General features: G+C 47.5%; 33 pseudogenes; 21 read left to right on the top strand and 12 right to left on the bottom strand.

Moving 5' to 3' along the window:
- The first annotated feature begins 90 nt into the window (after nt 1-90).
- On the top strand, nt 91-209 carry LOC144000215 (5S ribosomal RNA; annotated as a pseudogene).
- Nucleotides 210-530: 321 nt separating this feature from the next.
- LOC144000229 (5S ribosomal RNA) lies at nt 531-649 on the top strand (annotated as a pseudogene).
- A 100-nt stretch (nt 650-749) lies between these two features.
- On the top strand, nt 750-868 carry LOC144000236 (5S ribosomal RNA; annotated as a pseudogene).
- Nucleotides 869-11,878: 11,010 nt separating this feature from the next.
- On the bottom strand, nt 11,879-11,997 carry LOC144000218 (5S ribosomal RNA; annotated as a pseudogene).
- A 160-nt stretch (nt 11,998-12,157) lies between these two features.
- On the bottom strand, nt 12,158-12,276 carry LOC144000200 (5S ribosomal RNA; annotated as a pseudogene).
- A 99-nt stretch (nt 12,277-12,375) lies between these two features.
- On the bottom strand, nt 12,376-12,494 carry LOC144000221 (5S ribosomal RNA; annotated as a pseudogene).
- A 669-nt stretch (nt 12,495-13,163) lies between these two features.
- Nucleotides 13,164-13,282, bottom strand: LOC144000179 (5S ribosomal RNA; annotated as a pseudogene).
- A 19,511-nt stretch (nt 13,283-32,793) lies between these two features.
- On the bottom strand, nt 32,794-32,913 carry LOC144000254 (5S ribosomal RNA; annotated as a pseudogene).
- Nucleotides 32,914-33,005: 92 nt separating this feature from the next.
- On the bottom strand, nt 33,006-33,124 carry LOC144000242 (5S ribosomal RNA; annotated as a pseudogene).
- Nucleotides 33,125-43,614: 10,490 nt separating this feature from the next.
- On the top strand, nt 43,615-43,733 carry LOC144000176 (5S ribosomal RNA; annotated as a pseudogene).
- Nucleotides 43,734-47,463: 3,730 nt separating this feature from the next.
- LOC144000253 (5S ribosomal RNA) lies at nt 47,464-47,583 on the top strand (annotated as a pseudogene).
- A 58-nt stretch (nt 47,584-47,641) lies between these two features.
- Nucleotides 47,642-47,760, top strand: LOC144000197 (5S ribosomal RNA; annotated as a pseudogene).
- Nucleotides 47,761-61,709: 13,949 nt separating this feature from the next.
- Nucleotides 61,710-61,828, top strand: LOC144000192 (5S ribosomal RNA; annotated as a pseudogene).
- Nucleotides 61,829-61,927: 99 nt separating this feature from the next.
- LOC144000226 (5S ribosomal RNA) lies at nt 61,928-62,046 on the top strand (annotated as a pseudogene).
- Nucleotides 62,047-62,369: 323 nt separating this feature from the next.
- LOC144000228 (5S ribosomal RNA) lies at nt 62,370-62,488 on the top strand (annotated as a pseudogene).
- A 103-nt stretch (nt 62,489-62,591) lies between these two features.
- LOC144000208 (5S ribosomal RNA) lies at nt 62,592-62,710 on the top strand (annotated as a pseudogene).
- A 6,694-nt stretch (nt 62,711-69,404) lies between these two features.
- LOC144000252 (5S ribosomal RNA) lies at nt 69,405-69,524 on the top strand (annotated as a pseudogene).
- Nucleotides 69,525-85,219: 15,695 nt separating this feature from the next.
- LOC144000183 (5S ribosomal RNA) lies at nt 85,220-85,338 on the top strand (annotated as a pseudogene).
- Nucleotides 85,339-85,437: 99 nt separating this feature from the next.
- Nucleotides 85,438-85,556, top strand: LOC144000214 (5S ribosomal RNA; annotated as a pseudogene).
- A 319-nt stretch (nt 85,557-85,875) lies between these two features.
- Nucleotides 85,876-85,994, top strand: LOC144000244 (5S ribosomal RNA; annotated as a pseudogene).
- Nucleotides 85,995-86,094: 100 nt separating this feature from the next.
- Nucleotides 86,095-86,213, top strand: LOC144000187 (5S ribosomal RNA; annotated as a pseudogene).
- Nucleotides 86,214-86,313: 100 nt separating this feature from the next.
- Nucleotides 86,314-86,432, top strand: LOC144000212 (5S ribosomal RNA; annotated as a pseudogene).
- A 321-nt stretch (nt 86,433-86,753) lies between these two features.
- Nucleotides 86,754-86,872, top strand: LOC144000227 (5S ribosomal RNA; annotated as a pseudogene).
- A 100-nt stretch (nt 86,873-86,972) lies between these two features.
- Nucleotides 86,973-87,091, top strand: LOC144000234 (5S ribosomal RNA; annotated as a pseudogene).
- An 11,396-nt stretch (nt 87,092-98,487) lies between these two features.
- Nucleotides 98,488-98,606, bottom strand: LOC144000240 (5S ribosomal RNA; annotated as a pseudogene).
- Nucleotides 98,607-98,766: 160 nt separating this feature from the next.
- LOC144000199 (5S ribosomal RNA) lies at nt 98,767-98,885 on the bottom strand (annotated as a pseudogene).
- Nucleotides 98,886-98,984: 99 nt separating this feature from the next.
- On the bottom strand, nt 98,985-99,103 carry LOC144000220 (5S ribosomal RNA; annotated as a pseudogene).
- Nucleotides 99,104-99,772: 669 nt separating this feature from the next.
- On the bottom strand, nt 99,773-99,891 carry LOC144000178 (5S ribosomal RNA; annotated as a pseudogene).
- Nucleotides 99,892-119,398: 19,507 nt separating this feature from the next.
- Nucleotides 119,399-119,518, bottom strand: LOC144000251 (5S ribosomal RNA; annotated as a pseudogene).
- Nucleotides 119,519-119,610: 92 nt separating this feature from the next.
- LOC144000241 (5S ribosomal RNA) lies at nt 119,611-119,729 on the bottom strand (annotated as a pseudogene).
- Nucleotides 119,730-130,214: 10,485 nt separating this feature from the next.
- Nucleotides 130,215-130,333, top strand: LOC144000175 (5S ribosomal RNA; annotated as a pseudogene).
- Nucleotides 130,334-134,063: 3,730 nt separating this feature from the next.
- On the top strand, nt 134,064-134,183 carry LOC144000249 (5S ribosomal RNA; annotated as a pseudogene).
- A 58-nt stretch (nt 134,184-134,241) lies between these two features.
- Nucleotides 134,242-134,360, top strand: LOC144000196 (5S ribosomal RNA; annotated as a pseudogene).
- The last annotated feature ends 9,043 nt before the right edge of the window (nt 134,361-143,403 follow it).

Below are 143,403 nucleotides of genomic sequence, written 5' to 3'. Positions count from 1 at the left end.
TTGTTGGCGTTGACCTGTTTTTTTTCCGCTTGTTTCCCAAAGTGACCATCTTGGTGTTTGTCAAGAGGGTTGAGAGTGCCTGAAGAGATTGCCTATGGCCACATCACTCTGAAAGCACCCAATCTCATCTGATCTTGGAGGCTAAGAAGAGTCGGGCCTGGTTTGTACCTGGATGGGAGACCACCAGGGAATACCAGTTATTGTAGGCTTCTTTTTATGTTGTTGGCGTTGATTTGTTTTTTTTTTTTTGCTTGTTTCCCAAGGTGACCATCTTGGCATTTGTCAAGAGGGTTGAGAGTGCCCAAAGAGATCGCTTACAGCAGCATCACCCTGAAAAAGCCCTATCTCTTCTCTTCTCTGAGGCTAAGAAGGGTTGGGCCTAGTTAGTACCTGGATGGGAGATGGCGTTGGAATACTAGGTGCCGTATTCTTCTTTTTATGTTGTTGACATTGACCTGTTTTTTTTCGCTTGTATCTCAAGGTGACTATCTTGGCATTTGTCAAGAGGGTTGAGAATGCCCAAAGAGATTGCCTATGGGCACATAACCCTGAAAGCGCCCGATCTCCTCTGATCTCAGAAGCTAAACAGGGTTGGGCCTTGCTAGTACCTGGATTGGAGACCACCTGGGAATACTAGGTGCTGTAGGCTTCTTTTTATGTTGTTGGCCTTGACCTGTTTGTTTTTCACTTGTTTCCCAAGGTGACCATCTTGGCGTTTGTCAGGAGGGTTGAGAGTGCCCAAAGAGATCACCTATGACCCCATCACCCTGAAAGCGCCCAATCTCGTTTGATCTCGGATGCTAAACAGTGTCAGGCCTGGTTAGTACCTGGATGGGAGACCGCCTGGGAATACCAGGTGCCATAGGCTTCTTTTTTTTTTTTTTTTTTATTTAGTAGTATGCGACATACAATGCAAAGGCAACTTCACAGAATGTGTGATACAAATAGTTACAAACAAACGATCATATTGCATGGATATCAGAGCCAATGGTAAGAAGTCAGAGGAGAATAGCACGTGTACAGCTTTGCGGTCATATCAAGATGAGATTAAAGCTCCATCTCGTTGGGATCCTCTACCTCTTAAAATATTATTGATACTAGCCCACCTACCCTCGAAGAGTTTAGATATCCATAGATAGGGGAAGAGTATTGTGCAGTAGTCAAATGGGGTCGGAACATACCATTTTCTTTTCCCTTTTTTGAGTTAAGAAGGGAAATAGTAGAACTGAAAGGAGGGAGAAGGGGAAAGAGAAGATTGGGGAAGGAAATGGCAGAAAAGGAAAAGAAGGGGTAAGGGGGTGTCGTGGGTAGAGTGGATAGGGTGGGGTCCCCTCCCAGGGAGCAAGAGACGCCCTCGGCTCACCAGCTCATCAGCTGTCCAACGTTTGGAACAGCGATCTCCAATGATCACCATGAGCTTACTATGTCTCGCGGAGGTATTCTTCCGAAAAGCGAAACTGGGTCCAGTAGAACCATCTGTTCCCATGCTCCTCCGTTTTATCCCTCATTGTGGCAGTCAGGTCTTCCATTCATTCAATATCATTTACCCTTGCGAACCACTGGGTCACCATTGGAGCAGATTGCTCTTTCCACTGACTTGGGATGCAGGCCCTAGCTGCATTGAGGAGATGTTTAAGTAAGGACTTATGATAACGCTTTCTCGACATAGGAGTTAGATTGAGAAGAACTGCTGCGGGATCATTGGCTAAGGAAATGTCTGTGAACTTGTGGATGAGTCTCAGGACAGGCTGCCAGAATGTTTGTAATTTAGGGCATTCCCAGAAAATGTGGAGAATGGTGCCAGCCTGTTGCCCACAGCGACAGCAGTGGTCAGATTGACCGGGGAATATTTTGGCCAACACCACCGGTGTACGATACCAAGATAGTACGATAGAAGCCCGTGGGTCCAAGAAATAGGGCTGCTCTCAGAAGCCCTTTCGGGGCTTGCCTGGTAAAGGCCTGGTCAGACAGGCCCGGAGGGAATCTAGGATGTCCAATAATTGGGGTCATAGGAGAAGGGAAGTTAGTCAGGTGGGAAAGGTGAAAAAAACTATCCATCTCGGCGAGCGAGGGGACAATTAACGGGTGAGTAGTCACACAGGGCTCCAATGGCCTCCCCGCCCAAGGTAGACCAGCCAGTGGAACCCGCGCCATCTCCTGCTCTAGCTTGACCCATAGCTTCAGTTCCCTATGCCGGTGTCTTATCACATATGGTCCCCCATCGCATAGTGTCCGCTGTGTACTGCTCATGCGCAGTACACAGCAACACAGATTCCGAAAATTGCCGAGCATGAACGGCGCCTGCGCACTGAGTCCAGGTTCTATCCCCACTATCCAAGTGGACATAGAGTAAAGCGTGGCGAGCGAAGTTCACCTGCGAGGGGCCCTCTAATTTTCACAACCCTTTGTCCGCTTGGATGGTGGGGCTACCACCTCCACTCACCGCGCAAGCGCCGTCCAGCTTCGGAGATTTTCCGAAGCTTCGTCTGCTCCGTACTGCGCATGCGCAGTACGGCGCGGACACTATATCATGGCCGGACAGTATATGGCAGAACACCAGCACCAGTCAACCACCGGTGTCATGTGCGTCGCTGTGTAATATAGAGCAGGGTCCGGGAAGCCAAAACCTCCCCGCAATTTCGGTCGCAATAGCATTGCCCTACCAATACATCAGAGGAACTTGATAAAGATTGAGCGAACCGCATGAAAGAAAGTCTGGGGTATTTTGATAGGTAAGGCTTGTAGTAGATACAGAAGTCGTGGCATCGCGTTCATCTTCAACACATTACAGCGTCCGAACCATGACAGAGCTAGTGGGTCCCAACTTTTTTTTTTTTTCAAATAACTTTTTATTAGTATAAAGTGAAACATTACACGTCAGACACTTCAGTACAGCATTGGGGGAGCGAAAGAAAGAGAAAAGAAAAATTACAGGGGAGAACATACCATAAGAGCATATTGGCCTACATAATATAGCCACCTGGAGCAGGTACAAGCCCGGCCAGGTAGAGCTATTCACAGACAGCATGTTCTGCAACACATGTAAGTCAGGGATAAAGTCCAACCAATAATAAACCAGTCCTCAAAACTCAACAGCCAGTCAAGAGTGGCAATCCGAGGATACAGGTGTCGACTAATAGTGTAAGATACTTGTAGTACACATTAACCCAATCAAACACCCCCCCCCTCGGGGGGGTTTGGAAGAAAGATATAAATAAGAGAAAGGAAGAAGGGAAAAAGAGAAAAAAGAGAAGAAAGGGATACCAAAGGGTAGAAAGAAAGGTAGAGAGGAAAAGGAGGGAGTAGGGGTGGGTAGTCATCCGAAAACTTCCGCTTGCCTGTCAGGGTCGATCGCCCTTAAGATTCCAGGGATTCCAGACTACATCATGCGCTTCCAGCCGGTCCTGTATCCTGGCGGTCATCCTCTCCATAAGCTCCACGTCTCTAATGCGAGCGTATAATGCGTCCGGGGTAGGGGGGGTGCGTTTTTTTCCAATGGAGTGCAACAAGACACCTCGCTGCGGTCAAGATATGGCGGGATAATTTCTGTAGGGATTTGGACAGTTTGGGGAAAGGGACTCCCAGTAAAAAGTGCTTTGGGTTCAGGTCCAGGGATTGGTCCAGGACACAGGCCAAGAGCGTACGGACTTCCGTCCAGAAAGGGACTATACGAGGGCATTGCCAGTATATATGCAAGAGGGTGCCCTTATGCCCCACACAGCGCCAGCACCGGTCTGTTGTAGAAGGATAAATAGCGTGCAGGACATCCGGGGTCATGTACCAGAAGAACAATATTTTGTATGCATTCTCCCGGTAGAGCGTACACATGGAGCTCTTAGATGCCTGTGACCAAATCACCCGCCATTGCTCCTCCGTGAACACTTCACCCAGAGCCTCCTCCCATTTAAGCATATATGCATGTTTGCCGTTAAGACCCATAGGAAAGGCGTTAATTATTTTATAAATATCCGAGATCATCCCCCTCTGTGCCGTACCTGCTGAGACAACTATTTCAAACAAGGTAGGCAGGGAGAAACGGAGGTCTGATGAGATGGTCTGGGCAAAGTGACGGATTTGTAAGTAACTATAGAAGCTCTGCCGGGGGAGGTCAAACCGGGATTGGAGTTCAGTGTAAGTCAGTAGTCTCCTAGATCTGGGGTCCACCAGAGATCTCAGATGGAAGAGGTTCCGGGAGGACCAGGGGTGTTGCATCTGGCGAGATAGGCTATCTGGCACTCGAGGGTTGGATATAAAAGAGGTCAGGAGCGATTTAGCCGAGGTCAGGGCAAACGCCTTGGAAGACCTACGCCATAGGTTCTGCAGGTGGGACATGGGGCCCAACAATTGGGACTGGGGAACCACTGCCGCCGCACTCTAGAGCATACTATTAGGGTATATAGGGGCCAACCACTGGGATTCAATTTCCGACCAGCGATTGTGAGGCCACTAGGTAGTCCAAGAAGCGACCGCGCAGAGTTGGGCAGCCTGATAGTACCTGACTAGATCCGGGAACGCTAAACCCCCCATCCGATCGGGAGACGGTCATGACCGAGCGAGGTATCCTGTGCCTTTTATAGTTCCATGCGAATCGAAGTATGTCCCTTTGCAATTTTTTCAGGTGGGAGGAGGGGACTGGAATGGGGAGGGTCTGAAAAAGATAAAGGAGTTTCGGGAGGATAGCCATCTTCACAGAGGCTATTCTACCAAGCAGAGAGATTTGGTGTTTCCGCCACTGTAGCAACAGACGCCTAATATCTCCATAAAGGGATGGGTAGTTTGCCTGATAGAGGGAGGTATAGGTTGGGGTGATGTTTACCCCCAGGTATCGAAGGGAGGTGGACCCCCAGTGGTAGGGAAAGTTGGATCGTAGATGTTCCACCTCCAACGGTGGAATGTTAATCGGGAGGGCTTCGGACTTCGACGCATTAAGTTTGTAGCCCGATAGCGCACTGTAACGGTCTAACTCCATATGCAAGTTGGGCAGGGATATCCTGGGTTGGGTAAGAGTAAGAATTACGTCGTCCGCAAATAGCGAAATCTTAAACTCCTGGCCTCGCACCGGAACCCCTCTTATAGCCTGGTTCCGCCTAATAGACGCCGCCAGGGGTTCAATACAGAGGGCGAATAGTAGGGGTGACAGCGGGCATCCCTGACGCGTACCATTGGAGATGGAAAAGGGCGAGGAGGTGGCAAAGGGGGTCTTCACTTGAGAAGACGGGTTGGAGTAAAGATGTTGTATGGCCCGCAAAAAAGGTCCCTCCATCCCTATGTGGGTCAGCGTGGCGAACAGGAAGGGCCAACCCAATCTATCAAATGCTTTTTCTGCGTCCAAGCTCAGGAGCAGGGACGGCATTCCCTCCCTGTTCGCCACGTCGACCAGGTCTATCACCCTCCGGGTGTTATCCCCTGCTTGGCGGAGGGGGACAAAGCCCACTTGGTCCTTGTGGATCAAAGAGGGTAGGACCTTGTTAAGGTGCAGAGATAACAATTTAGAAAAAAATTTTAGGTCTGCGTTCAACAACGCAATGGGTCTATAATTCGCGCAAAGGATGGGGTCCTTATTTGGCTTGGGTATTAAGGTAAGGAAGGAACGTTGCATATCTGAGGGGACGGGTGTTTTCTGTAGAAAAGCGTTAAAGAGGCTGCTCATGTGCGGAGTTAAGAGGGGGGAAAATGCTTTGTAGTATTCGTAGGGCAGACCGTCTGGACCCGGGGATTTATGTGCGGGGAGGGATTTAATGGTCCGTTCCACTTCGTCCTCCGTGACGGGCATGTTCAAAATGAGCAAGTCCGAATCTCTAATTTTGGGGATGGCGCTGTCGGACAGGTACTGCTGTATACGCTGTGAAACCTCCACCGACACAGGGTTGCTAGGGATGTCAGGACTATTATAGAGCTCCACATAAAAGCCAGCAAACGTATCAACTATGTCTTTGGGGTGGGAAACAACTGCATTAGATCTAGTTTTTATCTGGTGTGGAGCAGAGAGAAGGGTTTTGTCTTTGAGCTTCCGCGCTAGGAGGGAGTGTGCTTTATTGCCCCTATCATAGTATGTCTGTTTGATCCTCAGCAGGGCTTTCTCAACACGGCGAAGCGCCAGGTCCGCAAGCGCCATACGCAAATTGACAATTTGACGATCAGCCGTGGCCGAGTGAGCCAGATTAAAGTCTCCTCCCACCACCAAATAACCGTGGTCATCCTTAAATAGACGTGCAAAAACCCTGGAGAGGAAGCTATGCTGATGGACATTAGGGGCGTATAGCGCACACAGGGTGATCGGCCGTGATTGCCACGTACCCTTAAGTATCAGGAAGCCCCCCCGGGGATCGCTGTAATGATCAACATAGGTAAAGGGTGCTCCTTGTCGGATCAGGATAGCCACCCCCGCCCTCTTATGGGACCCCGAGGATAGATACGCAAGCGGAAAGCTCCTGGAGGCGAAGGCAAAAGATCCCCCCCTGTCAAAGTGCGTCTCCTGAACCAAGATAATATCTGCTCCCGACTGTTTAAACTCCCTTAGTGCCAGATGCCGTTTCCTGTTTGAATTTAGGCCGTGAACATTCAGAGATAGAATCTTAGCCATCAGTCAAGTCTGGGGGGGGTAGGAGAGCGGTCTGTGTCTAATAAATCTTACCCGGTAACAACGTCCAAGAGGGACCGCCAGGAGCCAGGAGCAGACGCATTCCAGTCGTAGGGCCCCGCCACTACGTGTCCGATCCCTGCAGGCAGCGGAAGGAAGACAGAGGAGAGAAGAGAGGGGGAGATAGAAAGTGAGAGAAGGGAGAAAAACATTAGTACAACGTTAGAAAGGCATCGCAATGAAAACATGGGCCCATAATCGGACCAAACATAGGGCAATATTCGGCCCCGGGTAAAAAAGTCATTCGGGACTGCACGGATTCCCAGGGGGCCACCAGACCCAGCGCACGAGGCGTGGGCCTGGCGGCCGCATAGGAGTCCAGGTCTCCTCATTCAGGTCCTAAGGAGGAATAGAGGAGCGTAAAATGTGTAAAAACTTGAACAGGAGCAAAATCACTAAAATATAAATAAGATGAATAAAATAAAGAAAAAAGAAAAACAACCCAAAAAAAGGGTTAGGGGGAGAGTCGTGAGAGCAAGGGGGAACCCACTCTCCCGAATCTCCCAACCAGCAGCCTAAGTGCAGTAAGTTATTGAAAAGGCACCAAAGGGGAAAGCGTAGGAGGTGAGGGTTGAGTAGCGATGAGGTCCCAATCGGGGAGCCGGGGGGGGGGGGGCGGATGCCCAGATCTTCACAGAAAGTCGGCAGATCTTCAGGATACCGCAGAGAGGCCGATTTGCCCTGATGTTTGGCAGTGAGGCTAAATGGGAAACCCCAGCGGTAAGGGATCTGGGCGTCTTGCAGGGTACGGAGCAAGGGTTGGAGAAGTCTACGTTTTTGCAGCGTAATCCAGAAGAGGTCCGGAAAAAGTTGCACTGGGTGGTTCCGGAAAGACACCTCACGGGCTAAATGGGCTTGTCGCATGATATCCTCCTTAAGGTGGAACGAGTTGACTCTGCAAATAAAGTCCCTGGGGCCAGAAGTAGCATTTTTGGGGCGTAGGGCCCTATGAGCTCTATCCATCTCAATAAATTTAGTGGGGGGTTCTCCGAGGAGAGTGTTGAATAGTTCCTGCAAGATAATCTGAGCGTCCTCCGGGCCCTCCGACTCCGGAACCCCTCGCACTCTGATGTTGTGCCGGCGCCCCCTGTTGTCCAAGTCCTCCACATGGCGCTGCATATCTCTCAGGAGCAGATGGTGTTCAGCCCCTTGCGTTTGGATTTTGTGGACCGCAATTTTGGCCTCTTGTATCTCCTCTTCAGCCATCTCCACCCTGTCCGCAAGGTGCTTAAGGCCAGAGTGGAGCATTTGTATTTCCGCCCGACACGTGGATTTGACATCTTCAATCAATTGTTTAAAATCCTCTTTGGTAGGGATCGCTTGTAAGTATAATTGCCACTGAGGGTGCAGTGGTGTTGTGGTCATGTCTCCCGGGTTGTCCCGGTCTATGCGATGACGTGGCGACAGTGGCCTAGGGTCCACGGGTCCAGCAGTGCGAGAGGCGGGGGCATGCTCAGGGGGAGAATCCCAGACCCCCGGCCACTCTGAAGTATGAGCCAAGGGAGGTGGCTGGTGTCGTCCCCTGGTATCCTGGGGTGGAAGGGCTACGGGTCCCCCTGGGTAAGCCGACACCCCTGGTCGTCCCCCGTGACCGCGTGGGGGGAAGGGGTTCCCCGAGGTGCCCAGCCTCTGAGACTTAGGTGGGGGCGACCCCGAGTCAGGATTCAGCAGGGGTCCGTCCATTCCCCCGGGCCCCCGGTACGCCCAGGACAGGGGCTCCTCAGGGGGGGAGGGCAGGGAAGTCCTCAGCCGCAAAAGAAAGGGGGGACCCCTCGGACACAGCACTGGAGTCTGGGGGCGTCCGGAGCATCCTGGGCAAGGCCAAAGAGCACTGAGTGTCCGGAGGAGGGGGGGACCTACTGCCAGAGGGCCCCAGGCCTAGTCCACCCCCCTCCCCGATCCGTCCAGTCCCGCACAGGAACTCCCCTCCGGCGTCCAGAGCTGCAGGAGTGCGGAGGGGGGACTGCGGTGCCGAGCAGCACAGGGATAGAGAGGGTCCCAGGGGGGGCCTAGTCTTGTGTCCTGGCGGCGGCGTGGGCGGTGTGGTAGGCCGCAGGTCTAGCTGGACGGCCTCAGAGGCGGGCGGGACCGGGGATCGACTCACCGCACCGGAGGCCTCCAGGCCCGGGGATGTCAGCCGCGGTGTCCCTCGATCCCCCGGTCCGTGCTGGAGGTTCGGATGGGCCCTGCGGGCCGGAGAAGGAGCCCGCGCCATTTTGGGAGGTCCGTCGGTCGGGAGCTCCGTCGTGGAGAAGAAGGACCGGAGGTCCGTGGCTGTGCCCAACGAGGCTGCGGGAGGTCCCCTGGAGCTGGAGGACCGTGTGGCCCTAGATTTCCTCATCGGATGGGGCTGGATTTTCCCCGTAGGTGCGGTGTAGCAGAGGCTGGAGGGAGAGCAGGAGATTTAGGCTGCCATCCGGGTCGACTTCCGGTCACGCCCCCCTGGGTCCCAACTTTTAATAACTAGACCACGCTTTACTCCACGCCGTCGGCAGCGGTACGGGTGAACGAGTGATGCTCGGACTCTTTCCCCATCACTAATGGGACGAGGCAGGGGTGCCCTCTGTCTCCCCTAATTTTTATTCTGACACTGGAACCACTTATGTGTCACGTTCGGAATGACCCGAATATTACTGGCATAGCCAAACCCTCGGCACACCACAAAATTGCGGCGTACGCTGACGATCTAATTTTTTCCGTCTCCAATCCACACATTTTGCTTCCCAATATACTTGCGTCTCTACGGCGATACGGCAGCCTATCAAACTATAAAATCAATTGCGCCAAGTCGGCTGTATTGAATATATCGGTCCCGGATGGTGAGGCCAAGAGGCTCCGCTCCGCTTTTCCATTCTACTGGGCTGAAAAATCTATACGTTACCTGGGCTTTGACATCGCAGCGGATTTAGCGCAATTGTACCCGCTTAATTTTGTCCCTCTCCTGGATAGACTGAAATCTGATTTGGGAAACTGGCATGCTTTAACGGTTCGGGCGATGTAATGCATTCAAAATGACGGCCCTCCCGCGGATCTTATACATGTTCCAGACATTACCGATCCGGTTACCCCCAATTTTTTTCAGACAACTGCAGGTGCTGCTCCGGGACCCAGAGCCCGTTTGCAATTGCTTGCCAGACCAAAGGACAAGGGGGGTCTCCCAGATCTCAGACAATACTACTGCTAGCGAGAGTCGTTGATTGGCATTGTAATGGCCCACACAAGCAGTGGGTGGAGATGGAGATTGAGGATGGATCCATTCCCCTATTGACCTCCCCGTGGCTCCTGTCCTCCCTACCAAAAGACCTCAGAGGTCACCCCGTAGTGGGAGCTACGTTGGCTGTTGTGCGGAGGTTGTTCCGCTGCACACACATTGCTCCCCTGCCATCACCAATGACTCCGGTTATAGGTAATCCAGACTTCCCACCGGGATTTACCAACAAGAAACTGCGACAGTTGACAGTGGTGGGGAAACAGCGTCTGGGAGAGGTTTGGCACCCGGGAGGGCTCCCGACCACGCAAACTGTCGCCGAGCTTTCTGACCCTCAGCTTGACTTGTTTAGTGCTTATCAACTTCGTCACTTTCTTCTGCCCATACAAAGGGCCCCCTACACTCCTAGAGACCTGACACCCTATGAATCCATCTGTCACAAAAGGGAACCTGTGCGACACACCCTCTCCCTCCTGTACAACCTATTGAGTAGTCAGGAGGAGGAGTCGACCCCCACCATTTATCCACAAATGGGAGAGGGACTTAGGCATCACATTTACCTCACAACAGATAGGGAAGATCCTGACCTTAGTACATAAAGCTTCCATCGCAAACCAATATCAAGAATCAGGATACAAGATAGTCTCACGCTGGTATAGAGTCCCATACCTTCTGAATAAAATGGATAGATCGATCCCGGATGTTTGTTGGAGGTGAAATTCAGATATGGGGACCATGGGACACCTTTTCTGGGCATGCCCGGCCTTGAGGAACTTTTGGGTTCCCAGCAGCGTGCCTTCTACACTTGACCGAACAGCCTGTTCGAAAATACAAAAAAACCCTCATGATGCAACTCCTGAATGCCGCCCGGGCCTGCATTCCCGCACTGTGGAGGCAGCCTCAGCCCCCATCCAAGGTGCTGTGGTATTCCAAAGTCAATCATATTCTCCGGATGGAAGAATTGACCGCCACCCTTCACAACACTGAAGAGGCATTTAGTGTTACATGGAGGCCCTGGAGGTATTTTACTGGTACTCGAGACTACATTCGGGAGGTGAGCAGTGCCTCTGTCCCAGAAAACGACTGAACATCTAACGATTACCTACGTAGGCCATGTTTGCTCTGGGTGGCATTCCCCCCCTCCCTTTTTGTCTTTATTTTTCTTTTTTTCCCCGCCGCCATCCCCCCACCTCCTCTCTATCCGTCTTTGCACTCTCTTCTTCCCCCGTCCTCCCTTTTGACTATGCCTTGTCTCCTTACTAGCCTTCGGGACCCAGAAGAACCCCAGGGTTCTGGACATGACCGGCTCATATTTTACTCTGGTTCACGTAGGTCACGATAAGCTGGCTCGCTGTGGTCCCAATTGTTCTCCATGATTACATTTGTCTGAACGGAGCTGCACTACTCCGTTACTCAGTACTTCTGTACTACATGTTGGAGGTGGGGTTTCTCTCTTTTCTGCATGAAACTGTAGGACTCCCCTCTGAGAACCCAGAGTTATTTGGCTGCCTATTTTTTGTTACCATGTAATTGTGACCCTGGGTCATGCTGTATGGTTGACTGTTATATTTATGTTCTACTTAACAAAAGAATAATAAAATTAAAAAACAATAAGTCAATGCCAACAACTTAAAATGAAAGCCTATGGCATCGAGAAATCCCAGGCGGTCTCCCATCCAGGTACTAACCAGGTCCCAACCCTGCTTAGCCTCTGAGATCAAAGGCACACTCAACCCTCTTGACAAACGCCAAGATGGTCACCTTGGGAAACAAACAAAAAAAAACAAGTCAACGCCAACAACATAAAAAGAAGCCTGCGGCATTTGGAAAACCCAGGCGGTCTCCCATCCAGGTACAAACCAGGCCCAACCCTGCTTAGCCTCTGAGACCAAACGAGATTGGGCGCTTTCAGGGTGTTGTGCCCAAATGGCAAATTCTTTGTGCACTCTCAACCCTCTTGACAAATGCCAAGATGGTCACCTTGGGAAACAAGGGAGAAAAAACAGGTCAACGCCGACAACATAATGAAAAGCCTACGGCACCTGGTATTCCCAAGCTGTCTCCCATCCAGGTACTAACCAGGCCCATCGCTGCTTAGCCTCCGAGATCAGATGAGATTGCGCTCTTTCAGGGTGATTTGGCCGTAGGCACTCCTTTTGGGCACTCTGAAGCCTCTTGACAAAGGCCGAGATGGTCACCTTGGGAAACAAGCTAAAAAAAACAGGTCAAAGCCAACAACATAAAAAGAAGCCTACGGCATCCAGTATTCTCAGGCGATCTCCCAATCAAGACACTAACCAGACCAGATCCTTCTATGGCACCTGGTCTTCCCAGGCAGTCTCCCATCCAGGTACTAACCAGGCCTGACACTGCTTAGCCTCTGAATTCAGACAAGATCGGGTGCTTTCAGGGTGATGTGGCCGTAAGCGTTCTCTTCAAGACACGCCCAACCCTCTTGACAAACGCCAAGATGGTCGCCTTGAGAAACAAGCGAAATAAACAGTTCAAAGCCAACAACATAAAAAGAAGCCTATGGCACCTGGTATTTCCAGGCGGTCTCCCATCCAGGTACTAACCAGGCCCGACACTGTTTAGCCTCTGAGATCAGATGAGATTGGGTGCTTTCAGGGTGATGGGGCCGTAGGTGATCTCTTTGGGCACTCTCAACCCTCTTGTTAAACGCCAAGATGGTCACCTTGGTAAACAAGCGAAAATAAACAGGTAAACGCCAACAACATAAAAAGAAGCCTACGGCACCTGGTATTCACAGGTGGTCTCCCATACAGGTATTAACCAAGCCGTACATTGCTAGGCCTCCGAGATCAGATGAGATTGTGCGCTTTCAGGGTGATGTGGCCATAGGTGTTTTATTTAGACACTCTCAACCCTCTTGACAAATACCAAGATGGTTATCTTGGCAAACAAGTGAAAAAAAATAGGTCAACGCCAACAACATAGACCCTGGCGGTCTCCCATCTGACCCAGACCCTGCTTAGCCTCTGAGATCAGGCGAACGCTTTGGGACATACTCAAAACTCTTGGCTGATGCTAAAATGGTCACCTTGGGAAACAAGCAAATGAAAAACAAGTCAAAGCCAACAATATAAAAAGATTCCTATGGCACCTTTAATTAGGTACTATCCAGGCCGGACCCTGGTTAGCCTCTGAGATCAGATGAGATTGGGCGCTTTCAGGGGGATGTGGCCGTAGGAGATTTCTTTGGGCTCTCTCAGCCCTCTTGACAAATGCCAAGATGATCACCTTGGGAAACAAGCGGAAAAAAAAAACCATGTCAACGCCAACAACTTAAAAAGAATCCTACGGCACCTGGTATTCCCAGTTGGTCTCCCATCCAGTTACTAATCAGGCCCGACAATGCTTAGCCTCTGAGATCAGACAAGATCAGGCACTTTCAAGGTGATGGGGCCATAGGCAACATGGTCATCTTGGGAAACAAGTGAAAAAAACCAAGTAATTGCCAACATTGGAGGCTAAGCAGGGTTGAGCAATCAGTTTCCTTGCCTGAAATAGGCATCTCAGAACTGCCATCTGGCTACTTCCCGGGTTTCCAACTCCTTCAACTAATCCCAGGAGAAAATACTTCGCATCCATCCTGGTGGAGGTTCCAAACATCCGATCAATGGTTCCTGTCACCTCTGTCCAGTAGCCGATCAACTTCGGGCATCTCCAAAACATGCACCGGGGGCAACTTGCGTCTGGCCGTTCGGCCAAACTGAAAAAGTTTACGAGGAGCATAATAGGTTCTATATAATAAGAACAGATGTGACATCCTCTGTGAGGAGAGCCACAATTCACCACAGGCAGGATTCCTGTGGCCAATTATAGCTCAGGGGGGTTTAGTACACACCCCACACTATATAAGGCCGCCAGCGCGGCGGCCTTGTATAGTGTGTTGCGGTGGTCAGGGAAAGAGGACGATAGGCAGGGACAGTGTCTTTACTGCTTGGGAACCTAGCACTGTTACAGTGGGTGTTCTGTGCCTCCTGCACAGTACACACCTGAAGCTACCCTTTATTACTGCTGTTCAATTTCTGCAATACATGCATCTGCAGTGCAGAAGTTAGAGTGGGTGTTGTGTGCATCCTGCACAGTATACACCTTATTGCTGGTGTTCTGTTTCTGTAATACAGGAACCTATCACTGTTACAGTGCTAGGGTGTACAGAGAAGCTGGTATATATAGAAGACTACAGCATACAGAAGAAAGGCTAGTGAATACAGAATACAGACTCGTGTATGTAGATAGGCTTGAGTATACAGAGATGCTAGAGTAAACAGTGGCTAGTTTAAAGAGAGGCTAGTATATACAAATATGTTAGTGTATATAGAGAGGTTAGTGTATAGAGAGAGTCGAGTGTATACAGAAAGGACAGTGCATATAGAGAAGCTAGTGTATACAGAAGACAGGCTTGGGTATACATCAAAGCTGACAATCTATACAGAAGACTGGGTAGTGTATACAGAGAGTCTAGTGGGTACAGAACACAGGCTGGTGTATTCTAGCTAGTTTTTACAGTCTAGTGTATACAGAAGACAGGCTGTGGTATACAGAGAGTTTAGTGTATTCAGAGAGACAGAGAAGCTAGTGTGTACAGAAGAAAGGCTAGACAGGCTATAAAGAGAGACAAGTTTTTACAGAAGACAGTTTTGGGTATACAGAGATGCTAGTTTATACAGAGAGACTAATGTATACAGAAGACAGGCTAGGGCATACAGAAGACGGGCTAGTGTATTTAGAACATAGGCTAGTGTATATCGAAGACAGGCTATTATATGCAGAAGATCGGCTAGTGTAAACATGCTGGTGTATATAGAGAGGCTAGTGAATTTAGAGGGTAGGCTAAGTGATAACAGAAGACAATCTGGGCTATACAGAGACATTTCATCATTTCATCTAGCGCACATCTCTAATGGAGTTTGTCTCATAGCCATGTTATGCCTTTTCATTCTTATGCTAAATATAGATTATACTCACTACACGATTTTAGTCATCCACATCAACTATCATACATATAAATAAACCATGTACTCTTTTGCTCTATTTTACATATTTGTAATTCTCCACATCAACTGTCACATTGAGTATGTGACAATATGACACACAATCCTGACTTATTTATTTTATTTCTATTTAGAAATAGAGAGTACTATCTCAAAATCCGGTCAAATCTATTCACTTCGATGAGTTCTACCGCTAATTGTACGGTAATGCAAAATGTTCACAAAACAATCCATTTGCTACCAGACATGCTGCACATACTAAGAGTAATGTAACTATCGCTCGCTAACGATGTAAACAGTTTTATTGCTTTTCTGACATTAACCGAGTATCTCTGACATTAACTGAGTATCTCTCTGCACTATGATCTTAATAATAATAATAATAATAATAATAGGATTGTGTAATGCAAAGATCAACTAGTCTAATATAAGCTTTCTCATTGGTACCGGCATATCCTTTAAATTTAGACTAACGCAACTATTTGTCGGCCATTTTCAATCTAAGCTTTCAATCTCTTACCTTTGAACAGTGATACTTCCTCCCTACAATATTAAGCCATATTAATGTCCTTTTGGTCGCCTATATTATACAACTCTCTGAAAAGCCTATATGTAGAGAATAAAACTAGTCTTACATATTAATAAAACAATTTTATTGCTCAACCAGTATCAGCTGTCATGAAAAGTTTTGCTATACTTATTATTATTATTTTATAGAGATTACTATCTCTAAATCATGGTAATAAGTTATAATGTCTACAGCTAATTTTACGTTAAAGCAAAAGTCACACAAAACCATCTTTTTACAAACCTTTTACACACTGCACATTAAGAGTAATGCAACCATCTCTCGCTACCTCTATGCAATAGGATTCTCTTTCTGACTCTATTTTGTGTATTACTTCTTCTCCACATTAACTGTCACAATGATAACCATTTGTAACATATAACACTTGCAACACATTTTTTAACAGCAGCAAGAAAAATCAGTGGTACGGTTTACTTGATTGAGAAGTGGTTGCAGTAGCAAAGCATAGCAATTCAGTTTGATTACATTAATAACACATAATGCAACTATTTTACATTCACCTCATGCATACATCATAATGTAAGCTGTCTATCACTATTAATGTTCATGGTTACTGATACATTAAGCCGATAACCAGTGGAAACGGAAAACAGTCAGTGTAAGCCGTCTTCGTGCGTAGCAAAATTAATGGAACGATTTACACGTTGGAATTTTAGAAGCTACGTCAATTTACTCTTAAATACCCTCTAGCTGCTTAGCTTACACTTTGCTGTATGTAGCCGCGTTTACATGTAAGTAACCAATGGGGATTGACAATTCATGTAATGCAATTTGCCTCTTTGCCATGTCATACTTTGCCAGTTATTATACTTTCTCATCCGATAGAAACCTTGTCGTTGCTGATATTTCATGATTACAGCAATCATCTCATCTAATTGCTATTCCGACATTCTGCCTTGGTATTACTTTACAACGCTCTATTGAACAGTGTAAAGGTAAGCTAGATATTTTGTGTATTTCCACTTAAACTCGACCTGTATATACTGTCTCAATATTATCATATCTAATTTTGCTAAATTGGATTATAGAGTTTGCTATGTCTAAATCCAAGTTACCTACTCACCTTTATTACGTATACTGCTAATTTTAGGATAATACAAAACCATCTTATTTGCTTCTTTACACGCTGCACATATTAAGAGTAATACAATGCTACCGATGTGAACAGTTTAATTGCTCTTCTCACATTTAGCTGGTATCTCTCTGCTATAGGAAACTGAATTTGTACCACAACGATCACTCATCTAATATCAGTCCACTCAGTGCTACCGGGATAACTTTTACATTTAGAGTATTGAAATGATTTCTCAGTCATTTTGAAGCTACTGCAAACAACGCTTCCGATCTCTTTTCAACTGCAATACTTAATCTCTGCAATATTAAGTAATATTTAGCTGCTTAGCTCACACTTTGCTGTACGTAGCCGTGTTAACTGTATTAATGGTAACCTGTAAGTAACCAATGGGGATTGACATTTCATCTCTAATTCACATTCACATTTCTAATGCAGTTTGTCTCTTTGCCATGTCATACTTTGCCAGTTATTATACTTACTCATCCTTAAAGACACGTAAGGATCCTGAAAACGATAGAAACCTCGTCACGTCGTTGCTGATATTTTATGATTACAGCAATTATCTCATCTAATTGCTATTCCGACATTCTGCCTTGGTATTACTTTGCAACGCTCTATTGAACAATGTAAAGGTAAGCTAGATATTTTGTGTATTTCCACTTAAACTCGACCTGTATATACTGTATCAATATTATCCTTTCTAATTTTGCTAAATTAGATTATAGAGTTTGCTATGTCTAAATCCATTACCTACTCTCCTTTATTACGTATACTGCTAATTTTAGGATAATACAAAACCATCTTATTGCTTCTTTGAACGCTGCACATATTAAGAGTAATGCAATGCTACCGATGGGAACAGTTAAATTGCTCTTCTCACATTTAGCTGGTATCTCTCTGCTATAGGAAACTGAATTTGTACCACAACGATCACTCATCTAATATCAGTCCACTCAGTGCTACCGGGATAACTTTTACTTTTATAGTATTGAAATGATTTCTCAGTCATTTTGAAGCTACTGCAAGTAATTCTTCCGATCTCTTTTCAACTGCAATACTTAATCTCTGCTATTGCAGACTATTTAGCTGAATATTTAGCTGCTTTGCTGTACGTAGCCGTGGGGATTGGCATTTCATCTATAATTCATTTTCACATTTCTAATGCAGTTTGTCTTTTTGCCATGTCATCCTCTGCCAGTTATTATCCTTTCTCATCCTTATGCTATATTTGGGGTATATTCACTACATGATTAAAGACACGTATTGAACCTGATTGATAAAAACCTACACACGTCGTTGCTGTTATTTCGTGTATTTCCACTTAAACCCGACCTGTATATAATGTCTCAATATTAATTTTAGAGTTATTTTGCTATATTTATTATTAGAATAAACTGATTACTATCTCTAAATCCTGGTAAACCAGCTCACACTTAACCATCTTATTGCTACCTTACACGCAGCACATATTAACATTTAGCCGGTATCTCTCTGCAATAGTAAACGAAATGTGTAGATCACTCATCCAATATCGTCTTTTCAGTGCTACCGGAACAACTTTTAAATTTAGAGTAATGCAACGATTTCTCAGTTTTATGAAGCTACTGCAACTAACGCTTTGGATCTCTTTCCTGATAAATTACGCTCTGCAATATTAAGCCATGTAAATTGTCCTATTGGTCTGCTAACAATGCTATGTATAATTTTACAAATCTTTCAAAAGCAATATCGTCTCACTGCAATATTTACACTCTGCATAATAAATAGGAATAATGCGAATAATGCTAATAATAAAGTCGTCTAAAACTCGGCTATAAGTAGAGAATAAAACTATCTTACATCAAAATAAACCATGTACTGCCAAACAAATAACGGCCAATTACTTAACGTCTCTCAGTCAATGACTTAACAAAATAAACTTAGCACTCGTTTGCTCTATTTTGTATATTTGTAGTTCTCCACATTAACTGTCACATTGATTTCACCACTGACAACACACCACTTTTTAACAGCACCAAAATATGAAATAAGCACTTTACATGTTTCAGAAGTAGTTGCATTAGCAAAAAATAAAGTCCTGTCTTCTTTACACGCTAGCTTTTCTGTATACATTAATCTCTCTGTGTACACCAGCCACTCTGTATAGACTAGCCTCTCTGTCTTCTGTATACACGTGCCCGTAATCTATATACACTAGCCTGTCTTATTTTTACAATAGTCTCGGTGTCCCAGCCTCTCCGCATACACTAGCCTCACTAGCCCCAGACTGTCTTCTGTCTACACAAGCCTATCTGTAAAAAAAATAGCCGGTCTTCTGCATACTCTAGCCTCTCTGTGTAACACAGTCTCTCTCTGGATTCCCTAGCCTCCATCTCTGCATACCCAGGACCTTCCTCTGTATAATCTAGCCTATATGTATACACAAATATACAAATTAGCCTTCTGTATACACGAGCCTCACTGTCTACTCTTGGTTGTCTTTTGTATTACACTAGCATCTCTTTATACATTAGCTCTCTGTATACCCAAGCCTCTCTGTATACACTAGTCCACCGGTATACACTAGCAAGTCTGCATACACTAGCCTCTCTTTGTAACCCAACTTCTCTCTCTGTATACCTTAGCCTCCATCTCTGCATACCCAGGACGTTCTTCTCTATAATCTAGCCTATGTGTATACACTAGCCGGTCTTCTGTAGACATTAGCCTCCCTGTATAAACTAGCTGGTCTACTGTATACACTAGTCCGTCTGTATACACTAGCAAGCTTGCATACACTAGCCTCTCTGTGTAACCCAGCCTCCATCTCTGCATACCCACATTAGCCTCTCTGTATATACTAGCCAGTCCTCTGTATACACTAGTCCATCTGTATACACTAGTAAGTATGCGTACTCTAGCCTCTCTCTCTGTATACCTTAGCCTCCATCTCTGCATACCCAGGACGTTCTTCTGCATAATCTAGCCTCTCTGTATAAACTAGCCAGTCCTCTGTATACACTAGTCCATCTGTATACACTAGCAAGTATGCATACTCTAGCCTCTCTCTCTGTATACCCTAGCCCCCATCTCTGCATACCCAAGGACGTTCTTCTGTATAATCTAGCCTATCTGTATACACTAGCCTGTCCTTTGTACACATTAGCCTCTCTGTATAAACTAGCCGATCCTCTGTATACACTAGTCCGTCTGTATACACTAGCAAGTCTATGTAACCAAGCCTAGCCTCTCTCTCTGTATACCCTAGCCTCCATCTCTTGCATAAACCAGGACCTTCTTCTGTATAATCTAGCCTATCTGTATACACTAGCCTGTCTTTTGTACACATTTGCCTCTCTGTATAAACTAACCGGTCTTCTGTATATACTAGTCCGCCTGTATACACTAGCAAGTATGCATACTCTAGCCTCTCTCTCTGTATACCCTAGCCTCCATCTCTGCATACCCAGGACGTTCTTCTGTATAATCTAGCCTATCTGTATACACTAGCCTGTCCTTTGTACACATTAGCCTCTCTGTATAAACTAGCCGATCCTCTGTATACACTAGTCCGTCTGTATACACTAGCAAGTCTATGTAACCAAGCCTAGCCTCTCTCTCTGCATACCCTAGCCTCCATCTCTTGCATAAACCAGGACCTTCTTCTGTATAATCTAGCCTATCTTTATACACTAGCCTGTCTTTTGTACACATTAGCCTCTCTGTGTAAACTAGCCGGTCTACTGTATACACTAGTCCATCTGTATACACTAGCAAGTCTGCATACTCCTGCCTCTCTGTGTAACCCAGCCTCTCTCTCTCTGTATACCCTAGCCTCCATCTCTGCATACCCAGGACGTTCTTCTGTATAATCTAGCCTATCTGTAAAAAATAGCCTGTCTTTTGTACATATTAGCCTCTCTGTATAAACTAGCCGGTCCTCTGTATACACTAGTCCGTCTGTATACACTAGCAAGTCTGTGTAACCAAGCCTCTCTCTCTGCATACCCTAGCCTCCATCTCTTGCATAACCAGGACCTTCTTCTGTATAATCTAGCCTATCTGTATACACTAGCCTGTCTTTTGTACACATTAGCCTCTCTTTTGTACACATTAGCCTCTCTGTATAAACTAGCCGGTCTACTGTATACACTAGTCCATCTGTATACACTAGCAAGTCTGCATACTCCTGCCTCTCTGTGTAACCCAGCCTCTCTCTCTCTGTATATCCTAGCCTCCATCTCTGCATACCCAGGACGGTCTTCTGTATAATCTAGCCTAGCTATATACACTAGCCGGTGTTTTGTACACTTTAGCCTCTCTGTATAAACTCTTCTGCATACACGAGTCTCTCTGTATACCCTTGGATGTCTTTTGTATACACTAGCTGCTCTTTATACATTAGCTCTCTGTATACCCAAGCCTCTCTGTATACACTAGTCCGTCTGTATACACTAGCAAGTCTGCATACACCCAGCCTCTCTCTCTGCATACCCAAGATGTTCTTCTCTATAATCTAGCCTATTTGTATACACTAGCCTGTCTTTTGCAGACATTAGTCTCCCTATATAAACTAGCCGGTCTTCTGTATACACTAGTCCGTCTGTATACACTAGCAAGTATGCATACTCTAGCCTCTCTCTCTGTATACCCTAGCCTCCACCTCTGCATACCCAGGACGTTCTTCTGTATAATCTAGCCTATCTGTATACACTAGTGTATACAGACAGACTAGTGTATACAGAGGACCGGCTAATGTGTACAAAAGACAGGCTAATGTATACAGATAGGCTAGATTATACAGAAGAACGTAATGGGTATGCAGAGCGCTCAGCTTCAAAGGATGGCCAACGTGAGTAATATGAGGGACACTCCTCACCCCCGCCCCCACCTACCAGATCTGACTTTCATCCCCTTGCCCTCTCTGCCCCGGTCATCTGGTGGCAGTTTTATGCACTCCCTGGCCCCCACCCATTCATAATCCTTACCGACCTTTCCTTCCACTGCTCACAGGAACACACTGGATGACTTGTCTAATTAAACAACTTGTACAAGACACCGCTATCCTCCTGTCTGACACCGGTCCCCCTTGGAGGCTTTACCCCTCACTGTTTGGGTGGTCCCTGCCTCTCCCTGGATGCTCCACATATACCACAACGACATTGTCAGAGGGGCACCACTTGACAGGACACGGGGCTGTCATGCCGGTGGCATCTCCCATTGGAGGAAGGGATGATGGCCCCAACCCCTTGGCAGCAGGTTCTTTCATGTACAGACCAGGGCGGCTCATCTTCCCTTCTGGAGTCTTGACCTTAGATGGGGGAGTTGCACTTTGGGGGGTCTGAGTGATACCTAGTGCGCTGTATTGGAAGGGCTTGACATTCCCGCATATGTGTCCCCTCCCCCTGGTTGCTCCCCTCGTCCCCCCTTCTGGCTCCCACCTACTCTTTGCCGACATTGCCTTGTGCAGCTTTCGGGGACCCTGGATGACTTATTTATTGAGCCTATTGGTACGAGACACTGCTTCCCTCCAGGGTGACTCTGGACCCCCCTGGAGGATTTACCCCTTACTGTTTGGGCAGTCCCAGCCTCCCTCTGGATGCTCTACACAGCCCCCGATGGCGATGCAGGAGAGACACTAATTGGCGGGCCCCAGGACTGCTGCTCGGGTGAAGGATCCCGTTGGATGGAGGGATGGTGGCCCCAGCCCCTTGCCTGCCGGATTTTCCATGCACCGACCAGGGCTGCTCCTCTTTCATCTTGATGTGGTGACCATGGAGGGGAGGAGTTGAAATTTATGGGGTCTGGGTGTTTGCTGGTGGGAGTGCGCTAAAGGACTTGACATTTCCGCATGCTTGTCCCCTCTCTCCTGTTTCCCCCCTCCCTTCCCCCCTTCCCACCCTTCCCTTCCCTCCTTTCCCTCCCCTTTCCCCCACTGCCGGGACTGGGGGGACTAGGATTCGGGGGCTCCCTCTCCGACCTGTCTACCCACCAACCCAAGTAGGACAGCGCTTTAAACCCAGTGTACATCTGGTAAGCACTATAGCATAATTGTGCTGTTTTAGTATACCCTTCCTGTACTGTTGAGTGTGGACAACCCTTAATTTCCCTCTCCCCCTGGGGTTGAGGTGCCCGGCCTCTTTTTCCCTTTACCTTTCCTTCCATTTGCCCTTCCTTTCTCCCCCTTAGTTCCCGCCATGCATTACCTACCCAAAACCTACCTTGGTTCAACTTTCTTTGCTTTTCTCTGACGTCCCCCTCCCCCTCCCCGAGGAGCGATGGCAGACTCAGTCAAGGTCACCTCTCTAAACGTTAAGGGACTGAACTCCCCTGAAAAACGGTGGATCCTCCTGTGAGAACTCAAGACTTCCTGTACTGATGTGGCCTTTATACAAGAAACACATTTTAAAAATACTAACCTCCCCATTTTATGGTCGAGATCCTTCCCTAAGGTCTACCACTCTACTAACCCCTCCTCTAAGACCAAGGGAGTCTCCATTCTGATCTCTAGCAGGCTCCCCTGGGTTCTCCAGGATTCTCTGGTGGACCCTGGGGGCCGATATCTTTTTCTTAGGGGCCACATTGGAGAGCGCCTTTTTACATTTGTCACTGTGTACGCTCCCAATGATCACCAAGACATGTTCCTCAGAACTACCCTGCACAGATTATGTGACTTTCGGGAGGGCCAGTTGATATTAGGTGGGGACTTTAATGTCCCCTTTCGCCATCGGTTGACACTTCTGCCTCTTGCTCCTCGCTCCTCATTTCCTCTAGAAAGCGGATTACTAAGTGTTTAATGAATGACCAATTAGTTGATGTCTGGCGTCTGCAACACTCTGGGGAAAGGGACTACTCTTTTTGCTCTTCCCCTCACAAATCATACTTGAGGATAGACTTCTTCTTGATTCCACATGACCAACTGCACTTGGTGAGCTCTTCCTCCATCGGCCATATTACTTGGTCCGACCACGCTCCTGTAGCCCTTACCTACACCCTCTCTAGGAACCCCTCACCTAGGTCTCTATTCTGGCACCTTAATGAGAGCCTCCTCCAGATACCGGAAGTTTTAGCAGATGTAACCAGGGAATTGGACCTTTATTTCCAAGAAAACTAAACGCAGGACTGTGACCCTGGGATAATTTGGAAGGCTCACAAGTCAGTACTCCGCAGGGTACTTATCAGGTACGGGGCCCTTCAAGCCCATCAAACGAACACGGAAGGAACAGCTTGCTAATCTGTTTCGTGAACTTGCCTCTGTGGAAGCGAAACATAAACATGCCCCCTCACGGACCTTAGAGATTGAATTGGGGACACTCCGTACCCATATTGCTGACCTACTCCATTATAAAGCGAAAGCGGCACTCCAGTTTTGTCGTAAACTGACGTAGGAGTCAGGGGACAAATGCGGAAAAATCTTAGCCAGGTCGGTAAAGGAGTTGAAATCTGGCTCTTACATACCACAGTTGATAGATGAGAATGGCCAGAGGGCCTCTACCCCAAACCAAATAGCCGAAGTCTTTGAAAAATGTTACTCTGATCTCTACAACCTGCCCGATTCAAGGTTTGGACAGGACAATATGTAACCGGTTCTGGTCTACCAACCCTCTCATCGGAATCACGGGAGTACTTGGAGGACCCGATCACACTGGAAGAAGTCCAGACAGCCGTGGGACCTCCGAAGGTGGGTAAGGCTCCGGGCCCTGACGGATATACCGCACAATACTTTAAGACCTTCCTCCCTATTCTCGGCCCGCGCTTGGTGAATTTATTTAATACTCTGAGCTCAAATGGGGATTTTCCTGAGGATACCCTTAGAGCCCAAATCTCGTTGATACCTAAGGAGGGCAAAGACCCGGGCCTATGTGGGAGCTACAGACCCATTTCCCTCCTAAATTCGGTCCTAAAACTATTCTCTAAAATCCTCGCCACGTGATTGGCACATCACTTGCAGTCCCTTATACATATTGACCAGTTAGGTTTTATTCCCACCAGGGAAGATAGGGACAACACCATTAAGGTGCTTACCCTGATCCATAAAGCAAAGTCATCTGGGACCCCTTGTCTTTTCATGAGTACTGATGCCGAGAAGGCTTTTGATCGGGTCAAATGGACATTAATGTTCTCGGTCCTTCGCCATATAGGTCTGAGTGAACGGATGCTGGCATGGATAAGTAAGATATACTCACGCCCTTCAGCTCAAGTCAAAGCGAATGGGGTTCTCTCATCTCCCCTTGACATCGGGAATGGGACGAGACAGGGTTGCCCCCTGTCGCCCCTATTATTCGCACTGTCATTGGAACCCTTTCTCTCCACAATTCGACAAAACTCAGACATAACGGGACTCCAAATGGGTACTATTGAGTGCAAGATATCTGCCTACGCGGATGACATGCTGTTCTCGCTGACAAATCCCAGAGTTTCCTTGCCAAATCTCTTTCGGGAATTCCAGATATACGGGATACTTCTTGAAATCAAAGGCCATGGGGGGTTACAGTCCCCCCGCAAACGTTAATAGACTTGCAGTCCAATTTTCGATTTAAATGGACCCATACAGCCCTTAAGTACTTAGGTACTTACATTCCACCGGACATCGCGCGTACGTTTATGTTGAACTTCCCCCCACCCCTTGTCACTAAGATCCGCAGTTTGCTTCACGGGTGGCATTCTGGCCTCCATTCCTGGTTCAGGAGATGCAATCTCATTAAAATGAACATACTCCCTAAATTTACTTATCTTTTCCAAGCTCTCCCGATCCAGATTCCAGTCCCGTTTTTTAAGCAAGCTCAATCCTTGCTCACTCAATTTAACTGGGCCCACAAAAATCCCAGACTTTAGCGGTCACAGCTGACATTGTCTAAACAACAGGGAGGGTTGGTTCTCCCTGACTTGCGACGCTACTACCTGGCCTCCCATCTGGGGCGTGTATTGGACTGGAATCGAAACAATCTTTCTAAGCTCACTCCCGAATTCCGCTAAGAAGCGCCATGTGGGGTGGGGGCGTGGCCTGGACAGCAATGGAGTAGGACGCTTGTGACCTGAGCTCCGCTCCTACCGCGATCTCCTGTAGTGATCCTGGGTGCCCACTGACTATTTTACCTACGATCTTACCGGTGTAATATCCGATTATTTTTCGTGCATACATTGGGACGATGTCTCAGACAAAGAAGCAGTCTGCAGCGGCGGCATCTCTTGAAAAGTTCCGGCGGGACCATGAGGGCCAACATGGCGGACAGTCCACTCCGGCTGCAGAACCTGCTACCTCAGACACGGCGAAGGTGCTTGAGGCGATTTCTACCTGCCAGACCACACTGACAACTAAGCTTGAGGAGGTTAAGGTGGATGTCTCACTTATCCGACAGGACATGGCTAAACTGCGTGACAGAGTGAAGGAAACTGAAACCCGGATCAGTCAGGCCGAAGATGTCCTGTTCCCTCTGCAGCATGCCCAGGAGGATGTGCAAAGGCAGCTCCAGCAGCTGGCCCAGAAACAGGACGACCTTGAGAATAGGGCCCGCAGATCAAACCTCCGCTTTATCGGCCTGCCGGAGGGCTCCGAGGGGGCTGACCCGGCGACATTTTTGGAATCTCTCCTGATTAAGGCCTACGGTAGGGAGGCGTTTTCTACCTCATTTATTATTAAAAGGGCCCACAGAATGCCTGCCTGCCCGCCGCCGGAGGGGGCACCTCCTCGCACGTGCATTGCTAAGCTGCTAAATTACCGGGATAGGGATGTCATCCTTCGCCTTACTCGTGAAAAAGGCAACATCCCGTTTCAGAACGGACATATCTCAGTGTTTCCCGACTGCTCCGCAGAAGTTCAAAAACGTCGTTCCCGATTCGTGGAAGTCAAGAGGCGCCTCAGGGCACATCACCTCAAGTACGCCATGTTGTACCCAGCCAGACTCCGCGTAGTGGGGGAAGATAGGGCCTACTTTTTTGAAGATCCTGAGATGGCGGTTTCCTGGTTGGACCAGAGAGACGCGTCTCGAAATCGGCCACCTCGAGACTAAAATCGTTGGAAGATTTGTGAGTACTCTATCTGTTCCCCCCTTTCTATTTGCCCGTGTGCAAGCAGATCGCTGTTGGACTGCCTATGCGTGGTTCATTATCCTCAGTCCCTGAATTGATGCTTCTGTTCCCCCTCTCTAAGATGGATGGCCGTTGCTCTTGTTGACTGAACATGTACTGCTGCCTATAGCCACGCTCTGCGGGCATCCCCCTGGTTCGTTACACAATACCCCTCCCTCTTAGTTTGGGGGACCCGCTTGGCGGGCTCTATTGGGCCCTTTCCCTGGGGGGGTAGGGGGGACGCGGGTCATCTGGACTTGCTGCATGGGACTGCAGAACTTTGACTTTCTCCTGATACATGCCCTTTACTGGACTGTTATGTCCCACTGCTGAACTGGGCACCGCACCAATGGGACACATGGTCCGGCTCCGGCCTACAAGCCGGGTTATGACGGGAGAAGACTTGGTCTTGTCACTGGGTCCATATCTGGCAAAGTCCACCCCCGTGGCTTATTGTTATTGACATTGCCTAGTGTTCTATGGTTTGTTTTGGGAAGGGAGCTCCAGCCAAGTTGGGGTGGCTGAGAGCAGGGAAGGTGCGGATGGGTTGTAGTTATTATGTTATAGTATGTCATGTTTTATGCTTAGTTTATGGCACAAGCTTTATTTGGTTATGGAACAGACAAATGTCTCTTTTTCATGTATACTCTGATGAATATGGGAATGGATACTGCTTCGACGGGTGGTTTGGATACTATTTTCCTCCTTGTGATATTGGCTGAGACCACGCCATGGGTACCCTGAAGTTGCTGACGTGGAATGTCAGGGGGATTCGGGATAAAATTAAGAGGGCGGCAGTGTTTGGGTGTCTCAAAACGTATAGAGCGGATATCACAGTCCTGGTGGAGACGCATGTAACTGGGAGATTGCAAATAGCTTTGCGTCGCCCGTGGATTGGATGGGCTTACCACGCCACTCATACGTCCTATTCTCGCGGGGTGTCTGTATTGATATCTAAAACTGCACAGTTTTCCTTGGTTTCTTTGCAGACAGACCCGCAGGGCAGATATATATTTATACACTGCTTATTGCACGGAGAACAGTACATTATTCTCGCCTATTATGTACCCCCGCCTTACGATCATAGACTAAGTACAGAGGGATTATCTTTTATGGCTCAACACCCTAATGTCCCAGCAATTTGGCTGGGTGATTTTAATATGGTTTTGAATCCGGGGGTGGATAGAATGGGCTCTACTCGAGGGGATCATTTACCGGGAGATACTGGCCTAGGTCGCACGTTTCAGGAATTCTCTCTTACAGATCTGTGGCGATTTAAATATCAGGCTAAACGTGTTTACTCCTGTTTCTCTGCAACTCACTCCACCATGTCACGTATAGATTATATTGCTGTGTCCGCCCAGTTGTTACCCAGGCTAGTAGACACGGGCTATTATGCTAGATCATTGTCAGACCACGCTCCTTGCTGGGCAACTTTTTCCTTGACCCGACCTACTGGACGGAAACCATGGCGGCTTCACCCCTTCTGTTTAACCGCCTTGAGTGACAGCGAAGACTTAGGGGATGAATGGGGGTTTTTCTTTACTACTAATCAGGGGACGGCTCCGGTTGACTGTACCTGGGAGGCTTTTAAACTGCACGTACGCTCCCCTTTAACACACCGGATTAACCAGTTGAAGCGTACCTCCAAGACTTTGCTATCTAATGCCCAACGGGAGCTGGACTCAGTGACCACTGACTTCACTACTGACCCCACACCTGCTAAGGCCCAGGTATTACGACACCACACAAGGCTAGTAGATCACCTCCACATTGAACAGGCTAAGCAAAAGTTGTTTTTTGTTAAGCAACGGGTGTTTGAACAAGGAGAGAGGGCGGGAAAGTTGCTGGCCTACTTGGCGCATCGGGACTCCAAGCCCCCGGTGGTGGTTTCGTTGACTGACAATGGGGGTGAGGAGGTGACTGATCCGCCAACAGTGGCCACCATGTTTCGTGCTTACTATGCTGCCCTTTATGAGTCGCAGGTACATAGGCCGAGGACTGAGACGGGGGCGTACCTCCGAGATATCTCTCTTCCCCACCTGTCTGAGGCTCAGGTTGAGTCTCTTGAGGCCCCGATATCAGCAGATGAGATTAGGCTAGCGGTGGCATCCCTTGCAACGGCTAAGGCCCCTGGACTGGATGGTATTCCCCTGGATTTCTATGCCCACTACTCTGAGACACTAGTGCCAGAATTGTTGAATTTATATACACACATATTTGACTCCGGGTCCCTACCTGATACTCTACGGCAGGCAGTTATTATAGTGATACCCAAGCCAGGAAAGGATCCCCACTCCCCGGATTCCTATCGCCCCATCTCGCTGCTCCAAGCAGATATTAAAATTTTGGCTAAAGTTCTTGCCACCCGTCTGAGTGGAGTCATCCTATCACTTGTTCACCCGGATCAAACTGGATTTATGCCCAGGAAAAACACGGCCATTAATATCCGCCGGTTATATATGAATATCCAGGCTGAGCATGACAGAGTAGGCTCGAGGGTGGTGGTGTCACTGGATGCCGCTAAGGCATTTGATTCCATTGAGTGGAATTATCTTTGGGAATGCTTGGGTAAATTTGGGTTTGGCCCCAATTTTGTTAAATGGATTACTCTCCTATACTATCGCCCAATGGCTAGAGTAGCGGTTAACGGATGGGTGTCGGACCCCTTTCAGCTGGGCCGTGGCACATGTCAGGGTTGTCTCCTATGTTATATGCTTTGGCGGCAGAACCGTTGGCTGCTGCACTTCGGGCACACCCGGCTGTAGTAGGCCTCTGACGCGGTTCTCTGGTGGAATCGGTAAGTATTTATGCGGATGATACTTTACTGTATTTAGAGGACTCGGGTCGGTCGTTGGAGTCTGCCCTGGGGGTCATAGAGGAGTTTGGTGGTCATTCCGGTCTGCGTATTAATTGGACCAAGTCGCAGGTTCTACCCATTGACTTGTTCTCCCCGGACCGGGATGCAGCTTCTCTCCCACTCTCCAGGGTATCCTCCATTCAGTATTTGGGAGTACAGGTTACGAGGGAACCTGGGGAGTATATTCATCTTAATCTTGAACCACTGCTTCTGTATGTGTGGGAGAAGACTAAGGCATGGTCCCGTCTCCCCATTGGGGTTATGGGACGGATCAATATTACTAAAATTATCCTCCTGCCGAAACTCCTTTATGTACTTTGGCATTCCCCTGTCATGGTCCCCGTGGCGTTCTTTAAAACATTAGACGGTGTCTTAAACACCTTTATCTGGGGCCCATCTAGACATAAATTGGCATGGAACACACTTAAAAACCCGACCTCTATGGGGACTGGCTCTCCCTGATTTCCACACATACTACATAGCAGCCCAGATTTCCAATTTTTATCACCTCCATAGAGCGGATAGTCACAGATATCAGGCCTTGGTGGGCGGGGGGGCTGAATCCCTTGTTGATACTCCCCTTCAGATGATTTTTCGGGGTGGTGGGGTTAGGGATGCCCGGTCCCGGATCCTGCCACACCACCGGAGTATTCGGAAACTAGCCCTTAGATTACTGGGAGCTGACTATTACCACTCACATACACTGCTATGGCGCAACCCCCTGCTTCGTGAGTTGTCTGGCTTACCAGATGTAGACTTGTGGGCTTCTAGAGGGATACTTTTTCTGTATAAGGTGGTGACTCCTATGGGCGTAAGGGATTTTCCCTCCCTACAAGTGGAATTTAACATACCCCCTCATATGCACTTTCGCTACTTGCAATTGCGACACGCGCAATTTGCTCAGGACTTTCCGAATGTACAGTCGCTGGCTTTGACAGATGTAATTATGGGAGACGAACCGGCTAAATTGATCTCGACTCTATACGGCCTACTCCGGGCCCGCTTGGTGGCGCAAACCACTGAACGGGCCAGGTTGAGATGGGAAGAGGACATAGGTCCCTTTGATGGGGGGGAATGGGAGGATGCCCTTGAGAACGTTCAACAGGCTTCGCTTAGCCTACCTGACCGACTAACGCAGTACTATGTGATACACAGGTCCTATCCCACCCCTATCCGGATAGCTAAGTATCATCCTGACTATAACCCGAAGTGTCCCCGTTGCTCTTGTACGACTGGTACTTTCTACCATCTTCTCTGGCAATGCCCATTGGTCCAGGAGTATTGGGGGCAGATTGTCAGGTTTCTACATGACCACATGGGTTCACCCCTTCAACTTGACCTACTTAGTATATTTCCTGATACCTCTGTTGATCAATACTTGGCTACATTTTTGCACTCTACGCTGTTTACCGCACGAAAGCTTGTGGCTAAATACTGGATGCGTCCAACCATGCCTACTATGCGGGAATGGGTAATGGGCATTAATAGTAAGCTACCCTTGATTAAACTGGTGTATAGAAATCGTGGGTGTCCAGCCAAATACCACAAAATATGGGATAGGTGGGTGGAAAATCTGCATACGTGTGTGGAGTGAGCTATATTGGAGTCTATACTATCATTGTCAGGAATTTTCCTTAATGTAAGATGTATTACTGTCCGTCACCTATGAAGAGGCTAATGTTTGTACCTACTGTAATATCTTGTTATAACTGAGTTGTTCAATAAACTTGTGCTGTTAAAAAAAAAAAAAAAAGAAGCGCCATGTGGTGCTATAAGTATTTACCCACAGAATTTATGTCACATCCCACTATAGGGGCTCAGTTTAAAGTCAGTCACCTGATCGCTACCCAAAACACACTCACGTCTTTGGCTTCCCCCCTATTCCCTATACGTGGCCATCCAACCTTTGAACTGGGGACCCACTTAGAAATTCCAACCTAGACAATGCGTCTAAATTCGTCATTAAAGGAAAATGGCCTTCTTTCTCAACCCTAACAGATCCGACAGGGCTTTTACAACTGCCTTTTTGGAGAGCGGCGCAACAACATCATTTTCTCCATTCCATCCCCAATCCTCAAACGTTCGCCCGCCCTCAGACGGAGTTTGAGACTCTATGCAGGAGCGAAGGCCCTTTGGCCCACATTCTCTCTCGAACAGATTACCCACACTTAACCTGTCTGTCCAACTGGGAAAAGGACCTTAATTGCTAATTTTCCCCAGCACAGAGACAACGCATTATCACTTTGGCTCTCAAAATGTCGCTGTGCACGAAGATACAGGAGACGAATTTTAAACTTCTCACCAGGTGGTATTTGACACCATCAAAGCTGCAGAAATGTTTCCCCTCTTCTTCGAACATATGCTGGAGGTGTGGCGAAGAAGAGGGCACGTTGCTGCACATTTTTTGGTCCTGCCCCAGCTTGGTGGACTTCTGGACAGAGATCCGATGCAAAACACAAAAATTCACAGACTTCTCCATCCAGGAAGAGGCTGCATTCTTTCTCTTGCACCATTCACAGATTCCCATTAAGAAGTACAAAAAAATCAATTTTACGGCATGTGATAAATGCGGCGAAATCCTGCATCCCTCTCTATTGGAAAAAATGTTCCACCCCTTTCATTACTCACTGGCTTAGGAAAATAGAGGACATAAAAAAAAATGGAGGTCTTGATCCTCACATCACAAGGTAAACAAGAATTTTTTAAACAAACCTGGGACATCTGGAATACCTTTATATTCTCGCTGGAAGGATGTCGCCTGCTATCGCCTTAGTGCTCTGAGCTTTCCTTGACTGGCCCCTTGGACAGTGGCTGCCATCGTGTCTCGCCCCCTCTTCTCCTTTTCTGATCTTTCAACCCTTCTCTTTTCTGCCTTCCTCCCCTATCTCTCACCCCCTCCTCTCTTTTGGAAAGAGTGGAAAATTGGGAATGACGGCCCCACACCCCCCTCTGGATGGATTATGCCGGAGGGACCTGGGGTTTGTGTGACCCTGGATCTTGGTACAGTACTTTATCCATGCCTCGAATCATTGTGATTGATGGAAGGCAGACTCACAGTTGCGAATATACCTGTATCAAGTACTCGGGGGACCGTCTTCCCCTATTTGGAGAAAAAATTATATTTAAAAAAAAAAGAAGCCTATGACACCTGGTATTCCCACGCGGTCTCCCTTCCAGACATTTACCAGGCCCGACCCTGCTTAGCCTCCAAGATCAGACGAGATGGAACAGATTCAGGGTGATGTGGCCGTAGCCAATATCTTCAGGCACTCTCAACTCTCTTGACAAACACCAAGATGGTCACCTTGGAAACAAGCGGAAAAAAAAAGGTCAACGGCAACAACATAAAAAGAAGCCTACGGCATCTGGAAATCCCAGGCGGTCTCCCATCCAGGTACTAAACTGGTCCCAACCCTGCTTAGCCTCTGAGATCAGATGAGATTGGGCTCTTTCAGGGTGGTGTGGCCGTAGGAGATTTCTTCAGGCACTCTCAACCTTGACTAACGCCAATATGATCACCTTGGGAAACAAACAAAAAAAAGTCAACGCCAACAACATGAGAAGAAGTCTACAGCACCTAGTATTCCCAGGTGGTCTCCCATCCAGGTATTAACAAGGCCCGACCCTGTTTAGTCTCTGAGATCAGACGAGATCTGGTGCTTTCAGGGTTATGTGGCCATAGGCGAGCTCTTCAGGCACTCTCAACCCTCTTGACAAACACCAAGATGGTCACCTTGGTAAACAAACAAAAAAAAAAAACAAGTCAACGCCAACAACATAAAAAAAAGCCTTCAGCACCTAGTATTCCCAGGTGGTCTCCAATCCAGGTACTAGCAAGGCCCGACCCTGTTTAGCCTCTGAGATCAGAGGAGATCGGGCACTTTCAGGCTTATGTGCCCATAGGCATCTCTTTGGGCACTCTCAACCCTCTTGACAAATGCCAAGATAGTCACCTTGGGAAACAAGCGAAAAAAAAACAGGTCAATGTCAACAACATAAAAAGAAGACTACAGCACCTGGTATTCCAAAGCCATCTCCCATCCAGGAACTAACTAGGCCCAACCCTTCTTAGCCTCAGAGATGAGAAGAGATAGGGCTCTTTCAGGGTGATGCTGCTGTAAGCGAACTCTTTGGGCACTCTCAACCCTCTTGACAAATGCCAAGATGGTCATCTTGGGAAACAAGCGAAAAAAAAAAAATGAATCAACGCCAACAACATAAAAAGAAGCCTACAATAACTGGTATTGCCAGGTGGTCTCCCATCCAGGTACTAACTAGGCCTGACTCTTCTTAGCCTCCAAGATCAGATGAGATTGGGTGCTTTCAGAGTGCTCGGACTCTTTCCCCATCACTAATGGGACGAGGCAGGGGAGCCCTCTGTCTCCCCTAATTTTTATTCTGACACTGGAACCACTTATGTGTCACGTTCAGAATGACCCGAATATTACTGGCATATCCAAACCCTCGGCACACCACAAAATTGCGGCGTACGCTGACGATCTAATTTTTTTCGTCTCCAATCCACACATTTCGCTTCCCAATATACTCACGGCTCTCCGGCGATACGGCAGCCTATCAAACTATAAAATCAGTTGCACCGTCGGCTGTATTGAATATATCGGTCCCGGATGGTGAGGCCAAGAGGCTACGCTCCGCTTTTCCACTGAGCTGAAAAATCTATACGTTACCTGGGCGTTGACATCGCAGCGGATTTGGCGCAATTGTACCCGCTTAATTTTGTCCCTCTCCTGAATAGACTGAAATCTGATTTGGGAAACTGGCATGCATTAACACTGACCTGGTTCGGGCGCTGTAATGCATTCAAAATGACGGCCCTCCCGTGGATCTTATACTTGTTCCAGACATTACCGATCTGGTTACCCCCAATTTTTTTCAGACAACTGCAGGTGCTGCTCCGGGACTTTATTTGGGTGCGCAAACCGCCCAGAGCCCGTTTGCAATTGCTTGCCAGACCAAAGGACAAGGGGGGTCTGGGTCTCCCAGATCTGAAACAATACAGAGATCTCAGAGATCACCCCGTAGTGGGAGCTACGTTGGCTGTTGTGCGGAGGTTGTTCCGCTGCACACACATTGCTCCCCTGCCGTCACCAATGTCTCCGGTTATAGGTAATCCAGACTTCCCACCGGGATTTACCAACAAGAAACTGCGACAGTTGACAGTGGTGGGGAAACAGCGTCTGGGAGACGTGTGGCCCTCGGGAGGGCTCCCGACCACGCAAACTGTCGCCGAGCTTTCTGACCCTCCGCTTGACTTGTTTAATGCTTATCAACTTCGTCACTTTCTTCTGGCCATACAAAGGGCCCCCTACACTCCTAGAGACCTGACGCCCTATGAATCCATCTGTCACAAAAAGGAACCTGTGCGACACACCCTCTCCCTCCTCTACAACCTATTAAGTAGTCAGGAGGAGGAGTCGACCCCACCATTTATCCACAAATGGGAGAGGGACTTTGGCATCACATTTACCCCACAACAGATAGGGAAGATCCTGACATTAGTACATAAAGCTACTCAAATACCCCAGACTTTCTTTCATGCGGTTCGCTCAATCTTTATCAAGTTCCTCTGGCGCGGAAAACATATGCGTATTGGTAGGGCAATGCTATTGCGACCGAAATTGCGGGGAGGTATTGGCTTCCCGGACCCTGCTCTATATTACACAGCGACGCACATGACACCGGTGGTTGACTGGTGCCGATGTTCTGCCATATACTGTCCGGCCATGATATAGTGTCCGCGCCGTACTGCGCATGCGCAGTACGGAGCAGACGAAGCTTCGGAAAATCTCTGAAGCTGAACGGCGCCTGCGCGGTGAGTGGAGGTGGTAGCCCCACCATCCAAGCGGACATAGGGTTGTGAATATTAGAGGGCCCCTCGCAGGCGAGCTTCGCTCGCCGCGCTTCGGGCTCGGCCTCGCTGCGCTCGGCTCTTTTATATTCTTACTCTATGTCCACTTGGATAGTGGGGATAGAACCTGGACTCAGTGCGCAGGTGGCGTTCATGCTCGGCAATTTTCGGAATCTGTGTTGCTGTGTACTGCGCATGCGCAGTACACAGCGGACACTATCCGATGGGGGACCATATGTGATAAGACACCGGCATGGGGAACTGAAGCTATGGGTCAAGCTAGAGCAGGAGATGGCGTGGGATTCACTGGCTGGTCTGCCTTGGGCGGGGAGGCCATTGGAGCCCTGTGTGACTACTATCTCTTTAGGCATTCTCAACCCTCTTGACAAACACCAAGATGGTCACTTTGTGAAACAAGCGAAAAAAAAACAGGTCAACGCCAACAACATAACAACATAAAAAGAAGTCTATGACACCTGGTATTCCCAGGCAGTCTCCCATCCAGGTACTAACAAGGCCCGACTCTTTTTAGCCTCCAACATCAAACGAGATTGGGTGCTTTCAGGGTGATGTGCCCGTAGGCAATCTCTTCAGGCACTTTCAACCCTATTGACAAACGTCAAGATGGTCACCTTGGGAAACAAGCAAAAAAAATAAAAATAAGTCGGAAGCTAGAGACAATACGGCCCGAGTCCTCAATTTAATCCATGCGGCGCATGTACAGGGAAGGCCCTTGCTTATGTTGACAACGGATGCGGAGAAGGCCTTTGACAGGGTGGCCTGGCACTTTATGCAGACCACCCTGGAACATATAGGTCTTGGCCCCAACATGATGAGCTGGGTAATGTCGCTTTACTCCACGCCGTCGGCAGCGGTACGGGTGAACGAGTGGTGCTCGAACTCTTTCCCCATCACTAATGGGATGAGGCAGGGGTGCCCTCTGTCTCCCCTAATTTTTATTCTGACACTGGAACCACTTATGTGTCACGTTTGGAATGACCCGAATATTACTGGCATATCCAAGCCCTCGGCACACCACAAAATTGCGGCATACGCTGACGATCTAATTTTTTCCGTCTCCAATCCACACATTTTGCTTCCCAATATACTTGTGTCTCTACAGCGATACGGCAGCCTATCAAACTATAAAATCAATTGCGCCAAGTCAGCTGTATTGAATATATTGGTCCCAGGTGGTGAGGCCAAGAGGCTCCGCTCCGCTTTTCCATTCTACTGGGCTGAAAAATCTATACGTTACCTGGGCGTTGACATAGCAGCGGATTTAGCGCAATTGTACCCGCTTAATTTTGTCCCTCTCCTGGATAGACTGAAATCTGATTTGGGAAACTGGCATGCTTTAACACTGACCTGGTTCGGGCGCTGTAATGCATTCAAAATGACGGCCCTCCCGCGGATCTTATACATGTTACAGACATTACCGATCCGGTTACCCCCAATTTTTTTCAGACAACTGCAGGTGCTGCTCCGGGACTTTATTTAGGCGCGTAAACCGCCCAGAGCCCATTTGCAATTGCTTGCCAGACCAAAGGACAAGGGGGGTCTGGGTCTCCCAGATCTCAGACAATACTACAGCGTGACTCTGCTAGCGAGAGTCGTTGATTGGCATTGTAATGGCCCACACAAGCAGTGGGTGGAGATGGTGATTGAGGATGGTTCCATTCCCCTATTGACCTCCCCGTGGCTCCTGTCCTCCCTACCAAAAGACCTCAGAGGTCACCCCATAGTGGGAGCTACGTTGGCTGTTGTGCGGAGGTTGTTCCGCTGCACACACATTGCTCCCCTGCCGTCACCAATGACTCCGGTTATAGGTAATCCAGACTTCCCACCGGGATTTACCAACAAGAAACTGCGACAGTTGATAGTGGTGGGGAAACAGCGTCTGGGAGAGGTGTGGCCCTCGGGAGGGCTCCCGACCACGCAAACTGTCGCCGAGCTTTCTGACCCTCCGCTTGACTTGTTTAGTGCTTATCAACTTCGTCACTTTCTTCTGGCCATACAAAGGGCCCCCTACACTCCCAGAGACCTGACACCCTATAAATCCATCGGTCACAAAAGGGAACCTGTGCGACACACCCTCTCCCTCCTGTACAACCTATTGAGTAGTCAGGAGGAGGAGTCGACCCCCACCATTTATCCACAAATGGGAGAGGGACTTAGGTATCACATTTACCCCACAACAGATAGGGAAGATCCTGACCTTTGTACATAAAGCTTCCATCGCAAACCAATATCAAGAATCAGGATACAAGATAGTATCACTCTGGTATAGAGTCCCATACCTTCTGAATAAAATGGATAGATCGATCCCGAATGTTTGTTGGAGGTGAAATTCAGATACGGGGACCATGGGACACCTTTTCTGGGCATGTCCGGCCTTGAGGAACTTTTGGGTTCCCAGCAGCGTGCCTTCTACACTTGACCGAACAGCCTGTTCGAAAATACAAACAAACCCTCACGATGCAACTCCTGAACGCCGCCCGGGCCTGCATTCCCGCACTGTGGAGGCAACCTCAGCCCCCATCCAAGGTGCTGTGGTATTCCAAAGTCAATCATATTCTCCGGATGGAAGAATTGACCGCCACCCTTCACATTACTGAAGAGGCATTTAGTGTTACATGGAGGCCCTGGAGGTATTTTACTGGTACTCGAGACTACATTCGGGAGGTGAGCAGTGCCTCTGTCCCAGAAAACGACTGAACATCTAACGTTTACCTACGTAGGCCATGTCTGCCCTGGGTGGCATTCCCCCCCTCCCTTTTTGTCTTTATTTTTCTTTTTTTCCCCGCCGCCATCCCCCCACCTCCTCTCTCTCCGTCTTTGCACTCTCTTCTTCCCCCGTCCTCCCTTTTGACTATGCCTTGTCTCCTTACTAGCCTTCGGTGACCCAGAAGAACCCCAGGGTTCTGGACATGACCGGCTCATATTTTACTCTGGTTCACGTAGGTCATGATAAGCTGGCTCGCTGTGGTCCCAGTTGTTCTCCATGATTACATTTGTCTCAACGGAGCTGCACTACTCCGTTACTCAGTACTACTGTACTACATGTCGGAGGTGGGGTTTTTCTCTTTTCTGCATGAAACTGTAGGACTCCCCTCTGAGAACCCAGAGTTATTTGGCTGCCTATTTTTTGTTACCATGTAATTGTGACCCTGGGTCATGCTGTATGGTTGACTGTTATATTTATGTTCTACTTAATAAAAGAATAATAAAAATAAAAAAAATAAGTCAATGCCAACAACTTAAAACTAAAGCCTATGGCATCGAGAAATCCCAGGCGGTCTCCCATCCAGGTACTAACCAGCTCCCAACCCTGCTTAGCCTCTGAGATCAAATGCATGCTCAACCCTCTTGACAAACGCCAAGATGGTTACCTTGGGAAACAAACAAAAAAAACAAGTCAACGCCAACAACATAAAAAGAAGCCTGCGGCATTTGGAAAACCCAGGCGGTCTCCCATCCAGGTACAAACCAGGACCAACCCTGCTTAGGCTCTGAGACCAAACGAGATTGGGCTCTTTCAGGGTGTTGTGCCCGTAGGCAATTTCTTTGTGCACTCTCAACCCTCTTGACAAATGCCAAGATGGTCACCTTGGGAAACAAGGGAAAAAAAACAGGTCAAAGCCAACAACATAAAAAGAATCCTACGGCATCCGGTATTCCCAGTCTCCCATCCAGGTACTAACCAGGCCCGACACTGTTTAGCCTCTGAGATCAGATGAGATTGGGCGCTTTCAGGGTGATGGGGCCGTAGGTGATCTCTTTGGGCACTCTCAACCCTCTTGTTAAACGCCAAGATGGTCACCTTGGTAAACAAGCGAAAATAAACAGGTAAACGCCAACAACATAAAAAGAAGCCTACGGCACCTGGTATTCACAGATGGTCTCCCATACAGGTATTAACAACCCTTTCTAGCCTCTGAGATCAGCGGAGATTGGGCGCTTTCAGGGTGATGTGCCCATAGGCAATCTCTTTGGGCACTCTCAACCAGGCCGTACACTGCTAGGCCTCCGAGATCAGATGAGATTGTGCGCTTTCAGGGTGATGTGGCCATAGGTGTTCTATTTAGACACTCTCAACCCTCTTGACAAATACCAAGATGGTCATCTTGGGAAACAAGTGAAAAAAAACAGGTCAACGCCAACAACATAGACCCTGGCGGTCTCCCATCTGACCCAGACCCTGCTTAGCCTCTGAGATTGGGCGCTTTCAGGGTGATGTGACCTCAGGCGAACGCTTCGGGACATACTCAAAACTCTTGACTGATGCTAAAATGGTCACCTTGGGAAACAAGCGAAAGAAAAACAAGTCAAAGCCAACAATATAAAAAGATTCCTATGGCACCTGTAATTAGGTACTATCCAGGCCGGACCCTGCTTAGCCTCTGAGATCAGATGAGATCGGGCGCTTTCAGGGGGATGTGGCTGTAGGAGATTTCTTTGGGCTCTCTCAGCCCTCTTGACAAATGTCAAGATGATCACCTTGGGAAACAAGCGGAAAAAAAAAAACATGTCAACGCCAACAAAATAAAAAGAATGCTACGGCACCTGGTATTCCTAGTTGGTCTCCCATCCAGTTACTAATCAGGCCCGACAATGCTTAGCCTCCGGGATCAGACAAGATCAGGCACTTTCAAGGTGATGGGGCCATAGGCGATCTCTTCGGGCACTCTCAACCATCTTGACAAACGCCAACATGGTCATCTTGGGAAACAAGCGAAAAAAACCAAGTCATTGCCAACATTGGAGGCTAAGCAGGGTTGGGCAATCAGTTTCCTTGCCTGAAATAGGCAACTCAGAACTGCCATCTGGCTGCTTCCTGGGTTTCCAACTCCTTCAACTAATCCCAGGAGACAATACTTCGCCTCCATCCCGGTGGAGGTTCCAAACACCCGATCAATGGTTCCTGTCACCTCTGTCCAGTAGCGGATCAACTTCGGGCATCTCCAAAACATGTGCATCATGTCTCCCCCCATGTTCCCGCACCGGGGGCAACTTGCGTGCGGCCGTTCGGCCAAACTGAAAAAGTTTACAAGGAGCATAATAGGTTCTATATAATAAGAACAGATGTGACATCCTCTGTGAGGAGAGCCACAATTCACCACAGGCAGGATTCCTGTGGCCAATTATAGCTCAGGGGGGTTTAGTACACACCCCACACTAGATAAGGCCGCCAGCGCGGCGGCCATGTATAGTGTGTTGCGGTGGTCAGGGAAAGAGGACGATAGGCAGGGACAGTGTCTTTACTGCTTGGGAACCTAGCACTGTTACAGTGGGTGTTATGTGCCTCCTGCACAGTACACACCTGAAGCTACCCTTTATTACTGGTGTTCAATTTCTGCAATACATGCATCTGCAGTGCACAAGTTAGAGTGGGTGTTGTGTGCCTCCTGCACAGTATACACCTTATTGCTGGTGTTCTGTTTCTGTAATACAGGAACCTAGCACTGTTACAGTGCTAGGGTGTACAGAGAAGCTGGTATATATAGAAGACTACACCATACAGAAGAAAGGCTAGTGAATACAGAATACAGACTCGTGTATGTAGATAGGCTTGAGTATACAGAGATGCTAGAGTAAACAGTGAGGCTGGGGTACACAGAGAGGCTAGTTTAAAGAGAGGCTAGTATATACAAAGATGTTAGTGTATATAGAGAGGTTAGTGTATAGAGAGAGTCGAGTGTATACAGAAAGGACAGTGCATATAGAGAAGCTAGTGTATACAGAAGACAGGCTTGGGTATACATCAAAGCTGACATTCTATACAGAAGACTGGGTAGTGTATACAGAGAGTCTAGTGGGTACAGAAGACAGGCTGGTGTATTCTAGCTAGTTTTTACAGTCTAGTGTATACAGAAGACAGGTTGTGGTATACAGAGAGTTTAGTGTATTCAGAGAGTCTAGTGTATACAGTCGGCGAGTGTATACATAAGACTGGCTAGTTTACACAGTGTTTACAGAGATGCAAGGGTGTACAGAGAAGCTGGTATATATAGAAGACTACAGCATACAGAAGAAAGGCTAGTGAATACAGAATACAGACTCGTTTATGTAGATAGGCTTGAGTATATAGAGATGCTAGAGTAAACAGTGAGGCTGGGGTACACAGAGAGGCTAATTTAAAGAGAGGCTAGTATATGCAAACATGTTAGTGTATATTGAGAGGTTAATGTATAGAGAGGGTCGAGAGTATACAGAAAGGAAAGTGCATATAGAGAGACTAGTGTATACAGAAGACAGGCTTGGGTATACATCCAAGTTGACAGTGTATACAGAAGACTGGGTAGTGTATACAGAGATTCTAGTGGGTACAGAAGACAGGCTGGTGTATTCTAGCTGGTTTTTACAGTCTAGCGTATACAGAAGACAGGCTGTGGTATATAGAGGCTATACCAGCGTGAGACTATCTTGTATCCTTATTCTTGATATTGGTTTGCGATGGAAGCTTTATGTACTAAGGTCAGGATCTTCCCTATCTGTTGTGGGGTAAATATGATGCCTAAGTCCCTCTCCCATTTGTGGATAAATGGTGGGGGTCGACTCCTCCTCCTGACTACTTAATAGGTTGTACAGGAGGGAGAGGGTGTGTCGCACAGGTTCCCTTTTGTGACAGATTAATTCATAGGGCGTCAGGTCTCTAGGAGTGTAGGGGGCCCTTTGTATGGCCAGAAGAAAGTGACGAAGTTGATAAGCACTAAACAAGTCAAGCGGAGGGTCAGAAGCTCGGCGACAGTTTGCATGGTCGGGAGCCCTCCCGAGGGCCACACCTCTCCCAGACGCTGTTTCCCCACCACTGTCAACTGTTGCAGTTTCTTGTTGGTAAATCCCGGTGGGAAGTCTGAATTACCTATAACCGGAGTCATTGGTGACAGCAGGGGAGCAATGTGTGTGCAGCGGAACAACCTCCGCACAACAGCCAACATAGCTCCCACTACGGGGTGACCTCTGAGGTCTTTTGGTAGGGTGGACAGGAGCCACGGGGAGGTCAATAGGGGAATGGATCCATCCTCAATCTCCATCTCCACCCACTGCTTGTGTGGGCCATTACAATGCCAATCAACGACTCTCGCTAGCAGAGTCACTCTGTAGTATTGTCTGAGATCTGGGGGACCCAGACCCCCCTTGTCCTTTGGTCTGGCAAGCAATTGCAAACGGGCTCTGGGCGGTTTGCGCGCCCAAATAAAGTCCCGGAGCAGCACCTGCAGTTGTCTGAAAAAAATTGGGGGTAACCAGATCGGTAATGTCTGGAACATGTATAAGATCCGCGGGAGGGCCGTCATTTTGAATGCATTACAGCGCCCGAACCAGGTCAGTGTTAAAGCATGCCAGTTTCCCAAATCAGATTTCAGTCTATTCAGGAGAGGGACAAAATTAAGCGGGTACAATTGCGCTAAATCCGCAACGCCCAGGTAACGTATAGATTTTTCAGCCCAGTAGAATGGAAAAGCGGAGTGGAGCCTCTTGGCCTCACCATCCGGGACCGATATATTCAATACAGCCGACTTGGCGCAATTGATTTTATAGTTTGATAGGCTGCCGTATCGCTGGAGAGACGCAAGTATATTGGGAAGCAAAATGTGTGGATTGGAGACGGAAAAAATTATAACATCAGCGTACGCCGCAATTTTGTGGTGTGCCGAGGGTTTGGATATGCCAGTAATATTAGGGTCATTCCGAACGTGACACATAAGTGGTTCCAGTGTCAGAATAAAAATTAGGGGAGACAGATGGCACCCCTGCCTCATCCCATTAGTGATGGGGAAAGAGTCCGAGCACCACTCGTTCACCCGTACCGCTGCCGACGGTGTGGAGTAAAGCGACATCATCATGTTGGGGCCAAGACCTATCTATATGTTCCAGGGTGGCCTGCATAAAGTGCCAGGCCACCCTGTCAAAGGCCTTCTCCGCGTCCGTTGACAACATAAGCAAGGGCCTTCCCTGTACATGCGCCGCATGGATTAAATTGAGGACTCGGGCCGTATTGTCTCTAGCTTCCGACTTATTTTTATTTTTTTTGCTTGTTTCCCAAGGTGACAATCTTGGCGATTGTCAAAGTGCCTGAAGAGATTGCCTATGGGCACATCACCCTGAAAGCACCCGATCTCGTTTGATGTTGGAGGCTAAGAAGAGTCGGGCCTTGTTAGTACCTGGATGGGAGACTGCCTGGGAATACCAGGTGTCATAGACTTCTTTTTATGTTGTTGACGTTGACCTGTTTTTTTTTGCTTGTTTCCCAAAGTGACCATCTTGGTGTTTGTCAAGAGGGTTGAGAGTGCCTGAAGAGATTGCCTATGGCCACATCACTCTGAAAGCACCCAATCTCATGTGATTTTGGAGGCTAAGAAGAGTCGGGCCTGGTTAGTACCTGGATGGGAGACCACCTGGAAATACCAGTGATTGTAGGCTTCTTTTTATGTTGTTGGCGTTGATTCATTTTTTTTTTTTGCTTGTTTCCCAAGGTGACCATCTTGGCATTTGTCAAGAGGGTTGAGAGTGCCCAAAGAGATCGCTTACAGCAGCATCACCCTGAAAGAGCCCTATCTCTTCTCTTCTCTGAGGCTAAGAAGGGTTGGGCCTAGTTAGTACCTGGATGGGAGATGGCGTTGGAATACCAGGTGCCGTATTCTTCTTTTTATGTTGTTGACATTGACCTGTTTTTTTTCGCTTGTATCTCAAGGTGACTATCTTGGCATTTGTCAAGAGGGTTGAGAGTGCCTAAAGAGATCGCTTACAGCCGCATCACCCTGAAAGCACCCTATCTCTTCTGATCTCAGAGGCTAAGAAGGGTTGGGCCTAGTTAGTACTTGAATGGGAGATGGCCTTGGAATACCAGGTGCCGTATTCTTCTTTTTATGTTGTTGGCGTTGACCTGTTTTTTTTCGCTTGTTTCCCAGGGTGACTATCTTGGCACTTTTCAAGAGGGATGAGAGTGCCCAAAGAGATTTCCTATGGGCACATCACCCTGAAAGCGCCCAATCTCCGCTGATCTCAGAGGCTAGAAAGGGTCGCGCCTTGTTAATACCTGGATGGGAGACCGCCTGGAAATACTAGGTGCGGTAGGCTTCTTTTTATGTTGTTGGCGTTGACTTGTTTTTTTTGTTTGTTTCCCAAGGTGACCATCTTGGCGTTTGTCAAGAGGGTTGAGCGTGCCTGAAAAAATCTACTATGGCTGCATCACCCTGAAAGAGCCAAATCTCATTTGATCTCAGAGGCTATGCAGGGTTGGGACCTGGTTAGTACCTGGATGGGAGACCGCCTGGGATTTCTCGATGCCATAGGCTTTTTTTTTAAGTTGTTGGCATTGACTTATTTTTTTTTATTGTTTTATTCTTTTATTAAGTATAAGTAGAACAACATAAATATAACAGTCAACCATACAGCATGACCCAGGGTCACAATTACATGGTAACAAAAAATAGGAAGCAAAATAACTCTGGGTTCTCAGAGGGGAGTCCTAGAGTTTCATGCAGAAAAGAGAGAAACCCCACCTCCGACATGTAGTACAGTATAACTAATGCAGCTCCGTTCGGACAAATGTAATCATGGAGAACAACTGGGACCACAGCGAGCCAGCTTATCATGACCTATGTGAACCAGAGAAAAATATGAGCCGGTCGTGTCCAGAACCCTGGGGTTCTTCTGGGTCCCAAAGGCTAGTAAGGAGACAAGGCATAGTCAAAAGGGAGGACGGGGGAAGAAGAGAGTGCAAAGACGGAGAGAGAGGAGGGGGGGGATGGCGGCGGGGAAAAAAAGAAAAATAAAGACAAAAAGGGAGGGGGGGGGGGAATGCCACCCAGGGCAGACATGGCCTACGTAGGTAAACGTTAGATGTTCAGTCTTTTTCTGGGACAGGGGCGCTGCTCACCTCCCGAATGTAGTCTCAAGTACCAGTAAAATACCTGCAGGGCCTCCATGTAACACTAAATGCCTCTTCAGTGTTGTGAAGGGTGGCGGTCAATTCTTCCATCCGGAGAATATGATTGACTTTGGAATACCACAGCACCTTGGATGGGGGCTCAGGCTGGTCGGTCAAGTGTAGAAGGCACGCTGCTGGGTTGTCTGCGATATCTACATTTCTGAGAGTTTTTATCGTCCCGGTCACCTCCACCCAAAAGTTCGTCAAGGCCGGGCATGCCCAGAAAATGTGTCCCATGGTCCCCGTATCTGAATTGCACCTCCAACAAACATCTGGGATCGATCTATTCATTTTATTCAGAAGATATGGGACTCTACACCAGCGTGAGACTATCTTGTATCCTGATTCTTGATATTGGTTTGCGATGGAAGCTTTATGTACTAATGTCAGGATCTTCCCTATCTGTTGTGGGGTAAATGTGATGCCAAAGTCCCTCTCCCATTTGTGGATAAATGGTGGGGTCGACTCCTCCTCCTGACTACTTAATAGGTTGTACAGGAGGGAGAGGGTGTGTCGCACAGGTTCCTTTTTGTGACATATGGATTCATAGGGCGTCAGGTCTCTAGGAGTGTAGGGGGCCCTTTGTATGGCCAGAAGAAAGGGACAAAGTTGATAAGCACTAAACAAGTCAAGCGGAGGGTCAGAAAGCTCGGCGACAGTTTGCGTGGTCGGGAGCCCTCCCGAGGACCACACCTCTCCCAGAGGCTGTTTCCCCACCACTGTCAACTGTCGCAGTTTCTTGTTGGTAAATCCCGGTGGGAAGTCTGGATTACCTATAACCGGAGTCATTGGTGACGGCAGGGGAGCAATGTGTGTGCAGCGGAACAACCTCCGCACAACAGCCAACGTAGCTCCCACTACGGGGTGATCTCTGAGGTCTTTTGGTAGGGAAGACAGGAGCCACGGGGAGGTCAATAGGGGAATGGATCCATCCTCAATCTCCATCTCCACCCACTGCTTGTGTGGGCCATTACAATGCCAATCAACGACTCTCGCTAGCAGAGTCACTCTGTAGTATTGTCTGAGATCTGGGAGACCCAGACCCCCCTTGTCCTTTGGTCTGGCAAGCAATTGCAAACGGGCTCTGGGCGGTTTGTGCGCCCAAATAAAGTCCCGGAGCAGCACCTGCAGTTGTCTGAAAAAAATTGTGGGTAACCGGATCGGTAATGTCTGGAACAAGTATAAGATCCGCGGGAGGGCTGTCATTTTGAATGCATTACAGCGCCCGAACCAGGTCAGTTTTAAAGCATGCCAGTTTCCCAAATCAGATTTCAGTCTATTCAGGAGAGGGACAAAATTAAGCGGGTACAATTGCGCCAAATCCGCTGCGATGTCAACGCCCAGGTAACGTATAGATTTTTCAGCTCAGTAGAATGGAAAAGCGGAGCGTAGCCTCTTGGCCTCACCATCCGGGACCGATATATTCAATACAGCCGACGGTGCAGTTGATTTTATTGTTTGATAGGCTGCCGTATCGCCGGAGAGCCGCGAGTATATTGGGAAGCGAAATGTGTGGATTGGAGACGAAAAAAATTAGATTGTCAGCGCACGCCGCAATTTTGTGGTGTGCTGAGGGTTTGGATATGGCAGTAATATTCGGGTCATTCCGAACGTGACACATAAGTGGTTCCAGTGTCAGAATAAAAATTAGGGGAGACAGAGGGCACCCCTGCCTCGTCCCATTAGTGATGGGGAAACAGTCCAAGATTCGTTTTTTTTTTTTCGCTTGTTTCCCAAGGTGACCATCTTGGCATTTGTCAAGAGGGTTGAGAGTGCCCAAAGAGTTCGCTTACAGCAGCATCACCCTGAAAGAGCCCTATCTCTTCTCATCTCTGAGGCTAAGAAGGGTTGGGCCTAGTTAGTCCCTGGATGGGAGATGGCTTTGGAATACCATCTGCCGTAGTCTTCTTTTTATGTTGTTGACATTGATCTGTTTTTTTTTCGCTTGTTTCCCAAGGTGACTATCTTGGCATTTGTCAAGAGGGTTGAGAGTGCCCAAAGAGATTGCCTATGGGCACATAAGCCTAAAAGCGCCCGATCTCCTCTGATCTCAGAGGCTAAACAGGGTCGGGCCTTGCTAGTACCTGGATTGGAGACCACCTGGGAATACTAGGTGCTGAAGGCTTCTTTTTATGTTGTTGGCGTTGACTTGATTTTTTTGTTTGTTTCCCAAGGTGACCATATTGGCGTTAGTCAAGGTTGAGAGTGCCTGAAGAAATCTCCTACGGCCACACCACCCTGAAAGAGCCCAATCTCATCTGATCTCAGAGGCTAAGCAGGGTTGGGACCAGTTTAGTACCTGGATGGGAGACCGCCTGGGATTTCCAGATGCCGTAGGCTATTTTTTCCGCTTGTTTCCAAGGTGACCATCTTAGTGTTTGTCAAGAGAGTTGAGAGTGCCTACAGCCACATCACCCTGAATCTGTTCCATCTCATCTGATCTTGGAGGCTAAGCAGGGGCGGGCCTGGTTAATGCCTGGATGGGAGACCTCCTGGGAATACCAGGTGTCGTAGGCTTCTTTTTTTTTTCAAATATAATTTTTTATCCAATAGGGAAGTACATAATGCAACAGAGAAATACAGAGCAAAAAGCAGCTGAACAATACTTGATACAGGTATATTCGCAACTGTGAGTCTGCCTTCCATCAATCACAATGATTCGAGGCACGGATAAAGTACTGTACCAAGATCTAGGGTCACACAAACCCCAGGTCCCTCCAGCATAATCCATCCAGAGGGGGGTGTGGGGCCGTCATTCCCAATTTTCCACTTTTTCCAAAAGAGAGAGGGGGTGGAGGGGGTGAGAGATAGGGGAGGAAGGCAGAAAAGAGAAGGATTGAAAGATGAGAAAAGGAGAAGAGGGGACGAGACACGATGTCCAAGGGGCCAGTCAAGGAAAGCTCAGAGCACTAAGGCGATAGCAGGCGCATCCTTCCAGCAAGATTATAAAGGTATTCCAGATGTCTCAGGTTTGTTTAAAAAATTCTTCTTGAGTAATGAAAGGGGGGGAACATTTTTTCCAATAGAGAGGGATGCAGGATTTCGCCGCATTTATCACATGCCGTGAAATTGATTTTTTTGTACTTCTTAATGGGAATCTGTGAATGGTGCAAGAAAAAGAATGCAGCCTCTTCCTGGATGGAGAAGTCTGTGAATTTTTGTGTTATGCATCGGATCTCTGTCCAGAAGTCCACCAAGCTGGGGCAGGACCAAAAAATGTGCAGCAACGTGCCCTCTTCTTCTCCACACCTCCAGCATATGTTCGAGGAAGAGGGGAAACATTTCTGCAGCTTTGATGGTGTCAAATACCACCTGGTGAGAAGTTTAAAATTCGTCTTCTGTATCTTCGTGCACAGCGACATTTTGAGAGCCAAAGTGATAATGAGTTGTCTCTGTGCTGGGGAAAATGAGCAATTAAGGTCCTTTTCCCAGTTGGACAGACAGGTTAAGTGTGGGTAATCTGTTTGAGAGAGAATGTGGGCCAAAGGGCCTTCGCTCCTGCATAGAGTCTCAAACTCCGTCTGAGGGCGCGCAAACGTTTGAGGATTGGGGATGGAATGGAGAAAATGATGTCGTTGCGCCGCTCTCCAAAAAGGCAGTTGGAAAAGCCCTGTCGGATCTGTTAGGGTTGATTTTCCATCAATGACAAATTTAGACGCATTGTCTAGGTTGGAATTTCTAAGTGGGTCCCCAGTTCAAAGGTTGGATGGCCACGTATAGGGAATAGGGGGGAAGTCAAAGACGTGAGTGTGTTTTGGGTAGCGATCAGGTGACTGACTTTCAACTAAGCCCCTATAGTGGGATGTGACATAAATTCTGTGGGTAAATACTTATAGCACCACATGGCACTTCTTAGCGGAATTCGGGAGTGAACTTAGAAAGTTTGTTTCGATTCCAGTCCAATACGCGCCCCAGGAGTGTGGTCGGACCAAGTAATATGGCCGATGGAGGAAGAGCTCACCAAGTGCAGTTGGTCATGTGGAATCAAGAAGAAGTCTATCCTCAAGTATGATTTGTGAGGGGAAGAGCAAAAAGAGTAGTCCCTTTCCCCAGAGTGTTGCAGACGCCAGACATCAACTAATTGGTCATTCAGTAAACACTTAGTAATCCGCTTTCTAGAGGAAATGAGGAGCGAGGAGAAAGAGGCAGAAGTGTCAACCGATGGCGAAAGGGGACATTAAAGTCCCCACCTAATATCAACTGGCCCTCCCGAAAGTCACATAATCTGTGCAGGGTAGTTCTGAGGAACGTGTCTTGGTGATCATTGGGAGCGTACACAGTGGCAAATGTAAAAAGGCGCTCTCCAATGTGGCCCCTAAGAAAAAGATATCGGCCCCCAGGGTCCACCAAAGAATCCTGGAGAACCCAGGGGAGCCTGCTAGAGATCAGAATGGAGACTCCCTTGGTCTTAGAGGAGGGGTTAGTAGAGTGGTAGACCTTAGGGAAGGATCTCGACCATAGAAAGGGGAGGCTAGTATTTTTAAAATGTGTTTCTTGTATAAAGGCCACATCAGTACAGGAAGTCTTCAGTTCTCACAGGAGGATCCACCGTTTTTCAGGGGAGTTCAGTCCCTTAACGTTTAGAGAGGTGACCTTGACTGAGTCTGCCATCGCTCCTCTGGGAGGGGGAGGGGGACGTCAGAGAAAAGCAAAGAAAGTTGAACCAAGGTAGGTTTTGGGTAGGTAATGCATGGCGGGAACTAAGGGGGAGAAAGGAAGGGCAAATGGAAGGAAAGATAAAGGGAAAAAAAGGCTGGGCACTTCAACCCCAGGGGGAGAGGGAAATTAAGGGTTGTCCGCACTCAACAGTACAGGAAGGGTATACTAAAACAGCACAATTATGCTATAGCGCTTACCAGATGTACACTGGGTTTAAAGCGCTGTCCTACTTGGGTTGGTGGGTAGACAGGTCAAGAGGGAGCCCCCGAATCCTAGTCCCCCCAGTCCCGGCAGTGGTAAATGTCACGTCTGATACCAGTATGCAAATAAAAGACAATCAGTAACATCATAGAACCAAAAAACAATAGTATAACCAAAACAGAGGTAGAGCATATAACTGTCAGCACTGAGGGGTCTCCTCGGCTCGCCCTAAACATAGGCATGCATGAGGGAGCCCGTAGCAACAGAAAAGGCATCACAGAATGGGATCCACGACCCCCGTCCCATACCCCTAAAGTACATGCAGTCACCGAACAAATGCATTTCTCCCTTTGGCAGATTGTCCGCTCCTTACCCCCTCTCCCCCGCCCACGCCCCGGGGGGAAAAGGGGCAGGGAAGGGGGGGAGGGGGGAGTGGAAGGGGGGAAAGGGGGAGTGAAAGGGGGGAAAGGGGGAGGTAAAGGAGGGAAGGGTGGGAAGGGGGGGAAAGGGAGGGGGGAAACAGGGGAGAGGGGACAAACATGCGGATATGTCAAGTCCTTTAGCGCACTCCCACCAGCAAACACCCGGACCCCATAAATTTCAACTCCTCCCCTCCATGGTCACCACATCAAGATGAAAGAGGAGCAGCCCTGGTCGGTGCATGGAAAATCCGTCAGGCAAATGGCTGGGGCCACCATCCCTCCATCCAACGGGAGACTTCATCCGAGCAGCAGTCCTGGGGCCCGCCAATTAGTGTCTCTCCTGCATCGCCATCGGGGGCTGTGTAGAGCATCCAGTAAGGGGTAAATCCTCCAGGGGGGTCCAGAGTCACACTGGAGGGAAGCAGTGTCTTGTACCAATAGGCTCAATAAATAAGTCATCAGGGTCCCCGAAAGCTGCAGAAGGCAATGTCGGCAAAGAGTAGGTGGGAGCCAGAGGGGGGGGCGAGGGGCGCAACCAGGGGGAGGGGACACATATGCGGGAATGTCTAGCCCTTCCAGTACAGTGCACTAGGTATCACTCAGACCCCCCAAAGTGCAACTCCCCCATCTAAGGTCAAGACTCCAGAAGGGAAGATGAGCCGCCCTGGTCTGTACATGAAAGAACCTGCTGCCAAGGGGTTGGGGCCATCATCCCTTCCTCCAATGGGAGATGCCACCGGCATGACAGCCCTGTGTCCTGTCAAGTGGTGCCCCTCTGACAATGTCGTTGTGGTATATGTGGAGCATCCAGGGAGAGGCAGGGACCACCCAAACAGTGAGGGGTAAAGCCTCCAAGGGGGACCGGTGTCAGACAGGAGGATAGCGGTGTCTTGTACAAGTTGGTTAATTAGACAAGTCATCCAGTGTGTTCCTGTGAGCAGCGGAAGTAAAGGTCGGTAAGGATTATGAATGGGTGGGGGCCAGGGAGTGCATAAAACTGCCACCAGATGACCGGGGCAGAGAGGGCAAGGGGATGAAAGTCAGATCTGGTAAGTGGGGGCGGGGGTGAGGAGTGTCCCTCATATTACTCACGTTGGCCATACCTTGAAGCTGAGCGCTCTGCATACCCAGGACGTTCTTCTGTATAATCTAGCCTATCTGTATACATTAGCCTGTCTTTTGTACACATTAGTTGGTCCTACACTAGTCTGTCTGTATACACTAGTGTATACAGATAGGCTAGATTATACAGAAGAAGGTCCTGGGTATGCAGAGATGGAGGATATGGTATACAGAGAGAGAGGCTAGAGTATGCATACTTGCTAGTGTATACAGACGGACTAGTGTATACAGAAGACCGGCTAGTTTATATAGGGAGGCTAATGTGTGCAAAAGACAGGCTAGTGTATACAAATAGGCTAGATTATAGAGAAGAACATCTTGGGTATGCAGAGAGAGAGGCTGGGTTACACAGAGAGGCTGGTGTATGCAGACTTGCTAGTGTATACAGACGGACGAGTGTATACAGAGAGGCTTGGGTATACAGAGAGCTAATGTATAAAGAGCAGCTAGTGTATACAAAAGACATCCAAGGGTATACAGAGAAACTCGTGTATGCAGAAGACGGGCTAGTTTATACAGAGAGGCTAAAGTGTACAAAACACAGGCTAGTGTATATAGATAGGCTAGATTATACAGAAGAACGTCCTGGGTATGCAGAGATGGAGGCTAGGGTATACAGAGAGAGAGACTGTGTTACACAGAGAGGCTAGAGTATGCAGACTTGCTAGTGTATACAGACGGACTAGTATATACAGAAGACCAGCTAGTTTATACAGAGAGGCTAATGTGTACAAAAGACAGGCTAGTTTATACAGATAGGCTAGATTATACAGAAGAACGTCCTGGGTATGCAGAGATGGAGGCTAGGGTATACAGAGAGAGAGAGAGAGATAGGCTGGGTTACACAGAGAGGCAGGAGTATGCAGACTTGCTAGTGTTTACAGATGGACTAGTGTATACAGTAGACCGGCTAGTTTATACAGAGAGGCTAATGTGTACAAAAGACAGGCTAGTGTATACAGATAGGCTAGATTATACAGAAGAAGGTCCTGGTTATGCAAGAGATGGAGGCTAGGGTATGCAGAGAGAGAGGCTTGGTTACACAGACTTGCTAGTGTATACAGACGGACTAGTGTATACAGAGGACCGGCTAGTTTATACTGAGAGGCTAATGTGTACAAAAGACAGGCTAGTGTATACAGATAGGCTAGATTATACAGAAGAACGTCCTGGGTATGCAGAGATGTGGAGGCTAGGGTATACAGAGAGAGAGGCTAGAGTATGCATACTTGCTAGTGTATACAGGCGGACTAGTGTTTATAGTTTATACAGATTGACAAATGTGTACAAAAGACAGGATAGTGTATACAGATCGGCTAGATTATACAGATAGGCTAGATTATACAGAAGAACGTCCTGGGTATGCAGAGATGGAGGCTGGGTTACACAGTGAGGCTAGTGTATGCAGGCTTGCTAGTGTATACAGACGGACTAGTGTATACAGTAGACCAGCTAGTTTATACAGGGAGGCTAATGTCTACAGAAGACTGGCTAGTGTATACACATAGGCTAGATTATAGAGAAGAACGTCCTGGGTATGCAGAGATGGAGGCTAAGGTATACAGAGAGAGAAGTTGGGTTACAAAGAGAGGCTAGTGTATGCAGACTTGCTAGTGTATACCGGTGGACTAGTGTATACAGAGAAGCTTGGGTATACAGAGAGCTAATGTATAAAGAGATGCTAGTGTATACAAAAGACAACCAAGAGTAGACAGTGAAGCTCGTGTATACAGAAGACCGGCTACAGAGAAGCTAATTTGTACCAAAGACAGGCTAGTGTATGCAGAGAGGCTGGGACACCGAAACTATTGTAAAAATAAGGCAGGCTAGTGTATATAGATTACGGGCACGTGTATACAGAAGACAGTCTATATTGAGTGGCTGGTGTACACAGAGAGATTAATGTATACAGAAAAGCTAGCGTGTAAAGAAGACAGGACTTTATTTTTTGCTAATGCAACTACTTCTGAAACATGTAAAGTGCTTTTTTCATATTTTGGTGCTGTTAAAAAGTGATGTGTTGTCAGTGGTGATATCAATGTGACAGTTAATGTGGAGAACTACAACTATACAAAATAGAGCAAAAGAGTGCTAAGTGATAGAGACGATATTGCTTTTGAAAGATTTGTATTATTATACATAACATTGTTAGCAGACAAATAGGACAATTTACATGGCTTAATAATGCAGAGCGTAATTTATCAGGAGAGAGATCCAAAACGTTAGTTGCAGTAGCTTCATAAAACTGAGAAATCGTTGCATTACTCTAAATTTAAAAGTTGTTCCGGTAGCACTAAAAAGACGATATTAGATGAGTGATCTACACATTTCGTTTACTATTGCAGAGAGATACCGGCTAAATGTTAATATGTTAATATGTGCTGCGTGTAAGGTAGAAATTAGATGGTTTAGTGTGAGCTGGTTTACCAGGATTTAGAGATAGTAATCTGTTCATACTAATAATAAATATAGCAAAATAACTCTAAAATTAATATTGAGACAGTATATACAGGTCGGGTTTAAATGGAAATACACGAAATAACAGCAACGACGTGTGTAGGTTTTTATCAATCAGGTTCATTACGTGTCTTCAATCATGTAGTGAATATACCCCAAATATAGCACAAGGATGAGAAAGCATAATAACTAACAGAGGATGACATGGCAAAAAGACAAACTGCATTAGAAATGTGAATATGAATTAGAGATGAAATGCCAATCCCCACGGCTACGTACAGCAAAGTGTGAGCTAAGCAGCTAAATATTGTGCAATAGCAGAGATTAGGTATTGCAGTCGAAAGTTATCTATAGCAGAGAGATACCAGCTAAATGTGAGACGAGCAATTAAACTGTTCACGGTAGCATTGCATTACTCTTAATATGTGCAGCGTGCAAAAAAGCAATAAGATGGTTTTGTATTACCCTAAAATTAGCAGTATACGTAATAAAGGTCAGTAGGTAACCTGGATTTAGACATAGCAAACTCTACAATCTAATTTAGCAAAATTAGAACGGATAATATTGAGACAGTATATAAAAGTCGAGTTTAAGTGGAAATACACAAAATATCTAGCTTACCTTTACATTGTTCAATAGAGCGTTGCAAAGTAATACCAAAGAAGAATGTTGGAATATCAATTAGATGAGATGATTGCTGTAATCATGAAATATCAGCAACGACGTGACGAGGTTTCTATCGTTTTTCAGGATTCTTACGTGTCTTTAAGGATGAGTAAGTATAATAACTGGCAAAGTATGACAATTGCAAAGAGGCAAATTGCATTAGAGATGTGAGGTAGACATGAAATGTCATTCCCCATTGGTTATTTACATGTAACCATTAATACAGTTAACGCGGCTACATACAGCAAAGTGTGAGCTAAGCAGCTAAATATTACTTAATATTGCAGAAATTTAGAAAATTGCAGTTTAAAAGAGATCGGAAGCGTTAGTTGCAGTAGATCCAAAATGACTGAGAAATAATTTCAGTACTATAAATGTAAAAGTTATCCCGGCAGCACTGAGTGGACTGATATTAGATGAGTGATCGTTGTGGTACAAATTCAGTTTCCTATAGCAGAGAGATACCAGCTAAATGTGAGAAGAGCAATTAAACTGTTCACATCGGTAGCATTGTATTACTCTTAATATGTGCAGCGTGTAAAGAAGCAATAAGATGGTTTTGTATTATCCTAAAATTAGCAGTATACGTAATAAAGGTGAGTAGGTAACTTGGATTTAGACATAGCAAACTACAGGTCGAGTTTAAGTGGAAATACACAAAATATATAGCTTACCTTTACATTGTTCAATAGAGCGTTGCAAAGTAATACCATGGCAGAATGTCGGAATAGCAATTAGATGGGATGATTGCTGTAATCATGAAATATCAGCAACGACTAGGTTTCTATCGGATGAGAAAGTATAATAACTGGCAAAGTATGACATGGCAAGGAGACAAATTGCATTAGAGATGTGAGATGGACATGAAATGTCAATCCCTATTGGTTACTTACATGTAAACGCGGCTACATACAGCAAAGTGTGAGCTAAGCAGCTAAAGGGTATTTTAAGAGTAAATTGACGTAGCTTGAAAATTCCAACGTGTAAATCGTTCCATTAATTTTGTTACGCACGAAGACGGCTTACAATGATTGTTTTCCGTTTCCACTGGTTATTGGCATAATGTATCAGTAACCATGAACATTAATAGTGATAGACAGCTCACATTAGGATGTATGCATGATGTGAATGTAAAATAGTTGCATTATGTGTTATTAATGTAATCAAACTGTATTGCTATGCTTTGCTACTGCAACCACTTCTCAATCAAGTAAACCGTCCCACTGCTTTTCTCACATTTTGCTGCTGTTAAAAAACGTGTTGCAAGTGTTATGTGTTACAAATGGTTAACAGTTAATGTGGAGAGGAAGTAATACACAAAATAGATTTAGAAAGAGAATCCTATTGCATAGAGGTAGCGAGAGATGGTTGCATTACTCTTAAGGCAGAATGTCGGAATAGCAATGAGATTCGATGGTTGCAACATAAAACGAAATTGAGCACGGCTAAAATACAGAACAACAGTACATAATTTAAGAGTACAGTAGAATATAGTATAAATTATTTAAGATTAAATAGACTTAGAATGAAAAAAATCTAAGTTTAAATCGTTGAGTAAATCGTTGAGTAAATCGTAAATTTATCAGCTAAGTTAACGCTGAGATTATGATTAATTTCACAGTTCCATTACGCGGTCCTTTTCCACTGGTATAGTCATAATTTAATATCAGTAATTGCTATCAGTAAATATTAAAATTGTAAGACGGTTCACGGTTATGTGGAATTGATATGGATTTAAAAGCGGTACATTAATTTTCTGAAGCATATGGCAGAAAGACGGCTTACACTGCTTTTCTCACATTTTGCTGCGGTAAAAAGAAATGTTTTGTCACTGTGTTTTAACTGTGACAGTTAAGGTGGAGAAAAAGAAGTAATACAGAAAATAGAGTAAAACAGTGGAAGCGTTTATTTGTCATGACAGCTGATACTGGTTGAGCAATAAAACTGTTTTATTAAGATGTAAGACTAGTTTTATTCTCTACATATAGGCTTTTCAGAGAGTTGTATAATATAGGCGACCAATAGGACATTTAAATGGCTTAATATTGTAGGGAGGAAGTATCGCTGTTCAAAGGTAAGAGATTGAAAGCTTAGCTTGTATATTGCCGAGAAATAGTTGCGTTAGTCGAAATTTAAAGGATATGCCGGTACCAATGAGAAAGCTTATATTAGACTAGTTGATCTTTGCATTACACAATCCTATTATTATTATTAAGATCATAGTGCAGAGAGATACTCAGTTAATGTCAGAGATACTCGGTTAATGTCAGAAAAGCAATAAAACTGTTTACATCGTTAGCGAGCGATAGTTACATTACTCTTAGTATGTGCAGCATGTCTGGTAGCAAATGGATGGTTTTGTGAACATTTTGCATTAACGTACAAGTAGCGGTAGAACTCATCGAAGTGAATAGATTTAACCGGATTTTGAGATAGTACTCTCTATTTCTAATAAGAAATAAAGAAAAATAAGTCAGGATGGTGTGTCAGGACTGTCACATACTCAATGTGACAGTTGATGTGGAGAATTACAAATATGCAAAATAGAGCAAAAGAGTACATGGTTTATTTTGATGTATGATAGTTTTATTGCATGCTTGATGTGGATGATTAAAATCGTGTAGTTATCTATAAGAATGAAAAGGCATAACATGGCAATGAGACATACTCCATTAGAGATGTGAGCTAGATGAAATGATGAAATGTCTCTGTATAGCCCAGATTGTCTTCTGTTATCACTTAGCCTACCCTCTAAATTCACTAGCCTCTCTATATACACCAGCATGTTTACACTAGCCGGTCTTCTGCATACAATAGCCTGTCTTCGATATACACTAGCCTATGTTCTGAATACACTAGCCCGTCTTCTGTCTTCTATATGCCCTAGCCTGTCTTCTGTATACATTAGTCTCTCTGTATAAACTAGCATCTCTGTATACCCCAAACTGTCTTCTGTAAAAACATGTCTCTCTTCATAGCCTGTCTAGCCTTTCTTCTGTACACACTAGCTTCTCTGTATACACTAACCAGGCTTCTATATACAATAGCTTCACTCTATGCACTAGCCTCTCTGTATAATCTAGCCTCTCTATATACCCTAGATAGTGTTCTGCATTCACTAGCCTCTCCTCCAGCCTTTATTCTGTATTCACTAGCCTTTCTTCTGTATGCTGTAGTCTTCTATATATACTAGCTTCTCTGTACACCCCTGCATCTCTGTAATACACTAAACCCTTTGTATACCACAGCCTGTCTTCTGTATACTCTAGACTGTAAAAACTAGCTAGAATACACCAGCCTGTCTTCTGTACCCACTAGACTCTCTGTATACACTACCCAGTCTTCTGTATACACTGTCAGCTTGGATATATACCCAAGCCTGTTTTCTGTATACACTAGTCTCTCTATATGCATTGTCCTATCTGTATACACTCGACTCTCTCTATACACTAACCTCTCTATATACACTAACATCTAGCTTCTCTTTAAACTAGCCTCTCTGTGTACCCCAGCCTCATTGTTTACTCTAGCATACTCAAGCCTATCTGCATACACGAGTCTGTATTCTGTATTCACTAGCCTTTCTTCTGTATGCTGTGGTCTTCCATATATACCAGCTTCTCTGTACACCCTAGCACTGTAACAGTGCTAGGTTCCTGTATTACAGAAACAGAACACCAGCAATAAGGTGTATACTGTGCAGGAGGCACACAACACCCACTCTAACTTCCGCATGCGCAGTACACAGCAACACAGATTCCGAAAATTGCCGAGCATGAACGGCGCCTGCGCACTGAGTCCAGGTTCTATCCCCACTATCCAAGTGGACATAGAGTCAGAATATAAAAGAGCCGAGCGCAGCGAGGCCGAGCCCGAAGCGTGGCGAGCCAAGCTCGCCTGCGAGGGGCCCTCTAATATTCAAAACCCTATGTCCGCTTGGATGGTGGGGCTACCACCTCAACTCACCGCGCAGGCGCCGTTCAGCTTCGGAGATTTTCCGAAGCTTCGTCTGCTCCGTATTGCGCATGCGCAGTACATCGCGGACACTATATCATGGCCGGACAGTATATGGCAGAACACCTGCACCAGTCAACCACCGGTGTCATGTGCATCGCTGTCTAATATAGAGCAGGGTCCGGGAAGCCAATACCTCCCCGCAATTTCGGTCGCAATAGCATTGCCCTACCAATACGCATATGTTTTCCGCGCCAGAGGAACTTGATAAAGATTGAGCGAACCGCATGAAAGAAAGTCTGGGGTATTTTGATAGGTAAGGCATTGCGTTCATCTTCAACACATTACAGCGTCTGAACCATGACAGAGCTAGTGGGTCCCATCTTTTAAGGTCCGATGTAAGCCCATAGGCTTCTTTTTATGTTGTTGGCTTTGACCTGTTTTTTTTCCTTGTTTCTCAAGGCGACCATCTTGGCGTTTGTCAACAGGGTTGGGCGTGTCTTGAAGAGAACGCTTATGGCCACATCAACCTGAAAGCACCCAATCTCGTCTGATTTCAGAGGCTAAGCAGCGTCAGGCCTAGTTAGTACCTGGATGGGAGACTGCCTGGGAAGACCAGGTGCCATAGAAGGATCTGGTCTGGTTAGTGTCTTGATTGGGAGATCGCCTGGGAATACTGGATGCCGTAGGCTTCTTTTTATGTTGTTGGCTTTGACCTGTTTTTTTTAGCTTGTTTCCCAAGGTGACCATCTTGGCTCTTGTCAAGAGGCTTCAGAGTGCCCAAAGAGAGTGCCTACAGCCAAATCACCCTGAAAGAGCCTAAAAGCCTAAAAAGGGGCGCTGCTCACCTCCCGAATGTAGTCTCAAGTACCAGTAAAATACCTCCAGGGCCTCCATGTAACACTAAATGCCTCTTCAGTGTTTTGAAGGGTGGCGGTCAAATCTTCCATCCGGAGAATATGATTGACTTTGGAATACCACAGCTCCTTGGATGGGGGCTGAGGCTGCCTCCACAGTGTGGGAATGCCGGCCCGGGTGGCGTTCAGGAGTTGCATCGTGAGGGTTTTTTTGTATTTTCGAACAGGCTGTCCGGTCAAGTGTAGAAGGCACGCTGCTGGGTTGTCTGCGATATCTACATTTCTGAGAGTTTTTATCGTCCCGGTCACCTCCACCCAAAAGTTCCTCAAGGCCGGGCATGCCCAGAAAATGTTTCCCCTTTTTTCCCTGTATCTGAATTGCACCTCCAACAAACATCCGGAATCGATCTATTCATTTTATTCAGAAGGTATGGGACTCTATACCAGCGTGAGACTATCTTGTATCCTGATTCTTGATATTGGTTTGCGATGGAAGCTTTATGTACTATTGTCAGGATCTTCCCTATCTGTTGTGGGGTAAATATGATGCCTAAGTCCCTCTCCCATTTGTGGATAAATGGTGGGGGTCGACTCCTCCTCCTGACTACTCAATAGGTTGTACAGGAGGGAGAGGGTGTGTCGCACAGGTTCCCTTTTGTGACAGATGGATTCATAGGGCGTCAGGACTCTAGGAGTGTAGGGGGCCCTTTGTATGGCCAGAAGAAAGTGACGAAGTTGATAAGCACTAAACAAGTCAAGCGGAGGGTCAGAAAGCTCGGTGACAGTTTGTGTGGTCGGGAGCCCTCCGGAGGGCCACACCTCTCCCAGACGCTGTTTCCCCACCACTGTCAACTGTTGCAGTTTCTTGTTGGTAAATCCCGGTGGGAAGTCTGAATTACCTATAACTGGAGTCATTGGTGACGGCAGGGGAGCAATGTGTGTGCAGCGGAACAACCTCCGCACAACAGCCAACGTAGCTCCCACTACGGGGTGACCTCTGAGGTCTTTTGGTAGGGTGGACAGGAGCCACGGGGAGGGGAATGGATCCATCCTCAATCTCCATCTCCACCCACTGCTTGTGTGGGCCATTACAATGCCAATCAACGACTCTCGCTAGCAGAGTCACTCTGTAGTATTGTCTGAGATCTGGGAGACCCAGACCCCCCTTGTCCTTTGGTCTGACAAGCAATTGTAAACGGGCTCTGGGCGGTTTACGCGCCCAAATAAAGTCCCGGAGCAGCACCTGCAGTTGTCTGAAAAAAATTGGGGGTAACCGGATCGGTAATGTCTGGAACATGTATAAGATCCGCGGGAGGGCCGTCATTTTGAATGCATTACAGCGCCCGAACCAGGTCAGTGTTAAAGCATGCCAGTTTCCCAAATCAGATTTCAGTCTATTCAGGAGAGGGACAAAATTAAGCGGGTACAATTGCGCTAAATCCGCTGCGATGTCAACGCCCAGGTAACGTATAGATTTTTCAGCCCAGTAGAATGGAAAAGCGGAGCGGAGCCTCTTGGCCTCACCATCCGGGACCGATATATTCAATACAGCTGACTTGGCGCAATTGATTTTATAGTTTGATAGGCTGCCGTATCGCTGGAGAGACGCAAGTATATTGGGAAGCAAAATGTGTGGATTGGAGACGGAAAAAATTATAACATCAGCGTACGCCGCAATTTTGTGGTGTGCCGAGGGTTTGGATATGCCAGTAATATTTGGGTAATTCCGAACGTGACACATAAGTGGTTCCAGTGTCAGAATAAAAATTAGGGGAGACAGATGGCACCCCTGCCTCGTCCCATTAGTGATGGGGAAAGAGTCCGAGCACCACTCGTTCACCCGTACCGCTGCCGACGGTGTGGAGTAAAGTGACATCATCATGTTGGGGCCAAGACCTATATGTTCCAGGGTGGCCTGCATAAAGTGCCAGGCCACCCTGTCAAAGGCCTTCTCCGCGTCCGTTGACAACATAAGCAAGGGCCTTCCCTGTACATGCGCCGCATGGATTAAATTGAGGACTCGGGGCGTATTGTCTCTAGCTTCCAACTTATTTTTATTTTTTTTGCTTGTTTCCCAAGGTGACCATCTTGGCGTTTGTCAAGAGGGTTGAAAGTGCCTGAAGAGATTGCCTACGGGCACATCACCCTGAAAGCACCCGATCTCGTTTGATGTTGGAGGCTAAGAAGAGTCGGGCCTTGTTAGTACCTGGATGGGAGACCGCCTGGGAATATCAGGTGTCGTAGACTTCTTTTTATGTTGTTGGCGTTGACCTGTTTTTTTTCGCTTGTTTCCCAAAGTGACCATCTTAGTGTTTGTCAAGAGGGTTGAGAGTGCCTGAAGAGATTGCCTATGGCCACATCACTCTGAAAGCACCCAATCTCGTCTGATCTTGGAGGCTAAGAAGAGTCGGGCCTGGTTAGTACCTGGATGGGAGACCACCTGGGAATACCAGTTATTGTAGGCTTCTTTTTATGTTGTTGGCGTTGATTCGTAGTTTTGTTTTTTTGCTTGTTTCCCAAGGTGACCATCTTGGCATTTGTCAAGAGGGTTGAGAGTGCCCAAAGAGATCGCTTACAGCAGCATCACCCTGAAAGAGCCCTATCTCTTCTCTTCTCTGAGGCTAAGAAGGATTGGGCCTAGTTAGTACCTGGAGGGGAGATGGCGTTGGAATACCAGGTGCCGTATTCTTCTTTTTATGTTGTTGACATTGACCTGTTTTTTTTCGCTTGTATCTCAAGGTGACTATCTTGGCATTTGTCAAGAGGGTTGAGAATGCCCAAAGAGATTGCCTATGGGCACATAACCCTGAAAGCGCCCGATCTCCTCTGATCTCAGAAGCTAAACAGGGTTGGGCCTTGCTAGTACCTGGATTGGAGACCACCTGGGAATACTAGGTGCTGTAGGCTTATTTTTATGTTGTTGGCCTTGACCTGTTTTTTTTTTTTCACTTGTTTCCCAAGGTGACCATTTTGGCGTTTGTCATGAGGGTTGAGAGTGCCCGATGAGATCACCTACGGCCCCATCACCCTGAAAGCGCCCAATCTCGTCTGATCTCGGATGCTAAACAGTGTCGGGCCTGGTTAGTACCTGGATGGGAGACCGCCTGGGAATACCAGGTGCCATAGGCTTCTTTTTTTTTTTTTTTTTTTTTATTTAGTAGTATGCGACATACAATGCAAAGGCAACTTCACAGAATGTGTGATACAAATAGTTACAAACAAACGATCATATTGCATGGATATCAGAGCCAATGGTAAGAAGTCCGAGGAGAATAGCACGTGTACAGCTTTGCGGTCATATCAAGATGAGATTAAAGCTCCATCTCATTGGGATCCTCTACCACTTAAAATATTATTGATACTAGCCCTGCTACCCTCGAAGAGTTTAGATATCCATAGATAGGGGAAGAGTATTGTGTAGTAGTCAAATGGGGTCGGAACATACCATTTTCTTTTCCCTTTTTTGAGTTAAGAAGGGAAATAGTAGAACTGAAAGGAGGGAGAAGGGGAAAGAGAAGATTGGGGAAGGAAATTGCAGAAAAGGAAAATAAGGGGTAAGGGGGTGTCGTGGGTAGAGTGGATAGGATGGGGTCCCCTCACAGGGAGCAAGAGACGCCCTCGGCTCACCAGCTCATCAGCTGTCCAACGTTTGGAACAGCGATCTCCAACGATCACCATGAGCTTACTATGTCTCGCAGAGGTATTCTTCCGAAAAGCGAAACTGGGTCCAGTAGAACCATCTGTTCCCATGCTCCTCCATTTTATCCCTCATTGTGGCAGTCAGGTCTTCCATTCGTTCAATATCATTTACCCTTGCGAACCACTGGGTCACCATTGGAGCAGATTGCTCTTTCCACTGACTTGGGATGCAGGCCCTAGCTGCATTGAGGAGATGTTTAAGTAAGGACTTATGATAACGCTTAGATTGAGAAGAACTGCTGCGGGATCATTGGCTAAGGAAATGTCTGTGAACTTGTGGATGAGTCTCAGGACAGGCTGCCAGAATGTTTGTAATTTAGGGCATTCCCAGAAAGGGTGGAGAATGGTGCCAGCCTGTTGCCCACAGCGACAGCAGCGGTCAGATTGACCGGGGAATATTTTGTACAACACCACTGGTGTACGATACCAGCGTGTGATCAGCTTATATGAGATCTCCTGATATTTACTGCAGAGTGACGACTTATGGGCGAAAAAGAGTATTCTGTCCTTCTGTGGTTTGGAGAATGTAGTTTGTAAGTCTCTTTTCCATTTAGCTAGGAAGGGTGGATCCGTGGAGGATTGTGCGCCTGTCAGGATTTGGTAGGACCTAGAGAGGGAACCACGAATTGGGCCATCATCCAGGCAAAGTTCCTCAAAGGGGTGGAATTGTCTAGAGAAGAACGACTGGTTAGGTAGTGATCCGAGGAAATGGATTAGCTGTCTAGCTCTCCAGCTATCCAATGCAACAGGTACTTGCTCTAGCAGTATGGTCCCCATGGGAATCAAGCCCGTGGGTCCAAGAAATAGGGCTGCTCTCAGAAGCCCTTTCGGGGTTTGCCTGGTAAAGGCCTGGTCAGACAGGCCCGGAGGGAATCTAGGATGTCCAATAATTGGGGTCATAGGAGAAGGGAAAGGTGAAAAAAACTATCCATCTCGGCGAGCGAGGGGCCAATTAACGGGTGAGTAGTCACACAGGGCTCCAATGGCCTCCCCGCCCAAGGCAGACAAGCCAGTGGAACCCACGCCATCTCCTGCTCTAGCTTGACCCATAGCTTCAGTTCCCCATGCCGGTGTCTTATCACATATGGTCCCCCATCGGATAGTGTCCGCTATGTACTGCGCATGCTCAGTACACAGCAACACAGATTCCTAAAATTGCCGAGCATGAACGGCGCCTGCGCACTGAGTCCAGGTTCTATCCCCACTATCCAAGTGGACATAGAGTAAGAATATTAAAGAGCCGAGTGCAGCGAGGCCAAGCCCGAAGCGTGGCAAGCGAAGCTCGCCTGCGAGGGGCCCTCTAATATTCACAACCCTATGTCCGCTTGGATGGTGGGGCTACCACCTCCACTCACCGCGCAGGCGCCGTTCAGCTTCAGAGATTTTCCGAAGCTTCGTCTGCTCCGTACTGCGCATGCGCAGTACGGCGCGGACACTATATCATGGCCGGACAGTATATGGCAGAACACCGGCACCAGTCAACCACCGGTGTCATGTGCGTCGCTGTGTAATATAGAGCAGGGTCCGGGAAGCCAATACCTCCCCGCAATTTCGGTCACAATAGCATTGCCCTACCAATACGCATATGTTTTCTGCGCCAGAGGAACTTGATAAAGATTGAGCGAACCGCATGAAAGAAAGTCTGGGGTATTTTGATAGGTAAGGCTTGTAGTAGATACAGAAGTCGTGGCATCGCGTTCATCTTCAACACATTACAGCGTCCGAACCATGACAGAGCTAGTGGGTCCCATCTTTTAAGGTCCGCTGTAAGCCCATAGGCTTCTTTTTATGTTGTTGGCTTTGACCTGTTTTTTTTGCTTGTTTCTCAAGGCGACCATCTTGGCGTTTGTCAAGAGGGTTGGGCGTGTCTTGGAGAGAACGCTTACGGCCACATCAACCTGAAAGCACCCGATCTCGTCTGATTTCAGAGGCTAAGCAGCGTCAGGCCTGGTTAGTACCTGGATGAGAGACTGCCTGGGAAGACCAGGTGCCATAGAAGGATCTGGTCTGGTTAGTGTCTTGATTGGGAGATCGCCTGGGAATACTGGATGCCGTAGGCTTCTTTATATGTTGTTGGCTTTGACCTGTTTTTTTTAGCTTGTTTCCCAAGGTGACCATCTTGGCCTTTGTCAAGAGGCTTCAGAGTGCCCAAAGAGCGTGCCTACGGCCAAATCACCCTGAAAGAGCCCAATCTCATCTGATCTCGGAGGCTAAGCAGCGATGGGCCTAGTTAGTACCTGGATGGGAGACAGCTTGGGAATACCAGGGGTTGAGAGTGCCTAAAGAGATCGCTTACAGCCTCATCACCCTGAAAGCACCCTATCTCTTCTGATCTCAGAGGCTAAGAAGGGTTGGGCCTAGTTAGTACTTGAATGGGAGATGGCCTTGGAATACCAGGTGCCGTATTCTTCTTTTTATGTTGTTGGCGTTGACCTGTTTTTTTTTGCTTGTTTCCCAGGGTGACTATCTTGGCATTTTTCAAGAGGGATGAGAGTGCCCAAAGAGATTGCCTATGGGCACATCACCCTGAAAGCGCCCAATCTCTGCTGATCTCAGAGGCTAGAAAGGGTCGCGCCTTGTTAATACCTGGATGGGAGACTGCCTGGAAATACTAGGTGCGGTAGGCTTCTTTTTATGTTGTTGGCGTTGACTTGTTTTTTTTGTTTATTTCCCAAGGTGACCATCTTGGCGTTTGTCAAGAGGGTTGAGCGTGCCTGAAAAAATCTACTATGGCTGCATCACCCTGAAAGAGCCAAATCTCATTTGATCTCAGAGGCTAAGCAGGGTTGGGACCTGGTTAGTACCTGGATGGGAGACCGACTGGGATTTCTCGATGCCATAGGCTTTTTTTTTAAGTTGTTGGCATTGACTTATTTTTATTTTTTTTTGTTTTATTGTTTTATTAAGTATAAGTAGAACAACATAAATATAGCAGTCAACCATACAGCATGACCCAGGGTCACAATTACATGGTAACAAAAAATAGGCAGCCAAATAACTCTGGGTTCTCAAGGGGAGTCCTGGAGTTTCATGCAGAAAAGAGAGAAACCCCACCTCCGACATGCAGCTCCGTTCGGACAAATGTAATCATGGAGAACAACTGGGACCACAGCGAGCCAGCTTATCATGACCTATGTGAACCAGAGTAAAATATGAGCCGGTCGTGTCCAGAACCCTGGGGTTCTTCTGGGTCCCAAAGGCTAGTAAGGAGACAAGGCATAGTGAAAAGGGAGGACGGGGGAAGAAGAGAGTGCAAAGACGGAGAGAGAGGAGGGGGGGGGGGATGGCAGCGGGGAAAAAAAGAAAAATAAAGACAAAAAGGGAGGGGGGGGGGGGGAATGCCACCCAGGGCAGACTTGGCCTACGTAGGTAAACGTTAGATGTTCAGTCGTTTTCTGGGACAGGGGCGCTGCTCACCTCCCGAATGTAGTCTCAAGTACCAGTAAAATACCTCCAGGGCCTCCATGTAACACTAAATGCCTCTTCAGTGTTGTGAAGGGTGGCGGTCAATTCTTCCATCCGGAGAATATGATTGACTTTGGAATACCACAGCACCTTGGATGGGGGCTGAGGCTGCCTCCACAGTGTGGAAATGCAGGCCCGGGCGGCGTTCAGGAGTTGCATCGTGAGGGTTTTCTTGTATTTTCGAACAGGCTGTTCGGTCAAGTGTAGAAGGCACGCTGCTGGGTTGTCTGCGATATCTACATTTCTGAGAGTTTTTATCGTCCCGGTCACCTCCACCCAAAAGTTCCTCAAGGCCGGGTATGCCCAGAAAATGTGTCCCATGGTCCCCGTATCTGAATTGCACCTCCAACAAACATCCGGAATCGATCTATTAATTTTATTCAGAAGATATGGGACTCTATACCAGCGTGAGACTATCTTGTATCCCGATTCTTGATATTGGTTTGCGATGGAAGCTTTATGTACTAATGTCAGGATCTTCCCTATCTGTTGTGGGGTAAATGTGATGCCAAAGTCCCTCTCCCATTTGTGGATAAATGGTGGGGTCGACTCCTCCTCCTGACTACTTAATAGGTTGTAGAGGAGGGAAAGGGTGTGTCGCACAGGTTCCTTTTTGTGACAGATGGATTCATAGGGCGTCAGGTCTCTAGGAGTGTAGGGGGCCCTTTGTATGGCCAGAAGAAAGTGACAAAGTTGATAAGCATTAAACAAGTCAAGCGGAGGGTCAGAAAGCTCGGCGACAGTTTGCGTGGTCGGGAGCCCTCCCGAGGGCCACACATCTCCCAGACGCTGTTTCCCCACCACTGTCAACTGTCGCAGTTTCTTGTTGGTAAATCCCGGTGGGAAGTCTGGATTACCTATAACCGGAGTCATTGGTGACGGCAGGGGAGCAATGTGTGTGTGCAGCGGAACAACCTCTGCACAACAGCCAACGTAGCTCCCACTACGGGGTGATCTCTGAGGTCTTTTGGTAGGGTGGACAGGAGCCACGGGGAGGTCAATAGGGGAATGGATCCATCCTCAATCTCCATCTCCACCCACTGCTTGTGTGGGCCATTACAATGCCAATCAACGACTCTCGCTAGCAGAGTCGCTCTGTTGTATTGTCTCAGATCTGGGAGACCCAGACCCCCCTTGTCCTTTGGTCTGGCAAGCAATTGCAAACGGGCTCTGGGCGGTTTGCGCAACCAAATAAAGTCCCGGAGCAGCACCTGCAGTTGTCTGAAAAAAATTGGGGGTAACCGGATCGGTAATGTCTGGAACAAGTATAAGATCCGCGGGAGGGCCGTCATTTTGAATGCATTACAGCGCCCGAACCAGGTCAGTGTTAAAGCATGCCAGTTTCCCAAATCAGATTTCAGTCTATTCAGGAGAGGGACAAAATTAAGCTGGTACAATTGCGGCAAATCCGCTGCGATGTCAACGCCCAGGTAACGTATAGATTTTTCAGCTCAGTAGAATGGAAAAGCGGAGTGTAGCCTCTTGGCCTCACCATCCGGGACCCATATATTCAATACAGCCGACGGTGCAATTGATTTTATAGTTTGATAGGCTGCCGTATCGCCGGAGAGCCGTGAGTATATTGGGAAGCGAAATGTGTGGATTGGAGAGGAAAAAAATTAGATCGTCAGCGTACGCCGCAATTTTGTGGTGTGCCGAGGGTTTGGATATGCCAGTAATATTCGGGTCATTCCGAACGTGACACATAAGTGGTTCCAGTGTCAGAATAAAAAATAGGGGAGACAGAGGGCACCCCTGCCTCGTCCCAATAGTGATGGGGAAAGTGTCCGAGCACTCTGTAAGCACCCAATCTCGTCTGATCTTGGAGGCTAAGAAGAGTCAGGCCTGGTTAGTACCTGGATGGGAGACCACCTGGGAATACCAGTTATTGTAGGCTTCTTTTTATGTTGTTGGCGTTGATTCTTTTTTTTTTTTTTTTCGCTTGTTTCCCAAGGTGACCATCTTGGCATTTGTCAAGAGGGTTGAGAGTGCCCAAAGAGTTAGCTTACAGCAGCATCACCCTGAAAGAGCCCTATCTCTTCTCATCTCTGAGGATAAAAAAGGGTTGGGCCTAGTTAGTCCCTGGATGGGAGATGGCTATGGAATACCAGGTGCCGTAGTCTTCTTTTTATGTTGTTGACATTGACCTGTTTTTTTTTCGCTTGTTTCCCAAGGTGACTATCTTGGCATTTGTCAAGAGGGTTGAGAGTGCCCAAAGAGATTGCCTATGGGTACATAAGCCTGAAAGCGCCCGATCTCCTCTGATCTCAGAGGCTAAACAGGGTCGGGCCTTGCTAGTACCTGGATTGGAGACCACCTGGGAATACTAGGTGCTGAAGGCTTCTTTTTATGTTGTTGGCGTTGACTTGTTTTTTTTTTTTTGTTTGTTTACCAAGGTGACCATCTTGGTGTTTGTCAAGAGGGTTGAGAGTGCCTGAAGAGCTCGCCTATGGCCACATAACCCTGAAAGCACCAGATCTTGTCTGATCTCAGAGACTAAAAAGGGTCGGGCCTTGTTAATACCTGGATGGGAGACCACCTGGGAATACTAGGTGCTGTAGACTTCTTCTCATGTTGTTGGCGTTGACTTGGTATTTTTGTTTGTTTCCCAAGGTGACCGTATTGGCGTTAGTCAAGGTTGAGAGTGCCTGAAGAAATCTCCTACGGCCACACCACCCTGAAAGAGCCCAATCTCATCTGATCTCAGAGGCTAAGCAGGGTTGGGACCAGTTTAGTACCTGGATGGGAGACCGCCTGGGATTTCCAGATGCCGTAGGCTTCTTTTTATGTTGTTGCCGTTGACCTATTTTTTTCCGCTTGTTTCCAAGGTGACCATCTTGGTGTTTGTCAAGAGAGTTGAGAGTGCCTGAAGATATTGGCTACGGCCACATCACCCTGAATCTGTTCCATCTCATCTGATCTTAGAGGCTAAGCAGGGTCGGGCCTGGTTAATGCCTGGATGGGAGACCGCCTGGGAATACCAGGTGTCGTACGCTTCTTTTATTTGGTCAAATATAATTTTTTCTCCAAATAGGGGAAGACGGTCCCCCGAGTACATAATGCAACAAAGAAATACAGAGCAAAAAGCAGCTGAACAATACTTGATACAGGTATATTCGCAACTGTGAGTCTGCCTTCTGTACCAAGATCCAGGGTCACACAAACCCCAGGTCCCTCCGGCATAATCCATCCAGAGGGGGGTGTGGGGCCGTCATTCCCAATTTTCCACTCTTTCCAAAAGAGAGAGGGGGTGGAGGGGGTGAGAGTTAGGGGAGGAAGGCAGAAAAGAGAAGGGTTGAAAGATCAGAAAAGGAGAAGAGGGGACGAGACACGATGGCAGCCACTGTCCAAGGGGCCAGTCAAGGAAAGCTCAGAGCACTAAGGCGATAGCAGGCGACATCCTTCCAGCGAGAATATAAAGGTATTCCAGATGTCCCAGGTTTGTTTAAAAAATTCTTGTTTACCTTGTGATGTGAGGATCAAGTCCTCCATTTTTTTTAATGTCCTCTATTTTCCTAAGCCAGTGAGTAATGAAAGGGGGGGAACATTTTTTCCAATAGAGAGGGATGCAGGATTTCGCCGCATTTATCACATGCTGTAAAATAGATTTTTTTGTACTTCTTAATGGGAATCTGTGAATGGTGCAAGAGAAAGAATGCAGCCTCTTCCTGGATGGAGAAGTCTGTGAATTTTTGTGTTATGCATCGGATCTCTGTCCAGAAGTCCACCAAGCTGGGGCAGGACCAAAAAATGTGCAGCAACGTGCCCTCTTCTTCTCCACACCTCCAGCATATGTTCGAGGAAGAGGGGAAACAATTCTGCAGCTTTGATGGTGTCAAATACCACCTGGTGAGAAGTTTAAAATTCGTCTCCTGTATCTTCGTGCACAGCGACATTTTGAGAGCCAAAGTGATAATGCGTTGTCTCTGTGCTGGGGAAAATGAGCAATTAAGGTCCTTTTCCCAGTTGGACAGACAGGTTAAGTGTGGGTAATCTGTTTGAGAGAGAATGTGGGCCAAAGGGCCTTCGCTCCTGCATAGAGTCTCAAACTCCGTCTGAGGGCGGGCGAACGTTTGAGGATTGGGGATGGAATGGAGAAAATGATGTTGTTGCGCCGTTCTCCAAAAAGGCAGTTGTAAAAGCCTTGTCGGATCTGTTATTGTTGAGAAAGAAGGCCATTTTCCATCAATGACGAATTTAGACGCATTGTCTAGGTTGGAATTTCTAAGTGGGTCCCCAGTTCAAAGGTTGGATGGCCACGTATAGGGAATAGGGGGGAAGTCAAAGACGTGAGTGTGTTTTGGGTAGCGATCAGGTGACTGACTTTCAACTGAGCCCCTATAGTGGGATGTGACACAAATTATGTGGGTAAATACTTATAGCACCACATGGCGCTTCTTTTTTTTTTTTTAACAGCACAAGTTTATTGAACAACTTAGTTATAACAAGATATTACAGTAGGTACAAACATTAGCCTCTTCATAGGTGACGGACAGTAATACATCTTACATTAAGGAAAATTCCTGACAATGATAGTATAGACTCCAATATAGCTCACTCCACACACGTATGCAGATTTTCCACCCACCTATCCCATATTTTGTGGTATTTGGCTGGACACCCACGATTTCTATACACCAGTTTAATCAAGGGTAGCTTACTATTAATGCCCATTACCCATTCCCGCATAGTAGGCATGGTTGGACGCATCTAGTATTTAGCCTCAAGCTTTCGTGCGGTAAACAGCGTAGAGTGCAAAAATGTAGCCAAGTATTGATCAACAGAGGTATCAGGAAATATACTAAGTAGGCAACTCTTAGGGTCAAGTTGAAGGGGTGAACCCATGTGGTCATGTAGAAACCTGACAATCTGCCCCCAATACTCCTGGACCAATGGGCATTGCCAGAGAAGATGGTAGAAAGTACCAGTCGTACAAGAGCAACGGGGACACTTCGGGTTATAGTCAGGATGATACTTAGCTATCCGGATAGGGGTGAGATAGGACCTGTGTATCACATAGTACTGCGTTAGTCGGTCAGGTAGGCTAAGCGAAGCCTGTTGAACTTTCTCAAGGGCTTCCTCCCCATCAAAGGGACCTATGTCCTCTTCCCATCTCAACCTGGCCCGTTCAGTGGTTTGCGCCACCAAGCGGGCCCGGAGTAGGCCGTATAGAGTCGAGATCAATTTAGCCGGTTCGTCTCCCATAATTACATCTGTCAAAGCCAGCGACTGTACATTCGGGAAGTCCTGAGCAAATTGCGCACGAAGCGCGTGTCGCAATTGCAAGTAGCGAAAGTGCATATGAGGGGGTATGTTAAATTCCACTTGTAGGGAGGGAAAATCCCTTACGCCCATAGGAGTCACCACCTGATACAGAAAAAGTATCCCTCTAGAAGCCCACAAGTCTACATCTGGTAAGCCAGACAACTCACGCAGCAGGGGGTTGCGCCATAGCGGTGTATGTGAGTGGTAATAGTCAGCTCCCAGTAATCTAAGGGCTAGTTTCCAAATACTCCGGTGGTGTGGCAGGATCCGGGACCGGGCATCCCTAACCCCACCACCCCGAAAAATCATCTGAAGGGGAGTATCAACAAGAGATTCAGCCCTCCCGCCCACCAAGGCCTGATATCTGTGACTATCCGCTCTATGGAGGTGATAAAAATGGGAAATCTGGGCTGCTATGTAGTATGTGTGGAAATCAGGGAGAGCCAGTCCCCATAGAGGTCGGGTTTTTAAGTGTGTTCCATGCCAATTTATGTCTAGATGGGCCCCAGATAAAAGTGTTTAAGACACCGTCTAATGTTTTAAAGAACGCCACGGGGACCATGACAGGGGAATGCCAAAGTACATAAAGGAGTTTCGGCAGGAGGATCATTTTAGTAATATTGATCCGTCCCATAACCCCAATGGGGAGACGGGACCATGCCTTAGTCTTCTCCCGCACATACAGAAGCAGTGGTTCAAGATTAAGATGAATATACTCCCCAGGTTCCCTCGTAACCTGCACTCACAAATACTGAATGGAGGATACCCTGGAGAGTGGGAGAGAAGCTGCATCCCGGTCCGGGGAGAACAAGTCAATGGGTAGAACCTGCGACTTGGTCCAATTAATACGCAGACCGGAATGACCACCAAACTCCTCTATGACCCCCAGGGCAGCCTCCAACGACCGACCCGAGTCCTCTAAATACAGTAAAGTATCATCCGCATAAATACTTACTGATTCCACCAGAGAACCGCGTCGGAGGCCTACTACAGCCGGGTGTGCCCGAAGTGCAGCAGCCAACGGTTCTGCCGCCAAAGCATATAACATAGGAGACAACCCTGACGTGTGCCACGGCCCAGCTGAAAGGGGTCCGACACCCATCCGTTAACCGCTACTCTAGCCATTGGGCGATAGTATAGGAGAGTAATCCATTTAACAAAATTGGGGCCAAACCCAAATTTACCCAAGCATTCCCAAAGATAATTCCACTCAATGGAATCAAACGCCTTAGCGGCATCCAGTGACACCACCACCCTCGAGCCTACTCTGTCATGTTCAGCCTGGATATTCATTTATAACCGGCGGATATTAATGGCCGTGTTTTTCCCAGGCATAAATCCCGTTTGATCCGGGTGAACAAGTGATAGGATGACTCCACTGAGACGGGTGGCAAGTACTTTAGCCAAAATTTTAATATCTGCTTGGAGCAGCGAGATGGGTCGATAGGAATCCGGGGGAGTGGGGATCCTTTCCTGGCTTGGGTATCACTATAATAACTGCCTGCCTTAGAGTATCAGGTAGGGACCCGGAGTCAAATATGTGTGTATATAATCTCAACAATTCTGGCACTAGTGTCTCAGAGTAGTGGGCATAGAAATCCAGGGGAATACCATCCAGTCCAGGGGCCTTAGCCATTGCAAGGGATGCCACCGCTAGCCTAATCTCATCTGCCGATATCGGGGCCTCAAGAGACTCAACCTGAGCCTCAGACAGGTGGGGAAGAGAGATATCTCGGAGGTACGCCCCCGTCTCAGTCCTCGGCCTATGTACCTGCGACTCATAAAGGGCAGCATAGTAAGCACGAAACATGGTGGCCACTGTTGGTGGATCAGTCACCTCCTCACCCCCATTGTCAGTCAACGAAACCACCACCGGTGGCTTGGAGTCCCGATGCGCCAAGTAGGCCAGCAACTTTCCCGCCCTCTCTCCTTGTTCAAACACCCGTTGCTTAACAAAAAACAACTTTTGCTTAGCCTGTTCAATGTGGAGGTGATCTACTAGCCTTGTGTGGTGTCGTAATACCTGGGCCTTAGCAGGTGTGGGGTCAGTAGTGAAGTCAGTGGTCACCGAGTCCAGCTCCCGTAGGGCATTAGATAGCAAAGTCTTGGAGGTACGCTTCAACCGGTTAATCCGGTGTGTTAAAGGGGAACGTACGTGCAGTTTAAAAGCCTCCCAGGTACAGTCAACCGGAGCCGTCCCCTGATTAGTAGTAAAGAAAAACCCCCATTCATCCCCTAAGTCTTCACTGTCACTCAAGGCGGTTAACCAGAAGGGGTGAAGCCGCCATGGTTTCGGTCCAGTAGGTCGGGTCAAGGAAAAAGTTGCCCAGCAAGGAGCGTGGTCTGACAATGATCTAGCATAATAGCCCGTGTCTACTAGCCTGGGTAACAACTGGGCGGACACAGCAATATAATCTATACGTGACATGGTGGAGTGAGTTGCAGAGAAACAGGAGTAAACACGTTTAGCCTGATATTTAAATCGCCACAGATCTGTAAGAGAGAATTCCTGAAACGTGCGACCTAGGCCAGTATCTCCCGGTAAATGATCCCCTCGAGTAGAGCTCATTCTATCCACCCCCGGATTCAAAACCATATTAAAATCACCCAGCCAAGCAGGTATGTATTCCTACATGCCACCATTAGTGGAGCCCCTATTTTGATAATAACCTGCTATGTCCCCCCCCCCCTTATAACTCAGCTGTACTCAAGGAGGGCCTTGCATTCATGGCACACTACCCCTCGGTGCCGGCAGTGTGGATGGGGGACTTTAATATGACCCTGATTCCCGCTCTGGACCGAATGGGTACACCGGACTCCCCTGGTGACCCACCTGCCCATACCAGACTACATCGTATATTGACGGACTTTGCTCTTGTAGATACGTGGCGCCACAAGTATCCACATGCTAAAGCATACTCGTGCTTTTCAGCTAGCCATAACGCAATGTCCCGAATTGACTTTGTTCTCATCTCACAGACTCTGACACCCAGACTGGAAGATGTGGGCTTTGCTCCGAGAATTCTCTCGGATCACTCCCCCTACTGGATTACGATGCGGCTCCTGAAGGCCTCTCCCTCTCCTACTTGGCGGCTGAACCCATTTTGGCTAGCCGCTCTGCAGGAGCAAGAAGACATCCCTACGGAATTGCAACACTATTTTACAGTCAACGGGGATTCCGCTGCCTACGATATAGTGTGGGACACATTTAAGCTCTACGCCCGCTCCCTGCTCACCACGCGTATTAACAGACTTAAGCGGTCGTCAAAACTTGTTATCCAACAGGCTACAGATCATCTACAAAGACTGGAGGAGGAGTTTCGTGGAGACCCCTCGCCTGCCGCGGCTACTAACCTTAAGCTCCAGCTGTGACAGGTCTCCCAACTGCACACGGAGCAGGCCAAGCAGCGCATCTTTTTCTGTAGGCAGAGGATATTTGAACATGGTGAAAGATCGGGCAAACGACTTGCTTACCTCGCCCACTTAGATTCCCATCCCCCAGTCGTGGTCTCACTGATTGACGCCCAGGGGAATGGTATTACGGACCCACAACGGGTGGCGGAGGAATTTGCGAGATTTTATCGAGCGCTTTATGCCACTCGGGTCACTCATACTCCCCAGGACACCAGAGACTACCTAGCGAGAGTTACATTTCCCAAACTGACAGACGCCCAACGTGACCTTTTAGAGGCCCCTATTACTGAGGAGGATATTTCTGAGGCTATCTCCTCTCTGGCCACTTCTAAAGCACCAGGGCTGGACGGTCAACCGCTTGAATTTTATGCCACCTACTCTGAAATTTTGACCCCTAAACTTCACGACTTATATAAATCCATATTTGACACGGGAATCCTACCCCCCTCCATGAGAGAAGCACAAATAGTAGTGATTCCCAAGCCAGGGAGGGACCCAAACTACCCGGAATCGTATAGACCCATCTCCCTACTACAGGTCGACATTAAAATACTGGCCAAGATTCTTGCCTCCCGCCTTAATCAGGTCCTCCTCTCACTGATCCACCCTGACCAGACTGGCTTTATGCCAGGGAAAAACACTGCCATGAATATCCGCCGCTTACTCATGAACATCCAGGGATCCCATGATGAAGTCGGCTCGCGGGTGGTGGTGGCCTTGGATGCTGCCAAGGCCTTCGACTCCGTGGAATGGAACTACTTGTGGGAATGCCTCTCGGGATTCGGACTTGGCCCCAACTTTATTCGATGGGTCCAACTCCTGTATCAATCCCCGAGGGCCAAGGTGCTTGTGAACGGCTGGCTCTCTGATCAGTTCCCGCTGGAGAGAGGGACTCGACAAGGTTGTCCCCTTTCTCCCATGCTGTATGCGTTGGCTGTGGAACCACTAGCTATTATGGTTCGCGCAGACACCAGAATTTGTGGCCTTAGGATAGGAGATCTGGAGGAAAAGATCGGGATGTATGCTGACAATACACTCCTATACTTAGCCGACTCGGGTCCCTCTCTCCTTGCAGCCCTTCACACCATAGACTGTATTGGTAGTCATTCAGGTCTGAGCATCAACTGGTCTAAATCCCAGATCCTTCCGCTTGATCATTTCCCCCCTGTGCCCACGTCCCTTCCTCTGAATCTCCCTAGGGTTTCCGTGATCAAGTATTTAGGAGTGCAGGTCACTAGATCGCTGACAGACTATATACGCCTGAACATTGAACCCCTTTTCACCCTGATCAAGAACAAGACTCAAACTTGGGCCAGACTACCTCTGGGTGTTATGGGACGCATCAATCTGGTCAAAATGATACTCCTGCCCAAGATATTGTATTTGGTGTGGCATGCACCCCTGTATATACCACAAAATTTTTTCAAGACGATTGAATCAATTCTTAATTCATTTATATGGGGCCACAGCAGACACAAATTGTCTTGGAGACTTCTGAAGAACCCAGTGACAATGGGAGGGGCTGCTCTTCCAGATTTCCAGGATTATTATCTTGCCTCCCAGTTGTCCCACTTCTATCACTTTGACAAGAGCGAGCTACCAAGATACCAGACATTACTTTGTAAACGCCCTGACGACCCAGCCCACACCCCACTTCAGTCAGTCCTTAGAGCCCCACTGTCCAGACGTCCCCCTCATCACAAGGTAGACATGCTGACGCACCACCGGAGGATATGGCGGGCGGCCCTTAACAAACTTGGGACCCCACAGGTTCATTCTTACACGCCTCTCTGGTTCAACACCCATTTGCCCGAATTGCTGTCCGTTCCGGACCCCGCAGCCTGGACACGCTATGGGATCCTGTATGTGCACCAAATTATGACTAACACTGGGATTAAATCCTTTTAGTCACTAAAGGAAGAATTCACACTCCCTAACCATCTTTTCTTCAGATATTTACAGCTCCGACATGCGCTACAGACTCAGTTTGCCAGCTCCAGCCCCACTCTGACAGTCCCTCCCATAGTGGATATAGTCACAGGTGCTGAGCCAACCAAGTTGATCTCTGCCCTCTACTCCGCCATCCGTCTCCCAGTCACCGGGGCATTGGCTTATGCTGCCAAGGCCAGATGGGAGCTGGATGTGGGTGTGATTGAGGATGAGGAGTGGGACGAAGTCTTGGGGGACGTGAAGAGAGTCTCCCCCAGGCTCTCGGACCGCCTCACACAGCTATACATTCTACATAGGACATACCTGACCCCCCAGAAGATAGCACGGTTTAAACCCACGTATAATCCAGGATGCCGTTTATGCGACCACACTCCAGGCTCCTTCTATCACCTTATATGGTCCTGTCCGGTTATCCAAACATACTGGATACAAGTGATTCGCTTTCTCCATGACCAGATGGGCTCTCCTGCTAGCCTTGACCCGAAGATGTGTCTGCTTGGTCTCTTACCAGAATTAGAAGCTGACAAGTCCCTTCGCACCTTCCTACATGAAACACTGTTCCTGGCGCGAAAAGTGATTGCTCGTGGCTGGATGCAGGCCCTCCCCCCCCACGGTCCAGTGCTGGAAAAAAGAGGTTAACGATACCCTCCCTTATAAGAAATTGGTTTATACACATAGAGGATGTCCATTTAAATATGAACGGATCTGGGGTAGGTGGTTGGGAGATGGGGAGACGTGTACTTGATATGCTGTTATATTGATCCCTTGCCCCTCTCCCCCCTCTGCTTATCCCCTTTGGTGTTTCCTCCACCTCAAGGACCTACTTTTATTCTGTCCCCCTCCCCCTTTTATTTCTCCTTTTGCCCGCTCCCCCTCCCCCGGTTGACACAAATTAGCTCTAATAATGTATCTACCCATGATGGGTATCGGACCCATATACAGTGCAGCTAACCCAATGCTCTCATGTATGCAACGCTGCCTTGGCCAGATTGGCCCACGTTATTTGATGTATCGTATGTATGCCTGCTATGTATGTTATCTTCTGTTTCCTTCTTTTTTTTTTTTTTTATAAAGTTTGTTTTTCGATTAAAAAAAAAAAAATCACCCAGCCAAATTGCTGGGACATTAGGGTGTTGAGCCATAAAAGATAATCCCTCTGTAATTAGTCTATGATCGTAAGGCGGGGGTACATAATAGGCGATAATAATGTACTGTTCTCCGTGCATTAAGTAGTGTATAAATATATATCTGCCCTGCAGGTCTGTCTGCAAAGAAACCAAGGAAAACTGTGCCGTTTTAGATATCAATGCAGACACCCCGCGAGAAAAGGACGTATGGGTGGCGTGGTAGGCCCATCCAATCCACGGGCGATGCAAAGCTATTTGCAATCTCCCAGTTACATGCGTCTCTACCAGGACTGTGATATCCGCTCTATAAGTTTTGAGACACCCAAACACTGCCGCCCTCTTAATTTTATCCCGAATCCCCCTGACATTCCACGTCAGCAACTTCAGGGTACCCATGGCGTGGTCTCAGCCAATATCACAAGGAGGAAAATAGTATCCAAACCACCCGTCAAAGCAGTATCCATTCCCATATTCATCAGAGTATACATGAAAAAGAGACATTTGTCTGTTCCATAACCAAATAAAGCTTGTGCCATAAACTAAGCATAAAACATAACATACTATAACATAATAACTACAACCCATCCCCACCCTCCCTGCTCTCAGCCACCCCAACTTGACTGGAGCTCCCTTCCCAGAACAAACCATAGAACACTAAGCAATGTCAATAACAATAAGCCACGGGGGTGGACTTTGCCAGATATGGACCCAGTGACAAGACCAAGTCTTCTCCCGTCATAACCCGGCTTGTAGGCCAGAGCCGGACCATGCGTCACATTGGTGCGATGCCCAGTTCAGCAGCGGGACATAACAGTCCAGTAAAGGGCATGTATCAGGAGAAAGTCAAAGTTCTGCAGTCCCATGCAGCAAGTCCAGATGACCCGCGTCCCCCCCACCCCCCCAGGGAAAGGGCCCAATAGAGCCCGCCAAGCGGGTCCCCCAAACTAAGAGGGAGGGGGAAGGGGTATTGTGTAACGAACCAGGGGGATGCCCCCAGAGCGTGGCCATAGGCAGCAGTACATGTTCAGTCAACAAGAGCAACGGCCATCCATCTTAGAGAGGGGGAACAGAAGCATCAATTCAGGGACTGAGGATAATGAACCACGCATAGGCAGTCCAACAGCGATCTGCTTGCACACGGGCAAATAGAAAGGGGGGAGCAGATAGAGTACTCACAAATCTTCCAACGATTTTAGTCTTGAGGTGGCCGATTTCGAGACGCGTCTCTCTGGTCCAACCAGGAAACCGCCATCTCAGGATCTTCAAAAAAGTAGGCCCTATCTTCCCCCACTACGCGGAGTCTGGCCGGGTACAACATGGCGTACTTGAGGTGATGTGCCCTGAAGCGCCTCTTGACTTCCACGAATCGGGAACGACGTTTTTGAACTTCTGCGGAGAAGTCGGGAAACACTGAGATATGTCCGTTCTGAAACGGGATGTTGCCTTTTTCACGAGTAAGGCGAAGGATGGCATCCCTATCCCGGTAATTTAGCAGCTTAGCAATGCACGTGCGAGGAGGTGCCCCCTCCGGCGGCGGGCAGGCAGGCATTCTGTGGGCCCTTTCAATAATAAATTAGGTAGAAAACGCCTCCCTACCGTAGGCCTTAATCAGGAGAGACTCCAAAAATGTCGCCGGCTCAGCCCCCTCGGAGCCCTCCGGCAGGCCGATAAAGCGGAGGTTAGATCTGCGGGCCCCATTCTCAAGGTCGTCCTGTTTCTGGGCCAGCTGCTGGAGATGCCTTTGCACATCCTCCTGGGCATGCTGCAGAGGGAACAGGACATCTTCGGCCTGACTGATCTGGGTTTCAGTTTCCTTCACTCTGTCACGCAGTTTAGCCATGTCCTGTCGGATAAGTGAGACATCCACCTTAACCTCCTCAAGCTTAGTTGTCAGTGTGGTCTGGCAGGTAGAAATCGCCTCAAGCACCTTCACCGTGTCTGAGGTAGCAGGTTCTGCAGCCGGAGTGGACTGTCCGCCATGTTGGCCCTCATGGTCCCGCTGGAACCTTTTCAAGAGATGCCGCCGCTGCAGACTGCTTCTTCGTCTGAGACATCGTCCCAATGTATGCACGAGAAAGTAGCGGGTATTACACCGGTAAGATCGTAGGTAAAATAGTCAGTGGGCACCCAGGATCACTACAGGAGATCGCGGTAGGAGCGGAGCTCAGGTCACAAGCGTCCTACTCCATTGCTGTCCAGGCCACGCCCCCCCCCCCACATGTCGCTTCTTAGCGGAATTCGGGAGTGAGCTTAGAAAGTTTGTTTTGATTCCAGTCCAATACACGCCCCAGATGGGAGGCCAGGTAGTAGCGTCGCAAGTCAGGGAGAACCAACCCTCCCTGTTGTTTAGACAATGTCAGCTGTGACCGCTTAAGTCTGGGATTTTTGTGGGCCCAGTTAAATTGAGTGAGCAAGGATTGAGCTTGCTTAAAAAAATGGGACTGGAATCTGGATCGGGAGAGCTTGGAAAAGATAAGTAAATTTAGGGAGTATGTTCATTTTAATGAGATTGCATCTCCTGAACCAGGAATGGAGACCAGAATGCCACCCGTGAAGTTCAACATAAACGTACGCGTGATGTCCGGTGGAATGTAAGTACCTAAGTACTTAAGGGCTGTATGGGTCCATTTAAATCGAAAATTGGACTGCAAGTCTATTAACGTTTGCGGGGGGACTGTAACCCCCCATGGCCTTTGATTTCAAGAAGTATCCCGTATATCTGGAATTCCCGAAGGAGATTTGGCAAGGAAACTCTGGGATTCGTCAGCGAGAACAGCATGTCATCTGCGTAGGCAGATATCTTGCACTCAATAGTACCCATTTGGAGTCCCGTTATGTCTGAGTTTTGTCGAATTGTGGAGAGAAAGGGTTCCAATGACAGTGCGAATAATAGGGGCGACAGGGGGCAACCCTGTCTGGTCCCATTCCCGATGTCAAGGGGAGATGAGAGAACCCCATTCGCTTTGACTTGAGCTGAAGGGCGTGAGTATATCTTACTTATCCATGCCAGCATCCGTTCACTCAGACCTATATGGCGAAGGGCCGAGAACATTAATGTCCATTTGACCCGATCAAAAGCCTTCTCGGCATCAGTACTCATGAATAGACAAGGGGTCCCAAATGATTTTGCTTTATGGATCAGGGTAAGCATCTTAATGGTGTTGTCCCTATCTTCCCTGGTGGGAATAAAACCTAACTGGTCAATATGTATAAGGGACTGCAAGTGATGTGCCAATCACGTGGCGAGGATTTTAGAGAATAGTTTTAGGACCGAATTTAGGAGGGAAATGGGTCTGTAGCTCCCACATAGGCCCGGGTCTTTGCCCTCCTTAGGTATCAACGAGATGTGGGCTCTAAGGGTATCCTCAGGAAAATCCCCATTTGAGCTCAGAGTATTAAATAAATTCACCAAGCGTGGGCCGAGAATAGGGAGGAAGGTTTTAAAGTATTGTGCGGTATATCCGTCAGGGCCCGGAGCCTTACCCACCTTCGGAGGTCCCACGGCTGTCTGGACTTCTTCCAGTGTGATCGGGTCCTCCAAGTACTCCCGTGATTCTTTTTTTTTCAAGGGCAGCAACAGTATATCGTCAGTTACCATGGCATAGACCAATACACCCACCTCTTCTATTATTAAAGAGGGAATATAGTGGACAGAAATAGAGGGGGAGTAAAGAAAAAGGAAAATAAACAGAAAGAGAGAGAAAAAAAAAGAAAGAAGGGGGGGGGGGAGGAGGGGATGGGGGGGGGGGGGGCAGACCACCCTCAGACAATCAATTGCAAAAGTACAGTAGACATAGTAAGAACAAGAATTATGAACACATCACACTGGTTGAGACATTATGGCTGCATAACTAGAGGAATATTTAAATGCAACCCAACAGGCCCAGATCTTCGTTGCCAACTCAGATTTACCCCGGAGGGACTCCCGTGATTCTGATGAGAGGGTTGGTAGACCAGAACCGGTTACATATCTGTCTATATTGTCCTGTCCAGACCCTGAATCGGGCAGGTTGTAGAGATCAGAGTAAGGCCGCGTACACACGCGGGGACTGTTCGCCCAACTTTGTCCGTCAAACAGTTTCAGCAAACAGTCCGCTCAAAATTAGCATGGACGGACATGGCCACACACGACGAACGAACAGTTTGCTGAAACCGTGCGCGATGACGTGAACGGCACGTACGATGGGACGAAAAATACGACGTCCTATACACTGCATTATAACTTTCGGCGTGTAAATCCTTTCTGAGCATGCGCGGAACTTAGTTTGACGAACAAGCCTACACACGAGGGGACTGTTCGCTGAAACAAAGTTTCAGCGGACAGTTTTTCGTAATTTCCGAAAAACCTTGTTCAGCGGACTGTTCGCTGAAACTGTCCGCTGAAAGCCCACACACGGGCGGACTGTCCGCCGAAACACTGTTCAGCGGACAAAGTTGGCCGACAGTCCCCGCGTGTGTACGCGGCCTAACATTTTTCAAAGACTTCGGCTATTTGGGTTGGGGTAGAGGCCCTCTGGCCATTCTCATCTATCAACTGTGGTATGTAAGAGCCAGATTTCAACTCCTTTACCGACCTGGCTAAGATTTTTCCGCATTTGTCCCCTGACTCCTACGTCAGTTTACGACAAAACTGGAGTGCCGCTTTCGCTTTATAATGGAGTAGGTCAGCAATATGGGTACGGAGTGTCCCCAATTCAATCTTTAAGGTCCGTGAGGGGGCATGTTTATGTTTCGCTTCCACAGAGGCAAGTTCACGAAACAGATTAGCAAGCTGTTCCTTCCGTGTTCGTTTGATGCGCGCCCCGTGCCTGATAAGTACCCTGCGGAGTACTGACTTGTGAGCCTCCCAAATTATCCCCGGGTCACAGTCCTGCGTTTAGTTTTCTTGGAAATAAAGGTCCAATTCCCTGGTTACATCTGCTAAAACTTCCGGTATCTGGAGGAGGCTCTCATTAAGGTGCCAGAATAGAGACCTAGGTGAGGGGTTCCTAGAGAGGGTGTAGGTAAGGGCTACAGGAGCGTGGTCGGACCAAGTAATATGGCCAATGGAGGAAGAGCTCACCAAGTGCAGTTGGTCATGTGGAATCAAGAAGAAGTCTATCCTCAAGTATGATTTGTGAGGGGAAGAGCAAAAAGAGTAGTCCCTTTCCCCAGAGTGTTGCAGACGCCAGACATCAACTAATTGGTCATTCAGTAAACACTTAGTAATCCGCTTTCTAGAGGAAATGAGGAGCGAGGAGCAAGAGGCAGAAGTGTCAACCGATGGCGAAAGGGGACATTAAAGTCCCCACCTAATATCAACTGGCCCTCCCGAAAGTCACATAATCTGTGCAGGGTAGTTCTGAGGAACGTGTCTTGGTAATCATTGGGAGCGTACACAGTGACAAATGTAAAAAGGCGCTCTCCAATGTGGCCCCTAAGAAAAAGATATCGGCCCCCAGGGTCCACCAGAGAATCCTGGAGAACCCAGGGGAGCCTGCTAGAGATCAGAATGGAGACTCCCTTGGTCTTAGAGGAGGGGTTAGTAGAGTGGTAGACCTTAGGGAAGGATCTCGACCATAGAAAGGGGAGGCTAGTATTTTTAAAATGTGTTTCTTGTATAAAGGCCACATCAGTACAGGAAGTCTTCAGTTCTCATAGGAGGATCCACCATTTTTCAGGGGATTTCAGTCCCTTAACGTTTAGAGAGGTGACCTTGACTGAGTCTGCCATCGCTCCTCGGGGAGGGGGAGGGGGACGTCAGAGAAAAGCAAAGAAAGTTGAACCAAGGTAGGTTTTGGGTAGGTAATGCATGGCGGGAACTAAGGGGGAGAAAGGAAGGGCAAATGGAAGGAAAGGTAAAGGGAAAAAGAAGCCGGGCACCTCAACCCCAGGGGGAGAGGGAAATTAAGGGTTGTCCGCACTCAACAGTACAGGAAGGGTATACTAAAACAGCACAATTATGCTATAGCGCTTACCAGATGTACACTGGGTTTAAAGCGCTGTCCTACTTGGGTTGGTGGGTAGACAGGTCGGAGAGGGAGCCCCCGAATCCTAGTCCCCCCAGTCCCGGCAGTGGTAAATGTCACGTCTGATACCGGTATGCAAATAAAAGACAATCAGTAACATCATATAACCAAAAAACAATAGTATAACCAAAACAGAGGTAGAGCATATAACTGTCAGCACTGAGGGGTCTCCTCGGCTCGCCCTAAACGTAGGCATGCACGAGGGAGCCCGTCACAACAGAAAAGGCATCACAGAATGGGATCCACCACCCCCCGTCCCATACACCTAAAGTACATGCAGTCCCCGAACAAATGCATTTCTCCCTTTGGCAGATTGTCCTCTCCTTACCCCCTCTCCCCCATCCACGCCCCGGGGGAAAAGGGGCAGGGAAAGGGGGAGTGGAAGGGGGAAAGGGGGAGGGAAAGGAGGGAAGGGAAGGGTGGGAAGGGGGGAAGGGAGGGGGGAAACAGGGGAGAGGGGACAAACATGCGGAAATGTCAAGTCCTTTAGCACACTCCCACCAGCAAACACCCAGACCCTGTCAAAGGCCTTCTCCGTGTCCGTTGACAACATAAGCAAGGGCCTTCCCTGTACATGCGCCGCATGGATTAAATTGAGGACTCGGGCCGTATTGTCTCTAGCTTCCGACTTATTTTTATTGTTTTTTGCTTGTTTCCCAAGGTGACCATCTTGCCGTTTGTCAAGAGGGTTGAAAGTGCCTGAAGAGATTGCCTACGGGCACATCACCCTGAAAGCACCCGATCTCGTTTGATGTTGGAGGCTAAGAAGAGTCGGGCCTTGTTAGTACCTGGATGGGAGACCGCCTGGGAATACCAGGTGTCGTAGACTTCTTTTTATGTTGTTGGCGTTGACCTGTTTTTTTTCGCTTGTTTCCCAAAGTGACCATCTTGGTGTTTGTCAAGAGGGTTGAGAGTGCCTGAAGAGATTGCCTATGGCCACATCACTCTGAAAGCACCCAATCTCGTCTGATCTTGGAGGCTAAGAAGAGTCGGGCCTGGTTAGTACCTGGATGGGAGACCACCTGGGAATACCAGTTATTGTAGGCTTCTTTTTATGTTGTTGGCGTTGATTCGTTTTTTTTTTTGCTTGTTTCCCAAGGTGACCATCTTGGCATTTGTCAAGAGGGTTGAGAGTGCCCAAAGAGATCGCTTACAGCAGCATCACCCTGAAAGAGCCCTATCTCTTCTCTTCTCTGAGGCTAAGAAGGGTTGGGCCTAGTTAGTACCTGGATGGGAGATGGCGTTGGAATACCAGGTGCCGTATTCTTCTTTTTATGTTGTTGACATTGACCTGTTTTTTTTTGCTTGTATCTCAAGGTGACTATCTTGGCTTTTTTCAAGAGGGTTGAGAATGCCCAAAGAGATTGCCTATGGGCACATAACCCTGAAAGCGCCCGATCACCTCTGATCTCAGAAGCTAAACAGGGTTGGGCCTTGCTAGTACCTGGATTGGAGACCACCTGGGAATACTAGGTGCTGTAGGCTTCCTTTTATATTGTTGGCCTTGACCTGTTTTTTTTTCACTTGTTTCCCAAGGTGACCATCTTGGCGTTTGTCAAGAGGGTTGAAAGTGCCTGAAGAGATTGCCTATGGGCACATCACCCTGAAAGCACCCGATCTCGTTTGATGTTGGAGGCTAAGAAGAGTCGGGCCTTGTTAGTACCTGGATGGGAGACCGCCTGGGAATACCAGGTGTCGTAGACTTCTTTTTATGTTGTTGGCGTTGACCTGTTTTTTTTCCGCTTGTTTCCCAAAGTGACCATCTTGGTGTTTGTCAAGAGGGTTGAGAGTGCCTGAAGAGATTGCCTATGGCCACATCACTCTGAAAGCACCCAATCTCATCTGATCTTGGAGGCTAAGAAGAGTCGGGCCTGGTTTGTACCTGGATGGGAGACCACCAGGGAATACCAGTTATTGTAGGCTTCTTTTTATGTTGTTGGCGTTGATTTGTTTTTTTTTTTTTGCTTGTTTCCCAAGGTGACCATCTTGGCATTTGTCAAGAGGGTTGAGAGTGCCCAAAGAGATCGCTTACAGCAGCATCACCCTGAAAAAGCCCTATCTCTTCTCTTCTCTGAGGCTAAGAAGGGTTGGGCCTAGTTAGTACCTGGATGGGAGATGGCGTTGGAATACTAGGTGCCGTATTCTTCTTTTTATGTTGTTGACATTGACCTGTTTTTTTTCGCTTGTATCTCAAGGTGACTATCTTGGCATTTGTCAAGAGGGTTGAGAATGCCCAAAGAGATTGCCTATGGGCACATAACCCTGAAAGCGCCCGATCTCCTCTGATCTCAGAAGCTAAACAGGGTTGGGCCTTGCTAGTACCTGGATTGGAGACCACCTGGGAATACTAGGTGCTGTAGGCTTCTTTTTATGTTGTTGGCCTTGACCTGTTTGTTTTTCACTTGTTTCCCAAGGTGACCATCTTGGCGTTTGTCAGGAGGGTTGAGAGTGCCCAAAGAGATCACCTATGACCCCATCACCCTGAAAGCGCCCAATCTCGTTTGATCTCGGATGCTAAACAGTGTCAGGCCTGGTTAGTACCTGGATGGGAGACCGCCTGGGAATACCAGGTGCCATAGGCTTCTTTTTTTTTTTTTTTTTTATTTAGTAGTATGCGACATACAATGCAAAGGCAACTTCACAGAATGTGTGATACAAATAGTTACAAACAAACGATCATATTGCATGGATATCAGAGCCAATGGTAAGAAGTCAGAGGAGAATAGCACGTGTACAGCTTTGCGGTCATATCAAGATGAGATTAAAGCTCCATCTCGTTGGGATCCTCTACCTCTTAAAATATTATTGATACTAGCCCACCTACCCTCGAAGAGTTTAGATATCCATAGATAGGGGAAGAGTATTGTGCAGTAGTCAAATGGGGTCGGAACATACCATTTTCTTTTCCCTTTTTTGAGTTAAGAAGGGAAATAGCAGAACTGAAAGGAGGGAGAAGGGGAAAGAGAAGATTGGGGAAGGAAATGGCAGAAAAGGAAAAGAAGGGGTAAGGGGGTGTCGTGGGTAGAGTGGATAGGGTGGGGTCCCCTCCCAGGGAGCAAGAGACGCCCTCGGCTCACCAGCTCATCAGCTGTCCAACGTTTGGAACAGCGATCTCCAATGATCACCATGAGCTTACTATGTCTCGCGGAGGTATTCTTCCGAAAAGCGAAACTGGGTCCAGTAGAACCATCTGTTCCCATGCTCCTCCGTTTTATCCCTCATTGTGGCAGTCAGGTCTTCCATTCATTCAATATCATTTACCCTTGCGAACCACTGGGTCACCATTGGAGCAGATTGCTCTTTCCACTGACTTGGGATGCAGGCCCTAGCTGCATTGAGGAGATGTTTAAGTAAGGACTTATGATAACGCTTTCTCGACATAGGAGTTAGATTGAGAAGAACTGCTGCGGGATCATTGGCTAAGGAAATGTCTGTGAACTTGTGGATGAGTCTCAGGACAGGCTGCCAGAATGTTTGTAATTTAGGGCATTCCCAGAAAATGTGGAGAATGGTGCCAGCCTGTTGCCCACAGCGACAGCAGTGGTCAGATTGACCGGGGAATATTTTGGCCAACACCACCGGTGTACGATACCAGCGTGTGATCAGCTTATATGAGATCTCCTGATATTTACTGCAGAGTGACGACTTATGGGCGAAAAAGAGTTTTCTGTCCTTCTGTGGTTTGGAGAATGTAATTTGTAAGTCCCTTTTCCATTTAGCTAGGAAGGGTGGATCCGTGGAGGATTGTGCGTCTGTCAGGATTTGGTAGGACCTAGAGAGGGAACCACGAATTGGGCCATCATCCAGGCAAAGTTCCTTGAAGGGGTGGACTTGTCTAGAGAAGAAAGAATGGTTAGGTAGTGATCCGAGGAAATGGATTAGCTGTCTAGCTCTCCAGCTATCCAATGCAACAGGTACTTGCTCTAGCAGTATGGTCCCCATGGGAATCAAGCCCGTGGGTCCAAGAAATAGGGCTGCTCTCAGAAGCCCTTTCGGGGCTTGCCTGGTAAAGGCCTGGTCAGACAGGCCCGGAGGGAATCTAGGATGTCCAATAATTGGGGTCATAGGAGAAGGGAAGTTAGTCAGGTGGGAAAGGTGAAAAAAACTATCCATCTCGGCGAGCGAGGGGACAATTAACGGGTGAGTAGTCACACAGGGCTCCAATGGCCTCCCCGCCCAAGGTAGACCAGCCAGTGGAACCCGCGCCATCTCCTGCTCTAGCTTGACCCATAGCTTCAGTTCCCTATGCCGGTGTCTTATCACATATGGTCCCCCATCGCATAGTGTCCGCTGTGTACTGCTCATGCGCAGTACACAGCAACACAGATTCCGAAAATTGCCGAGCATGAACGGCGCCTGCGCACTGAGTCCAGGTTCTATCCCCACTATCCAAGTGGACATAGAGTAAGAATATAAAAGAGCCGAGCGCAGCGAGGCCGAGCCCGAAGCGTGGCGAGCGAAGTTCACCTGCGAGGGGCCCTCTAATTTTCACAACCCTTTGTCCGCTTGGATGGTGGGGCTACCACCTCCACTCACCGCGCAAGCGCCGTCCAGCTTCGGAGATTTTCCGAAGCTTCGTCTGCTCCGTACTGCGCATGCGCAGTACGGCGCGGACACTATATCATGGCCGGACAGTATATGGCAGAACACCAGCACCAGTCAACCACCGGTGTCATGTGCGTCGCTGTGTAATATAGAGCAGGGTCCGGGAAGCCAAAACCTCCCCGCAATTTCGGTCGCAATAGCATTGCCCTACCAATACGTCAGAGGAACTTGATAAAGATTGAGCGAACCGCATGAAAGAAAGTCTGGGGTATTTTGATAGGTAAGGCTTGTAGTAGATACAGAAGTCGTGGCATCGCGTTCATCTTCAACACATTACAGCGTCCGAACCATGACAGAGCTAGTGGGTCCCAACTTTTTTTTTTTTTCAAATAACTTTTTATTAGTATAAAGTGAAACATTACACGTCAGACACTTCAGTACAGCATTGGGGGAGCGAAAGAAAGAGAAAAGAAAAATTACAGGGGAGAACATACCATAAGAGCATATTGGCCTACATAATATAGCCACCTGGAGCAGGTACAAGCCCGGCCAGGTAGAGCTATTCACAGACAGCATGTTCTGCAACACATGTAAGTCAGGGATAAAGTCCAACCAATAATAAACCAGTCCTCAAAACTCAACAGCCAGTCAAGAGTGGCAATCCGAGGATACAGGTGTCGACTAATAGTGTAAGATACTTGTAGTACACATTAACCCAATCAAACACCCCCCCCCTCGGGGGGGTTTGGAAGAAAGATATAAATAAGAGAAAGGAAGAAGGGAAAAAGAGAAAAAAGAGAAGAAAGGGATACCAAAGGGTAGAAAGAAAGGTAGAGAGGAAAAGGAGGGAGTAGGGGTGGGTAGTCATCCGAAAACTTCCGCTTGCCTGTCAGGGTCGATCGCCCTTAAGATTCCAGGGATTCCAGACTACATCATGCGCTTCCAGCCGGTCCTGTATCCTGGCGGTCATCCTCTCCATAAGCTCCACGTCTCTAATGCGAGCGTATAATGCGTCCGGGGTAGGGGGGGGTGCGTTTTTTTCCAATGGAGTGCAACAAGACACCTCGCTGCGGTCAAGATATGGCGGGATAATTTCTGTAGGGATTTGGACAGTTTGGGGAAAGGGACTCCCAGTAAAAAGTGCTTTGGGTTCAGGTCCAGGGATTGGTCCAGGACACAGGCCAAGAGCGTACGGACTTCCGTCCAGAAAGGGACTATACGAGGGCATTGCCAGTATATATGCAAGAGGGTGCCCTTATGCCCCACACAGCGCCAGCACCGGTCTGTTGTAGAAGGATAAATAGCGTGCAGGACATCCGGGGTCATGTACCAGAAGAACAATATTTTGTATGCATTCTCCCGGTAGAGCGTACACATGGAGCTCTTAGATGCCTGTGACCAAATCACCCGCCATTGCTCCTCCGTGAACACTTCACCCAGAGCCTCCTCCCATTTAAGCATATATGCATGTTTGCCGTTAAGACCCATAGGAAAGGCGTTAATTATTTTATAAATATCCGAGATCATCCCCCTCTGTGCCGTACCTGCTGAGACAACTATTTCAAACAAGGTAGGCAGGGAGAAACGGAGGTCTGATGAGATGGTCTGGGCAAAGTGACGGATTTGTAAGTAACTATAGAAGCTCTGCCGGGGGAGGTCAAACCGGGATTGGAGTTCAGTGTAAGTCAGTAGTCTCCTAGATCTGGGGTCCACCAGAGATCTCAGATGGAAGAGGTTCCGGGAGGACCAGGGGTGTTGCATCTGGCGAGATAGGCTATCTGGCACTCGAGGGTTGGATATAAAAGAGGTCAGGAGCGATTTAGCCGAGGTCAGGGCAAACGCCTTGGAAGACCTACGCCATAGGTTCTGCAGGTGGGACATGGGGCCCAACAATTGGGACTGGGGAACCACTGCCGCCGCACTCTAGAGCATACTATTAGGGTATATAGGGGCCAACCACTGGGATTCAATTTCCGACCAGCGATTGTGAGGCCACTAGGTAGTCCAAGAAGCGACCGCGCAGAGTTGGGCAGCCTGATAGTACCTGACTAGATCCGGGAACGCTAAACCCCCCATCCGATCGGGAGACGGTCATGACCGAGCGAGGTATCCTGTGCCTTTTATAGTTCCATGCGAATCGAAGTATGTCCCTTTGCAATTTTTTCAGGTGGGAGGAGGGGACTGGAATGGGGAGGGTCTGAAAAAGATAAAGGAGTTTCGGGAGGATAGCCATCTTCACAGAGGCTATTCTACCAAGCAGAGAGATTTGGTGTTTCCGCCACTGTAGCAACAGACACCTAATATCTCCATAAAGGGATGGGTAGTTTGCCTGATAGAGGGAGGTATAGGTTGGGGTGATGTTTACCCCCAGGTATCGAAGGGAGGTGGACCCCCAGTGGTAGGGAAAGTTGGATCGTAGATGTTCCACCTCCAACGGTGGAATGTTAATCGGGAGGGCTTCGGACTTCGACGCATTAAGTTTGTAGCCCGATAGCGCACTGTAACGGTCTAACTCCATATGCAAGTTGGGCAGGGATATCCTGGGTTGGGTAAGAGTAAGAATTACGTCGTCCGCAAATAGCGAAATCTTAAACTCCTGGCCTCGCACCGGAACCCCTCTTATAGCCTGGTTCCGCCTAATAGACGCCGCCAGGGGTTCAATACAGAGGGCGAATAGTAGGGGTGACAGCGGGCATCCCTGACGCGTACCATTGGAGATGGAAAAGGGCGAGGAGGTGGCAAAGGGGGTCTTCACTTGAGAAGACGGGTTGGAGTAAAGATGTTGTATGGCCCGCAAAAAAGGTCCCTCCATCCCTATGTGGGTCAGCGTGGCGAACAGGAAGGGCCAACCCAATCTATCAAATGCTTTTTCTGCGTCCAAGCTCAGGAGCAGGGACGGCATTCCCTCCCTGTTCGCCACGTCGACCAGGTCTATCACCCTCCGGGTGTTATCCCCTGCTTGGCGGAGGGGGACAAAGCCCACTTGGTCCTTGTGGATCAAAGAGGGTAGGACCTTGTTAAGGTGCAGAGATAACAATTTAGAAAAATTTTTTAGGTCTGCGTTCAACAACGCAATGGGTCTATAATTCGCGCAAAGGATGGGGTCCTTATTTGGCTTGGGTATTAAGGTAAGGAAGGAACGTTGCATATCTGAGGGGACGGGTGTTTTCTGTAGAAAAGCGTTAAAGAGGCTGCTCATGTGCGGAGTTAAGAGGGGGGAAAATGCTTTGTAGTATTCGTAGGGCAGACCGTCTGGACCCGGGGATTTATGTGCGGGGAGGGATTTAATGGTCCGTTCCACTTCGTCCTCCGTGACGGGCATGTTCAAAATGAGCAAGTCCGAATCTCTAATTTTGGGGATGGCGCTGTCGGACAGGTACTGCTGTATACGCTGTGAAACCTCCACCGACACAGGGTTGCTAGGGATGTCAGGACTATTATAGAGCTCCACATAAAAGCCAGCAAACGTATCAACTATGTCTTTGGGGTGGGAAACAACTGCATTAGATCTAGTTTTTATCTGGTGTGGAGCAGAGAGAAGGGTTTTGTCTTTGAGCTTCCGCGCTAGGAGGGAGTGTGCTTTATTGCCCCTATCATAGTATGTCTGTTTGATCCTCAGCAGGGCTTTCTCAACACGGCGAAGCGCCAGGTCCGCAAGCGCCATACGCAAATTGACAATTTGACGATCAGCCGTGGCCGAGTGAGCCAGATTAAAGTCTCCTCCCACCACCAAATAACCGTGGTCATCCTTAAATAGACGTGCAAAAACCCTGGAGAGGAAGCTATGCTGATGGACATTAGGGGCGTATAGCGCACACAGGGTGATCGGCCGTGATTGCCACGTACCCTTAAGTATCAGGAAGCCCCCCCGGGGATCGCTGTAATGATCAACATAGGTAAAGGGTGCTCCTTGTCGGATCAGGATAGCCACCCCCGCCCTCTTATGGGACCCCGAGGATAGATACGCAAGCGGAAAGCTCCTGGAGGCGAAGGCAAAAGATCCCCCCCTGTCAAAGTGCGTCTCCTGAACCAAGATAATATCTGCTCCCGACTGTTTAAACTCCCTTAGTGCCAGATGCCGTTTCCTGTTTGAATTTAGGCCGTGAACATTCAGAGATAGAATCTTAGCCATCAGTCAAGTCTGGGGGGGGTAGGAGAGCGGTCTGTGTCTAATAAATCTTACCCGGTAACAACGTCCAAGAGGGACCGCCAGGAGCCAGGAGCAGACGCATTCCAGTCGTAGGGCCCCGCCACTACGTGTCCGATCCCTGCAGGCAGCGGAAGGAAGACAGAGGAGAGAAGAGAGGGGGAGATAGAAAGTGAGAGAAGGGAGAAAAACGTTAGTACAACGTTAGAAAGGCATCGCAATGAAAACATGGGCCCATAATCGGACCAAACATAGGGCAATATTCGGCCCCGGGTAAAAAAGTCATTCGGGACTGCACGGATTCCCAGGGGGCCACCAGACCCAGCGCACGAGGCGTGGGCCTGGCGGCCGCATAGGAGTCCAGGTCTCCTCATTCAGGTCCTAAGGAGGAATAGAGGAGCGTAAAATGTGTAAAAACTTGAACAGGAGCAAAATCACTAAAATATAAATAAGATGAATAAAATAAAGAAAAAAGAAAAACAACCCAAAAAAAGGGTTAGGGGGAGAGTCGTGAGAGCAAGGGGGAACCCACTCTCCCGAATCTCCCAACCAGCAGCCTAAGTGCAGTAAGTTATTGAAAAGGCACCAAAGGGGAAAGCGTAGGAGGTGAGGGTTGAGTAGCGATGAGGTCCCAATCGGGGAGCCGGGGGGGGGGGGGGGGGGCGGATGCCCAGATCTTCACAGAAAGTCGGCAGATCTTCAGGATACCGCAGAGAGGCCGATTTGCCCTGATGTTTGGCAGTGAGGCTAAATGGGAAACCCCAGCGGTAAGGGATCTGGGCGTCTTGCAGGGTACGGAGCAAGGGTTGGAGAAGTCTACGTTTTTGCAGCGTAATCCAGAAGAGGTCCGGAAAAAGTTGCACTGGGTGGTTCCGGAAAGACACCTCACGGGCTAAATGGGCTTGTCGCAGGATATCCTCCTTAAGGTGGAACGAGTTGACTCTGCAAATAAAGTCCCTGGGGCCAGAAGTAGCATTTTTGGGGCGTAGGGCCCTATGAGCTCTATCCATCTCAATAAATTTAGTGGGGGGTTCTCCGAGGAGAGTGTTGAATAGTTCCTGCAAGATAATCTGAGCGTCCTCCGGGCCCTCCGACTCCGGAACCCCTCGCACTCTGATGTTGTGCCGGCGCCCCCTGTTGTCCAAGTCCTCCACATGGCGCTGCATATCTCTCAGGAGCAGATGGTGTTCAGCCCCTTGCGTTTGGATTTTGTGGACCGCAATTTTGGCCTCTTGTATCTCCTCTTCAGCCATCTCCACCATGTCCGCAAGGTGCTTAAGGCCAGAGTGGAGCATTTGTATTTCCGCCCGACACGTGGATTTGACATCTTCAATCAATTGTTTAAAATCCTCTTTGGTAGGGATCGCTTGTAAGTATAATTGCCACTGAGGGTGCAGTGGTGTTGTGGTCATGTCTCCCGGGTTGTCCCGGTCTATGCGATGACGTGGCGACAGTGGCCTAGGGTCCACGGGTCCAGCAGTGCGAGAGGCGGGGGCATGCTCAGGGGGAGAATCCCAGACCCCCGGCCACTCTGAAGTATGAGCCAAGGGAGGTGGCTGGTGTCGTCCCCTGGTATCCTGGGGTGGAAGGGCTACGGGTCCCCCTGGGTAAGCCGACACCCCTGGTCGTCCCCCGTGACCGCGTGGGGGGAAGGGGTTCCCCGAGGTGCCCAGCCTCTGAGACTTAGGTGGGGGCGACCCCGAGTCAGGATTCAGCAGGGGTCCGTCCATTCCCCCGGGCCCCCGGTACGCCCAGGACAGGGGCTCCTCAGGGGGGGGAGGGCAGGGAAGTCCTCAGCCGCAAAAGAAAGGGGGGACCCCTCGGACACAGCACTGGAGTCTGGGGGCGTCCGGAGCATCCTGGGCAAGGCCAAAGAGCACTGAGTGTCCGGAGGAGGGGGGGACCTACTGCCAGAGGGCCCCAGGCCTAGTCCACCCCCCTCCCCGATCCGTCCAGTCCCGCACAGGAACTCCCCTCCGGCGTCCAGAGCTGCAGGAGTGCGGAGGGGGGACTGCGGTGCCGAGCAGCACAGGGATAGAGAGGGTCCCAGGGGGGGCCTAGTCTTGTGTCCTGGCGGCGGCGTGGGCGGTGTGGTAGGCCGCAGGTCTAGCTGGACGGCCTCAGAGGCGGGCGGGACCGGGGATCGACTCACCGCACCGGAGGCCTCCAGGCCCGGGGATGTCAGCCGCGGTGTCCCTCGATCCCCCGGTCCGTGCTGGAGGTTCGGATGGGCCCTGCGGGCCGGAGAAGGAGCCCGCGCCATTTTGGGAGGTCCGTCGGTCGGGAGCTCCGTCGTGGAGAAGAAGGACCGGAGGTCCGTGGCTGTGCCCAACGAGGCTGCGGGAGGTCCCCTGGAGCTGGAGGACCGTGTGGCCCTAGATTTCCCCATCGGATGGGGCTGGATTTTCCCCGTAGGTGCGGTGTAGCAGAGGCTGGAGGGAGAGCAGGAGATTTAGGCTGCCATCCGGGTCGACTTCCGGTCACGCCCCCCTGGGTCCCAACTTTTAATAACTAGACCACGCTTTACTCCACGCCGTCGGCAGCGGTACGGGTGAACGAGTGATGCTCGGACTCTTTCCCCATCACTAATGGGACGAGGCAGGGGTGCCCTCTGTCTCCCCTAATTTTTATTCTGACACTGGAACCACTTATGTGTCACGTTCGGAATGACCCGAATATTACTGGCATAGCCAAACCCTCGGCACACCACAAAATTGCGGCGTACGCTGACGATCTAATTTTTTCCGTCTCCAATCCACACATTTTGCTTCCCAATATACTTGCGTCTCTACGGCGATACGGCAGCCTATCAAACTATAAAATCAATTGCGCCAAGTCGGCTGTATTGAATATATCGGTCCCGGATGGTGAGGCCAAGAGGCTCCGCTCCGCTTTTCCATTCTACTGGGCTGAAAAATCTATACGTTACCTGGGCTTTGACATCGCAGCGGATTTAGCGCAATTGTACCCGCTTAATTTTGTCCCTCTCCTGGATAGACTGAAATCTGATTTGGGAAACTGGCATGCTTTAACGGTTCGGGCGATGTAATGCATTCAAAATGACGGCCCTCCCGCGGATCTTATACATGTTCCAGACATTACCGATCCGGTTACCCCCAATTTTTTTCAGACAACTGCAGGTGCTGCTCCGGGACCCAGAGCCCGTTTGCAATTGCTTGCCAGACCAAAGGACAAGGGGGGTCTCCCAGATCTCAGACAATACTACTGCTAGCGAGAGTCGTTGATTGGCATTGTAATGGCCCACACAAGCAGTGGGTGGAGATGGAGATTGAGGATGGATCCATTCCCCTATTGACCTCCCCGTGGCTCCTGTCCTCCCTACCAAAAGACCTCAGAGGTCACCCCGTAGTGGGAGCTACGTTGGCTGTTGTGCGGAGGTTGTTCCGCTGCACACACATTGCTCCCCTGCCATCACCAATGACTCCGGTTATAGGTAATCCAGACTTCCCACCGGGATTTACCAACAAGAAACTGCGACAGTTGACAGTGGTGGGGAAACAGCGTCTGGGAGAGGTTTGGCACCCGGGAGGGCTCCCGACCACGCAAACTGTCGCCGAGCTTTCTGACCCTCAGCTTGACTTGTTTAGTGCTTATCAACTTTGTCACTTTCTTCTGCCCATACAAAGGGCCCCCTACACTCCTAGAGACCTGACACCCTATGAATCCATCTGTCACAAAAGGGAACCTGTGCGACACACCCTCTCCCTCCTGTACAACCTATTGAGTAGTCAGGAGGAGGAGTCGACCCCCACCATTTATCCACAAATGGGAGAGGGACTTAGGCATCACATTTACCTCACAACAGATAGGGAAGATCCTGACCTTAGTACATAAAGCTTCCATCGCAAACCAATATCAAGAATCAGGATACAAGATAGTCTCACGCTGGTATAGAGTCCCATACCTTCTGAATAAAATGGATAGATCGATCCCGGATGTTTGTTGGAGGTGAAATTCAGATATGGGGACCATGGGACACCTTTTCTGGGCATGCCCGGCCTTGAGGAACTTTTGGGTTCCCAGCAGCGTGCCTTCTACACTTGACCGAACAGCCTGTTCGAAAATACAAAAAAACCCTCACGATGCAACTCCTGAATGCCGCCCGGGCCTGCATTCCCGCACTGTGGAGGCAGCCTCAGCCCCCATCCAAGGTGCTGTGGTATTCCAAAGTCAATCATATTCTCCGGATGGAAGAATTGACCGCCACCCTTCACAACACTGAAGAGGCATTTAGTGTTACATGGAGGCCCTGGAGGTATTTTACTGGTACTCGAGACTACATTCGGGAGGTGAGCAGTGCCTCTGTCCCAGAAAACGACTGAACATCTAACGATTACCTACGTAGGCCATGTTTGCTCTGGGTGGCATTCCCCCCCTCCCTTTTTGTCTTTATTTTTCTTTTTTTCCCCGCCGCCATCCCCCCACCTCCTCTCTATCCGTCTTTGCACTCTCTTCTTCCCCCGTCCTCCCTTTTGACTATGCCTTGTCTCCTTACTAGCCTTCGGGACCCAGAAGAACCCCAGGGTTCTGGACATGACCGGCTCATATTTTACTCTGGTTCACGTAGGTCATGATAAGCTGGCTCGCTGTGGTCCCAATTGTTCTCCATGATTACATTTGTCTGAACGGAGCTGCACTACTCCGTTACTCAGTACTTCTGTACTACATGTTGGAGGTGGGGTTTCTCTCTTTTCTGCATGAAACTGTAGGACTCCCCTCTGAGAACCCAGAGTTATTTGGCTGCCTATTTTTTGTTACCATGTAATTGTGACCCTGGGTCATGCTGTATGGTTGACTGTTATATTTATGTTCTACTTAACAAAAGAATAATAAAATTAAAAAACAATAAGTCAATGCCAACAACTTAAAATGAAAGCCTATGGCATCGAGAAATCCCAGGCGGTCTCCCATCCAGGTACTAACCAGGTCCCAACCCTGCTTAGCCTCTGAGATCAAAGGCACACTCAACCCTCTTGACAAACGCCAAGATGGTCACCTTGGGAAACAAACAAAAAAAAACAAGTCAACGCCAACAACATAAAAAGAAGCCTGCGGCATTTGGAAAACCCAGGCGGTCTCCCATCCAGGTACAAACCAGGCCCAACCCTGCTTAGCCTCTGAGACCAAACGAGATTGGGCGCTTTCAGGGTGTTGTGCCCAAATGGCAAATTCTTTGTGCACTCTCAACCCTCTTGACAAATGCCAAGATGGTCACCTTGGGAAACAAGGGAGAAAAAACAGGTCAACGCCGACAACATAATGAAAAGCTTACGGCACCTGGTATTCCCAAGCTGTCTCCCATCCAGGTACTAACCAGGCCCATCGCTGCTTAGCCTCCGAGATCAGATGAGATTGCGCTCTTTCAGGGTGATTTGGCCGTAGGCACTCCTTTTGGGCACTCTGAAGCCTCTTGACAAAGGCCGAGATGGTCACCTTGGGAAACAAGCTAAAAAAAACAGGTCAAAGCCAACAACATAAAAAGAAGCCTACGGCATCCAGTATTCTCAGGCGATCTCCCAATCAAGACACTAACCAGACCAGATCCTTCTATGGCACCTGGTCTTCCCAGGCAGTCTCCCATCCAGGTACTAACCAGGCCTGACACTGCTTAGCCTCTGAATTCAGACAAGATCGGGTGCTTTCAGGGTGATGTGGCCGTAAGCGTTCTCTTCAAGACACGCCCAACCCTCTTGACAAACGCCAAGATGGTCGCCTTGAGAAACAAGCGAAATAAACAGTTCAAAGCCAACAACATAAAAAGAAGCCTATGGCACCTGGTATTTCCAGGCGGTCTCCCATCCAGGTACTAACCAGGCCCGACACTGTTTAGCCTCTGAGATCAGATGAGATTGGGTGCTTTCAGGGTGATGGGGCCGTAGGTGATCTCTTTGGGCACTCTCAACCCTCTTGTTAAACGCCAAGATGGTCACCTTGGTAAACAAGCGAAAATAAACAGGTAAACGCCAACAACATAAAAAGAAGCCTACGGCACCTGGTATTCACAGATGGTCTCCCATACAGGTATTAACCAAGCCGTACATTGCTAGGCCTCCGAGATCAGATGAGATTGTGCGCTTTCAGGGTGATGTGGCCATAGGTGTTTTATTTAGACACTCTCAACCCTCTTGACAAATACCAAGATGGTTATCTTGGCAAACAAGTGAAAAAAAATAGGTCAACGCCAACAACATAGACCCTGGCGGTCTCCCATCTGACCCAGACCCTGCTTAGCCTCTGAGATCAGGCGAACGCTTTGGGACATACTCAAAACTCTTGGCTGATGCTAAAATGGTCACCTTGGGAAACAAGCAAATGAAAAACAAGTCAAAGCCAACAATATAAAAAGATTCCTATGGCACCTTTAATTAGGTACTATCCAGGCCGGACCCTGGTTAGCCTCTGAGATCAGATGAGATTGGGCGCTTTCAGGGGGATGTGGCCGTAGGAGATTTCTTTGGGCTCTCTCAGCCCTCTTGACAAATGCCAAGATGATCACCTTGGGAAACAAGCGGAAAAAAAAAACCATGTCAACGCCAACAACTTAAAAAGAATCCTACGGCACCTGGTATTCCCAGTTGGTCTCCCATCCAGTTACTAATCAGGCCCGACAATGCTTAGCCTCTGAGATCAGACAAGATCAGGCACTTTCAAGGTGATGGGGCCATAGGCAACATGGTCATCTTGGGAAACAAGTGAAAAAAACCAAGTAATTGCCAACATTGGAGGCTAAGCAGGGTTGAGCAATCAGTTTCCTTGCCTGAAATAGGCATCTCAGAACTGCCATCTGGCTACTTCCCGGGTTTCCAACTCCTTCAACTAATCCCAGGAGAAAATACTTCGCATCCATCCTGGTGGAGGTTCCAAACATCCGATCAATGGTTCCTGTCACCTCTGTCCAGTAGCCGATCAACTTCGGGCATCTCCAAAACATGCACCGGGGGCAACTTGCGTCTGGCCGTTCGGCCAAACTGAAAAAGTTTACGAGGAGCATAATAGGTTCTATATAATAAGAACAGATGTGACATCCTCTGTGAGGAGAGCCACAATTCACCACAGGCAGGATTCCTGTGGCCAATTATAGCTCAGGGGGGTTTAGTACACACCCCACACTATATAAGGCCGCCAGCGCGGCGGCCTTGTATAGTGTGTTGCGGTGGTCAGGGAAAGAGGACGATAGGCAGGGACAGTGTCTTTACTGCTTGGGAACCTAGCACTGTTACAGTGGGTGTTCTGTGCCTCCTGCACAGTACACACCTGAAGCTACCCTTTATTACTGCTGTTCAATTTCTGCAATACATGCATCTGCAGTGCAGAAGTTAGAGTGGGTGTTGTGTGCATCCTGCACAGTATACACCTTATTGCTGGTGTTCTGTTTCTGTAATACAGGAACCTATCACTGTTACAGTGCTAGGGTGTACAGAGAAGCTGGTATATATAGAAGACTACAGCATACAGAAGAAAGGCTAGTGAATACAGAATACAGACTCGTGTATGTAGATAGGCTTGAGTATACAGAGATGCTAGAGTAAACAGTGGCTAGTTTAAAGAGAGGCTAGTATATACAAATATGTTAGTGTATATAGAGAGGTTAGTGTATAGAGAGAGTCGAGTGTATACAGAAAGGACAGTGCATATAGAGAAGCTAGTGTATACAGAAGACAGGCTTGGGTATACATCAAAGCTGACAATCTATACAGAAGACTGGGTAGTGTATACAGAGAGTCTAGTGGGTACAGAACACAGGCTGGTGTATTCTAGCTAGTTTTTACAGTCTAGTGTATACAGAAGACAGGCTGTGGTATACAGAGAGTTTAGTGTATTCAGAGAGACAGAGAAGCTAGTGTGTACAGAAGAAAGGCTAGACAGGCTATAAAGAGAGACAAGTTTTTACAGAAGACAGTTTTGGGTATACAGAGATGCTAGTTTATACAGAGAGACTAATGTATACAGAAGACAGGCTAGGGCATACAGAAGACGGGCTAGTGTATTTAGAACATAGGCTAGTGTATATCGAAGACAGGCTATTATATGCAGAAGATCGGCTAGTGTAAACATGCTGGTGTATATAGAGAGGCTAGTGAATTTAGAGGGTAGGCTAAGTGATAACAGAAGACAATCTGGGCTATACAGAGACATTTCATCATTTCATCTAGCGCACATCTCTAATGGAGTTTGTCTCATAGCCATGTTATGCCTTTTCATTCTTATGCTAAATATAGATTATACTCACTACACGATTTTAATCATCCACATCAACTATCATACATATAAATAAACCATGTACTCTTTTGCTCTATTTTACATATTTGTAATTCTCCACATCAACTGTCACATTGAGTATGTGACAATATGACACACAATCCTGACTTATTTATTTTATTTCTATTTAGAAATAGAGAGTACTATCTCAAAATCCGGTTAAATCTATTCACTTCGATGAGTTCTACCGCTAATTGTACGGTAATGCAAAATGTTCACAAAACAATCCATTTGCTACCAGACATGCTGCACATACTAAGAGTAATGTAACTATCGCTCGCTAACGATGTAAACAGTTTTATTGCTTTTCTGACATTAACCGAGTATCTCTGACATTAACTGAGTATCTCTCTGCACTATGATCTTAATAATAATAATAATAATAATAGGATTGTGTAATGCAAAGATCAACTAGTCTAATATAAGCTTTCTCATTGGTACCGGCATATCCTTTAAATTTAGACTAACGCAACTATTTGTCGGCCATTTTCAATCTAAGCTTTCAATCTCTTACCTTTGAACAGTGATACTTCCTCCCTACAATATTAAGCCATATTAATGTCCTTTTGGTCGCCTATATTATACAACTCTCTGAAAAGCCTATATGTAGAGAATAAAACTAGTCTTACATATTAATAAAACAATTTTATTGCTCAACCAGTATCAGCTGTCATGAAAAGTTTTGCTATACTTATTATTATTATTTTATAGAGATTACTATCTCTAAATCATGGTAATAAGTTATAATGTCTACAGCTAATTTTACGTTAAAGCAAAAGTCACACAAAACCATCTTTTTAAAACCTTTTACACACTGCACATTAAGAGTAATGCAACCATCTCTCGCTACCTCTATGCAATAGGATTCTCTTTCTGACTCTATTTTGTGTATTACTTCTTCTCCACATTAACTGTCACAATGATAACCATTTGTAACATATAACACTTGCAACACATTTTTTAACAGCAGCAAGAAAAATCAGTGGGACGGTTTACTTGATTGAGAAGTGGTTGCAATAGCAAAGCATAGCAATTCAGTTTGATTACATTAATAACACATAATGCAACTATTTTACATTCACCTCATGCATACATCATAATGTAAGCTGTCTATCACTATTAATGTTCATGGTTACTGATACATTAAGCCGATAACCAGTGGAAACGGAAAACAGTCAGTGTAAGCCGTCTTCGTGCGTAGCAAAATTAATGGAACGATTTACACGTTGGAATTTTAGAAGCTACGTCAATTTACTCTTAAATACCCTTTAGCTGCTTAGCTTACACTTTGCTGTATGTAGCCGCGTTTACATGTAAGTAACCAATGGGGATTGACAATTCATGTAATGCAATTTGCCTCTTTGCCATGTCATACTTTGCCAGTTATTATACTTTCTCATCCGATAGAAACCTTGTCGTTGCTGATATTTCATGATTACAGCAATCATCTCATCTAATTGCTATTCCGACATTCTGCCTTGGTATTACTTTACAACGCTCTATTGAACAGTGTAAAGGTAAGCTAGATATTTTGTGTATTTCCACTTAAACTCGACCTGTATATACTGTCTCAATATTATCATATCTAATTTTGCTAAATTGGATTATAGAGTTTGCTATGTCTAAATCCAAGTTACCTACTCACCTTTATTACGTATACTGCTAATTTTAGGATAATACAAAACCATCTTATTTGCTTCTTTACACGCTGCACATATTAAGAGTAATACAATGCTACCGATGTGAACAGTTTAATTGCTCTTCTCACATTTAGCTGGTATCTCTCTGCTATAGGAAACTGAATTTGTACCACAACGATCACTCATCTAATATCAGTCCACTCAGTGCTACCGGGATAACTTTTACATTTAGAGTATTGAAATGATTTCTCAGTCATTTTGAAGCTACTGCAAACAACGCTTCCGATCTCTTTTCAACTGCAATACTTAATCTCTGCAATATTAAGTAATATTTAGCTGCTTAGCTCACACTTTGCTGTACGTAGCCGTGTTAACTGTATTAATGGTAACCTGTAAGTAACCAATGGGGATTGACATTTCATCTCTAATTCACATTCACATTTCTAATGCAGTTTGTCTCTTTGCCATGTCATACTTTGCCAGTTATTATACTTACTCATCCTTAAAGACACGTAAGGATCCTGAAAACGATAGAAACCTCGTCACGTCGTTGCTGATATTTCATGATTACAGCAATTATCTCATCTAATTGCTATTCCGACATTCTGCCTTGGTATTACTTTGCAACGCTCTATTGAACAATGTAAAGGTAAGCTAGATATTTTGTGTATTTCCACTTAAACTCGACCTGTATATACTGTATCAATATTATCCTTTCTAATTTTGCTAAATTAGATTATAGAGTTTGCTATGTCTAAATCCATTACCTACTCTCCTTTATTACGTATACTGCTAATTTTAGGATAATACAAAACCATCTTATTGCTTCTTTGAACGCTGCACATATTAAGAGTAATGCAATGCTACCGATGGGAACAGTTAAATTGCTCTTCTCACATTTAGCTGGTATCTCTCTGCTATAGGAAACTGAATTTGTACCACAACGATCACTCATCTAATATCAGTCCACTCAGTGCTACCGGGATAACTTTTACTTTTATAGTATTGAAATGATTTCTCAGTCATTTTGAAGCTACTGCAAGTAATTCTTCCGATCTCTTTTCAACTGCAATACTTAATCTCTGCTATTGCAGACTATTTAGCTGAATATTTAGCTGCTTTGCTGTACGTAGCCGTGGGGATTGGCATTTCATCTATAATTCATTTTCACATTTCTAATGCAGTTTGTCTTTTTGCCATGTCATCCTCTGCCAGTTATTATCCTTTCTCATCCTTATGCTATATTTGGGGTATATTCACTACATGATTAAAGACACGTAATGAACCTGATTGATAAAAACCTACACACGTCGTTGCTGTTATTTCGTGTATTTCCACTTAAACCCGACCTGTATATAATGTCTCAATATTAATTTTAGAGTTATTTTGCTATATTTATTATTAGAATAAACTGATTACTATCTCTAAATCCTGGTAAACCAGCTCACACTTAACCATCTTATTGCTACCTTACACGCAGCACATATTAACATTTAGCCGGTATCTCTCTGCAATAGTAAACGAAATGTGTAGATCACTCATCCAATATCGTCTTTTCAGTGCTACCGGAACAACTTTTAAATTTAGAGTAATGCAACGATTTCTCAGTTTTATGAAGCTACTGCAACTAACGCTTTGGATCTCTTTCCTGATAAATTACGCTCTGCAATATTAAGCCATGTAAATTGTCCTATTGGTCTGCTAACAATGCTATGTATAATTTTACAAATCTTTCAAAAGCAATATCGTCTCACTGCAATATTTACACTCTGCATAATAAATAGGAATAATGCGAATAATGCTAATAATAAAGTCGTCTAAAACTCGGCTATAAGTAGAGAATAAAACTATCTTACATCAAAATAAACCATGTACTGCCAAACAAATAACGGCCAATTACTTAACGTCTCTCAGTCAATGACTTAACAAAATAAACTTAGCACTCGTTTGCTCTATTTTGTATATTTGTAGTTCTCCACATTAACTGTCACATTGATTTCACCACTGACAACACACCACTTTTTAACAGCACCAAAATATGAAAAAAGCACTTTACATGTTTCAGAAGTAGTTGCATTAGCAAAAAATAAAGTCCTGTCTTCTTTACACGCTAGCTTTTCTGTATACATTAATCTCTCTGTGTACACCAGCCACTCTGTATAGACTAGCCTCTCTGTCTTCTGTATACACGTGCCCGTAATCTATATACACTAGCCTGTCTTATTTTTACAATAGTCTCGGTGTCCCAGCCTCTCCGCATACACTAGCCTCACTAGCCCCAGACTGTCTTCTGTCTACACAAGCCTATCTGTAAAAAAAATAGCCGGTCTTCTGCATACTCTAGCCTCTCTGTGTAACACAGTCTCTCTCTGGATTCCCTAGCCTCCATCTCTGCATACCCAGGACCTTCCTCTGTATAATCTAGCCTATATGTATACACAAATATACAAATTAGCCTTCTGTATACACGAGCCTCACTGTCTACTCTTGGTTGTCTTTTGTATACACTAGCATCTCTTTATACATTAGCTCTCTGTATACCCAAGCCTCTCTGTATACACTAGTCCACCGGTATACACTAGCAAGTCTGCATACACTAGCCTCTCTTTGTAACCCAACTTCTCTCTCTGTATACCTTAGCCTCCATCTCTGCATACCCAGGACGTTCTTCTCTATAATCTAGCCTATGTGTATACACTAGCCGGTCTTCTGTAGACATTAGCCTCCCTGTATAAACTAGCTGGTCTACTGTATACACTAGTCCGTCTGTATACACTAGCAAGCTTGCATACACTAGCCTCTCTGTGTAACCCAGCCTCCATCTCTGCATACCCACATTAGCCTCTCTGTATATACTAGCCAGTCCTCTGTATACACTAGTCCATCTGTATACACTAGTAAGTATGCGTACTCTAGCCTCTCTCTCTGTATACCTTAGCCTCCATCTCTGCATACCCAGGACGTTCTTCTGCATAATCTAGCCTCTCTGTATAAACTAGCCAGTCCTCTGTATACACTAGTCCATCTGTATACACTAGCAAGTATGCATACTCTAGCATCTCTCTCTGTATACCCTAGCCCCCATCTCTGCATACCCAAGGACGTTCTTCTGTATAATCTAGCCTATCTGTATACACTAGCCTGTCCTTTGTACACATTAGCCTCTCTGTATAAACTAGCCGATCCTCTGTATACACTAGTCCGTCTGTATACACTAGCAAGTCTATGTAACCAAGCCTAGCCTCTCTCTCTGTATACCCTAGCCTCCATCTCTTGCATAAACCAGGACCTTCTTCTGTATAATCTAGCCTATCTGTATACACTAGCCTGTCTTTTGTACACATTTGCCTCTCTGTATAAACTAACCGGTCTTCTGTATATACTAGTCCGCCTGTATACACTAGCAAGTATGCATACTCTAGCCTCTCTCTCTGTATACCCTAGCCTCCATCTCTGCATACCCAGGACGTTCTTCTGTATAATCTAGCCTATCTGTATACACTAGCCTGTCCTTTGTACACATTAGCCTCTCTGTATAAACTAGCCGATCCTCTGTATACACTAGTCCGTCTGTATACACTAGCAAGTCTATGTAACCAAGCCTAGCCTCTCTCTCTGCATACCCTAGCCTCCATCACTTGCATAAACCAGGACCTTCTTCTGTATAATCTAGCCTATCTGTATACACTAGCCTGTCTTTTGTACACATTAGCCTCTCTGTGTAAACTAGCCGGTCTACTGTATACACTAGTCCATCTGTATACACTAGCAAGTCTGCATACTCCTGCCTCTCTGTGTAACCCAGCCTCTCTCTCTCTCTGTATACCCTAGCCTCCATCTCTGCATACCCAGGACGTTCTTCTGTATAATCTAGCCTATCTGTAAAAAATAGCCTGTCTTTTGTACATATTAGCCTCTCTGTATAAACTAGCCGGTCCTCTGTATACACTAGTCCGTCTGTATACACTAGCAAGTCTGTGTAACCAAGCCTCTCTCTCTGCATACCCTAGCCTCCATCTCTTGCATAACCAGGACCTTCTTCTGTATAATCTAGCCTATCTGTATACACTAGCCTGTCTTTTGTACACATTAGCCTCTCTTTTGTACACATTAGCCTCTCTGTATAAACTAGCCGGTCTACTGTATACACTAGTCCATCTGTATACACTAGCAAGTCTGCATACTCCTGCCTCTCTGTGTAACCCAGCCTCTCTCTCTCTGTATATCCTAGCCTCCATCTCTGCATACCCAGGACGGTCTTCTGTATAATCTAGCCTAGCTATATACACTAGCCGGTGTTTTGTACACTTTAGCCTCTCTGTATAAACTCTTCTGCATACACGAGTCTCTCTGTATACCCTTGGATGTCTTTTGTATACACTAGCTGCTCTTTATACATTAGCTCTCTGTATACCCAAGCCTCTCTGTATACACTAGTCCGTCTGTATACACTAGCAAGTCTACATACACGCAGCCTCTCTCTCTGCATACCCAAGATGTTCTTCTCTATAATCTAGCCTATTTGTATACACTAGCCTGTCTTTTGCAGACATTAGTCTCCCTATATAAACTAGCCGGTCTTCTGTATACACTAGTCCGTCTGTATACACTAGCAAGTATGCATACTCTAGCCTCTCTCTCTGTATACCCTAGCCTCCACCTCTGCATACCCAGGACGTTCTTCTGTATAATCTAGCCTATCTGTATACACTAGTGTATACAGACAGACTAGTGTATACAGAGGACCGGCTAATGTGTACAAAAGACAGGCTAATGTATACAGATAGGCTAGATTATACAGAAGAACGTAATGGGTATGCAGAGCGCTCAGCTTCAAAGGATGGCCAACGTGAGTAATATGAGGGACACTCCTCACCCCCGCCCCCACCTACCAGATCTGACTTTCATCCCCTTGCCCTCTCTGCCCCGGTCATCTGGTGGCAGTTTTATGCACTCCCTGGCCCCCACCCATTCATAATCCTTACCGACCTTTCCTTCCACTGCTCACAGGAACACACTGGATGACTTGTCTAATTAAACAACTTGTACAAGACACCGCTATCCTCCTGTCTGACACCGGTCCCCCTTGGAGGCTTTACCCCTCACTGTTTGGGTGGTCCCTGCCTCTCCCTGGATGCTCCACATATACCACAACGACATTGTCAGAGGGGCACCACTTGACAGGACACGGGGCTGTCATGCCGGTGGCATCTCCCATTGGAGGAAGGGATGATGGCCCCAACCCCTTGGCAGCAGGTTCTTTCATGTACAGACCAGGGCGGCTCATCTTCCCTTCTGGAGTCTTGACCTTAGATGGGGGAGTTGCACTTTGGGGGGTCTGAGTGATACCTAGTGCGCTGTATTGGAAGGGCTTGACATTCCCGCATATGTGTCCCCTCCCCCTGGTTGCTCCCCTCGTCCCCCCTTCTGGCTCCCACCTACTCTTTGCCGACATTGCCTTGTGCAGCTTTCGGGGACCCTGGATGACTTATTTATTGAGCCTATTGGTACGAGACACTGCTTCCCTCCAGGGTGACTCTGGACCCCCCTGGAGGATTTACCCCTTACTGTTTGGGCAGTCCCAGCCTCCCTCTGGATGCTCTACACAGCCCCCGATGGCGATGCAGGAGAGACACTAATTGGCGGGCCCCAGGACTGCTGCTCGGGTGAAGTATCCCGTTGGATGGAGGGATGGTGGCCCCAGCCCCTTGCCTGCCGGATTTTCCATGCACCGACCAGGGCTGCTCCTCTTTCATCTTGATGTGGTGACCATGGAGGGGAGGAGTTGAAATTTATGGGGTCTGGGTGTTTGCTGGTGGGAGTGCGCTAAAGGACTTGACATTTCCGCATGTTTGTCCCCTCTCTCCTGTTTCCCCCCTCCCTTCCCCCCTTCCCACCCTTCCCTTCCCTCCTTTCCCTCCCCTTTCCCCCACTGCCGGGACTGGGGGGACTAGGATTCGGGGGCTCCCTCTCCGACCTGTCTACCCACCAACCCAAGTAGGACAGCGCTTTAAACCCAGTGTACATCTGGTAAGCACTATAGCATAATTGTGCTGTTTTAGTATACCCTTCCTGTACTGTTGAGTGTGGACAACCCTTAATTTCCCTCTCCCCCTGGGGTTGAGGTGCCCGGCCTCTTTTTCCCTTTACCTTTCCTTCCATTTGCCCTTCCTTTCTCCCCCTTAGTTCCCGCCATGCATTACCTACCCAAAACCTACCTTGGTTCAACTTTCTTTGCTTTTCTCTGACGTCCCCCTCCCCCTCCCCGAGGAGCGATGGCAGACTCAGTCAAGGTCACCTCTCTAAACGTTAAGGGACTGAACTCCCCTGAAAAACGGTGGATCCTCCTGTGAGAACTCAAGACTTCCTGTACTGATGTGGCCTTTATACAAGAAACACATTTTAAAAATACTAACCTCCCCATTTTATGGTCGAGATCCTTCCCTAAGGTCTACCACTCTACTAACCCCTCCTCTAAGACCAAGGGAGTCTCCATTCTGATCTCTAGCAGGCTCCCCTGGGTTCTCCAGGATTCTCTGGTGGACCCTGGGGGCCGATATCTTTTTCTTAGGGGCCACATTGGAGAGCGCCTTTTTACATTTGTCACTGTGTACGCTCCCAATGATCACCAAGACATGTTCCTCAGAACTACCCTGCACAGATTATGTGACTTTCGGGAGGGCCAGTTGATATTAGGTGGGGACTTTAATGTCCCCTTTCGCCATCGGTTGACACTTCTGCCTCTTGCTCCTCGCTCCTCATTTCCTCTAGAAAGCGGATTACTAAGTGTTTAATGAATGACCAATTAGTTGATGTCTGGCGTCTGCAACACTCTGGGGAAAGGGACTACTCTTTTTGCTCTTCCCCTCACAAATCATACTTGAGGATAGACTTCTTCTTGATTCCACATGACCAACTGCACTTGGTGAGCTCTTCCTCCATCGGCCATATTACTTGGTCCGACCACGCTCCTGTAGCCCTTACCTACACCCTCTCTAGGAACCCCTCACCTAGGTCTCTATTCTGGCACCTTAATGAGAGCCTCCTCCAGATACCGGAAGTTTTAGCAGATGTAACCAGGGAATTGGACCTTTATTTCCAAGAAAACTAAACGCAGGACTGTGACCCTGGGATAATTTGGAAGGCTCACAAGTCAGTACTCCGCAGGGTACTTATCAGGCACGGGGTGCCCATCAAACGAACACGGAAGGAACAGCTTGCTAATCTGTTTCGTGAACTTGCCTCTGTGGAAGCGAAACATAAACATGCCCCCTCACGGACCTTAGAGATTGAATTGGGGACACTCCGTACCCATATTGCTGACCTACTCCATTATAAAGCGAAAGCGGCACTCCAGTTTTGTCGTAAACTGACGTAGGAGTCAGGGGACAAATGCGGAAAAATCTTAGCCAGGTCGGTAAAGGAGTTGAAATCTGGCTCTTACATACCACAGTTGATAGATGAGAATGGCCAGAGGGCCTCTACCCCAAACCAAATAGCCGAAGTCTTTGAAAAATGTTACTCTGATCTCTACAACCTGCCCGATTCAAGGTTTGGACAGGACAATATGTAACCGGTTCTGGTCTACCAACCCTCTCATCGGAATCACGGGAGTACTTGGAGGACCCGATCACACTGGAAGAAGTCCAGACAGCCGTGGGACCTCCGAAGGTGGGTAAGGCTCCGGGCCCTGACGGATATACCGCACAATACTTTAAGACCTTCCTCCCTATTCTCGGCCCGCGCTTGGTGAATTTATTTAATACTCTGAGCTCAAATGGGGATTTTCCTGAGGATACCCTTAGAGCCCAAATCTCGTTGATACCTAAGGAGGGCAAAGACCCGGGCCTATGTGGGAGCTACAGACCCATTTCCCTCCTAAATTCGGTCCTAAAACTATTCTCTAAAATCCTCGCCACGTGATTGGCACATCACTTGCAGTCCCTTATACATATTGACCAGTTAGGTTTTATTCCCACCAGGGAAGATAGGGACAACACCATTAAGGTGCTTACCCTGATCCATAAAGCAAAGTCATCTGGGACCCCTTGTCTTTTCATGAGTACTGATGCCGAGAAGGCTTTTGATCGGGTCAAATGGACATTAATGTTCTCGGTCCTTCGCCATATAGGTCTGAGTGAACGGATGCTGGCATGGATAAGTAAGATATACTCACGCCCTTCAGCTCAAGTCAAAGCGAATGGGGTTCTCTCATCTCCCCTTGACATCGGGAATGGGACGAGACAGGGTTGCCCCCTGTCGCCCCTATTATTCGCACTGTCATTGGAACCCTTTCTCTCCACAATTCGACAAAACTCAGACATAACGGGACTCCAAATGGGTACTATTGAGTGCAAGATATCTGCCTACGCGGATGACATGCTGTTCTCGCTGACAAATCCCAGAGTTTCCTTGCCAAATCTCTTTCGGGAATTCCAGATATACGGGATACTTCTTGAAATCAAAGGCCATGGGGGGTTACAGTCCCCCCGCAAACGTTAATAGACTTGCAGTCCAATTTTCGATTTAAATGGACCCATACAGCCCTTAAGTACTTAGGTACTTACATTCCACCGGACATCGCGCGTACGTTTATGTTGAACTTCCCCCCACCCCTTGTCACTAAGATCCGCAGTTTGCTTCACGGGTGGCATTCTGGCCTCCATTCCTGGTTCAGGAGATGCAATCTCATTAAAATGAACATACTCCCTAAATTTACTTATCTTTTCCAAGCTCTCCCGATCCAGATTCCAGTCCCGTTTTTTAAGCAAGCTCAATCCTTGCTCACTCAATTTAACTGGGCCCACAAAAATCCCAGACTTAAGCGGTCACAGCTGACATTGTCTAAACAACAGGGAGGGTTGGTTCTCCCTGACTTGCGACGCTACTACCTGGCCTCCCATCTGGGGCGTGTATTGGACTGGAATCGAAACAATCTTTCTAAGCTCACTCCCGAATTCCGCTAAGAAGCGCCATGTGGGGTGGGGGCGTGGCCTGGACAGCAATGGAGTAGGACGCTTGTGACCTGAGCTCCGCTCCTACCGCGATCTCCTGTAGTGATCCTGGGTGCCCACTGACTATTTTACCTACGATCTTACCGGTGTAATATCCGATTATTTTTCGTGCATACATTGGGACGATGTCTCAGACAAAGAAGCAGTCTGCAGCGGCGGCATCTCTTGAAAAGTTCCGGCGGGACCATGAGGGCCAACATGGCGGACAGTCCACTCCGGCTGCAGAACCTGCTACCTCAGACACGGCGAAGGTGCTTGAGGCGATTTCTACCTGCCAGACCACACTGACAACTAAGCTTGAGGAGGTTAAGGTGGATGTCTCACTTATCCGACAGGACATGGCTAAACTGCGTGACAGAGTGAAGGAAACTGAAACCCGGATCAGTCAGGCCGAAGATGTCCTGTTCCCTCTGCAGCATGCCCAGGAGGATGTGCAAAGGCAGCTCCAGCAGCTGGCCCAGAAACAGGACGACCTTGAGAATAGGGCCCGCAGATCAAACCTCCGCTTTATCGGCCTGCCGGAGGGCTCCGAGGGGGCTGACCCGGCGACATTTTTGGAATCTCTCCTGATTAAGGCCTACGGTAGGGAGGCGTTTTCTACCTCATTCATTATTAAAAGGGCCCACAGAATGCCTGCCTGCCCGCCGCCGGAGGGGGCACCTCCTCGCACGTGCATTGCTAAGCTGCTAAATTACCGGGATAGGGATGTCATCCTTCGCCTTACTCGTGAAAAAGGCAACATCCCGTTTCAGAACGGACATATCTCAGTGTTTCCCGACTGCTCCGCAGAAGTTCAAAAACGTCGTTCCCGATTCGTGGAAGTCAAGAGGCGCCTCAGGGCACATCACCTCAAGTACGCCATGTTGTACCCAGCCAGACTCCGCGTAGTGGGGGAAGATAGGGCCTACTTTTTTGAAGATCCTGAGATGGCGGTTTCCTGGTTGGACCAGAGAGACGCGTCTCGAAATCGGCCACCTCGAGACTAAAATCGTTGGAAGATTTGTGAGTACTCTATCTGTTCCCCCCTTTCTATTTGCCCGTGTGCAAGCAGATCGCTGTTGGACTGCCTATGCGTGGTTCATTATCCTCAGTCCCTGAATTGATGCTTCTGTTCCCCCTCTCTAAGATGGATGGCCGTTGCTCTTGTTGACTGAACATGTACTGCTGCCTATAGCCACGCTCTGCGGGCATCCCCCTGGTTCGTTACACAATACCCCTCCCCCTCCCTCTTAGTTTGGGGGACCCGCTTGGCGGGCTCTATTGGGCCCTTTCCCTGGGGGGGTAGGGGGGACGCGGGTCATCTGGACTTGCTGCATGGGACTGCAGAACTTTGACTTTCTCCTGATACATGCCCTTTACTGGACTGTTATGTCCCACTGCTGAACTGGGCACCGCACCAATGGGACACATGGTCCGGCTCCGGCCTACAAGCCGGGTTATGACGGGAGAAGACTTGGTCTTGTCACTGGGTCCATATCTGGCAAAGTCCACCCCCGTGGCTTATTGTTATTGACATTGCCTAGTGTTCTATGGTTTGTTTTGGGAAGGGAGCTCCAGCCAAGTTGGGGTGGCTGAGAGCAGGGAAGGTGCGGATGGGTTGTAGTTATTATGTTATAGTATGTCATGTTTTATGCTTAGTTTATGGCACAAGCTTTATTTGGTTATGGAACAGACAAATGTCTCTTTTTCATGTATACTCTGATGAATATGGGAATGGATACTGCTTCGACGGGTGGTTTGGATACTATTTTCCTCCTTGTGATATTGGCTGAGACCACGCCATGGGTACCCTGAAGTTGCTGACGTGGAATGTCAGGGGGATTCGGGATAAAATTAAGAGGGCGGCAGTGTTTGGGTGTCTCAAAACGTATAGAGCGGATATCACAGTCCTGGTGGAGACGCATGTAACTGGGAGATTGCAAATAGCTTTGCGTCGCCCGTGGATTGGATGGGCTTACCACGCCACTCATACGTCCTATTCTCGCGGGGTGTCTGTATTGATATCTAAAACTGCACAGTTTTCCTTGGTTTCTTTGCAGACAGACCCGCAGGGCAGATATATATTTATACACTGCTTATTGCACGGAGAACAGTACATTATTCTCGCCTATTATGTACCCCCGCCTTACGATCATAGACTAAGTACAGAGGGATTATCTTTTATGGCTCAACACCCTAATGTCCCAGCAATTTGGCTGGGTGATTTTAATATGGTTTTGAATCCGGGGGTGGATAGAATGGGCTCTACTCGAGGGGATCATTTACCGGGAGATACTGGCCTAGGTCGCACGTTTCAGGAATTCTCTCTTACAGATCTGTGGCGATTTAAATATCAGGCTAAACGTGTTTACTCCTGTTTCTCTGCAACTCACTCCACCATGTCACGTATAGATTATATTGCTGTGTCCGCCCAGTTGTTACCCAGGCTAGTAGACACGGGCTATTATGCTAGATCATTGTCAGACCACGCTCCTTGCTGGGCAACTTTTTCCTTGACCCGACCTACTGGACGGAAACCATGGCGGCTTCACCCCTTCTGTTTAACCGCCTTGAGTGACAGCGAAGACTTAGGGGATGAATGGGGGTTTTTCTTTACTACTAATCAGGGGACGGCTCCGGTTGACTGTACCTGGGAGGCTTTTAAACTGCACGTACGCTCCCCTTTAACACACCGGATTAACCAGTTGAAGCGTACCTCCAAGACTTTGCTATCTAATGCCCAACGGGAGCTGGACTCAGTGACCACTGACTTCACTACTGACCCCACACCTGCTAAGGCCCAGGTATTACGACACCACACAAGGCTAGTAGATCACCTCCACATTGAACAGGCTAAGCAAAAGTTGTTTTTTGTTAAGCAACGGGTGTTTGAACAAGGAGAGAGGGCGGGAAAGTTGCTGGCCTACTTGGCGCATCGGGACTCCAAGCCCCCGGTGGTGGTTTCGTTGACTGACAATGGGGGTGAGGAGGTGACTGATCCGCCAACAGTGGCCACCATGTTTCGTGCTTACTATGCTGCCCTTTATGAGTCGCAGGTACATAGGCCGAGGACTGAGACGGGGGCGTACCTCCGAGATATCTCTCTTCCCCACCTGTCTGAGGCTCAGGTTGAGTCTCTTGAGGCCCCGATATCAGCAGATGAGATTAGGCTAGCGGTGGCATCCCTTGCAACGGCTAAGGCCCCTGGACTGGATGGTATTCCCCTGGATTTCTATGCCCACTACTCTGAGACACTAGTGCCAGAATTGTTGAATTTATATACACACATATTTGACTCCGGGTCCCTACCTGATACTCTACGGCAGGCAGTTATTATAGTGATACCCAAGCCAGGAAAGGATCCCCACTCCCCGGATTCCTATCGCCCCATCTCGCTGCTCCAAGCAGATATTAAAATTTTGGCTAAAGTTCTTGCCACCCGTCTGAGTGGAGTCATCCTATCACTTGTTCACCCGGATCAAACTGGATTTATGCCCAGGAAAAACACGGCCATTAATATCCGCCGGTTATATATGAATATCCAGGCTGAGCATGACAGAGTAGGCTCGAGGGTGGTGGTGTCACTGGATGCCGCTAAGGCATTTGATTCCATTGAGTGGAATTATCTTTGGGAATGCTTGGGTAAATTTGGGTTTGGCCCCAATTTTGTTAAATGGATTACTCTCCTATACTATCGCCCAATGGCTAGAGTAGCGGTTAACGGATGGGTGTCGGACCCCTTTCAGCTGGGCCGTGGCACATGTCAGGGTTGTCTCCTATGTTATATGCTTTGGCGGCAGAACCGTTGGCTGCTGCACTTCGGGCACACCCGGCTGTAGTAGGCCTCTGACGCGGTTCTCTGGTGGAATCGGTAAGTATTTATGCGGATGATACTTTACTGTATTTAGAGGACTCGGGTCGGTCGTTGGAGTCTGCCCTGGGGGTCATAGAGGAGTTTGGTGGTCATTCCGGTCTGCGTATTAATTGGACCAAGTCGCAGGTTCTACCCATTGACTTGTTCTCCCCGGACCGGGATGCAGCTTCTCTCCCACTCTCCAGGGTATCCTCCATTCAGTATTTGGGAGTACAGGTTACGAGGGAACCTGGGGAGTATATTCATCTTAATCTTGAACCACTGCTTCTGTATGTGTGGGAGAAGACTAAGGCATGGTCCCGTCTCCCCATTGGGGTTATGGGACGGATCAATATTACTAAAATGATCCTCCTGCCGAAACTCCTTTATGTACTTTGGCATTCCCCTGTCATGGTCCCCGTGGCGTTCTTTAAAACATTAGACGGTGTCTTAAACACCTTTATCTGGGGCCCATCTAGACATAAATTGGCATGGAACACACTTAAAAACCCGACCTCTATGGGGACTGGCTCTCCCTGATTTCCACACATACTACATAGCAGCCCAGATTTCCAATTTTTATCACCTCCATAGAGCGGATAGTCACAGATATCAGGCCTTGGTGGGCGGGGGGGCTGAATCCCTTGTTGATACTCCCCTTCAGATGATTTTTCGGGGTGGTGGGGTTAGGGATGCCCGGTCCCGGATCCTGCCACACCACCGGAGTATTCGGAAACTAGCCCTTAGATTACTGGGAGCTGACTATTACCACTCACATACACTGCTATGGCGCAACCCCCTGCTTCGTGAGTTGTCTGGCTTACCAGATGTAGACTTGTGGGCTTCTAGAGGGATACTTTTTCTGTATCAGGTGGTGACTCCTATGGGCGTAAGGGATTTTCCCTCCCTACAAGTGGAATTTAACATACCCCCTCATATGCACTTTCGCTACTTGCAATTGCGACACGCGCAATTTGCTCAGGACTTTCCGAATGTACAGTCGCTGGCTTTGACAGATGTAATTATGGGAGACGAACCGGCTAAATTGATCTCGACTCTATACGGCCTACTCCGGGCCCGCTTGGTGGCGCAAACCACTGAACGGGCCAGGTTGAGATGGGAAGAGGACATAGGTCCCTTTGATGGGGGGGAATGGGAGGATGCCCTTGAGAACGTTCAACAGGCTTCGCTTAGCCTACCTGACCGACTAACGCAGTACTATGTGATACACAGGTCCTATCCCACCCCTATCCGGATAGCTAAGTATCATCCTGACTATAACCCGAAGTGTCCCCGTTGCTCTTGTACGACTGGTACTTTCTACCATCTTCTCTGGCAATGCCCATTGGTCCAGGAGTATTGGGGGCAGATTGTCAGGTTTCTACATGACCACATGGGTTCACCCCTTCAACTTGACCTACTTAGTATATTTCCTGATACCTCTGTTGATCAATACTTGGCTACATTTTTGCACTCTACGCTGTTTACCGCACGAAAGCTTGTGGCTAAATACTGGATGCGTCCAACCATGCCTACTATGCGGGAATGGGTAATGGGCATTAATAGTAAGCTACCCTTGATTAAACTGGTGTATAGAAATCGTGGGTGTCCAGCCAAATACCACAAAATATGGGATAGGTGGGTGGAAAATCTGCATACGTGTGTGGAGTGAGCTATATTGGAGTCTATACTATCATTGTCAGGAATTTTCCTTAATGTAAGATGTATTACTGTCCGTCACCTATGAAGAGGCTAATGTTTGTACCTACTGTAATATCTTGTTATAACTGAGTTGTTCAATAAACTTGTGCTGTTAAAAAAAAAAAAAAAAGAAGCGCCATGTGGTGCTATAAGTATTTACCCACAGAATTTATGTCACATCCCACTATAGGGGCTCAGTTTAAAGTCAGTCACCTGATCGCTACCCAAAACACACTCACGTCTTTGGCTTCCCCCCTATTCCCTATACGTGGCCATCCAACCTTTGAACTGGGGACCCACTTAGAAATTCCAACCTAGACAATGCGTCTAAATTCGTCATTAAAGGAAAATGGCCTTCTTTCTCAACCCTAACAGATCCGACAGGGCTTTTACAACTGCCTTTTTGGAGAGCGGCGCAACAACATCATTTTCTCCATTCCATCCCCAATCCTCAAACGTTCGCCCGCCCTCAGACGGAGTTTGAGACTCTATGCAGGAGCGAAGGCCCTTTGGCCCACATTCTCTCTCGAACAGATTACCCACACTTAACCTGTCTGTCCAACTGGGAAAAGGACCTTAATTGCTAATTTTCCCCAGCACAGAGACAACGCATTATCACTTTGGCTCTCAAAATGTCGCTGTGCACGAAGATACAGGAGACGAATTTTAAACTTCTCACCAGGTGGTATTTGACACCATCAAAGCTGCAGAAATGTTTCCCCTCTTCTTCGAACATATGCTGGAGGTGTGGCGAAGAAGAGGGCACGTTGCTGCACATTTTTTGGTCCTGCCCCAGCTTGGTGGACTTCTGGACAGAGATCCGATGCAAAACACAAAAATTCACAGACTTCTCCATCCAGGAAGAGGCTGCATTCTTTCTCTTGCACCATTCACAGATTCCCATTAAGAAGTACAAAAAAATCAATTTTACGGCATGTGATAAATGCGGCGAAATCCTGCATCCCTCTCTATTGGAAAAAATGTTCCACCCCTTTCATTACTCACTGGCTTAGGAAAATAGAGGACATAAAAAAAAATGGAGGTCTTGATCCTCACATCACAAGGTAAACAAGAATTTTTTAAACAAACCTGGGACATCTGGAATACCTTTATATTCTCGCTGGAAGGATGTCGCCTGCTATCGCCTTAGTGCTCTGAGCTTTCCTTGACTTGCCCCTTGGACAGTGGCTGCCATCGTGTCTCGCCCCCTCTTCTCCTTTTCTGATCTTTCAACCCTTCTCTTTTCTGCCTTCCTCCCCTATCTCTCACCCCCTCCTCTCTTTTGGAAAGAGTGGAAAATTGGGAATGACGGCCCCACACCCCCCTCTGGATGGATTATGCCGGAGGGACCTGGGGTTTGTGTGACCCTGGATCTTGGTACAGTACTTTATCCATGCCTCGAATCATTGTGATTGATGGAAGGCAGACTCACAGTTGCGAATATACCTGTATCAAGTACTCGGGGGACCGTCTTCCCCTATTTGGAGAAAAAATTATATTTAAAAAAAAAAGAAGCCTATGACACCTGGTATTCCCACGCGGTCTCCCTTCCAGACATTTACCAGGCCCGACCCTGCTTAGCCTCCAAGATCAGACGAGATGGAACAGATTCAGGGTGATGTGGCCGTAGCCAATATCTTCAGGCACTCTCAACTCTCTTGACAAACACCAAGATGGTCACCTTGGAAACAAGCGGAAAAAAAAAGGTCAACGGCAACAACATAAAAAGAAGCCTACGGCATCTGGAAATCCCAGGCGGTCTCCCATCCAGGTACTAAACTGGTCCCAACCCTGCTTAGCCTCTGAGATCAGATGAGATTGGGCTCTTTCAGGGTGGTGTGGCCGTAGGAGATTTCTTCAGGCACTCTCAACCTTGACTAACGCCAATATGATCACCTTGGGAAACAAACAAAAAAAAGTCAACGCCAACAACATGAGAAGAAGTCTACAGCACCTAGTATTCCCAGGTGGTCTCCCATCCAGGTATTAACAAGGCCCGACCCTGTTTAGTCTCTGAGATCAGACGAGATCTGGTGCTTTCAGGGTTATGTGGCCATAGGCGAGCTCTTCAGGCACTCTCAACCCTCTTGACAAACACCAAGATGGTCACCTTGGTAAACAAACAAAAAAAAAAAAACAAGTCAACGCCAACAACATAAAAAAAAGCCTTCAGCACCTAGTATTCCCAGGTGGTCTCCAATCCAGGTACTAGCAAGGCCCGACCCTGTTTAGCCTCTGAGATCAGAGGAGATCGGTCACTTTCAGGCTTATGTGCCCATAGGCATCTCTTTGGGCACTCTCAACCCTCTTGACAAATGCCAAGATAGTCACCTTGGGAAACAAGCGAAAAAAAAACAGGTCAATGTCAACAACATAAAAAGAAGACTACAGCACCTGGTATTCCAAAGCCATCTCCCATCCAGGAACTAACTAGGCCCAACCCTTCTTAGCCTCAGAGATGAGAAGAGATAGGGCTCTTTCAGGGTGATGCTGCTGTAAGCGAACTCTTTGGGCACTCTCAACCCTCTTGACAAATGCCAAGATGGTCATCTTGGGAAACAAGCGAAAAAAAAAAAATGAATCAACGCCAACAACATAAAAAGAAGCCTACAATAACTGGTATTGCCAGGTGGTCTCCCATCCAGGTACTAACTAGGCCTGACTCTTCTTAGCCTCCAAGATCAGATGAGATTGGGTGCTTTCAGAGTGCTCGGACTCTTTCCCCATCACTAATGGGACGAGGCAGGGGAGCCCTCTGTCTCCCCTAATTTTTATTCTGACACTGGAACCACTTATGTGTCACGTTCAGAATGACCCGAATATTACTGGCATATCCAAACCCTCGGCACACCACAAAATTGCGGCGTACGCTGACGATCTAATTTTTTTCGTCTCCAATCCACACATTTCGCTTCCCAATATACTCACGGCTCTCCGGCGATACGGCAGCCTATCAAACTATAAAATCAGTTGCACCGTCGGCTGTATTGAATATATCGGTCCCGGATGGTGAGGCCAAGAGGCTACGCTCCGCTTTTCCACTGAGCTGAAAAATCTATACGTTACCTGGGCGTTGACATCGCAGCGGATTTGGCGCAATTGTACCCGCTTAATTTTGTCCCTCTCCTGAATAGACTGAAATCTGATTTGGGAAACTGGCATGCTTTAACACTGACCTGGTTCGGGCGCTGTAATGCATTCAAAATGACGGCCCTCCCGTGGATCTTATACTTGTTCCAGACATTACCGATCTGGTTACCCCCAATTTTTTTCAGACAACTGCAGGTGCTGCTCCGGGACTTTATTTGGGTGCGCAAACCGCCCAGAGCCCGTTTGCAATTGCTTGCCAGACCAAAGGACAAGGGGGGTCTGGGTCTCCCAGATCTGAAACAATACAGAAATCTCAGAGATCACCCCGTAGTGGGAGCTACGTTGGCTGTTGTGCGGAGGTTGTTCCGCTGCACACACATTGCTCCCCTGCCGTCACCAATGTCTCCGGTTATAGGTAATCCAGACTTCCCACCGGGATTTACCAACAAGAAACTGCGACAGTTAACAGTGGTGGGGAAACAGCGTCTGGGAGACGTGTGGCCCTCGGGAGGGCTCCCGACCACGCAAACTGTCGCCGAGCTTTCTGACCCTCCGCTTGACTTGTTTAATGCTTATCAACTTCGTCACTTTCTTCTGGCCATACAAAGGGCCCCCTACACTCCTAGAGACCTGACGCCCTATGAATCCATCTGTCACAAAAAGGAACCTGTGCGACACACCCTCTCCCTCCTCTACAACCTATTAAGTAGTCAGGAGGAGGAGTCGACCCCACCATTTATCCACAAATGGGAGAGGGACTTTGGCATCACATTTACCCCACAACAGATAGGGAAGATCCTGACATTAGTACATAAAGCTACTCAAATACCCCAGACTTTCTTTCATGCGGTTCGCTCAATCTTTATCAAGTTCCTCTGGCGCGGAAAACATATGCGTATTGGTAGGGCAATGCTATTGCGACCGAAATTGCGGGGAGGTATTGGCTTCCCGGACCCTGCTCTATATTACACAGCGACGCACATGACACCGGTGGTTGACTGGTGCCGATGTTCTGCCATATACTGTCCGGCCATGATATAGTGTCCGCGCCGTACTGCGCATGCGCAGTACGGAGCAGACGAAGCTTCGGAAAATCTCTGAAGCTGAACGGCGCCTGCGCGGTGAGTGGAGGTGGTAGCCCCACCATCCAAGCGGACATAGGGTTGTGAATATTAGAGGGCCCCTCGCAGGCGAGCTTCGCTCGCCGCGCTTCGGGCTCGGCCTCGCTGCGCTCGGCTCTTTTATATTCTTACTCTATGTCCACTTGGATAGTGGGGATAGAACCTGGACTCAGTGCGCAGGTGGCGTTCATGCTCGGCAATTTTCGGAATCTGTGTTGCTGTGTACTGCGCATGCGCAGTACACAGCGGACACTATCCGATGGGGGACCATATGTGATAAGACACCGGCATGGGGAACTGAAGCTATGGGTCAAGCTAGAGCAGGAGATGGCGTGGGATTCACTGGCTGGTCTGCCTTGGGCGGGGAGGCCATTGGAGCCCTGTGTGACTACTATCTCTTTAGGCATTCTCAACCCTCTTGACAAACACCAAGATGGTCACTTTGGGAAACAAGCGAAAAAAAAACAGGTCAACGCCAACAACATAACAACATAAAAAGAAGTCTATGACACCTGGTATTCCCAGGCAGTCTCCCATCCAGGTACTAACAAGGCCCGACTCTTTTTAGCCTCCAACATCAAACGAGATTGGGTGCTTTCAGGGTGATGTGCCCGTAGGCAATCTCTTCAGGCACTTTCAACCCTATTGACAAACGTCAAGATGGTCACCTTGGGAAACAAGCAAAAAAAATAAAAATAAGTCGGAAGCTAGAGACAATACGGCCCGAGTCCTCAATTTAATCCATGCGGCGCATGTACAGGGAAGGCCCTTGCTTATGTTGACAACGGATGCGGAGAAGGCCTTTGACAGGGTGGCCTGGCACTTTATGCAGACCACCCTGGAACATATAGGTCTTGGCCCCAACATGATGAGCTGGGTAATGTCGCTTTACTCCACGCCGTCGGCAGCGGTACGGGTGAACGAGTGGTGCTCGAACTCTTTCCCCATCACTAATGGGATGAGGCAGGGGTGCCCTCTGTCTCCCCTAATTTTTATTCTGACACTGGAACCACTTATGTGTCACGTTTGGAATGACCCGAATATTACTGGCATATCCAAGCCCTCGGCACACCACAAAATTGCGGCGTACGCTGACGATCTAATTTTTTCCGTCTCCAATCCACACATTTTGCTTCCCAATATACTTGTGTCTCTACAGCGATACGGCAGCCTATCAAACTATAAAATCAATTGCGCCAAGTCAGCTGTATTGAATATATTGGTCCCAGGTGGTGAGGCCAAGAGGCTCCGCTCCGCTTTTCCATTCTACTGGGCTGAAAAATCTATACGTTACCTGGGCGTTGACATAGCAGCGGATTTAGCGCAATTGTACCCGCTTAATTTTGTCCCTCTCCTGGATAGACTGAAATCTGATTTGGGAAACTGGCATGCTTTAACACTGACCTGGTTCGGGCGCTGTAATGCATTCAAAATGACGGCCCTCCCGCGGATCTTATACATGTTACAGACATTACCGATCCGGTTACCCCCAATTTTTTTCAGACAACTGCAGGTGCTGCTCCGGGACTTTATTTAGGCGCGTAAACCGCCCAGAGCCCATTTGCAATTGCTTGCCAGACCAAAGGACAAGGGGGGTCTGGGTCTCCCAGATCTCAGACAATACTACAGCGTGACTCTGCTAGCGAGAGTCGTTGATTGGCATTGTAATGGCCCACACAAGCAGTGGGTGGAGATGGTGATTGAGGATGGTTCCATTCCCCTATTGACCTCCCCGTGGCTCCTGTCCTCCCTACCAAAAGACCTCAGAGGTCACCCCATAGTGGGAGCTACGTTGGCTGTTGTGCGGAGGTTGTTCCGCTGCACACACATTGCTCCCCTGCCGTCACCAATGACTCCGGTTATAGGTAATCCAGACTTCCCACCGGGATTTACCAACAAGAAACTGCGACAGTTGATAGTGGTGGGGAAACAGCGTCTGGGAGAGGTGTGGCCCTCGGGAGGGCTCCCGACCACGCAAACTGTCGCCGAGCTTTCTGACCCTCCGCTTGACTTGTTTAGTGCTTATCAACTTCGTCACTTTCTTCTGGCCATACAAAGGGCCCCCTACACTCCCAGAGACCTGACACCCTATAAATCCATCGGTCACAAAAGGGAACCTGTGCGACACACCCTCTCCCTCCTGTACAACCTATTGAGTAGTCAGGAGGAGGAGTCGACCCCCACCATTTATCCACAAATGGGAGAGGGACTTAGGTATCACATTTACCCCACAACAGATAGGGAAGATCCTGACCTTTGTACATAAAGCTTCCATCGCAAACCAATATCAAGAATCAGGATACAAGATAGTATCACTCTGGTATAGAGTCCCATACCTTCTGAATAAAATGGATAGATCGATCCCGAATGTTTGTTGGAGGTGAAATTCAGATACGGGGACCATGGGACACCTTTTCTGGGCATGTCCGGCCTTGAGGAACTTTTGGGTTCCCAGCAGCGTGCCTTCTACACTTGACCGAACAGCCTGTTCGAAAATACAAACAAACCCTCACGATGCAACTCCTGAACGCCGCCCGGGCCTGCATTCCCGCACTGTGGAGGCAACCTCAGCCCCCATCCAAGGTGCTGTGGTATTCCAAAGTCAATCATATTCTCCGGATGGAAGAATTGACCGCCACCCTTCACATTACTGAAGAGGCATTTAGTGTTACATGGAGGCCCTGGAGGTATTTTACTGGTACTCGAGACTACATTCGGGAGGTGAGCAGTGCCTCTGTCCCAGAAAACGACTGAACATCTAACGTTTACCTACGTAGGCCATGTCTGCCCTGGGTGGCATTCCCCCCCTCCCTTTTTGTCTTTATTTTTCTTTTTTTCCCCGCCGCCATCCCCCCACCTCCTCTCTCTCCGTCTTTGCACTCTCTTCTTCCCCCGTCCTCCCTTTTGACTATGCCTTGTCTCCTTACTAGCCTTCGGTGACCCAGAAGAACCCCAGGGTTCTGGACATGACCGGCTCATATTTTACTCTGGTTCACGTAGGTCATGATAAGCTGGCTCGCTGTGGTCCCAGTTGTTCTCCATGATTACATTTGTCTCAACGGAGCTGCACTACTCCGTTACTCAGTACTACTGTACTACATGTCGGAGGTGGGGTTTTTCTCTTTTCTGCATGAAACTGTAGGACTCCCCTCTGAGAACCCAGAGTTATTTGGCTGCCTATTTTTTGTTACCATGTAATTGTGACCCTGGGTCATGCTGTATGGTTGACTGTTATATTTATGTTCTACTTAATAAAAGAATAATAAAAATAAAAAAAATAAGTCAATGCCAACAACTTAAAACTAAAGCCTATGGCATCGAGAAATCCCAGGCGGTCTCCCATCCAGGTACTAACCAGCTCCCAACCCTGCTTAGCCTCTGAGATCAAATGCATGCTCAACCCTCTTGACAAACGCCAAGATGGTTACCTTGGGAAACAAACAAAAAAAACAAGTCAACGCCAACAACATAAAAAGAAGCCTGCGGCATTTGGAAAACCCAGGCGGTCTCCCATCCAGGTACAAACCAGGACCAACCCTGCTTAGGCTCTGAGACCAAACGAGATTGGGCTCTTTCAGGGTGTTGTGCCCGTAGGCAATTTCTTTGTGCACTCTCAACCCTCTTGACAAATGCCAAGATGGTCACCTTGGGAAACAAGGGAAAAAAAAACAGGTCAAAGCCAACAACATAAAAAGAATCCTACGGCATCCGGTATTCCCAGTCTCCCATCCAGGTACTAACCAGGCCCGACACTGTTTAGCCTCTGAGATCAGATGAGATTGGGCGCTTTCAGGGTGATGGGGCCGTAGGTGATCTCTTTGGGCACTCTCAACCCTCTTGTTAAACGCCAAGATGGTCACCTTGGTAAACAAGCGAAAATAAACAGGTAAACGCCAACAACATAAAAAGAAGCCTACGGCACCTGGTATTCACAGATGGTCTCCCATACAGGTATTAACAACCCTTTCTAGCCTCTGAGATCAGCGGAGATTGGGCGCTTTCAGGGTGATGTGCCCATAGGCAATCTCTTTGGGCACTCTCAACCAGGCCGTACACTGCTAGGCCTCCGAGATCAGATGAGATTGTGCGCTTTCAGGGTGATGTGGCCATAGGTGTTCTATTTAGACACTCTCAACCCTCTTGACAAATACCAAGATGGTCATCTTGGGAAACAAGTGAAAAAAAACAGGTCAACGCCAACAACATAGACCCTGGCGGTCTCCCATCTGACCCAGACCCTGCTTAGCCTCTGAGATTGGGCGCTTTCAGGGTGATGTGACCTCAGGCGAACGCTTCGGGACATACTCAAAACTCTTGACTGATGCTAAAATGGTCACCTTGGGAAACAAGCGAAAGAAAAACAAGTCAAAGCCAACAATATAAAAAGATTCCTATGGCACCTGTAATTAGGTACTATCCAGGCCGGACCCTGCTTAGCCTCTGAGATCAGATGAGATCGGGCGCTTTCAGGGGGATGTGGCTGTAGGAGATTTCTTTGGGCTCTCTCAGCCCTCTTGACAAATGTCAAGATGATCACCTTGGGAAACAAGCGGAAAAAAAAAAACATGTCAACGCCAACAAAATAAAAAGAATGCTACGGCACCTGGTATTCCTAGTTGGTCTCCCATCCAGTTACTAATCAGGCCCGACAATGCTTAGCCTCCGGGATCAGACAAGATCAGGCACTTTCAAGGTGATGGGGCCATAGGCGATCTCTTCGGGCACTCTCAACCATCTTGACAAACGCCAACATGGTCATCTTGGGAAACAAGCGAAAAAAACCAAGTCATTGCCAACATTGGAGGCTAAGCAGGGTTGGGCAATCAGTTTCCTTGCCTGAAATAGGCAACTCAGAACTGCCATCTGGCTGCTTCCTGGGTTTCCAACTCCTTCAACTAATCCCAGGAGACAATACTTCGCCTCCATCCCGGTGGAGGTTCCAAACACCCGATCAATGGTTCCTGTCACCTCTGTCCAGTAGCGGATCAACTTCGGGCATCTCCAAAACATGTGCATCATGTCTCCCCCCATGTTCCCGCACCGGGGGCAACTTGCGTGCGGCCGTTCGGCCAAACTGAAAAAGTTTACAAGGAGCATAATAGGTTCTATATAATAAGAACAGATGTGACATCCTCTGTGAGGAGAGCCACAATTCACCACAGGCAGGATTCCTGTGGCCAATTATAGCTCAGGGGGGTTTAGTACACACCCCACACTAGATAAGGCCGCCAGCGCGGCGGCCATGTATAGTGTGTTGCGGTGGTCAGGGAAAGAGGACGATAGGCAGGGACAGTGTCTTTACTGCTTGGGAACCTAGCACTGTTACAGTGGGTGTTATGTGCCTCCTGCACAGTACACACCTGAAGCTACCCTTTATTACTGGTGTTCAATTTCTGCAATACATGCATCTGCAGTGCACAAGTTAGAGTGGGTGTTGTGTGCCTCCTGCACAGTATACACCTTATTGCTGGTGTTCTGTTTCTGTAATACAGGAACCTAGCACTGTTACAGTGCTAGGGTGTACAGAGAAGCTGGTATATATAGAAGACTACACCATACAGAAGAAAGGCTAGTGAATACAGAATACAGACTCGTGTATGTAGATAGGCTTGAGTATACAGAGATGCTAGAGTAAACAGTGAGGCTGGGGTACACAGAGAGGCTAGTTTAAAGAGAGGCTAGTATATACAAAGATGTTAGTGTATATAGAGAGGTTAGTGTATAGAGAGAGTCGAGTGTATACAGAAAGGACAGTGCATATAGAGAAGCTAGTGTATACAGAAGACAGGCTTGGGTATACATCAAAGCTGACATTCTATACAGAAGACTGGGTAGTGTATACAGAGAGTCTAGTGGGTACAGAAGACAGGCTGGTGTATTCTAGCTAGTTTTTACAGTCTAGTGTATACAGAAGACAGGTTGTGGTATACAGAGAGTTTAGTGTATTCAGAGAGTCTAGTGTATACAGTCGGCGAGTGTATACATAAGACTGGCTAGTTTACACAGTGTTTACAGAGATGCAAGGGTGTACAGAGAAGCTGGTATATATAGAAGACTACAGCATACAGAAGAAAGGCTAGTGAATACAGAATACAGACTCGTTTATGTAGATAGGCTTGAGTATATAGAGATGCTAGAGTAAACAGTGAGGCTGGGGTACACAGAGAGGCTAATTTAAAGAGAGGCTAGTATATGCAAACATGTTAGTGTATATTGAGAGGTTAATGTATAGAGAGGGTCGAGAGTATACAGAAAGGAAAGTGCATATAGAGAGACTAGTGTATACAGAAGACAGGCTTGGGTATACATCCAAGTTGACAGTGTATACAGAAGACTGGGTAGTGTATACAGAGATTCTAGTGGGTACAGAAGACAGGCTGGTGTATTCTAGCTGGTTTTTACAGTCTAGCGTATACAGAAGACAGGCTGTGGTATATAGAGGCTATACCAGCGTGAGACTATCTTGTATCCTTATTCTTGATATTGGTTTGCGATGGAAGCTTTATGTACTAAGGTCAGGATCTTCCCTATCTGTTGTGGGGTAAATATGATGCCTAAGTCCCTCTCCCATTTGTGGATAAATGGTGGGGGTCGACTCCTCCTCCTGACTACTTAATAGGTTGTACAGGAGGGAGAGGGTGTGTCGCACAGGTTCCCTTTTGTGACAGATTAATTCATAGGGCGTCAGGTCTCTAGGAGTGTAGGGGGCCCTTTGTATGGCCAGAAGAAAGTGACGAAGTTGATAAGCACTAAACAAGTCAAGCGGAGGGTCAGAAGCTCGGCGACAGTTTGCGTGGTCGGGAGCCCTCCCGAGGGCCACACCTCTCCCAGACGCTGTTTCCCCACCACTGTCAACTGTTGCAGTTTCTTGTTGGTAAATCCCGGTGGGAAGTCTGAATTACCTATAACCGGAGTCATTGGTGACAGCAGGGGAGCAATGTGTGTGCAGCGGAACAACCTCCGCACAACAGCCAACATAGCTCCCACTACGGGGTGACCTCTGAGGTCTTTTGGTAGGGTGGACAGGAGCCACGGGGAGGTCAATAGGGGAATGGATCCATCCTCAATCTCCATCTCCACCCACTGCTTGTGTGGGCCATTACAATGCCAATCAACGACTCTCGCTAGCAGAGTCACTCTGTAGTATTGTCTGAGATCTGGGGGACCCAGACCCCCCTTGTCCTTTGGTCTGGCAAGCAATTGCAAACGGGCTCTGGGCGGTTTGCGCGCCCAAATAAAGTCCCGGAGCAGCACCTGCAGTTGTCTGAAAAAAATTGGGGGTAACCAGATCGGTAATGTCTGGAACATGTATAAGATCCGCGGGAGGGCCGTCATTTTGAATGCATTACAGCGCCCGAACCAGGTCAGTGTTAAAGCATGCCAGTTTCCCAAATCAGATTTCAGTCTATTCAGGAGAGGGACAAAATTAAGCGGGTACAATTGCGCTAAATCCGCAGGTAACGTATAGATTTTTCAGCCCAGTAGAATGGAAAAGCGGAGTGGAGCCTCTTGGCCTCACCATCCGGGACCGATATATTCAATACAGCCGACTTGGCGCAATTGATTTTATAGTTTGATAGGCTGCCGTATCGCTGGAGAGACGCAAGTATATTGGGAAGCAAAATGTGTGGATTGGAGACGGAAAAAATTATAACATCAGCGTACGCCGCAATTTTGTGGTGTGCCGAGGGTTTGGATATGGCAGTAATATTAGGGTCATTCCGAACGTGACACATAAGTGGTTCCAGTGTCAGAATAAAAATTAGGGGAGACAGATGGCACCCCTGCCTCATCCCATTAGTGATGGGGAAAGAGTCCGAGCACCACTCGTTCACCCGTACCGCTGCCGACGGTGTGGAGTAAAGCGACATCATCATGTTGGGGCCAAGACCTATCTATATGTTCCAGGGTGGCCTGCATAAAGTGCCAGGCCACCCTGTCAAAGGCCTTCTCCGCGTCCGTTGACAACATAAGCAAGGGCCTTCCCTGTACATGCGCCGCATGGATTAAATTGAGGACTCGGGCCGTATTGTCTCTAGCTTCCGACTTATTTTTATTTTTTTTGCTTGTTTCCCAAGGTGACAATCTTGGCGATTGTCAAAGTGCCTGAAGAGATTGCCTATGGGCACATCACCCTGAAAGCACCCGATCTCGTTTGATGTTGGAGGCTAAGAAGAGTCGGGCCTTGTTAGTACCTGGATGGGAGACTGCCTGGGAATACCAGGTGTCATAGACTTCTTTTTATGTTGTTGACGTTGACCTGTTTTTTTTTGCTTGTTTCCCAAAGTGACCATCTTGGTGTTTGTCAAGAGGGTTGAGAGTGCCTGAAGAGATTGCCTATGGCCACATCACTCTGAAAGCACCCAATCTCATGTGATTTTGGAGGCTAAGAAGAGTCGGGCCTGGTTAGTACCTGGATGGGAGACCACCTGGAAATACCAGTGATTGTAGGCTTCTTTTTATGTTGTTGGCGTTGATTCATTTTTTTTTTTTGCTTGTTTCCCAAGGTGACCATCTTGGCATTTGTCAAGAGGGTTGAGAGTGCCCAAAGAGATCGCTTACAGCAGCATCACCCTGAAAGAGCCCTATCTCTTCTCTTCTCTGAGGCTAAGAAGGGTTGGGCCTAGTTAGTACCTGGATGGGAGATGGCGTTGGAATACCAGGTGCCGTATTCTTCTTTTTATGTTGTTGACATTGACCTGTTTTTTTTCGCTTGTATCTCAAGGTGACTATCTTGGCATTTGTCAAGAGGGTTGAGAGTGCCTAAAGAGATCGCTTACAGCCTCATCACCCTGAAAGCACCCTATCTCTTCTGATCTCAGAGGCTAAGAAGGGTTGGGCCTAGTTAGTACTTGAATGGGAGATGGCCTTGGAATACCAGGTGCCGTATTCTTCTTTTTATGTTGTTGGCGTTGACCTGTTTTTTTTCGCTTGTTTCCCAGGGTGACTATCTTGGCACTTTTCAAGAGGGATGAGAGTGCCCAAAGAGATTTCCTATGGGCACATCACCCTGAAAGCGCCCAATCTCCGCTGATCTCAGAGGCTAGAAAGGGTCGCGCCTTGTTAATACCTGGATGGGAGACCGCCTGGAAATACTAGGTGCGGTAGGCTTCTTTTTATGTTGTTGGCGTTGACTTGTTTTTTTTGTTTGTTTCCCAAGGTGACCATCTTGGCGTTTGTCAAGAGGGTTGAGCGTGCCTGAAAAAATCTACTATGGCTGCATCACCCTGAAAGAGCCAAATCTCATTTGATCTCAGAGGCTATGCAGGGTTGGGACCTGGTTAGTACCTGGATGGGAGACCGCCTGGGATTTCTCGATGCCATAGGCTTTTTTTTTAAGTTGTTGGCATTGACTTATTTTTTTTTATTGTTTTATTCTTTTATTAAGTATAAGTAGAACAACATAAATATAACAGTCAACCATACAGCATGACCCAGGGTCACAATTACATGGTAACAAAAAATAGGAAGCAAAATAACTCTGGGTTCTCAGAGGGGAGTCCTAGAGTTTCATGCAGAAAAGAGAGAAACCCCACCTCCGACATGTAGTACAGTATAACTAATGCAGCTCCGTTCGGACAAATGTAATCATGGAGAACAACTGGGACCACAGCGAGCCAGCTTATCATGACCTATGTGAACCAGAGAAAAATATGAGCCAGTCGTGTCCAGAACCCTGGGGTTCTTCTGGGTCCCAAAGGCTAGTAAGGAGACAAGGCATAGTCAAAAGGGAGGACGGGGGAAGAAGAGAGTGCAAAGACGGAGAGAGAGGAGGGGGGGGGATGGCGGCGGGGAAAAAAAGAAAAATAAAGACAAAAAGGGAGGGGGGGGGGAATGCCACCCAGGGCAGACATGGCCTACGTAGGTAAACGTTAGATGTTCAGTCTTTTTCTGGGACAGGGGCGCTGCTCACCTCCCGAATGTAGTCTCAAGTACCAGTAAAATACCTGCAGGGCCTCCATGTAACACTAAATGCCTCTTCAGTGTTGTGAAGGGTGGCGGTCAATTCTTCCATCCGGAGAATATGATTGACTTTGGAATACCACAGCACCTTGGATGGGGGCTCAGGCTGGTCGGTCAAGTGTAGAAGGCACGCTGCTGGGTTGTCTGCGATATCTACATTTCTGAGAGTTTTTATCGTCCCGGTCACCTCCACCCAAAAGTTCGTCAAGGCCGGGCATGCCCAGAAAATGTGTCCCATGGTCCCCGTATCTGAATTGCACCTCCAACAAACATCTGGGATCGATCTATTCATTTTATTCAGAAGATATGGGACTCTACACCAGCGTGAGACTATCTTGTATCCTGATTCTTGATATTGGTTTGCGATGGAAGCTTTATGTACTAATGTCAGGATCTTCCCTATCTGTTGTGGGGTAAATGTGATGCCAAAGTCCCTCTCCCATTTGTGGATAAATGGTGGGGTCGACTCCTCCTCCTGACTACTTAATAGGTTGTACAGGAGGGAGAGGGTGTGTCGCACAGGTTCCTTTTTGTGACATATGGATTCATAGGGCGTCAGGTCTCTAGGAGTGTAGGGGGCCCTTTGTATGGCCAGAAGAAAGGGACAAAGTTGATAAGCACTAAACAAGTCAAGCGGAGGGTCAGAAAGCTCGGCGACAGTTTGCGTGGTCGGGAGCCCTCCCGAGGACCACACCTCTCCCAGAGGCTGTTTCCCCACCACTGTCAACTGTCGCAGTTTCTTGTTGGTAAATCCCGGTGGGAAGTCTGGATTACCTATAACCGGAGTCATTGGTGACGGCAGGGGAGCAATGTGTGTGCAGCGGAACAACCTCCGCACAACAGCCAACGTAGCTCCCACTACGGGGTGATCTCTGAGGTCTTTTGGTAGGGAAGACAGGAGCCACGGGGAGGTCAATAGGGGAATGGATCCATCCTCAATCTCCATCTCCACCCACTGCTTGTGTGGGCCATTACAATGCCAATCAACGACTCTCGCTAGCAGAGTCACTCTGTAGTATTGTCTGAGATCTGGGAGACCCAGACCCCCCTTGTCCTTTGGTCTGGCAAGCAATTGCAAACGGGCTCTGGGCGGTTTGTGCGCCCAAATAAAGTCCCGGAGCAGCACCTGCAGTTGTCTGAAAAAAATTGTGGGTAACCGGATCGGTAATGTCTGGAACAAGTATAAGATCCGCGGGAGGGCTGTCATTTTGAATGCATTACAGCGCCCGAACCAGGTCAGTTTTAAAGCATGCCAGTTTCCCAAATCAGATTTCAGTCTATTCAGGAGAGGGACAAAATTAAGCGGGTACAATTGCGCCAAATCCGCTGCGATGTCAACGCCCAGGTAACGTATAGATTTTTCAGCTCAGTAGAATGGAAAAGCGGAGCGTAGCCTCTTGGCCTCACCATCCGGGACCGATATATTCAATACAGCCGACGGTGCAGTTGATTTTATTGTTTGATAGGCTGCCGTATCGCCGGAGAGCCGCGAGTATATTGGGAAGCGAAATGTGTGGATTGGAGACGAAAAAAATTAGATTGTCAGCGCACGCCGCAATTTTGTGGTGTGCTGAGGGTTTGGATATGGCAGTAATATTCGGGTCATTCCGAACGTGACACATAAGTGGTTCCAGTGTCAGAATAAAAATTAGGGGAGACAGAGGGCACCCCTGCCTCGTCCCATTAGTGATGGGGAAACAGTCCAAGATTCGTTTTTTTTTTTTCGCTTGTTTCCCAAGGTGACCATCTTGGCATTTGTCAAGAGGGTTGAGAGTGCCCAAAGAGTTCGCTTACAGCAGCATCACCCTGAAAGAGCCCTATCTCTTCTCATCTCTGAGGCTAAGAAGGGTTGGGCCTAGTTAGTCCCTGGATGGGAGATGGCTTTGGAATACCATCTGCCGTAGTCTTCTTTTTATGTTGTTGACATTGATCTGTTTTTTTTTCGCTTGTTTCCCAAGGTGACTATCTTGGCATTTGTCAAGAGGGTTGAGAGTGCCCAAAGAGATTGCCTATGGGCACATAAGCCTAAAAGCGCCCGATCTCCTCTGATCTCAGAGGCTAAACAGGGTCGGGCCTTGCTAGTACCTGGATTGGAGACCACCTGGGAATACTAGGTGCTGAAGGCTTCTTTTTATGTTGTTGGCGTTGACTTGATTTTTTTGTTTGTTTCCCAAGGTGACCATATTGGCGTTAGTCAAGGTTGAGAGTGCCTGAAGAAATCTCCTACGGCCACACCACCCTGAAAGAGCCCAATCTCATCTGATCTCAGAGGCTAAGCAGGGTTGGGACCAGTTTAGTACCTGGATGGGAGACCGCCTGGGATTTCCAGATGCCGTAGGCTATTTTTTCCGCTTGTTTCCAAGGTGACCATCTTAGTGTTTGTCAAGAGAGTTGAGAGTGCCTACAGCCACATCACCCTGAATCTGTTCCATCTCATCTGATCTTGGAGGCTAAGCAGGGGCGGGCCTGGTTAATGCCTGGATGGGAGACCTCCTGGGAATACCAGGTGTCGTAGGCTTCTTTTTTTTTTCAAATATAATTTTTTATCCAATAGGGAAGTACATAATGCAACAGAGAAATACAGAGCAAAAAGCAGCTGAACAATACTTGATACAGGTATATTCGCAACTGTGAGTCTGCCTTCCATCAATCACAATGATTCGAGGCACGGATAAAGTACTGTACCAAGATCTAGGGTCACACAAACCCCAGGTCCCTCCAGCATAATCCATCCAGAGGGGGGTGTGGGGCCGTCATTCCCAATTTTCCACTTTTTCCAAAAGAGAGAGGGGGTGGAGGGGGTGAGAGATAGGGGAGGAAGGCAGAAAAGAGAAGGATTGAAAGATGAGAAAAGGAGAAGAGGGGACGAGACACGATGTCCAAGGGGCCAGTCAAGGAAAGCTCAGAGCACTAAGGCGATAGCAGGCGCATCCTTCCAGCAAGATTATAAAGGTATTCCAGATGTCTCAGGTTTGTTTAAAAAATTCTTCTTGAGTAATGAAAGGGGGGGAACATTTTTTCCAATAGAGAGGGATGCAGGATTTCGCCGCATTTATCACATGCCGTGAAATTGATTTTTTTGTACTTCTTAATGGGAATCTGTGAATGGTGCAAGAAAAAGAATGCAGCCTCTTCCTGGATGGAGAAGTCTGTGAATTTTTGTGTTATGCATCGGATCTCTGTCCAGAAGTCCACCAAGCTGGGGCAGGACCAAAAAATGTGCAGCAACGTGCCCTCTTCTTCTCCACACCTCCAGCATATGTTCGAGGAAGAGGGGAAACATTTCTGCAGCTTTGATGGTGTCAAATACCACCTGGTGAGAAGTTTAAAATTCGTCTTCTGTATCTTCGTGCACAGCGACATTTTGAGAGCCAAAGTGATAATGAGTTGTCTCTGTGCTGGGGAAAATGAGCAATTAAGGTCCTTTTCCCAGTTGGACAGACAGGTTAAGTGTGGGTAATCTGTTTGAGAGAGAATGTGGGCCAAAGGGCCTTCGCTCCTGCATAGAGTCTCAAACTCCGTCTGAGGGCGCGCAAACGTTTGAGGATTGGGGATGGAATGGAGAAAATGATGTCGTTGCGCCGCTCTCCAAAAAGGCAGTTGGAAAAGCCCTGTCGGATCTGTTAGGGTTGATTTTCCATCAATGACAAATTTAGACGCATTGTCTAGGTTGGAATTTCTAAGTGGGTCCCCAGTTCAAAGGTTGGATGGCCACGTATAGGGAATAGGGGGGAAGTCAAAGACGTGAGTGTGTTTTGGGTAGCGATCAGGTGACTGACTTTCAACTAAGCCCCTATAGTGGGATGTGACATAAATTCTGTGGGTAAATACTTATAGCACCACATGGCACTTCTTAGCGGAATTCGGGAGTGAACTTAGAAAGTTTGTTTCGATTCCAGTCCAATACGCGCCCCAGGAGTGTGGTCGGACCAAGTAATATGGCCGATGGAGGAAGAGCTCACCAAGTGCAGTTGGTCATGTGGAATCAAGAAGAAGTCTATCCTCAAGTATGATTTGTGAGGGGAAGAGCAAAAAGAGTAGTCCCTTTCCCCAGAGTGTTGCAGACGCCAGACATCAACTAATTGGTCATTCAGTAAACACTTAGTAATCCGCTTTCTAGAGGAAATGAGGAGCGAGGAGAAAGAGGCAGAAGTGTCAACCGATGGCGAAAGGGGACATTAAAGTCCCCACCTAATATCAACTGGCCCTCCCGAAAGTCACATAATCTGTGCAGGGTAGTTCTGAGGAACGTGTCTTGGTGATCATTGGGAGCGTACACAGTGGCAAATGTAAAAAGGCGCTCTCCAATGTGGCCCCTAAGAAAAAGATATCGGCCCCCAGGGTCCACCAAAGAATCCTGGAGAACCCAGGGGAGCCTGCTAGAGATCAGAATGGAGACTCCCTTGGTCTTAGAGGAGGGGTTAGTAGAGTGGTAGACCTTAGGGAAGGATCTCGACCATAGAAAGGGGAGGCTAGTATTTTTAAAATGTGTTTCTTGTATAAAGGCCACATCAGTACAGGAAGTCTTCAGTTCTCACAGGAGGATCCACCGTTTTTCAGGGGAGTTCAGTCCCTTAACGTTTAGAGAGGTGACCTTGACTGAGTCTGCCATCGCTCCTCTGGGAGGGGGAGGGGGACGTCAGAGAAAAGCAAAGAAAGTTGAACCAAGGTAGGTTTTGGGTAGGTAATGCATGGCGGGAACTAAGGGGGAGAAAGGAAGGGCAAATGGAAGGAAAGATAAAGGGAAAAAAAGGCTGGGCACTTCAACCCCAGGGGGAGAGGGAAATTAAGGGTTGTCCGCACTCAACAGTACAGGAAGGGTATACTAAAACAGCACAATTATGCTATAGCGCTTACCAGATGTACACTGGGTTTAAAGCGCTGTCCTACTTGGGTTGGTGGGTAGACAGGTCAAGAGGGAGCCCCCGAATCCTAGTCCCCCCAGTCCCGGCAGTGGTAAATGTCACGTCTGATACCAGTATGCAAATAAAAGACAATCAGTAACATCATAGAACCAAAAAACAATAGTATAACCAAAACAGAGGTAGAGCATATAACTGTCAGCACTGAGGGGTCTCCTCGGCTCGCCCTAAACATAGGCATGCATGAGGGAGCCCGTAGCAACAGAAAAGGCATCACAGAATGGGATCCACGACCCCCGTCCCATACCCCTAAAGTACATGCAGTCACCGAACAAATGCATTTCTCCCTTTGGCAGATTGTCCTCTCCTTACCCCCTCTCCCCCGCCCACGCCCCGGGGGGAAAAGGGGCAGGGAAGGGGGGGAGGGGGGAGTGGAAGGGGGGAAAGGGGGAGTGAAAGGGGGGAAAGGGGGAGGTAAAGGAGGGAAGGGTGGGAAGGGGGGGAAAGGGAGGGGGGAAACAGGGGAGAGGGGACAAACATGCGGATATGTCAAGTCCTTTAGCGCACTCCCACCAGCAAACACCCGGACCCCAAAAAATTTAAACTCCTCCCCTCCATGGTCACCACATCAAGATGAAAGAGGAGCAGCCCTGGTCGGTGCATGGAAAATCCGTCAGGCAAATGGCTGGGGCCACCATCCCTCCATCCAACGGGAGACTTCATCCGAGCAGCAGTCCTGGGGCCCGCCAATTAGTGTCTCTCCTGCATCGCCATCGGGGGCTGTGTAGAGCATCCAGTAAGGGGTAAATCCTCCAGGGGGGTCCAGAGTCACACTGGAGGGAAGCAGTGTCTTGTACCAATAGGCTCAATAAATAAGTCATCAGGGTCCCCGAAAGCTGCAGAAGGCAATGTCGGCAAAGAGTAGGTGGGAGCCAGAGGGGGGGCGAGGGGCGCAACCAGGGGGAGGGGACACATATGCGGGAATGTCTAGCCCTTCCAGTACAGTGCACTAGGTATCACTCAGACCCCCCAAAGTGCAACTCCCCCATCTAAGGTCAAGACTCCAGAAGGGAAGATGAGCCGCCCTGGTCTGTACATGAAAGAACCTGCTGCCAAGGGGTTGGGGCCATCATCCCTTCCTCCAATGGGAGATGCCACCGGCATGACAGCCCTGTGTCCTGTCAAGTGGTGCCCCTCTGACAATGTCGTTGTGGTATATGTGGAGCATCCAGGGAGAGGCAGGGACCACCCAAACAGTGAGGGGTAAAGCCTCCAAGGGGGACCGGTGTCAGACAGGAGGATAGCGGTGTCTTGTACAAGTTGGTTAATTAGACAAGTCATCCAGTGTGTTCCTGTGAGCAGCGGAAGTAAAGGTCGGTAAGGATTATGAATGGGTGGGGGCCAGGGAGTGCATAAAACTGCCACCAGATGACCGGGGCAGAGAGGGCAAGGGGATGAAAGTCAGATCTGGTAAGTGGGGGCGGGGGTGAGGAGTGTCCCTCATATTACTCACGTTGGCCATACCTTGAAGCTGAGCGCTCTGCATACCCAGGACGTTCTTCTGTATAATCTAGCCTATCTGTATACATTAGCCTGTCTTTTGTACACATTAGTTGGTCCTACACTAGTCTGTCTGTATACACTAGTGTATACAGATAGGCTAGATTATACAGAAGAAGGTCCTGGGTATGCAGAGATGGAGGATATGGTATACAGAGAGAGAGGCTAGAGTATGCATACTTGCTAGTGTATACAGACGGACTAGTGTATACAGAAGACCGGCTAGTTTATATAGGGAGGCTAATGTGTGCAAAAGACAGGCTAGTGTATACAAATAGGCTAGATTATAGAGAAGAACATCTTGGGTATGCAGAGAGAGAGGCTGGGTTACACAGAGAGGCTGGTGTATGCAGACTTGCTAGTGTATACAGACGGACGAGTGTATACAGAGAGGCTTGGGTATACAGAGAGCTAATGTATAAAGAGCAGCTAGTGTATACAAAAGACATCCAAGGGTATACAGAGAAACTCGTGTATGCAGAAGACGGGCTAGTTTATACAGAGAGGCTAAAGTGTACAAAACACAGGCTAGTGTATATAGATAGGCTAGATTATACAGAAGAACGTCCTGGGTATGCAGAGATGGAGGCTAGGGTATACAGAGAGAGAGACTGTGTTACACAGAGAGGCTAGAGTATGCAGACTTGCTAGTGTATACAGACGGACTAGTATATACAGAAGACCAGCTAGTTTATACAGAGAGGCTAATGTGTACAAAAGACAGGCTAGTTTATACAGATAGGCTAGATTATACAGAAGAACGTCCTGGGTATGCAGAGATGGAGGCTAGGGTATACAGAGAGAGAGAGAGAGATAGGCTGGGTTACACAGAGAGGCAGGAGTATGCAGACTTGCTAGTGTTTACAGATGGACTAGTGTATACAGTAGACCGGCTAGTTTATACAGAGAGGCTAATGTGTACAAAAGACAGGCTAGTGTATACAGATAGGCTAGATTATACAGAAGAAGGTCCTGGTTATGCAAGAGATGGAGGCTAGGGTATGCAGAGAGAGAGGCTTGGTTACACAGACTTGCTAGTTGTATACAGGCGGACTAGTATATACAGAAGACCGGTTAGTTTATACAGAGAGGCAAATGTGTACAAAAGACAGGCTAGTGTATACAGATAGGCTACATTATACAGATAGGCTAGATTATACAGAAGAACGTCCTGGGTATGCAGAGATGGAGGCTAAGGTATACAGAGAGAGAGGCTAGGGTACGCATACTTGCTAGTGTATACAGAGGACCGGCTAGTTTATACAGAGAGGCTAATGTGTACAAAAGACAGACTAGTGTATACAAATAGGCTAGATTATAGAGAAGAACGTCCTGGGTATGCAGAGATGGAGGCGTGGTTACACAGAGAGGCTAGTGTATGCAAGCTTGCTAGTGTATACAGACGGACTAGTGTATACAGTAGACCAGCTAGTTTATACAGGGAGGCTAATGTCTACAGAAGACTGGCTAGTGTATACACATAGGCTAGATTATAGAGAAGAACGTCCTGGGTATGCAGAGATGGAGGCTAAGGTATACAGAGAGAGAAGTTGGGTTACAAAGAGAGGCTAGTGTATGCAGACTTGCTAGTGTATACCGGTGGACTAGTGTATACAGAGAAGCTTGGGTATACAGAGAGCTAATGTATAAAGAGATGCTAGTGTATACAAAAGACAACCAAGAGTAGACAGTGAAGCTCGTGTATACAGAAGACCGGCTACAGAGAAGCTAATTTGTACCAAAGACAGGCTAGTGTATGCAGAGAGGCTGGGACACCGAAACTATTGTAAAAATAAGGCAGGCTAGTGTATATAGATTACGGGCACGTGTATACAGAAGACAGTCTATATTGAGTGGCTGGTGTACACAGAGAGATTAATGTATACAGAAAAGCTAGCGTGTAAAGAAGACAGGACTTTATTTTTTGCTAATGCAACTACTTCTGAAACATGTAAAGTGCTTTTTTCATATTTTGGTGCTGTTAAAAAGTGATGTGTTGTCAGTGGTGATATCAATGTGACAGTTAATGTGGAGAACTACAACTATACAAAATAGAGCAAAAGAGTGCTAAGTGATAGAGACGATATTGCTTTTGAAAGATTTGTATTATTATACATAACATTGTTAGCAGACAAATAGGACAATTTACATGGCTTAATAATGCAGAGCGTAATTTATCAGGAGAGAGATCCAAAACGTTAGTTGCAGTAGCTTCATAAAACTGAGAAATCGTTGCATTACTCTAAATTTAAAAGTTGTTCCGGTAGCACTAAAAAGACGATATTAGATGAGTGATCTACACATTTCGTTTACTATTGCAGAGAGATACCGGCTAAATGTTAATATGTTAATATGTGCTGCGTGTAAGGTAGAAATTAGATGGTTTAGTGTGAGCTGGTTTACCAGGATTTAGAGATAGTAATCTGTTCATACTAATAATAAATATAGCAAAATAACTCTAAAATTAATATTGAGACAGTATATACAGGTCGGGTTTAAATGGAAATACACGAAATAACAGCAACGACGTGTGTAGGTTTTTATCAATCAGGTTCATTACGTGTCTTCAATCATGTAGTGAATATACCCCAAATATAGCACAAGGATGAGAAAGCATAATAACTAACAGAGGATGACATGGCAAAAAGACAAACTGCATTAGAAATGTGAATATGAATTAGAGATGAAATGCCAATCCCCACGGCTACGTACAGCAAAGTGTGAGCTAAGCAGCTAAATATTGTGCAATAGCAGAGATTAGGTATTGCAGTCGAAAGTTATCTATAGCAGAGAGATACCAGCTAAATGTGAGACGAGCAATTAAACTGTTCACGGTAGCATTGCATTACTCTTAATATGTGCAGCGTGCAAAAAAGCAATAAGATGGTTTTGTATTACCCTAAAATTAGCAGTATACGTAATAAAGGTCAGTAGGTAACCTGGATTTAGACATAGCAAACTCTACAATCTAATTTAGCAAAATTAGAACGGATAATATTGAGACAGTATATAAAAGTCGAGTTTAAGTGGAAATACACAAAATATCTAGCTTACCTTTACATTGTTCAATAGAGCGTTGCAAAGTAATACCAAAGAAGAATGTTGGAATATCAATTAGATGAGATGATTGCTGTAATCATGAAATATCAGCAACGACGTGACGAGGTTTCTATCGTTTTTCAGGATTCTTACGTGTCTTTAAGGATGAGTAAGTATAATAACTGGCAAAGTATGACAATTGCAAAGAGACAAATTGCATTAGAGATGTGAGGTAGACATGAAATGTCATTCCCCATTGGTTATTTACATGTAACCATTAATACAGTTAACGCGGCTACATACAGCAAAGTGTGAGCTAAGCAGCTAAATATTACTTAATATTGCAGAAATTTTGAAAATTGCAGTTTAAAAGAGATCGGAAGCGTTAGTTGCAGTAGATCCAAAATGACTGAGAAATAATTTCAGTACTAATAAATGTAAAAGTTATCCCGGCAGCACTGAGTGGACTGATATTAGATGAGTGATCGTTGTGGTACAAATTCAGTTTCCTATAGCAGAGAGATACCAGCTAAATGTGAGAAGAGCAATTAAACTGTTCACATCGGTAGCATTGTATTACTCTTAATATGTGCAGCGTGTAAAGAAGCAATAAGATGGTTTTGTATTATCCTAAAATTAGCAGTATACGTAATAAAGGTGAGTAGGTAACTTGGATTTAGACATAGCAAACTACAGGTCGAGTTTAAGTGGAAATACACAAAATATATAGCTTACCTTTACATTGTTCAATAGAGCGTTGCAAAGTAATACCATGGCAGAATGTCGGAATAGCAATTAGATGGGATGATTGCTGTAATCATGAAATATCAGCAACGACTAGGTTTCTATCGGATGAGAAAGTATAATAACTGGCAAAGTATGACATGGCAAGGAGACAAATTGCATTAGAGATGTGAGATGGACATGAAATGTCAATCCCTATTGGTTACTTACATGTAAACGCGGCTACATACAGCAAAGTGTGAGCTAAGCAGCTAAAGGGTATTTTAAGAGTAAATTGACGTAGCTTGAAAATTCCAACGTGTAAATCGTTCCATTAATTTTGCTACGCACGAAGACGGCTTACAATGATTGTTTTCCGTTTCCACTGGTTATTGGCATAATGTATCAGTAACCATGAACATTAATAGTGATAGACAGCTCACATTAGGATGTATGCATGATGTGAATGTAAAATAGTTGCATTATGTGTTATTAATGTAATCAAACTGTATTGCTATGCTTTGCTACTGCAACCACTTCTCAATCAAGTAAACCGTCCCACTGCTTTTCTCACATTTTGCTGCTGTTAAAAAACGTGTTGCAAGTGTTATGTGTTACAAATGGTTAACAGTTAATGTGGAGAGGAAGTAATACACAAAATAGATTTAGAAAGAGAATCCTATTGCATAGAGGTAGCGAGAGATGGTTGCATTACTCTTAAGGCAGAATGTCGGAATAGCAATGAGATTCGATGGTTGCAACATAAAACGAAATTGAGCACGGCTAAAATACAGAACAACAGTACATAATTTAAGAGTACAGTAGAATATAGTATAAATTATTTAAGATTAAATAGACTTAGAATGAAAAAAATCTAAGTTTAAATCGTTGAGTAAATCGTTGAGTAAATCGTAAATTTATCAGCTAAGTTAACGCTGAGATTATGATTAATTTCACAGTTCCATTACGCGGTCCTTTTCCACTGGTATAGTCATAATTTAATATCAGTAATTGCTATCAGTAAATATTAAAATTGTAAGACGGTTCACGGTTATGTGGAATTGATATGGATTTAAAAGCGGTACATTAATTTTCTGAAGCATATGGCAGAAAGACGGCTTACACTGCTTTTCTCACATTTTGCTGCGGTAAAAAGAAATGTTTTGTCACTGTGTTTTAACTGTGACAGTTAAGGTGGAGAAAAAGAAGTAATACAGAAAATAGAGTCAAACAGTGGAAGCGTTTATTTGTCATGACAGCTGATACTGGTTGAGCAATAAAACTGTTTTATTAAGATGTAAGACTAGTTTTATTCTCTACATATAGGCTTTTCAGAGAGTTGTATAATATAGGCGACCAATAGGACATTTAAATGGC

The sequence above is a fragment of the Lithobates pipiens genome, unplaced genomic scaffold (genome assembly GCF_037356315.1).
Source record: "Lithobates pipiens isolate NorthernLeopardFrog02 unplaced genomic scaffold, aLitPip1_a1.2 Scaffold_191, whole genome shotgun sequence".
NCBI lineage: Eukaryota > Metazoa > Chordata > Amphibia > Anura > Ranidae > Lithobates > Lithobates pipiens.
Note: the sequence above shows the minus strand (reverse complement) of the source record. Positions and strands in the feature narration are given on the sequence as shown.